The 105,794-nt window shown below is 42.8% G+C and overlaps 2 protein-coding genes and 2 long non-coding RNA genes across 6 annotated transcripts; 3 read left to right on the forward strand and 1 right to left on the reverse strand.

Annotated features, from left to right (window-relative positions):
- Window positions 1-3,709: 3,709 nt before the first annotated feature.
- On the forward strand, window positions 3,710-8,452 carry LOC141573068 (uncharacterized). The gene is made up of 3 exons (XR_012498637.1): window positions 3,710-3,777; window positions 7,901-7,962; window positions 8,335-8,452. It is a non-coding gene; the product is annotated as an uncharacterized LOC141573068 (long non-coding RNA).
- A 14,112-nt stretch (window positions 8,453-22,564) lies between these two features.
- On the forward strand, window positions 22,565-44,194 carry INO80C (INO80 complex subunit C). Its single transcript, XM_019740839.2, has 5 exons — window positions 22,565-22,892; window positions 32,998-33,108; window positions 34,044-34,155; window positions 35,050-35,117; window positions 39,952-44,194. Exons 1-5 carry the CDS (start codon window positions 22,737-22,739, stop codon window positions 40,081-40,083), a joined length of 579 nt encoding a protein of 192 aa, XP_019596398.1. The 5' UTR covers window positions 22,565-22,736; the 3' UTR covers window positions 40,084-44,194.
- LOC109452097 (uncharacterized) lies at window positions 35,052-83,139 on the reverse strand. 2 transcript variants are annotated; one of them, XR_012498767.1, is made up of 6 exons: window positions 82,916-83,139; window positions 79,615-79,703; window positions 48,767-48,841; window positions 47,155-47,337; window positions 35,706-35,970; window positions 35,052-35,391 (listed from the first exon to the last, which is right to left on the reverse strand). It is a non-coding gene; the product is annotated as an uncharacterized LOC109452097 (long non-coding RNA). The 2 variants fall into 2 exon arrangements; XR_012498768.1 differs by lacking the exons at window positions 35,052-35,391; window positions 35,706-35,970 and adding an exon at window positions 39,461-39,754.
- Window positions 83,140-95,516: 12,377 nt separating this feature from the next.
- Window positions 95,517-102,741, forward strand: ZNF396 (zinc finger protein 396). 2 transcript variants are annotated; one of them, XM_019740790.2, is made up of 4 exons: window positions 95,517-95,661; window positions 97,644-98,138; window positions 98,396-98,558; window positions 100,789-102,741. In XM_019740790.2, exons 2-4 carry the CDS (start codon window positions 97,719-97,721, stop codon window positions 101,259-101,261), a joined length of 1,056 nt encoding a protein of 351 aa, XP_019596349.2. In that variant the 5' UTR covers window positions 95,517-95,661; window positions 97,644-97,718; the 3' UTR covers window positions 101,262-102,741. The 2 variants fall into 2 exon arrangements, with proteins under 2 accessions (XP_019596349.2, XP_019596351.2); XM_019740792.2 differs by lacking the exon at window positions 95,517-95,661 and adding an exon at window positions 95,680-96,165.
- The last annotated feature ends 3,053 nt before the right edge of the window (window positions 102,742-105,794 follow it).

Here is a 105,794-nt window from a genome sequence, read left to right on the forward strand (position 1 = left end):
TAGGTTGAAAAGGTGCTCAACATCGTTATTTGTTAGGAAAATACAAATTTAAACCACAATGAAAAACCACTACACACCCAGGAGAATGATTCCAGTGAAAAGAATTGACTATACCAAGTATTGGTGAGAATGGGAATAACTGAAACTCTCATGTGATGCTGGTGGGAGAGTAAATTTGTATACCACTTTACAAAATGGCGTGGCTATCTCTACCAAGGCTAAGCATACATTTATCATATAATATAGCAGTTCTACTCCTGGATGTATATCCAAGAGAAATGAGTGTTTATGTCTGAAAACAGACAGGTATAAAAATGTTCATAGTAGCTTTACTCATAATAGCTCCAAATTAGAACACACACATATGACTGTCCGTAATAAAATATAAAAATAAATGTTGATATGCTCATACAGTGGGATACTGTAACACTCAAAAACATGGATAAGTTTCATAGAGCTAATATTTAGTGAAAGAAGTCACCTATGAAGAAGTACGTGAGATATGGCTCCACTTATATCAAGCTCAAGAAGAGGCAAAATTGGGGCGGCCGGATGGCTCAGTTGGTTAGAGCGCAAGCTCTTTAACAACAAGGTTACCAGTTCAACTGCTGCATGGGATGGTGGGCTGTACCCCCTGTAACTAAAGATTGAAAATGGCAACAGGACTTGGAGCTGAGCTGCGCCCTCCACAACTAGATTGAAGGACAATGACTTGACTTGGAGCTGATGGGCCCTGGAGAAACACACTGTTCCCCAACATTCCCCACTTGAAAAAAAAAAAGAATAGGCACAATTGGAGGGGGCAAAAGGGAGTCTTCTGAAGTGCTGGAAATATTTTGTACTGTATACATCTGTATGATGGTTACGTGGATGTATACATATGCCAAAGTTCATCAGTCTGTGCACTCAAGATGTGTGCACTTATTGAACACAAGAAATACCACAATAAAGAAGTAAATAAAAAGAAACAAATGATGTTTCCAAGGAATTCTAATGCCACGGGGAAAAGATCTGCTATGATGCCAAATTGAAATTAAAAGAGTGTACAGAGAATAATCACAACATTATCTTAAATATTTAAATGAAAGACTGGAAGCAAATACACTGAAAGGTTAACAATGGGTCTCTCTGAGGGTGGGATCAAATGTTTTCTTTATGCTGTTGTGTGTCTTCAAAATTTTCTTCAATGACATGTGTCATGCTTATAATTAGAAAAAAAATCTTAAAAATTGAAATGCCTTTTTGAAATTTGCAAGTCAGAAATTAAAAAGAAAGTGAAGAAATAGCCTGGCAAAACAGCGTTTATCCTAAATGCTTAATATTGCTGTAATTGCCTCATTTTGAGCCTTTAAACATAATTTTTAAAAAGGTCATATATTCAATAACTTTAAACTGGTTCATTTTCTCTGATTCTTGTATGTCATAGGCAAAAATCACAGGAATAAATGGATCTATAGTGCAGTAGTTAAATGTATTAGAGACAGAAAGGATTTTATTTTGCATTTTTTATTACAGGTATGTTCTTGTTTCATTTTGGTTATTAATTTGTAAAGAAAGAGGCCTTCCTTCTTGGCTTTTAAACACTTCAATGGAACTCCCATCTATTAATGATAACTGATGTCTCCCCTCACCTTTGAGAGTCTGGGTTCTGAGCACTCATTAACTTGAGGTTAAGTGGGCAATTGTGGTTGAAAAAACACCGGAGTCCGGGGTATACAGGAGCCTGTCAGGCCCCACTGGACCCTGCCTTGGACAATGCACTCAGTCTTGTCTGATTGTCTTACTTCTTACTAACACCCTGTTCCCAGTAAATCAGGGCATATGACAGAGTTGGTCAGACCTGTGGTAGCTATAAAACCCAACCCTACTCTATCTAGTCTGCCCTGCATTGTTCTCCTGCTGACTATCCCTCCATGGCCACAGGTGAGAGGGAAAAGACCCCCATCATTTAAACTACAGCAAGAAGACATTAAGGAGAGTGGTGGATTCAGGCAGTACAGTCTTACTTCTATCTTCTAGCATTCTTTGTTACTTTCAACAGTTATTGAGTCTCTCTATTTTCCAGGCACTGTACCAGGTGCTGGGGATAAACATTCATCCTTCTTTACTTCTTAAATTTATACCCAATAAAATTGACTCTGTGTGTGTGTGTGTGTGTGTGTGTGTGTGTGTATGTGTGTACAGTTCTATGACTTTTAGCATGCGTACGGATTGGTGTAACCACAAAAACAATCAGGATATAAACAGATCCATCAGCCCTGAAAACTTGTTCTGCTGCTCTTTTGTATTCAGATCTTTCCCCTAACTTGCAGCCACTTCTTTCTTCTATACTTAACCTCCTGTGGTTAAGTATAATTCTAACATGGTCCCCATGACTTTCGTCCCCTGGTGTTACACCTTATATAATTTCCTCCATCTTGGGTGTGGACATGACGTGTGACTTACTTCTAGCCAACAAAACAAGGCCAAGGTTAGAGGCTGTGGTTTTCTTGGCTAGATTGGGTTATATGGCAAAGGTCACTCCCATGATTACACTATATTACGTACCACTCTATCTTAGCAGACTGGAGCAAGAGCCACTTTTTAGTCAGAAGACCAGAAGAGGTCCCTGGGGCCCAGAAAATGTTACAGTGATCACGGTGGAAAAGAAATTCAAAAGACAATACCATAAAGCTGTGTATGTACATCTTGATTCATTCCTGAGCTACAAATTCATAGATCTGACCCTAGACAACATACCAAAAGCTTTGAGAACTGAACTATGGGCTAGATAATCACCCAGATCCCAAACTACCCACTAGGAGGTAGATACACAAAACATATCTAAATAGCACTGCAAAAACTGGAAAACTGAACTGACATTAAAAGCACAGCCCACTGAAGACAGGTCAGAACATGTGGCCTCACCAAGTCCATTGTCTGTCGAAACAAACGAAAGAACCAATGTTCTCCATAGGTATCAAACAGGACCCAGAGTCTCAAAACAATATTCAAAGTGTCCCAAATGAAAATTTCAACAACTCACACGGATTATCCACAGAAACCAACCCCAAGATGACACATAAGATTTGTGACTTTCTCAGCAAGGGCCTGGAGGGGATGCTGAGTGCTGGGGGTCTTTGTGGCTGGAGTTTTCACAAGCTCATGCCTGATGCATGTGTGCTGGACAGTTTTCTTGGGGTAGGTTTCCGGTTTGCTCCTGCCTTCCCCTTGAACCATTCCCCTGATTAGTGTTCACAATTCAGCTTTTGTCAATGCCTCTGCATAATGACAAATTCGACTTGTCCACCCCTCACTAAGTCAGGTACACTCCATGGAGAAAATTGTACTAGTAACATATTTTGAATTAACTATATTGACAATCTTATATCCAAAATTATTCAAAATACATCAAAATAGTTTAAGAGAGATACGGCTGCTTAAAAACATTTAAAGACATTAGAGAATCTGGAGCTGGTGTTTTGCTTAAATTGTCAGTGGCAAGTGGGGAAGGACAAGATGTAGAATACAGGTTTCCTATTAAAAATACAGGGTAGAAGTGACTTTGCTGAAAAGCCTTAGTAGCCGTGCGTTGCCATAGTAACACAGGAACACTGATCTGAATTGGGAGAAAGTCACTACAGGTTGGACTTTACAGGAGGAAGGAGATCTTGTGTGTGAAGGGAAAGGGGGAGAGAGGGAGGGAGGGAAGTGTAAGACTGCGAAGGAACGGAGGAGGAAGTGGCTGCTCATGAAAGGAAAGAGGAAAGGGAGAGGAGGGTTGGGGATCATATGCAGGTAGGGAGAGCTCTCTCCAGGTTTTTCCGTCTCCTTTCCATTCCTCTTCCCTTTCCCCTTCCTTCCCCTTCCTTGTTCCCTCCCCCCTCCCCTGCTCCTCCCCCTTCTCCTTGTAATTCTAATTCTAATAATTCTAAAACTAAAAGTAGAAAAGACTGGTGTTGGACTGGCAGGTGAGGTTGTTCCCTGTGTCTTGGATTCAGTGACTCACTCACTCAGCCAGCAGTGACGGCTGCGGTGGCCAGGGCTGCTGCCAGGTGCTGGGACAGTGGCACCTGGTGAGCCTGTCAGATTCTCCCCCAAGTTACTTGCAGCCTGAAACTGGGCTCGTGTCAGCTAATTGCTGGGCCATGGTTCTGGAAGGCTCCCATTCAGCAGCTGCCTGGAGGGAGCAGGTCAGGCTCACTCTTGTTTGTTTTGACCTTTAGAAAAGATAAACCAAACAAGAAGTCTAGAAGTGTGTAAAAAGCATGTCCAATCCTCTAAATGCAAAAATAGCATAAGGCCAGTTACTACCCATGTAATTGCCAGGCTGCAGGGACGTTGAAGCTTTGGAATAGAAGGATAGGAAAGGAGACAACGCAGTCTCTTAAGAGAATATTTACAGGCCAGGTCCAAAGTGGTGCAAGCTTTAGAAAAAATGAAAACAAAATCACTTGAGCTCAAGCCTCAGATTTGCTACTTGCTAGCTATGGGTGACCTTGGGCAAGTTACTTAAATTCTTAGTTCTTCAGATTTATCATCTGTAAAAAGAAGACAGCAGGCGTCCCTGCACAGGTTGATGTGTCCAGGGTGGAGTAGGTGCCACCCAGAACCGGACTGCATATGGTTTTATTACCTCTGAAGGATTTAGATCATTATACCATTAAGGACTATTTATGTTTACTTGTTTTCTTAACAAAAGTTTAATCTAGTTAAGAAAATACAAACTTACAGCCTTGTAAAATTATAAATTCCCAGAAGTGAAACAGGTCAAATAGTAACTCAGTGAATTTGTCCAGGAAAATGAGCCCTAGGACATGGGTCTCGGCACCTCGGCCCTCTAACTAAGCTCTCCTCTCGTTGAACATAAGGCAGGAGATGGTCAGACATGTTCTGATGTTTGTGCCCTGCCCCCCCCACCCCAGACCTAGAGCCCTTGGAGGACCCCATCAGGCTTTGTTCATTTCGCAACTCCTAGTCCCCAGCACACCCCCAGGCATGGGGTAGGTGTTCAACAAACACTCGATAAGTGGTTAAGGAATGATCAAGTGTGTGAGAGCTCATCTCCACAGGCTTCTTCTCTCTTCCCATGGAACCCCTTCCCGCCACTGCCTCAGCTGAAGCTAGCCTGTGTTGGCTAAATTAGTGCACAGTTAAGTTGTTCCATAAGAGAAGGGAATTTCATGGCAGAAAGTCCAGAGAAACAGAACAAGAAGATATATACATATATCCTATTGACAGTTAAAAACAAACATTTATTTTAGATACATTGATAGATAGATAGATAGATAGATAGATAGATGATAGATAGATAGATAGATAGATAGATAGATAGATAGATAGATAGATAGATAGACAGACAGACATGTATGTGTTATAAGGATGTGGCTCCTGAGATTATGGAAGCTGAAAAGTTCCAAGATCTGCAGCCAGTGAGCTGGAGATCCAGAGAGCTGATGGCGTAAGTTCCAGGCTGCAAGCCAGCAGGATGGAGATCCAAGAAGAGCCAATGTTTCAGTCTGAGTCCAAAAGCAGAAGAAGACCAATATCCCAGGGTCTTTTTGTTTTTTTCCTCAGCCACAGGAGGGTCAGCCTTTTGGTTTCTTTCAGGCCTTCAACTGATTGGATGATCCCTTGGGGGGAGGGGGGAGCAATCTGCTTTCCTCAGTCTCCTGATTCAATTGTTAATATCATCCAGAAACACCCTCCCAGAAACATGCAGAATAATGTTTGATCAAATATCTGGGCATCACATGGCCCTGTCAAGTTGACACATAAAATTAATCACCACACTGGGGTTTAGTGTTGGCTAAAAACCTAAAGAAAGGCCCAGATGCAGCCAGCATGCTGAAGGTGTAGACTAGTGAAAAAGCAGATGTAGAAAACGGAAGAACCCAGTGTGACCACTGAAGCCATATGTCTGTTGTCTTTGCTCTGGAGCTCTGAGTTCCTATTTTTAAAAGTTCTTGATAGGGGAAGTTTTGCACTGGACCACAGTTAGAATGTAAGGGCTGATTTAAAGCACTCTCTGCTCAGCCAGATAGACATGGGGCCTCAGAAGCAAAGAATGTCACTGAGGCCACCAACCAGAGGCACCTTTCTTAAGGGCTCTTTGCACAGTTCACACAATGAAAGGAGGTGAAAGGAAGTTACTTGGGAAATCTGGACAGAAATTGGGACATGGCCCAGAAATTGGGACATGACCCAGGAGGTCCAGTCAGGGTGGTGCCACATTCAGGGCTGGATTCAGTGGACTGTGACGCAGGGTCCATGTACGGGTGCCCAGTGCTTGGTTTAATGCTCTGCTGTTATTGTCTTGAATGCTCAGTAGTTTGGAACAAAGGGCCCCGCATTCTCATTTTGTACTGGGCCCACAAAGTGTGTAACCTGCCCTGGCCATGTGGTCTGTAGCCCTAGATGGGGAAACCCATGCTAAATGTAGAGAAACAGGCAGACTTAGAATGGACGCGCAAGTCCCCTCCGTCCAGACATGGTGCCACCAAAGAACACCTAGCCACTTCAGATCAGGCTGACTTAGAACCTGACAACTGAAGAACTGCAACTTTCTTTTTTGCAGTTAAATTATCTTAATAAATTTTAAAATAGAAATGTCAGTCTTTCCTTCCCCTGAGCGTTAATATCTTGTGTGTGACTCTCATCTATGCTAGAGTTGGGTGAGGAAGATGGGGTGGTGTGGAGCCAGGAAGTGGTCAGTGGACAGAGGTGATGGAGGAAAATGGCTCCGGGAAGTCCTAGAGGAGAAACATGTGGGTTGTCTTGACTTGCCAAAAATTCCATCATGATTTTCCACATCCTTCCTTGTTATACTTGCTTTATGTCCTGAGTAAGCTTTCAAGATGAAGGAAATAACAGCATTCAAGCATTAGTGGAGAATTTAATAGTACCTGGTAGTGAATGTACTATTACTTGGTCAGTTATTTTTTTTTAAAATAAATTTTATTGGGGAATATTGGGGAACAGTGTGTTTCTCCAGGGCCTATCAGCTCCAAGTCGTTGTCCTTCAATCTAGTTGTGGAGGGCGCAGCTCAGCTCCAAGTCCGGTCACCGTTTTCAATCTTTAGTTTCAGGGGGAGTAGCCCACCATCCCATGTGGGAATTGAACCAGCAACTTTGTTGTTGAGAGCGCCTGCTCTAACCAACTGAGCCATCCGGCTGCCCCACTTGGTCACTTTTAATATACTATATCTTTTTTCCTGTTTGGTTTCATACTTAGTAACAGTATTTTTTTCTGCTAGTTTGCACATGTATCATGGATTCATTTTAGCATGGTATTTATATGAAACTGGATTCGAAGAGCCAACTACCAACCTGCAAATCTACTTTTGGCACACAACTTGTTGCTAAGCTGTATATGTTTAAAATTAATAGAATACTGTTTTGTAAAGTCCCAAAGAGAGTTACAAAACAAGAGTCGCCTAAATATATCCTTAGGAGAATGACAGAATTCACCAGTCTCCATAAGGGCCTCAGTAATTGGCAATGAGCACGACTAGGGAAGTTTTGGGTATAGAGTCCCTTTATGCAGAATTTTCAGAGTTTCTTTTTCATTTCAGGCCGTTCAATTGTATTTGACTCCATGCCACTTGTGTGAGGTTGCTGGAACCTGCTATTGGTGTCTATTTTGGCAGTCAGGAAAACCGAGGCCCCAGATAGAGATTTCCTGACTGGTCTAAAGGCCAAGGGCATGTGTGAGCTGAAGGAGCTGTCTGATCCCTGTTCACCTGAGGATCTGAGGAAGCTAAGGATACCTCCTTGCTCCAGCAGCCCTCCTCTTTACCACTCCGATCTCTGGGTTTCTTTTTTTTTTTTTTCGCTTTTGACCTGTGTGTCTGGGTTAATGTTTTGCAAGAGTAGTCTCTACACATTTTTTTCCTTCCTGTATTTCCCCTTTTTTTTTCAGTTTCTTATCTTAGCTGCGTTGGCTCTGTCCTCATTTCCCCTCAGGAAGGATGCAGCAAGCAGGTGAGTCGAGTAACATCTAAGTCAGGCTGACTCTATCTTCCAAAAAAAAAGTCTATGCTCAGACCCAGATAGTCTGCAATAAACACGAAGTGAGAAGGATTTTCCCTGGGGTAGACAGAGCCTCCTGGGGCTGGAGAAATTTGGTCTATTGAGTAGGCTGAGCTGCTGGGGTACAGATAGGAAATGGCTTTATTTTACCTTCTTTCTTTGTTTTTAAACATATTTAGTTGAATTGCCATTTCTGACCCCTTGACATCGCAGGCTTATTTTTACTTTGAGAGTTATAAATGTCCAGTGCCATTTGATTTAAACTGTCAACCCCACCTCCCACCCCCAATCTGATCCTAAGCCTCTCCCCTCCTCTCTGCCTAGGGCGGCATCAGCATTGCAGCATCCCAGGGAGGAAGACACGGTATGGGCTGCCTCTTCACCCTCCCTCCTCCTCCACTTCTCAGTCTGCAAGGAAAGGCCACCTCCCTTCCCAGACACTGGCAACTCTTCTCTTTCAATAAACTCTCCTGTTTAAATGTCTGTCTTTCTCCTCCATCTGGACATGAGGCTGAAGGCATAGGGTCAGGTTAGCCCTCTCTCAGTCTTGTGAGGGTGCCCTGGAGGACGACCGACCGTGTACTGAAGGGGAGGCAGGAAAGATGGAGATACACACACACACACACACACACACACACACACACACACACACACAGCTCTGTGTGGTCCTGAAACCACAGAGACCTGTGCCGAGCTGTTTGGCATCCTCTGGAGATGAGGCTATGTCTGAACTATATCCTTAGGAGAGTTACAGATGTAACCAACCTCCATAAGGGCTTGAGCCTGTCCCCAAGACGAAAGCCAGACAGAGGGCTTGTAGAGACACATGCCTTGTTTACCATGGTGCTGTAAACAATCTGAACGTCACTCCAGTTTGTCATTGACCCAGTGCTCCTTAGATCCTGGCCCCAGGGGGCTCTTCTCATGTCCACTCAGAGCCTGGATCCTGGCGGCCTGGAGTCTGTGACCCCACTGGGGAACCCCGACCGCAGGTTTCCTCGGCCCAGATGCCCCCTCCAAGGCATCCTTGGAATAGATTCTGTAAAGGTACGCAGGACCTGAAGAGGCCATTTGGGGGTGGAGGATGAGCTGGTTCTCGCTCATCACATACACCAAACCTGGTGCTATGCAACCCAGGGAGGGGGAGGTCATTCTGACAAGGAGAACTCACATTCTTCACCAGCCAGGAGGATTTGGGGCCAGCAGTTAACCTATAGACTAAAAAAGAAAAAATCAAGTGACTTTTCTTTGCATAGTTGAGTTGGCAAGAAAACAATTGAAAGTTAAAATTAACGATTTATCAAGTTATTTTATTCCTCATGTCATCTCTCATTCATTCTTTCAAATATCTATTTTTCTGGTCATCTTCACCATTATGCACAGTCGTCACTTTTTTTTTTAAAGATTTTATTGGGGAAGGGGCACAGGACTTTATTGGGGAACGGTGTGTACTTCTAGGACTTTTCCAAGTCAAGTTGTTGTCCTTTCAGTCTTAGTTGTGGAGGGCGCAGCTCAGCTCCAGGTCCAGTTGCCGTTACTCGTTGCAGGGGGCGCAGCCCACCATCCCTTGCGGGACTCGAGGAATTGAACTGGCAACCTTGTGGTTGAGAGCCCGCGCTCCAACCGAGCCACCCGACTACCCCCCACAGTCATCAGTTTTAATTAATGGGTTTGTTTATCCATTCATTCTTTCCTCCATTCACTGAAACTAGGCACCCACCATCTGTCTGTGACAGGGACTTATGACAACAACAAACAAGCCATCAAAAAATAAAATGAAAAGCCAGAAAGCATCTCTGCCCTGGATGAGTCCATAGTCAGAAGGAGGAAAAGACACAGCTTGGCCACAAGCAGACACATCCTAAATCATGGCAATTCTGACTCTTGAACTAGAGGTTATTTATTTAGTAGTACGTTAATGCTGTGGGGATGGACTGATCCCCTGTACCCCCAACTTCCCATCAAAGGGAGATGGGGGATGGAAAGGATTGAATCAGCACTAGTGCCATCCTGCCTGGGCAACAGAGAGAGCCACTGCTCGTAGCTGGTTGTGTGTGTATGTGTGTTATGTATGTGTAGGTGTGTAAGAGTGTATGTATGTTATGTATAATTGTGTGCATGTGTGTATGTGTATGAATATGTGTGTTATGTGTATATTTGTGTGTGTATGTGTGTGTGTGAGATATGACACCAAGCCTTGGGATGAGGGGGGGTCGTGGAGAGCTAGATACTTCTCAATCCCACAGCACAAAAACACAGTGTGAGGTGGGGCGGGGTGGGGGGCATCACGGCCAATGGTGAAGACTGGGACCATGCCAATAGAAGCAGCATTGTCTCTTTTTCTGTGAAATCAGACCCAGTGGCCTCTGAGAATATGATTACCTCACTGTGTGTGGTGACTGTCGCTGATGGGCCAATGCCCAGCTCACAGCTCTCCTGGAGGGCCAAGGCCTAGCTGAGCCTGAGCACTCTGCATTCCGCACAGCACAGCCGGGAACCTGGGTGGGAAATCGTAGCTCAGAGGGTTTGCTTGTTCAAGAGGCTTGACAGAGGCGCTCCTGTGCATGGGGCTGTGAACCCAGGGCAGGAAGGGAGGGGTTAGAAAGCATTGCAGGGCTCGAAAGGCTGCCACCCAACTGGCACAGGAAAGCAGAGGCTGCTGGAGCCTCAACTTTGCTCCTCCTTCATTGAGATACTGTCTGAAATTGCCTGACTCATAGTAAACAACATTCGCACAATAATACCAGCCAACAGATAACCATGTTGAACCTGGCTCAGACTTATGCAGAATGCATTCCTAGGTTGGAAGGAGGGGCTAACATTTCCAACAACTGGGCCTGACAGGGGCTTGGGTGGGCAGAGTGGGCAGGGTGGGCAGGGTGGCCTGGGAAGGGCAGAGAGCTCAGTTCCTCACAGGGACTTCCACAGGATCACCTGTGAAAGTGGGAGCCCCAGGGCCACTCCAAAGCCTCTGTATGTGACAGACAATAAGATTCTACTTCCTGTTTGCTCCCTGAACTATTAAAACTCACCTAGTGAGAAAGAGGAACGTACATTTTCACAGGGACCATTTGCCTCCCATGAGAAACAACAGATGAGACATTTGGTCTATGAAAGGCATATTATAATATGGATGGCAGTGTGCCACCATCATCGGGCAGTTCTGGTCATAACTTGGTGACTGGTAAGGTGAGGTGACTTGTGGGACGATCCATGTGAGTGATTAGTGCTGTCCCCTCCATATCTCCTTTCAAGTGAGGGGCTGTCTGCCTCCCCTCACAGCCTGCAGGGACATCATGGAACTGGGAAGCCAAAACATAGGAGGTCCGCGAGCAGGTGAGGAGAGAGACCCAGTGGTTACGTGGGGCTATAAAGTCCCACCATAGGACTGAGCTGAGGACAGATGGATATGTTGGGCACAGGGCCTGGCATGCAGGATGTGCTCAGAACATAGAACGCCTGGGCACTTTTGCAGGTTTGGTTGAAACTTGGTCTCACCTACACTTCACCAACTGGCTGAGCAGAGTGGAATGGAGTTGTTTGCACTGGTGGCATAAGACCACATGACCTCCCCCTACCCTTCGTGGAGAAGGAGGGAAAAAGTTTAAGAATGCCCATGATTCCAAATTGCAGGTGTGATTTAAAATACGTTTGAAAACCTCTTTGGCAGTATTTACTCCTTTCCTAGTAATAGTACAAACTTAAGACTTTCATCAATCCCGATAGGGGATTTGCAGGTATAGGACACTGAGTTACGGTCATTACGGGACCGTTGCCTTAAAGAAGCTATGTATTTGAGATGCAACTGCTTGGAGTGAAATCAAAGGATTTCTCCCCTGTGCTCTCTTTTCAGTTGGTTGCTCTCCTTTGTTATGAGATTACATCAAGGTGACTCTACCCAAATATGGTGTGACATTGTCCATCTACCACTACTTCTGAATAAAGACTTCAAATATAGACAATAGTTTAGTGGTTGCCAGAGGGTAAGGGGAGGGGGTGGGGTGGGGGGGGGGAGATGAGGGTAAGGGGGTCGAATATAAGGTGATGGAAAGAGAACTGGCTCTGGGTGATGAACACACAATGGGATTTATAGATGATGTAATAGAGAATTGTACACCTGAAATCTATGTAATTTTACTAACAATTGTCACCCCAATAAATTTAATAAAATAAAAAAATAAAAAAAAGACTTCAAATATTTTTCAAAGTCTAGTAGGAAATCAATGGCACTCTCAAGTTAGGAAAATTCACAGAGGGTTTAATGAAGAACCAGTTTAGAGAGGGGTGGTTGGGCATCAGGAAACCACAGGGAGAGTGCAGCTCTTGGGGCTGTTATAGGGAATCTGGAAAGAGAAAGCCTGGTAGAGAAGGCTTCTGTGTGAGCAACTGGGTCCTTCAGTTGAGAGATATAGCTTACTCTAGGTGACTCACTGTGGATTTATTGTGAAGACTAAATAAGAATGTGTGTGAATTGCCAAAGGTCATTCCAGCATCTGGTTTTGCTACATTCATGTTGAGTGGTGAGAGAGGCCATGTGATGTATTGAGAATGCAGCCAGAAGGCAACTTTGCAGGAGGGAGCACAAAGAAGAGAGGTGAGGATGGGGAAAGGAAGGACAGTTGTGGCGGTTTCACAGTCTGCCCATAACTGGCCCCACGAGGAGGGCTCGGCGATACAGGAGCCCGCTGGTCTGGCTAGGGCCGGGGGGCTGCGGGCTAAGGAGGAGGATGACACTGGGTGTGTTGCTGGCATGTGAGCATTTGTTAGTGTGCAGCTGTATATCTGGGCAGGCGGGAAGAAGTAGATGTCCATTGTTCTCAGAATGAATACCTGATCAGGTCTTTGTTTGAAGGAGACAAACCTTTAATTGAGGAATCACAAAGCATTATACCCCAGGTCGGGGAACAAACAATTGCCCTGTTACTGCTTCTTTGGTGGCTGGTTTGGTCCACCACTCACTCAGTTGGGCCAGTCCTTCTGCATACCTTGCATGGTTTTGAGAAGGTGCGTCACTTCTGAACATGTGACAGTTGTGCCCTTTGGGGGTGGGGTGGATCTAAGGTGTAGATCCTAGGAGCTTTAACTATAGAAAACAACGAGGAATAAAAGAATGTTTTGATGCTCTTTAGTTGTGGTTTTTAAAAAAATCCAAGAAGGATGAACAAATGATAATTGCCTTGCTCTTGTTTTTATCAGTAACCATAGCCCTAGTGGTCCAACATCTGAACCCTTTCCTGGGTTTTGGGATCCCCTTTCCTCTACAGAAGTGAAAACGCCAGATCCACATTCTCAAAGTCTCTCCGGCAGCTCAGGCCTGAGCACAGACCACAGGCCCAGCCCAGACTTTGATGCAGGGGAGCACTGTAGGCAAGAGGCTGGCAGAGGCAGTGGCAGCCACCTGCCTTGCCCAGGCATAAAGGAGGTAGGTGTGTGTTGCCAAGCAGTGAGGTGGCTGGCCCACCGTGTCCCAAGTACTACCTTGGCTCTGTTTGGACGCAGACCATCCTGCCAGCTCATCCTTGCTGCCTGGGACAAAATACCACCACGCTGAGGTCAAGCACTCTTCCTGCAAATGTCTCTCCTTCATTCCCCGCCCCGTGCTCGAGTCGATCTCTGTATGTGAAGCAGAGTTTCCATGGCCCACACGTACACATCTGGTGTTTGGCATCCACCCAGAGCTGGTCCTGCGCCTGGCACAGGGAGATGCCAGAACGTACGTGACGAATGAAGCACTTCTCATGAAAATCACAAAATGATCGCAGACTGTTATAGATAAACGTGGTCTCAGAGACCAGCCCTGCTTCCCTAATGAGGACTTCATGGTCCAGAACAGGCTTCACTTGAGGTTTCACTTGAGTGTGATCACTGTCATATTCCACTGCCTTTCCTCTTACTAGGGGCATTTATTTGGCAAACACAGTTATTCATTATAAAGTTCAATGAGAATTGCCTGATCATTTGGAATATTTGCAACTTTCATTTGCTGCTGGTGGGAAAATAAATTGGTACGATCACTTCCCAAAACTTTGGCAGTATCTAATAAGCCATAGCCTGTGACTCAGCAATTCCATTCTTGGTATCACCCAACAAATGTGGACATAGGTGCACCAAAAGATACGTAAAACGTTCAATGCAGCTTAATTCAACAGAGCCAAAACACTCCGGAAACAACCTAACGTGTCTAGCAGAAGAATGGATACAGTATGGTATATTGTCGCAATGGAAAACTATACAGCAATGGAAATGAAGCCCTCCTACATGACACAAAGATGAGTCTCACCAAAGAAGAGAGACACAAAAGAAATACAGTGTGTCTGATTGCATTTATAGCAACTTCAGAACCAATTTCTAGTGTTAGAAAGCCAGGACTGTGGTGCCCTTTGGGGGGTAGAAGGGATTGGCAACGGGCATGACACAGGAGCTTTTAAGGCACTTTAACTATAGAAACCAATGAGGAATACAAGAGAGTTTTGATGCTCTTTAGCTGTGGTTTTAAAAAAAAATCCAGGAAGGATGAACAAATGGCAGTTGACCTGGATTACCAATGCACTTACTTTGTAAAAATTCATCTTACAGTAAACTCACGATTTGTGTACTTTTTGTACGCGTGTTCTGCTTTAAAAACTGTTGATTTAAAAAAAAAATTCTCTGAAAAATTCATGTAAACAAGATGGTTAATTTATTTTAAAGATAAGGATATCAAGGCAAAGTTACAAGACTTAAAATAAAAAAGTCCTTGATCCGCCAAACTAAACCTCCCAAAGTCCAAACACTGAATCACATACTTTGGTCCCTGGATGCCCACCCTGCTTCCCCCAGGGCCTCACTCACGGCAACTGTGATGATTTTAGACATATTTCTAATACCTCTGGGGAATTGTCACTGTTGTCCAGAGCATAGTAAAAACAGAAACTCTGCGAAGTACATGGAAGTGCTGGGAGAGATGTTCAAAGCCAACTCTTAAATGACACAAAGGAAAATCAGAAGGCAAGGACTCAAATTACATATTGGCGCAGGGTCATAGATTGTAGGAAAAAAATGCCTCAGACACCAGCTATAACTCATGAGAACCTCCTTGTAGCAGAGCAGAGTACAAATGTTCAGATGTTCAATTCACACTGGTGATTCTCAGTGCTTACAAAAAGCTCAGCTCCTTAGTGTAGGAAGGTGAGGAACCAAATAGGTCATTTCAGAAAAAGATCCACAACAGGGTCAGAGAATTGCAAAAGTGAACATGGGCTAAGGCAAGAGGCCAGAAGCCACTTCACACACAGGTCCAGAGACTGGGCTTCAAGGAGCCCGGGTAGGAGCTGGGCCAGGCTGGGGTGGGACATGGCCCTCCAGGAGCCCTGGTGGAAGTGGGATGGAGGGCAGGGCAGCTGGACTTAGAACCCATTCAGCATTCAAAGCCCCAGTGAAAATTAAAAAGGAAAGATACAGAGATCAGTCACAGGGAATAATAAGGAGTTTGAGACTTTATAGAATGAATAGTTTTCTAAAAGAAACTGTGAGAACAATTACACGTTCCATTTCTTCCTCTTCCAAACAACAGCAGGCGGGAACCTTATCACCAAGCTCGGCTTCCTTGGACAAGGCAGGGAGGGGGCTTCTGTGTCCCCAGGACTCTGGGTCTCTCCAGTGTCCTACTGAGGCAGAAGGTGGCTGACACTTTGCTCAGAACGGGTCTCCCTCCTTCTGCTGGCCATACCCTCTTCTGGCCCTGCCCCTGTCCCCAGGGTTGGGGCACACTCTGGGAGTTGGACTGGTTGGTTCATCCACCTCAGAGCAGGAGCAGCAATGGCTTGTGAAGACGTGGAGTGAAGGGCAGCGAGGAGGAGGCCTCCGCTTCTCAGAGTCTTCTGAGGATTTCTTTGTGAGTTTAGGAAATGAAAATCTCTAAGCCTCCATATCATCTCTGTTTTATTCCACAACCAACTAACCCCAAAGCGTTGCGACTGACTTTCTCCAGTACTGTCTCAAAGTGCAAGTATAGCTTAGGGAAGGAAAATGTCACGGGTGAATAAAAACAAACACAAATCAACAACATAGCAGCTGAGGTAGGAACCATGATGGGGTGGGGGAATCAAAGCAGGCTGACAATTTAAGAACGCAGGTGTCGTCACAGCCTAGGTGAGGATTAGCAAATTTGAAGTTTGGGGAGAGCAAAATACGGAGGGAATCTCGGAGAAGGGAGAATTATAGTAATTACAATTGTTTTCTTTCTCTACGGTATGCGCAATGAGTAAGTGGTAAAATGATACTTCATGTTAAGTAGTGGGTGGGGGCTCTGGTAAGAGGGGAGTGAAGGACAGTGCTAGGAGGGGGTTCACGAGGTGGATAACAAGGATGAGGAAAATACCATCCTGGGAGCAAGATCCTGGGTCTCAGAAATAAAGGTAAGTACCCCATTATTTGGAGAGACCTTTGTCAGCATTTTGGGGGCCATGTTTGTAATGTCAAATTAGTGTTTACATAACAGGCATGGATTTAAGAAGTAATTCCAGTAAGCAAAAGGGTCCTTAAAACTAGTTTCTCTCGTTCAGACTTTGCAAAGCAATAGTAACTGTTGAGGTCAAAATTCAGAGAGAAGATTGCATGAGCCTGGGTGCACCAGGTGTGGCTGTGCAAGAGGCACAATGCCAGACTCGAGGGGGTGCTATCACATTGTACTCGATGTAAACGCCACATCCTGGAGCTGCGCCGAACCTGTCTAAGTGTACATGGGCAGCCACGGCAGGTCCTCAACACTGCCAGGAAGTTTCTCACAGGCTCCTTCTCAGCCCTCTCCTGGTACTGTTCAACGCTGGCTTTTCCAAACTTACCTATGACCCTTCCCAAGCCTCTGCCTACCTCCCTCCACCTCGCAGGTGATGCTACCTCCACCTTCGCTGAAAACCCAGGCTCAGAGAGAGAGAAATCACATGAACTTCACGCCACCTCATTCAAAAATGGGTCTCCACCCGGACCCTCCTTTCCCCATCCCACGGGAAGCAGAAGCTCCCTGCCCCTCACTCATGATCCTCAACAGATGCCTTCTCAGGATTCGGCCCCCAGTTAACAGGTGGGTCCCTGGCCTGCACGAGAGGGAACTCTTCTGGTCATGCCCTTCTGTCCCGAGCAACGAATTTGTGCAGACAGGGACATGTGCCCACCTGGGTCACAAGTCCCCCTTTCTAGAACATGCTCTGTACTGGAGACCCCAGAATCTCCTGCCCAAATGGCTCTGTGGGCTTTGTCCGTGGGTTAATGTGCATACCCTAGGCCCAGGGTGTGGTAAAACAGGAGGCTGTTTGTGAGGGTTGGGGAGGAGATGGATGAAGCTGGATGTGTGGGTTAGGGTTTCCACATGTTTGCAAACTTGTCACCTCACGAGGCCCAGTGAAAGGGAGGTGGCCAGGTGCTGGAATGGCTCTCCCATGCTACCACATCAGTAGTAGAACTCCAAGGATTCTGAGAATTCTTAGTCCAGCTCTGGCCTTCTGAATTATAAAGGTACGTTTGCCAAGATAGAAGGGTAGACATATTTTATTTTACCGTTTATTAGCTTGATTTGTACAGTTAAATATCAAGATACATGGTATGTACGCCTCTATTTGTATTCTTGTCCTGGATCCTGCAAATGTTAGCTTCAGGCCTATTTTTAACCACTCGCTCTTTCCTGCCAAAATATTACCTCTCCCGTGAAAAACAATTACGTGAACAAAGGCCTCTGCAGCCCCCACTGGCCCAAGCTCCCTCCTAGACAAGGATTGTTTAAAGAATGAGGCACTTAGCAGCTCATCATGGAGGGCCTGAAATGCTCTGAAAACAGTGACAGAGAAGAAATCGTCTCTGCCCAAATGAGCCTATAAGCCACAGGTACTTATTACACAATGTAGGAAGGTCTGTGATGAAGGAAGCAGAGGCTGCTGTGAGCACCTCCTTGTAGGGACACCTCACTCGGCTGACAGAGTGGGAACAGAGACAAGAGGAAGTTCTGAGATGACATCCAAAGAACAAGGGAGGTTAGCCCTTCTGTCCCCTCAGGGCAACTGCTGCCCTCACGCTGCAGAGGATTGGGACGATCTCTGAGGGGCTCCGTCAGCTTCTTGTTGCAGTGGGTTTGTTTTAGGCCAACGTTCCCCCTAGTTCAGAATATGCACACTCCGCTGCCTCTTGCAGTGGCTGTGAGTGAGCGATTTTGAGGGTTTTAACTGTGGCTTCTAGGTTTCTTCATATTGTCCATGAGTCCCATACCAACTGGAACAGCCATTGTTTATACGGTGAGCAATGACTATCATACTTTAGACAGGTTATGAAGAGAAGGTGGGCAGTGTGTCTTGCATCTAGTAGTAGTGTGATCCCAGATATCCACTGTGTTCCCTGAGATTTTGGAGAGATAATAAAATAGGTATTTTTCATCTCGAATGATATGCTGTAGCTTAACAAGCACATTATTCATTCTTAATTATTAAATCTTAACTGGGATCAAGACTAACTGAGGCTGCTTAATTGGCAGGCCCCAGGGAGGGCATCAGCATTCCAGTGGGGGCCCCAGCAGCTTTCACCAAAGGAAGTGTGGCAGTGGTGAGGGACACAGGAGCAGCAGGGACCAGCGAGGAGGCTGGAAAGGAAGTACATGAGAGGGCTCAGAGGTTTGGGCCCCATCTCAGCACATAAACTAGCAGAATACGGGTCATCAGTGTTCATTTATCTTCACCAATAGATACGGGAACATGTGAGTCACACATGCAGCCCCTACATGTGCCAACACTGTGCAGTGACTGGTGCTGCCAAGGCAGACATGGAATAGGTTTCTCCCAAGCCCAAAGCTTTTGCTCCCTTGAATGAATGTCCTGCATTTCTCCCACTCTCATTGTTGCTCTGCCAGTCAATCCTTGATGACTCTGGCAACTTCCCACCGGGAGTTTATGTTCAGCTGAGAAAACAGATCTGATGTCTCTTCCCCTGCTAGACTGGGGGCTCTGACAGCAGGGACTGCTCTGTTTTGTTTGTCCTCGTCTCTATCCTCAGGGTTTGGTATATAACGGGCAATCAATGGTACTGGATGACCGAGACTGATGGGAACATGGAATAAAAGGTTTTAACCACACCAGAGGGACAGAAAAGTGTAAAAAAAAAAAAAGCATGTCAGCCAAGATAGGAAGGATGAGTGGAAGTAAATGAGACCAGACGGTGGCGTTGGAAGAGAAGCAGCTTCCACACAGGAGAAGCAGTGTGTGTCAAGCCCTGAGGGAGGAGGGAGCACAGCTAGTTGGTGTAACTATGGAAGTGAAAACTAAAAGTGAGAGAGCTGGGCGAGAGCCAAGTTTGGAGAGATGGACACGTCTCTGAAGGCCTTTGAAACCATGTTATGGACATTGGACTTCATTCTAGGGTCCACGGGAAGCCACTGAAGGGTTTCAAGTAGAGGGCATGATCTAAATATGACATTTGCATAGTTAAAGAGGTCACCTAGAATTGCATGTGGTGACTGGTTTGGAGGGACCAAAGGTGGAAGCAGGGAGACAAAAAAGCTGACGTGGGAGTCCAGGGAAATGGCAGTGGCTGGAATAGGGTTACAGCAGGGAGGTGGATCAAGGGGAAGAGTCAAGGGTGACTCCTAGGATTTTGGTTTGACCAACTGGTAGCTAAGGTGACATTTACTGAGATAGGAAACAATGAAGGAGGATCATGATTCAAAGGAATAGGGAGGATGATGAATTCTGTTTTTGCCATGCTGTGTGAGATGCCTATAAGCTTTCAAGCTTATATCTGGGTGGGAGAATTTTATGTCTGGGTATCCATCTTTAGAGAAAGACCCAGATAAGAAATGCAATTCTGAAAGTGGTCTGCATTTAGATGGTACCAGAAGTCCCAGAGTAGGTGACATGGTTGGCAAGCATATGGACTGAGAAGGGTAGAGGGCCTTTGACCAAGCATCAAGGAGCGCTCAGTGTGTAAGTATTGAGCAGGAGGAGCCTGGTTCCAAACCTAGCTTATCATTAGAATCACCTGGGAAACTTAAAAAATGTGTATCTGCTGGGGGAATGTGACAACATAAACTACATTTTTAAAAAACCTGTAGTAGGATTAGAAACCATTTGGTAGAAGATGACTGCCAAAGAGAGGACAAACGGTTAGGAAAGAGGAAAATAAAAGGATGGTGGTGTTCCAGATCCCAAGGGAAGGATATCAGGAAGAAAAGGATCAGACATGATCAGGACTGAATTTAGCAATAGGAAGCCAGACAATGGTGCATCCACTTGTCTGATTCCTCAAAAGTAGGGAATTGGTGTTTGAACTCAATATTTACTAAGGGATTACAGGAAGTTCCCAGCAGAGCACCCTGTATACTCAGTGCCCTCAGAGAGGCACGCACAGAGTAGTGGGATAAGGGAGAAAGGGGAAGGGGAGTGCATCAGATGGCAGAAAGCTTTCCATTGGAAGTAGCATCTAAACTGAGGCAAAGGAACTAAGCGTTCCTAGCCGAGGAAATCATGGAAAAGGTATGATGAGTTAAGAGAACAATGCACATTCTTGGAAACAGAGTTAGTTTCTGGCTGGAGCAGAGGAAATTAAGTGTTGGGAAGGAAGCAAGAGAAAGGAAGAGCCCAGTTATTAAGGGCCTTATATGCGAAGGTAAAAGGGCCCTGAAGAATATAAGAAAATGATATGATAAGATTTGTGACAGCCCATTCTGGCCGCCAGTGAGAAGGACGGCCTGGGGTCTGGGATGATTAGAAAAACATGGAGGCCCAAACTTCCATCAGGAGGCTGTTGCAGGGATCCAGCTGAGAAGAGATGGATTCCCCAGGGCAGATGTGGTGAAGGAGCAGTGAGCTGAGAGGGTGGCTGACTGGAATGGGGAGAAGGGTGGGTTACTAGAGTGGGTGGGTCCAGGAAGCCAGTGTCAACACCTAGTTTCTGGCTGGTGGGAGGTATTCACTGAGATAACGAAAAAGGAAGCCTAGATTTAGGTGAGGAAAGGGATAGAGGTTGGGGTATGGGAGGGAACATTTTATTTATTTATGTGCTTATTTATTGGGGAAGGGGGACAGGACTTTATTGGGGAACAGTGTGTACTTACAGGACTTTTTTGGGGAACATTGTGTACTTCCAGGACTTTATTGGGGAACAGTGTGTACTTCCAGGACTTTTTTCCAAGTCAAGTTGTCCCTTCAGTCTTAGTTGTGGAGGGTGCTGTTCAGCTTCAAGTTGTTGTCCTTTCAGTCTTAGTTGTGGAGGGCGCAGTTCAGTGCCAGGTCCAGTTGCCATTGTTGGTTGCAAGAGGAGCAGCCCACCATCCCTTGCGGGGGTCGAGGAGTCGAACTGGCAACCTTGTTATGAGAGCCGGCGCTCCAACCGAGCCATCTGGCACTGGCCCATGTGGGAATCGAATTGGCAGCCTTTGGTGATAGAAGCATGGAGCTCCAACTGCCTGAGCCACCAGGCTGGCCCATGGGAGGGAACATTTTAACACTTGTAGGTTATTCCTTTCACAAAGGATAAAATATATCAGTAACATTATTACCAGTTTCCCTGTTTTTTCTCTCTCTCACCTCTAAGACATTCTGCTGCCTATTTCCTTCAAATGTATGGATTCATATACGGCACTTTCCTGTATTAGAACACAGTAACTTCAACTAATTACTGCAGAAGGTTAGTCATTAATGATTCATTAAAAAATATTTATAACGTACCAATGACTTGCAAGGTACTGTGACCTGGGAAAGATAAACAAAATATAACTGGCTTCTCTTCATAGCACTTACATTCTAGCAGAAGCCAAAAGACATTAACCAATTATAGCCCCCAGTTTAAGTCATAAAGGTTCTGAAGTATAGCGTACTGTGGCAAACAACAAGGGGGGGGGTGTTCCACCAAAGTTCATAAACAGGTTTTAGCAGATCTTTGACCTTCTTGAAATCTATATGTAAAATTTTGTCTATGCCTGTATTCATTTGGTGGGGGTGGGAGAGGAAGGATACCGTGTTTCCCCGAAAATAAGACCTAGCCAGACAGTCAGCTCTAATGCATCTTTGGAGCAAAAATTAGTATTAAGACCCGATCTTATATAAAACCCGGTATTATATTATATATATTATTATATTACACCCGGTCTCATACTATAGTAAATTAAGACTGGGTCTTATATTAATTTTTGATCCAAAAGACGCATTAGAACTTATTGTCCCGCTAGGTCTCATTGTCCGGGTAACAGGGTAGCATAGCTTACATGCTCAAAGAGGTCTGAGACCCATAAAAGGTTAAGAACCATCCAACCCTTCAAGTCCATCTGGGCACTACTGATACACAAACTTCTCTGCCAAAAGACAGTGACCAAGGGGAAAGCTAGCAGCATGGTGGACTAATGCACTGAGAATGACCGTACTTCTATTCTCAGACATCAAAAGTTATCCACCTTAGTTACGTGGGAAAAAAATTTTTTTAAACCTAGTTATTTTTTTAAAAAATCGCGAGATGTTCTATTCCCCAATCACGGGACTTCCAAGCACGTGGGAAAGCCAAAGTAGCAGGACGCGGGCCCTAAGACACCTTCCCGCCCTGACGGAATTGGCTGAACCGAGCTCCGCCTTTTAGATTTGCCCGAGAGAAGCCAGCTAACACTTTAGGAGTCCAGGCCGGGTTTTCAAGCATTAAGACGGAAGTAACTGCGAGCCGGAAGCCAGGGCCTTCGCAGGGAAAGAAGTGGGGAGGGGGGAGGAGGAAGACTCAGGGTAGGGATGGCGGCTCAAATTCCAATAGTGGCGACCACTGCCACTCCGGGGATAGCCCGGAACAGCAAGAAGAGGCCAGCCAGTCCTTCCCACAACGGCAGCAGCGCCGGGGGATACAGCGCCAGTAAGAAGAAAAAATCGGCCGCTTCTAGCTTTGCGCAGGTACGCTGTCACGCCACTAACCTGCGCGTGCCCGGTGGCCGTGCGGGGCGGGACGTGGGCTTCTGCGCGGGGCCGTGAGAGGCGGAGCGAAGGAGCGCGTTACGGAGTGGGCGCATGCGCAAGGCCAGGCTAGTTAGGGCGCATGCGCTGGGCTTTGTGGTCTCGCCTCTGGTAGGTTGGTCCCTGGTGCAGATAAAACCGTTTTAGGCTCCAGCAAAGAATTTTCAGCAAAAAGTTTTCAGCAGAGGAGTGGCTTGGTTAGATGACTGTTGTCTTGGTTCTTGTATTTTATTTAAAGTAATATAAGAGCCAAGATGGAGTGTGTTACTGTGTCTTTTCTAGCCACAGGGTGTGGCATTGTTCACCCAGAAAGATGTTTAGGGATGTTAACGGCCTGTCGTTTCTCCCACTGGTTATTAATAGTGTTTCACCCCGCTTTAAAAAGACTTCATTGAGGCATGACTTGCATACACTAAAATGCACAAAAGGATACAGATCAATGACTTACGTGTATACACTTATATGGCTACTACTCAGATGAAGATAGCATTTACCTTTCTAGGCACTACTGTCTTCCCTCCCTGTCAGAGGTAACCACTATTCTGACATTTCTTGCCAAATATTGTTTTTGCATTTTTGAACAAAATATAAATGGACTCACACACAACATAATATTCTTTTGGGTTTGTTGGGGTTTCTCTGTAAAACTGTTTTTGAGAGTCGTGCATTCATTCATGATATTACCTGTATCAATATATCTGGTACATTGTGTAAATATACCACGTCTGATGGACATTAGAGTTGTTTATGGTTTTTGGCTTATATGTATAAGCTACTCTGAACATTCCTCTACAAGTCTGTAGATACAGGCTTTCATTTCTCTTGGGTGAATGGATAGTAGTAGAATCACTGGATCATAAGATAGACACATATTTAACTCAAATTGTTAAACATCATTTTCCAACATAGTTGCACTGTTGTGCATTCTTAGCAGCAAAGTATGAGAGTTCTAGTTGTTCTAAATCCTCACCAATACTTGCCATCGTCCCCCTTTAGTTTTAGCCAATCTGATGGCTCTGTAGTTGTATCTCATTTTTGTTTTAATTTTTGTTTTTCTGATTACTTATTACTAATGATATCAGCCACCTTTTCAGATGCTTGTTGACCATTCCTGTATCTTGTGAAGTGCCTGATTTTTTCTAATTGGGTCTTTTTAAAAAATTATTAATATTTAGGAGTTCTTTATATACTCTTGATTGTAGTCCTTTGCCATTGTGAGTACTTCTTCCAGTATGTGCCTGATGCATTTTGATATTCAACTGTGCCAAGACTGAGGAATGTAGTCAGTACCTAGTGTGAGGAATGATTGTTTTGACTCTGAAGGTAGCATTGGTCCACTTCCCCTATAGCAAGCTTCAAAGAGTAGTCAAATGCCTTCAGGATGCTGGAAATTCCCAGTAACCCAACTTGGTGGAAATCACAAGTCTGGAGGCCTTAGCGCTCTCGCTGAGAGGATGGACTGCCTCAGTACTCCCTGTGGGTCTTCTCCATGTCAGCAGCCTCAGCAAACCCTCAGGCTGGAAAGAATAGGGCATTCTCTGGCATAGTGAATTCTGTTGTCTTTGCTGTCCTCTTCCCAGCTGGCGTTTAACTAATGAGGTATAGTTACCCTACTTCCACTCTCAGTATCCCATGAGGAAGGAAACAACTTGGCTTCTGTTTCCAGAGAGGAGTCTTAGGTATTTTTTTTCCTGCTCTACCATAGCCTTCCATCCTGGTTCCCTGTTTCACAGCATATGCAGGCATTAGCACCGTGCTGCCCAGAGGGCTGCCTGGAATCTGTCTGAGGTGACCGTTACCTACTCGTATGTCCCTTGCTCAACCTTTCTGTTCTGTTTCAGTTCAGTTCAATCAGCAAGAATTTATTGTATGTCTGTTATGTCCCCAGCATAATGCTTAAGACATTTCAAAGGATTATAGCTTGTCCCTGTCTTCCCAAAAATCTCCAAGGAGAAGAGAATGTTCATATATTGTATTAGTTTTCTATTGCTTTCGTAACAAATTACCACGAATTAACGGCTTAAGTGACCTATTTATTAGTTCATGGTTCTGTAGGTCAGAAGTGTTGATTCATCGTGACTGGTTTGTTCTCTGCTCAGGCTATCACAAAGCTGAAATCTGTGTTAGCTGGGCTGGTTTCTTGTCTGGAGGCTCTGGGAGAAAATCTTTTTCTCAGGCTCATTCAGATTGTTGGCAGAATTCAGTTTTTTGCAGCCGTAGGACTGAGGTCCTTCTCTCCTTGCTGGCAGTTTGCCACTGTCCTGGATTCCTTGCCACACGGCTTCCTCCATCTCCAAAGCCAGAAGAATTTCTCGTGCATCAAATCCCTCCCATGCTTCAAATGTTTCTGACTTCTCCTGTTCCTGACCCCTGCACCCAGATTTAAAGGGTTAAATCTGTGATTAGGGCATGCCCACCTTGGAAATCTCCTTTGTTTAAGGTCAGCTGACTTGAGACCTTAATCATATCTTCAAAACCCCTTCACAGTGGTACCCACATTAGTGTTTGCTTGAATTACTGGAAGAAGTGTGTGTACACCAGTGGTCAGGATTCTTCAGGGCCATCTTAGAATTCTACCTATCACATATATGAAATAAGTAGGGAAATACAGTGATTTCTAACCATGTACCAAAGTTGACTACAGTATTCTCTTGTGTTGGTGCCCTAATATGGCGGGACGTAGGAATATAAGGACTCATGCAGGCTATGATAGAGGCGAGGTAGGGAGGAAGAGGGACTTGAGGTGGACTTTGAAGGGTGTTGGGTTTGGATGGGGAGGGCCTTCCAGGGTGGCAGCTGTACACAGGTATCAGATGGCTCAAGGTTTTGTCAGTGGGAAATGAGTGTTTTTTATATAAATGATTGAATTTTTTGAGTTAAAAGGGACTTTACAGATCTTTCATCATCCAAATTTCCATACTTCAGTAGTTAGCTATTTTGTCATATAAAAAAATAGTGTCTGTAAAACTTTCATGGGATTTAAAAATTTACAAGGGATATTTACATAGATATTAGAATGCTGTTTGAAATTGGTGAAGTAATTTGATGGATTCTGAAGGTGGGTTTTAATTTCCAGAATGTACATTCTGTTTCTAAAGTAAAATTGAGTGAATAGATGAAATGTAAAGGGCTTTATGCTCGGACGTTCTCAGGAGTTGAAGGAAATATTTTGGATCCAAAAGTATTCTGATCAAAGCATTTATAGTGGTCTCCTTTACATCAGTCCTAGGAAAATAGTATTAAATAGTTTAACAGAACTAAAACAATTCTGTTTTGTTATTTCATCAGATGACTCTAGTTCAGTAGAAATTACTAAGTGTTTATGCTTGCTAAGTTGTACAAATTGTCACAGAATTACAATTCTGTGTTTGGATTTATATTTTCAGTGTAACTAATGTAGTTATTGACCAGTAATGTCATAATCTGGAAAGTGTCCATCTCCTATCCATTCTGGTTGTGATACTTTGAAAATGATTGGTGTTAACTTGGGCTGGAGAACAGATACACTGTGCTAAGGTGAAGGAAATCATGATAAATAATGATAAATGATATTTAATGGTCTTTTACTACATACCAGGCACTGTTCCAAGCACTTTCTAAGTACTGTCTCATTTAATCCTCAAAACAACCTTCTGTGAATTGTTATTCTACAAATAAAAGGACAGGAGCATAGAGAGTTTAAGGAACTTTCCCACTTGTCTGCCACAGCTGACAAGTGGCAGAGTCAGAATTGGAACCCAGGTAGGCTGTCTGGAGTCCACATTCTTTTTTCTTGACTGCCTCTTGATATTGGTCTTGTCAGTCTACCTTAGAAGGTAATTACATCTCTGATGTAACCAAATCCATGGTGCAGAGAAATGTTTCTTGGGGGAATTTTATTAGCTCAATATAAGGCGTTTTAGACTTTCAAAATGCCTATTCACGTTGATAAAATCTACAGGCTAGGGTGAACTCTTTGAATCTAGAATACTGTTAGATGTAAGTGGACATTTGATTTTTCAGTGTTAAGACAAAAGACATTTATTTCTCTGCTTTGTAATCAGACAGAATGTCCAAGTTATCCTTAATTCTGAGTCAGTTGTGCAGGCTACTCTCTGGAGAAACGAAGCCATTTGTTTGGGCTGCGCAGTTGGGTAGCAGTAAGGCTTCACTCACTTGTCTCAGTCCGGGAAGGCCTGGCTTTGATAGCATGCCAGGTTCCTCTTCCCTGGGGCTGACATTAGCTGTATTAGTGCTAAGTGTTATGTTTTTCCTCTTCTTAGCGTGCGCATGTCTCGGTGTGGGACAGTTTATCTCGTAAAGTCTCTTAGTGTTACAGTGGTGTAGTGATATGGAAACTACATCATATTAGGTTTTATTTTATTGCATCCCTGCCTCACAGACTTAATCGTCCTTTTGACTGAAGGTCTCTCCTTCTCATACCGTCACTGATAGACACAGGAATCTCAGCTCTGCCGAAGCCCAGCAGATGGGAAGAATGAGGGCGCAGTAACATGGAGGGCGGAGTTAAAGAGGAAAGAAAAGCAGAAAACCCAGTTCTGGGCCCTGAGTGGGGTATTCTTTTGGAGCCTGGTCAGAGGGAAGAGGGCCCTGACTGTTTCAGAGGAAGTGCAGCTCTGGACTGATGCAGCTCACTGCACCTCAGGACGGCTTCCTTTCTCTGCCCCGTCTTCAGCGTGAGTCCTCAGTGGGGCTCTGGCCTGCTGACCAGGGACGAGAAGAGGATGGAGTGGCCACACGAGCAGAGCAGGAGAGGTTGGTTTTGAAAATGAGTGCATGAGTACGTCATCCTCATTCCCTGACTCTTCTCCAGCATGCCACCTGGAATGGTGAGGCCGACTCTGGCCCTCTCTTCCCACCACCTTGCCCGTCCTCTCGGCAGATGCACCTGCCGCATGGTGCATCCTGTCTCCTGGCTGAGCTCCCGGACCTTCCAACCCAGAAGGACTTGGTGAGGTGCCTGCTTTTCTTAGTGGCTTCTGGGGCAGCACTGCCTGCCCAGGTCTCAGTGAGGCATTTCTACCTGTCAGTGTTCTCCTGGGTCTCCCAAGGCCTGAGAACAGCCTACGTCAGAAGAATGCCCTGTATTCCTTCCCAGGATTTCACTGTGCCTTTGACCTTCTCCACTGGGAATCAGAGAAGAGACATGAACAGAAAGGGGAAAATGTAGTGTGTCTGCCAGTAGTTCAGGCAAAGAGATAAAGCTAATGCCACTGCTTGAGGATGGCAGCACCGTGAGCTGGGTGTGTTCTGTGGATGGTTCTGTAATAACCATGGAGGCCTTGGGGCCTGGTTCTTCATTCCCTTTGGCATCTTCTCTTTGCTTCTGTAGCAGTTCTGTTTGTTTATTTTCTCCCAGATGGAAACAACATTATATAAGTAGTTTTTCTTTATGAAAAACTCAATACAATCGAAACTGAAAATGTGTCTGGCCCCAGGAAATCTCTTTCACATTCCGCCTGTTTTCCCTGAGTTGTCCATAGCTGTCCTGGTTCTTCTGTTCTGATGGGATGCTCACTGCGTAGGGTTGTTATTCTCTCTCTCACTTAATTTAGGTCACCCTGTAGGCCCAGCCTCATGAAGCCCACGCCTATCGGCCTTTCCTCCCTGAGGAGTCTTGTGGTACACCCTTAATAAATCGTTAGATTCCTCGGGAGAATGGCCCCTTCTAATACTGGCAGGTGACCTGCTTTCCTCCTGTGCCTCCCGGCCAGCGGGCCAAAATCCCTCCTTCTCCCCTGTGTGGCCACCTCTGGAAAGAGCAGGTGACTGTCACTCTTTTCGACCTGCATGCCAGCTCCGGCTTCCTCCTCAAGTTCTGTGGAGCTCCTGGCTCGTGGGTTCAGGTTACCTGTACAAACGGGTAACCAAACTGTTTTTCAGTGACTGCACCCTGTTACATTATCTCAAGCAATGTATGAGGGTTCTCATTTCTCCACATCCTTGCCAATACACGTTATGTTTTTGATTATAGCCATTTTAGTGGGTGTGAAATACCTAACATCGCTGCGGGTTTGATTTACATTTCCCTAGTGACTAATGATGTTGAGCATCTTTTCATGTGCTCGCTGGCCATTTGTGTATCTTCTTTGAAGAAACGTTTTATTGAAATCTTTGCCCTTTTAAAAATGGAATTATTTGTCCTTTTGTCGTTGAGTCATAAGAGTCCTTTATATATTTGGGTTAGTATTATTTATTTTGTTGCGCAAACTGTCTAGATTTGGCTAGTGGGAACTTTTCAGACTGGCTCCTGTTGCTTTAACATACCTCCATCATTTTTTGAGTGCTGCTAATGCACTGAGTTGTGTCCCCCCAAGATTCATATGTTGTAGTCCTATCCCTCAGTACACCTCAGAATGTCACTGTATTTAGAGCTAGGACCTCTGAAGAGGTATTTAAGGCTAAATGAGGTCATAAGGGTGGGGCCCTAATCCAATATGACCGGTTTCCTTATAAGAAGAGGGAGAGACACCAGGGAGGCACGTGTACAGAGGAAAGGCCATGTGAAGACACAGTGAGGAGATGACCGTCTACCAGTCAAGGAGAGAGGCCTCGGGAGGAATCAAGCCTGCTGGCACCTCGATCTTGGACTTCTAGTTTCCAGAACTGTGAGAAGAGACATTTCTGTTGTTTACATCACTCAGCCTGTGCTACTTTGTTATGGCAGCTCTAGCAAACTGATACAGTAGCTTTTCCTACTTTCTGGTACCACAAAGGTCATCTTATACTTTCCTGTCCCAGCCCGGGAATCAGCCATTTTTTCAAGGATCACTCGTTCTTGGAAAATATTATTTAGAAACCAAGGTCTGAACAGTGATGTGCGTATTGTTCATTGCTTCCAGCCCTGTCAGTGGAGAGAACTAGGAAATAGAGGTATGTGTGTATAACAACACGCCCCCAACACACACAGCTCTGTATCGTTTCTGTGTTTGTCTGTGTGTATGTGAAAAACCCTGAGTTCATATTGAGAACCTCTGAAAGCGAGGTTCGTTCTAGCTTTCCCTCATTCCGTATTTACTTCATCTTAGAATACATATAGTGTCAGAATTACTAGCCTGTACCCTTGTGAGAAACAAACCTACCAATTGTTTATGGTTCTTTTGCCTTTAACCTTAGGTTATATTGTCAAAACACTGTGTTTAAAGTGACTTCTCCCTTCCTCCCCTTCAGTGTGGTTATTCTTCATTCCAAATGCAGTTAGGTTGATTTGGTTTCGTTTGTATTTCATTTTCTCTGTCTGCTTGCTGCATCCTTATTGGCTTTATTATTATTAATTATTTTTGTATGTGAAACTTTAACATGGTTCAAAAGGGCAAAACTCGACAAAAGGTTCTACATAGAGAAGTTTTACTGCTCTCTCTTCCCTTCCCATCTCCCTGTCCTTTCCACCCTCTTCCCTTGTGCCCCAGAGGTCACCAAGCCCAGTTGTTTCTGAATTATCCTTCCTATGTTTCTTTGCGTTGGGTCCCTGCATCCCACCCAGAGACGATTCCTTACAGTGAACTCCTGAGCACATACATCGTAAATATTGACGCTGGCATTTAGTTATTTAGCCACGCTATCTTCTCCCTTAACTCCAGTCACTCGGTCAGTTAACCTGTCAGTGAGGATTTGGTACTTACTCTGTGCCAGGCAGGGGACAGAAGACTAAGCCATAGAGTGAAGCAGATGATTTGTCCCCTCTGTGCTTTCTCACTCTCTGACTTTCCTCCTCTAATCCACTCACCTGTCTCCTTTGTCTCTCCTTCTTCTGATCTGTTGTTCTCTGCCTATTTCAAAAGTTGCTGCGTTTTCATTGACTAAGACATAAATACAAACTATCAATCATATATCCAAATTATAATAGATATTACTCAACACAAAATAGTCAACACAAAATAACATTGACAACCGGTTACTCCAGTAACATTGGTTAATGATTAAATGTGATGGGAAAAATCAAATCTTCCTCATCATTGGGCCCCCAGGACACATGTACCTGGCAGAAATGCTGTGATCATGAGGGAAAAATCACAAGGGCAATAAAAGTTATGTACAAAATGCTAAGTCTAATTTTTGTTGTAAAATTAAATCTGACATGGACCCATCCAGATGAAAGTAATTTTGGTGAAATGTATATAAAAATGGAAAAATTGAATACATTTTGTGCTGTATAGAAAATGACTCAATGGATTTTTCACCAGAAAATACAAAATACAGGAAAGAGGGAGAGCAAGAGGCGAGGCTAGAGAGAGGCTCAGAATTTGTTCCTACTCGCTAGGGCAGCAGGAGCCAATGACCAGTTGTAAGTATGGGGGTGCAATCAAGCTTGCACTTAAAAGATCGTCAGTGACTGCTGTAGAGAATGGAGTGAACAAGACGTGCACTACAGAATCACTCTTCTGAAGCTTATGCTGAGGAAAGTGCCACATAAGGGCAAAGGACTGTGGGAGGGAGGAGTGGGTAGAGAGAGGGAGGGAGGGAAGGAAGAGAAGAAAGACATCACTTGTGGCTACAGATGGTAGGAAAAGGAAGAAAAATTGGAGGCCTCTTAGTTCTTCGTGAGCTGACATTTGAGCTGGGTCTTGGAGGGGAGAAAGGTTAGGCAAGGACCGTGAATGGACTCCTTGGCTGGAGTCCAGGCCCATGTGCAGAGACCCTGGAATGGAGTCTGGGCAGATGTGTGAGAAGACACTGTTCCGAGAACTGTTGAGCAGAGTGAGTGGTCCCTGTTTCTCCCGGTCTCCTTCCTCCCACAGGGATGGTGGAGTGGAATATACACACACACACACACACACACACACACACAACCAGATCTCTCTTACACTGCTGCTGGGAGTGTGAGAGTGCAACCATTTAGGAAAATTATTTGGCAGTTTCTTATAAAGTTAAACATATGCTTACCCTATAACCCAACCATTCCATTGCTAGGTATTTACCCAAGAGAAGTAAAAACACATGTCCACACAAAGGCTTGTACAGATATTTCACAGCAGCTTTATTTATAATAGCTGAAGACTGAAAATGACCTAATTTCATCCATAGGAAAATGGATAAAAAATTGTGGTACGTCCATACAGTAGAATACCATTCTGCTGAGTAGTATACAAATTCAGTGAAACGAACTACTGATCTAAGCAACAGCATGGAGGAATCTCAGAAACTTTCTTCTGAGCTAAAGAAGCTAATGTGGTAGACACCAGAACAGTGTTTGCCCCTGAGGGTGGAAGGTATTGACTAGGAAGAGGCATGAGAGAACTTTCTGGGATGATGCCAATGGATTACACAAGTGGAAACATGTGGCAAAACTCATGAAACCTACACTTCAGATCTGTGCATTTCGCTCTACTTAAATTATATATCAATAAAGAAACAGTTTATTGCAGTCTGGGAAGATTGGAAATTGCGTTACAAATCAGAAGTGGTTTCTTACTATTTTGTTTGTTTTTCCGTTGTGATTGTTAGCTTCAGAGGTTTTTTTTTTTTGTCTTAAAGCATATTAGCCTGCTTGTCAGAGCTCTCCGGCCACAGCCAGCTGACCCTCTGGTTTCCTCGCCCTCTGTTCTCCTTCCTCAGAATGCCCACGTCCTGTTGTGCCCGTTAAGCAAACGAGCTCTCGCCTGGTTCCTGTAGCTGATGAGACCCTTAAAGGGGCTGGACCTTTTCTGTCTTAATGTTTCAATGTATATAGTTCAACAAGATCAGCAGGAACAGGGTCCGCATGGTGTCATGGAGAGCCTGTTTTTTTCTGTAAATTGGGGATAAATAGTACTACTAGTAGTTGTCAGAGTTAAATGAGCCAGCTCAGGTAGACGTATCTCTATGCTCAGCACATCGTGGGGCCAGAAAGCATGACAGCTGGGGTCCTGGCTGTCTCTCCTGTGGCCTCTGCACAGCAGCTGCTGCTGCCACTCTGGTGTGACCTCTGTGCAGCCACCTGCTGAGGCTCTGGACACACTGCCTTCCCTCAAGTGTCCTGTGGTATCGTCTTATGTCTCGTTGAGAGCTGAGTTAGGGAATGCATCTAGAAGAAACTGACTTCCTACTATTCCTATTATATTTTAAGGGTATCAGCATGGAAGCCATGAGTGAGAATAAAATGGTGCCCTCTGATTTTAGCACAGGACCTATGGAAAAAACTGCTAAACCTTTGCCATTTAAGGATCTCAACTTTGTGGTAAGCATCTAAGGTATTTTATAAATAAAAAACCAAACCGCCACCCCTTGGCTTCTGATTGTGCTGGCGTGCAGCCCAGGTGGCACGGCTGTCCCCTTCTCCATCAACCTAGTTGCCACCCTCTCTGTCATGGGCTGTTGTGGGAGGGGTGGAGGCAAGAGAAGAAGGGCACTTCCTCTAAGTAAATCTAAGCTATTGTGCAGTGAAGTAGAAGTAGCACAATAGCTTAGATTTCTTCCTTTTGTTCTCGTGGGATATAATAAATGAGTGATTCAGATTACACCATTAAAAGTTCATTTTTCATTAATTAGTTTTAAAAATACAATATTGCCAGTGCCTGCAACAGACTTTGGTATTCTTTTCCATTTTATTTTGTCACCTTCACAGGACAAAAGAAAACAAAAATTTCCAGAAGTCTTGCCTGCCATGATTGTGCCTTACTTAGGTTTTCCAGGATCACCAGTAATTTGCAAGGCAGAGACTTGCCCTCGGAAGGGCGTTTAGGGATGTGGTCATGAGTTTAAATCTAACTTTGTGGTAAATTCATTTGAAAGTAACGAGAAATTCATGAGTGAATTTTATAAAGTTAGACCCAATAAAAGATGGGATTTTTTATGTGAATGTAAAAAATAATAATAATAACCTTTTATTTCTACTCCACTCACTCACTCAGTCACTCATGGGTTTTGACAATCCCAAAGCATTGCTTTTTATAAGTAAGGTTAAAGTGTACAATGTAATAAGTAAGATTAAAGTGCACAGTGTAATACATTTTTTTTAAAAAGCCTTAGGGGTACAAATGATTGCTGACAGAATGAGGGTTATGACAGAGTGCAGTTAGGAATAAGCATAAATGTCAGATTCTGAAATGTCAGATTCTGAAATGGTAGTTTCCATTGATTTTTGTTTCTTCTAATCCATGCTTTTAATTCGAGCACTCAGGCCATGGTGGTGCAGTAGCTGGCAAGAAGAACAGAACCTGGAAAAACCTGAAACAAATCCTGGCTTCCGAAAGAGCATTGCCGTGGCAACTGAATGATCCGAACTGTAAGCTGTCTCGAGCCTTCTGGGAGTTTATAGTGTTCAGACTCGTAACTTCTTATAACAGACCTATATCATTGTGTTTGCATGAATGTAGGAAATAGTTTTTAGCTTAGGAATTACATAGTGCCATCAATACAGGGAAATAATGTGTACATTTGCTCATAACTTGATTAGTGTTGAATCTGTTTTGTCTTGGAGGTGTGGTTTTGAGAGTCACTGTTAACATTTCAATCTGGAGAAATAGGTCCTGATGTGATAATATTGGTGTTTCTGTTTGACAAACTTATTCAGACGTCTGCTCTTAAACTTTGTTTCCAAGAACAAGGTTGCCCAAGATTTAGGAGGTTTTTTACTGACCAACTTACAGGCCAGTTCTGTTTTTCTCTCTGAGCCGGTGTTTTTCAGAGTAAACGCTTTACGCGGCAGTATTTCCAAATCTGTGTAAAGCACTGTTATATGTTCTGTGCAACTTCATTGGAAAGTACAGGTAAAAGTCTTCACCTCCTGTCCCACTACACGTCTTTCATGGGGTGACTCAGACGGCTGACAAGTGAGCTAGTCAGTTGTGTGGGTGTGGACCTTCCAGTGTCTGGACGCTCAGATGCAGGCAGTGGGTTGTTTGGCATCTCATCACTGTCAGCCCATGTAGCCCGAGACAGTGAGAGTGGCTTGTGGGCAGATGAGCTGTCTATTGGTGGTTCTGGGTAGAGGGTCCCTGGGGCCAGGGCAGAGCTAGCTCCGGAGCCTGTACTTGGTCTGTGGCATACTGCATCATTTCCCCCAGAGAACTCTGTGAGTGCTTAATCATAAAATAAAATTTAGATGAAAAGGGAAGGGATCTGAATGTTTTAAAGCCACTTTAGTTAGCTTCCTTTTCTTTCTTTTTTCCCCCTCCAGACTTCAGTATTGATGCTCCTCCGTCCTTCAAACCAGCTAAGAAGTATTCTGATGTGTCAGGTCTTCTGGTGAGTGTAATTACATGTCAATGTCTATGACATTGAATTGAAAGGAAGATTTCACAGTACTGTCTGCTTAGACAGTGTTGAATATTGACCACCATGGGTCCTGCCTGGAGCCTGTATACTTTGAATAGGTAGTAGGTTTGTGCTGAAGCGTTCATGCATTTATTTTAGAGTGGCTGCCCCTTGGGTCACCCATGTGGGCAACCTGGAGACTGGATTGCTCCAGAAAGCAGGAGACCCAAGTTTCACTTCCTCTTCCTCTTCCTCTGCTTGTTAACTATATGAAAGATACACACACACACACACACACACACACACACACACGTATATGTATACTTACATATGTATATATATATACACGTTATATGTTTCATGTATATGTTAACTACATAAAAAAACAATTATTTCTTTTTTACTGCTCAATGTTTAAAAACTACCTGCAATTTAGAGATGATTGTATTTTTTTAAAAAAATATTTAAACTTCTCTAAAGAGGCACTACGGTAAAGGTAGAGATTTTCAAACATATCTTAAGCACCAGAACCCCCTTTGCAAATGAAATCTTTTACAGAATCCCCTGGAGTTCACTTACCCACTGTGGTCCCTTGTGGATCTGGTCCTCTGTTCTTCTCCCTGCTCCCCACCACAGTGACCCCCAACGTGCTTCTGGGGAACACAGTTTGAAAACCAGCGGTATAATTGGGTGAATAGGACTTGGGCAAGTCGCTGAACCTCGAAAACCTGAGAGAGCCTCCGTTCTTTCCTTTCTGAATGTAGATGAAGGGTGGAACTTTCAGTTCGCCTTCTTCCTCCTTCTTTATCACTGTTCAGTTTGGAAGATGGGCTTTTTTCCATAACTATAGAAATAATGAGTCATTTCACTTTTAAAAATTCATCCACATCATTTAAATGCTTTACATTTTTATGAAAATATGTGACTCCAACTTCTGTAACAAACTGACTAAATTAATGGTACACATTTTACATTGGGAAGGATTTCAGTTTTTATTTTTGAAAATAGTGTTAGTTATACTCTGAATTAGTCATAGATTTAGCTTTTCCTCCAGAAAGCACACACTCCTCGGTATTCTACAAACTTTTTAACATAGATCCTTAAAACACAATGATCCTAAAAAATGATAGGGAGAAGAAGTGCTATAAAATGGCCTGTGTGTGTGGTGGGTTCTGGCATCCATTCATGGCATGCATCTCCTCTTAAAGGTCCCCTGAGGGGACTTCACCTTGAGAGAAATGTTGTAGCCTTATGCTGTCTCCTGTCTACTATCTGAAAATAGTTGCCTCATATACTTGACCCTTTTTAATAGTTGCAGAAGAGCTAGCTTGCCACCAGTTACTCTCTTATGACCCAAAGTGGAAATCCCTCCCTGTACCATTTTGCGCTGAGTTTGTAGAAGCTCAGTTGATGGCTTCTACTTGGAAGGTGCGCTCTTGGATGGTAGCTTTATCCTTACCATTATCAGGCAGCTCACCTGCTAGTGCAGTGGTTTTCCCACATGAGGAGGCCTGAGACGCATCATGAGAAGCATTGTTCAGGCCCCTTTATGCCATCGGCAAAGGACTTGTCATGTTATACATAACCTAAAACCTCCTGCCCCACTGTATGTAGAATTAAGAAATTCTGAATATACAAAGAACTCTACCAAATCATTGAAGGAAAATCCCATAGAAGAATTGGCTAAAAGGATATGAATAGACAATTACAAGGAGGAAATACAGATGACCAATAAGTAGATGTTGAACCTCACTATTAATCAGGAAAAAGACTCATCAGGTAGGGAGTGTCACCAACACAGAGAAATGGGTATCCTAGTACATTGCTGTTTTGAGGTGGGAATCTAGAATATATTGGTATGGATTCTTCTGAGGACTGTTTCACACTACCTACTGGGACAAAAAAGCAAAAGCCTATGACCCAGCAATGTGCCTTCTAGGCAGCTCCCTAGAGAAATAGTGTCTACAAGGAGCTTCATGCAGAAATGCTTCTGAGAAAATGTGTTAGCAAAATATTGGAAACAACATAAAGGTCAATCGATGGGAGGGGGTGTTTTCATACTCTGCTGAGAGCTTGATGTATATGTTAACAGCGCGGATAAACTTCTAAGATGTATTATTTACCAAAAGGTGCAAAGCAGTATAGGCTGCATGATACCACCTAAGTAAAAATCAACACACACTCACGAAAAAATACAGGGTCATTTCCCTGGTGTGTTCACATACGTGTGTGAGGGTGTATATAAACAAGGTCTGGAAGGGTGCCCACCTAGCAATGGTTTCCTCAGGGAAGGCAAAGGACTTTGGATGGTAGACAGTGGTAGAAGGGGACTTGAGTCTTACTTATAATGTTTTCTTTTTCTAGAGGAAAATATATTCATCTGTTAACGTGTATAAAGTTACGCAATTTAAAAATGAAGCCTAGCTCATATTTACGCTGACCCACTGGTTCCCAGCAGGCCAAGTGACTGTTTCCCCTGTGCTGGGCATGGCAGGAAGGCATGCGGGGGTCACCCCTGTGTGTAGCCCTTGTTACAAAGCTATGGAAAGTATTGCGGCTCTGGGAGAGACGGGGGAGCAGTGAATACTGCCTGTGACCCCGCCAGCGAGGGAGGCCTGAAAGCTGCTGCCTGCCCTCCTGGGAGGCAGCCTTTGTTTCATTCAGGCTCCAGGGCTGGAATCCGGAGGAGGTTCTGACTGCAGGAGTGCAGTTCTTTACTTGTTCAACTCTGTGGTGTCACATGGTGTCCTCCCCTCTGTTCAGAATACTAGGTCAGGTCCAGTCTGTGCAAGTTCTTGTTGCTGACCTTTTGGTTGGTGCCACAGTATCTCTGTATTCTGCATTATTTATTCTAAGTCGCCTTGGCAGTGAGGTCTGAACTTGGGCAGGCTGGCTCAGCACAGCTTGGTGGTGGGAGTGAGGCCGCCACAGGAATGGAGCCTGCTGGCCTGGTTCCTATATGGAGACTGGCTGATCAAAGCCCGCTGCACGTGCCTGCGCCCCTGCTGGGAAACACAGGGCAGCTCCCCCGCCAGCTAGCTCATCTAACTGCCTCGTGGCCAGGAGCCTCCAAAGGGATTTGTTGCTGTTTCTCTATTGAAGCCTTCCTTTATATTACTGTCATTGAAGGAAATGTGGTACAGGAAGGCAATATCTAGATCAAGCCAAAGGATCACAGTTTTATTTTATTATAGAGCTTTAATCAATCTTAGTTTTTTAGAAATAACCCCCCTTCCTGACACGCATTCGGATGTTAAATACCTACGGAGGTCCCCAGTGACGGAGCTGAAGACTTTAAGAGTATGAGAAACATATGACTCAGTTCCCCTCAGCTCATTGCTTCTTTAGGCCCCTCCCTGATTAAATCACAGTGTAGCTGCGTCTCGGTCCACAGAGATGACCAACCTCAGAGCAGACAATCCACAATGGAGTAATTGGACGTTATCTGTCTAGACTTTAATGGCATCTTTTATAATTTTTTTAAAGGAGCTCCAAATGACTCACTCTCATGTTTTCTGCTTCAAAATGTGCGGAAGACATGTGCCTTGAGGTATATAGTGAGTGGATTATTGTCTCCACTCTGCACATGGGAAAACCAGACCAGAAGAGAATTTTGATACGGAAACAAGGTCTCTTTTCTGTGATGGTCCTGATTGTCCATTTGTTCGTTCATTCATTCATCCATTCATTCAACATTTGCTGTGCAAACACTGACTGAAGGCCCACTGTGAGCTTTGCATTGCACTAGGAGCTGGGACCAATGATAAGCACACCACAGGCTTCCTGCCTCAGGAAATGCAAGTAAAAGCAACGGAGATAGCATTCCAAGGGAGACACATATGGTGAGGTGACAGCTGACCGTGAGGGAGGTTCTGACCTCCTGTGGGGAGGCAGATAAGGCTTCCCTGATGATGGGACTCTGGGAGCTGAGTCCTAAAGGATAAACAGGTGATTACTGAGCACAGTGGGCCGGGCTGGGGGCCCCTCCCAAGGAAAGGGCAAATGGGGCATGACAGGAGGGAAGGGCTTAGAGCCAGGGTAGTTGGAACCAGCGAGTGAGGACATATGGGAGTGAGGACATGTGGTGAGGAAGAGGCTCGGGAAGGAGGAGGGCCGGGCCTGCTGGTAAGGACTGAGGAGCCATGCTGAGGACTTGGCCTTTGTCCCGAGAACAGAGAAGAGCCATTGAGAGGTTTCATGAAGAAAAAATGAGCAGAAGTACAAGTAGCAAAGACGACCCTGACTGAAGTTGTAGGATGGCCATCCCTTCCAGTGCAAGAGTGGGTATGGGTGGCCAGTCCAGCACTGAGTGAAACCCAGGAAGCTGTGTAAGTGGCAAGGGGAGGGGCTGGAAGAGTGGAGAAGAGTGTGCTGGGAGCAGGGAGGGTGGCAGGGAGGGGCGGGTGTGCCAGCGTGCCTGGAGGTGCCTCTCCCTGCCTTGGGGAACAGACCTGGAACTTTTGTTTGAAGCAGATGGGAGTTTGAAGGCAGGGATCGGAGGGATGATCATCATGAATTCAATTTTGGACCTGTTGCTTGTAGCCCTTGAGGCAGCAACCAGAAGAATCCTAGTGTCTGATGTAGTTATTCCTCTTCCTCCCATCCATACACTGAAGTATTTCTCAAGTCTGGGAAGATGAACAAGTTTTTGCCAAAGTGAGCAATTTAGTGTTCTTGGTGACAGAGTAAGACATGATGAAAATATATTATTTCACTGTCAGTAAAATAGAAAAAAAAAAATTTAAACTTGAACTTAAAATATTCCTCACCACCACCACCACCACCACCAATTCTCTGCCCTTCTCTGTGCCTATTTCCCACCCAGGCGAACTACACTGACCCCCAGAGCAAGCTTCGCTTCAGCACCATTGAAGAGTTTTCCTACATTCGGAGGCTGCCATCTGATGTTGTCACAGGTTACCTGGCCCTGAGAAAGGCCACAAGCATCGTTCCCTGAGCCTTGAGAAGTGAAGGTGAAGTGCAAAACTGTTTCAGAAGCAGACTTTGGACTCATGGTTTTGTTTCATGGAAACAAACTCATTCTGCTGTCAATCTGGAAATGTCAGTGTTGTGTCTTGGAAAGAATGTTTGGCTTTAATTTAAGTGGGTTTTTTTTTTCCTCTCTATGATTTTCCTCCAAGTGTGATATTTCCTGTTGAGTTGAATTATACTTCATTTGTTGCCTCACGTAAAGTTGTTTGACAAGAAAATACAAAATTGTGCTTTTAATTTAACCCAAGTACATCCCCGAATTTTGGCTTCAAAGTTGTGCACTCTCTTATAACACATTTAAAGTCTCTGTAATGAATCCTGACAACACGGCTGGATTATTCCTGGTCCTAGTGACTCCCTCTTTCGAGCATAGTTTTTCTCTTTGATCAGAATGCTTGGAAGAAGCCCAAGATTGGGACTGGAGCAGAAAGGGCTGCATAACTCATCTTGTCACACTGGGCTGGTCCTCTCGCCCTGTACCTCAGCCTGAGAATCAGCCTCTCCTCCCAGCCTCCAGAACCAGAGGGATATGTGTCTGTTATTTAAGTCACCCAGTCTGTGGCATTTCATTGCAGCAGGCCAAGCTGACTAAAACCGATTTCTGGAGGTGTGGATACAAACATTGACACCCTTTCCGAGAAGGGCTTTTGTCCTGATCCAGGACGCGGCCCTTTGAGCAAAGCCTGTTCCGGAATGACAGTGTTTGCTCCCCCATCCTATGGAAAGTACTCTGGGGCCAGAAGGAGAGTGTGGAGGTGTGCCCCAAGCCTCTCTGAGCCCTACTCTCCCAGTTCTTTAGGGAAGACAGTGGAACCAGACCTTGGGGTGTCTGGGCCAGAACTGCCTCTACTTTGGGGGGTTAGGCACCCAGGTGCCTTTTCTTTCTGAGAGAAAGCCCCTTCTGTACCCCCACTCCAGGCTTAAAGAAAAACAAGGCTGCGAGCAGCCAGCTGGGCAGGTGGCAGCTGCCCGGAACCCGGCTGCCTTTTCTCCAGACGCAAAGCAGCCCCTGTGTTATTCAGCACCTCAATATCTAGTGGAAAGTGCTGGAGGGGTGCTGTGTGACTTCCCAGCCCCACAAAAAGGGACTGAGGTGATGGCAGGAGAGGTGGGGAACCTTCCCTAAGCCCGTGAGCACTAAGGCATTTGAGCCTCTGGTGCAGGGTTCTCAAACCCGAATCAGAATCACCTGAGGCCTTGTGGTGACAGCCTGGGAATCTGATCCCGCAGTCGGGGATGGCCCCGGAATTGGCACTTCTCCCAACGGCGCTGATGTTACTGGTCCAAGGACCTCACATTAAAACCCACAGCTGAAACTGAGTTCTCTGAAAGACCAGAGGCTGCTTGGGTGCCTCTCGCCCCTGCACCTCCTGCCAGCAGTCAGCCTAGGAAAATGCCCCCGTTTCCCTTTTGGTGAAATGGAGTAAGTGAGTCAAGAGCCCTTCCTGCTTTGCTTCTACATTCTATGATACAATGAAAACTTGGGGCAGGTGCACTTTTTTCCCATTAAGGTCCCCCAAATTGGATAGAGCCCCACTGACACTGTTCTAACTCTTGACAGCTGACTGCCAGGTGCTACTTCAGACCTGCCTGTTCAGTCTCCTGGGCCAGGATCCAAGATGAAAAAGAATCTCTGCCCTGTATATGTCCACTGACTGTTGCCCCTGCAGGCCTCTCAGAGTTTCTGGGCGTGTGTGTGCTGGGAACCCTCTTTCAGAGTCACCTGGGACTCACTGAAATGCAGAGTCCTGGGCCACACATTGTAGACCTGACCTATGCAGGGAATGGGGCCCAGGCATCGGCATTTGATAAATACCGTGAATGTGACTCACAGAAGTGTGAGAACTGCCACTTGCAGGCAGAGGGGAAGCACGTGTGCCGGACACCTGGCTCCCTACTTTCCTGTTCCCCTGCTGGGCTGTCCTTGCCAGTCTCTTTTTGACAGAGAACTGAGTTCCGAAGGTCAGGTCATTCCACTCACCCCCAGCAACAGGGGGCCCGAGCTGAGCCAAACTAAACTTCAAGCTGTGACCGGGTCCCACACTCAGTCCTCCTACAGATTTTGGAACAGGCGGGCAATCTTGTACTGCAGCTGCCCTTGCTGGCCAGGCCTGAGCCAGCGGTTCTCAGCCCTGGCTGCACGTTAGCTTCACCTGTGTTGGGGGGGAAGGAAGCGGGGGATTCTGATTCAACCGGCCTGAGCTGGGGCCTGGGCAGAGTCTTTTTTAAACTCTCCAGGTGAGTCTTACGTGCAGCCATTGTTGAGAACCCTTGCTGTAACTACAAAGAGTATTTCACATAGGGTATGTTTTCTTCACAGATCAGCTGGCTGTTTCCATCTCAGGACCCTGGGCAATTTGGAGGGGGCAGGTGTGTGTGTGTGTGTGTGTGTGTGTGTGTGTGTTTAGGATTCCTTTTTACACAGCCTCCCAGCACAGCAGTAAATATGAATGCCACTAATGACTCCTTCCTCTTCCATCCTTACCCCCTACCTTCAGTCAGCCCCAAATCCCCTCTTCTTTTCTCACATTCCCCTTCCATCTGCCCTGTTCCTACTCAGCTTCAGGAGCATGTCACTTCTTGCCTGGACATTTCAGTGTCCTCCTAACTGCTCTTTCTGATAGGCGGATCCCCACCCCTCTACTTTCCCTTATGCCATCAGAGGGCCTTTCCACAACTTTGGATGAGAACTTGACTTTGCCCATCATGGCATATCTACTGGTGATTCTGTCTCAGACACCTTGTTAATTCTGGCATTGGCCTGTAGGATCCAAAGGATAAAGTCAGCCTCTTAAAAGAGAAAACAATTAGCTGAGAAACCAGATTGTTTCCTTAAGACGAAACTGAAGTCCAATCTGCTGTAAGTGGAGTTGAACTCTTTCTCAATATCTGATACTTGTCTTCACTTTAAGAGGAGAGCAATCTATTATTGGTGTAGGGACAGAGTCCCAGAGAGCAGTTTCCAGGCTCTCACCCTCACATGGCAAGGTGCTGGCTTGATTATTAGATGGCCAACAGCTGTAAACTAGTTGGCCATCAGCTGTAACCAGTTAGCCATTAGCCACTAATATAACTGCCGTGGCTACCCTGGCAAGGGAGTTGGTTAGTTGGTTGGCAGAGAAGCAGATGGCAGGGTGTGGGTCGTATGGCTCCTGCTTCCTGTGTCTCCAACCCAGCCGCCAGCGAGAATATAGTGGTATGACTCCCCTATCTATGGCTCCGTGGGTGTTCCTATTTGGCCTCACCATATTCTGCGTTCTGGTACGAGGAGTGGGAGCTGAGACCCCGCGTGGCAATTGGGCATAGTTTAGAACTGCCTGTCATGTTGGACACATGCTTTCCAGAGCGTGGAGCAGTCTGTGTGGATGACTGGGACCCATTTTGCCCCCATCTCCCAAGTTAAAGTATGCATGCATCTGGATTTTGAATATATTTTGTAATTGGGCCTAAAGAGTTTTCAATGAGGAATCTCTCATTTTTGAATCCCTGGCCATTGGAGACATCAGTCACTTGATTCTGTTTCTAATGACTTATAACTGTGAGTTGGGAGTGCTTAGCTTAGTAAAAATAAAGGGTAAAGAAAGAAACCAATGGAGTCTGAAGTAAATAAACCTGACAAAATTGGACAGATGCTTTGGGAAGAGATTAAAAATGATGTCCTTACAAATGCATGAGATGATTAGTGTTATTTAAAATAACGTTCTATCTGATAGAAATGTGTGGGTCCTATTTGGATCCTGATTCAAACAAAAAAAATTTTTGAGACAATTGGAAATTTGATATTTGATGATATTTAGGAACTTTATGGATACTTTTAGTTGTAAAAATGGTCTGATAATGTTAAAAGATTCATATCTTTTAGAGACACATACTGAAATATTTATGGATGGAATGATAATATCTGGGATTTGCTTCAGGATAATATGGGAGAGAGGAAGTGGATGGGAGTAGTGTTGAAACAGATTGGCTGCGAGTCAATAATTGTTGAAGCTGAGTGATGGGTACACGGAGGTTCATTATACTATCCTACTTACATATGTTTGAATTTCTCCATAATAAAAAGGTTTTTAAAAACATGTGATGTTTTTATTTCTAAACATTGTGATGCATTTTTTACCTGAAAGTGGTGGTCTGCATTAGCTTGAAGTGGCTTGTGGAAGCTAAAAGTTTGAGAAATGCTGCCTGAACAGTATGAGGTCTTGAATAGAGGGAATACCCGTGCCTAAAGCATTTCACAAAGAACGGGTTGAAAGAAAACAACCACAAGGCAGGTGAAGTTGCCCCCTTGATGTTCTTAACAGAGGTCTTCATGTGTGTTCTGTTGGCTGTAAGAGTATTTCCTGTGTAGAGGTAGACATGGGAGTGGAGAGGCCAAAAGTTTCTCCTGGGTTATAAAGAAATTGTGCTAGAGTTGGTTTGGGATGCATTAGAATGACTGATTATGGTTTGAGAAAATACCTGTAGATCAACTTCCTGATAGAATCTGCAATATTTTTATATCTACACAGAGAAGGAAATTAGATCATCAAAGAACTAAGCACATGGACAAACTGGTTTGGTTCAAAGAGTTGCTTTCATTGAATTTCATCTGGTTTATGCTTTTGTGCTTATATTAAGAAATTGCATTGAGAGAGGTGAGGAGACACAGCCCTACAAAAATCCTTATTTTATCTGTTGTAGAAATAACGCCCTAGAGCCCTGCAGGCGAGCTGCTTGGTTTGGCACCCAGACATGGAGACTGATAGCTTAGGTTTTAATCTCCTTTTTACAATTGACTAACTCTCTGGTCTTGGGCAATTACTAACTTGCTCTCAAATTCTCAGTTTCTTTATCTGTAAAATGAACATCATAATAGTATCCACCCCACACGATTGCCAGGATCAATTGAGAAAATGTCAGAACAGCATTTAACTCAGTTTCTGGCCAATGTGCCCAGCAAGTGTAACAATGATCACTCACTTCTCTCTGGTCTCTGTGTTAGAAAGGTGGATCTTTTCCTGACTTACTGGGAGACGTGTACCTTCCATCTGATTTTTTTTTTCTCTCTTTTCTATGGCTCCTAGGACAGTTAGATCCAAATTTTCAGCCTACTTATAGTAACCAAATAACATCATCTGATCGACATTTCCGTGTGCGCCTCTCATTGCTGGCTCCATCAGCTTCCCCTTGTCTTCTTCATTGCTTATTTTGGTCATTTTTCCATCCTTCACTCTGTATTTTTATAAGCTGGCTCAACATTTTTATGCAGCACGGGAGGGAGTAAATAAATAGCTAAATAAATAAGTGATCTGTGACTAAGCCCAGGGGAAGAAGAGAGTTGAGGACTCTGATAAATGAGCTCCTCTAGAATAAGAGGGAGAGGAGGGGCCAATAGAAACCATCTACTGGACCTCTTCAAAGTCATTATTGCTTTATGCCTTCCTTGGTATTCGTCATGTAGGCTACCATTTGTTTCCCTGTAATAACAGGCCATCAAACACTTCTAAAAAGGGTTGCCTGTTTGTTTGGGTGACAGGGTTGGGTATGAAAATAGGGCCCCTTTCATCCCACTGCAAACACAGAATCCCTGGATTCAGCCTGGTTTTCTTCCATGACTCAGTGGCCTCTGTCCACCATGTGTCCAGCTGCACACAAAGCCTTTCCTGGGAAGAGGCAGTGTTTTCCTGGCTAACAGGATGCTGACTGCTGCCAGGCACACAGTGTGCACCCAACACGCTGCCCTCCTCCACGCGGGTCAGGAAGATGAGTCACCTCCACCAGCCCAGGTGACTTGGAGCCTCAGCTCTTTCCAGTGTGAATGTAGAAGGGCATGGCCTGCGTTTTGCAATGTGGAATATTGCTAGGGCTTTCTTCAGGAATCCAACCAAGGGCTTGGTGACTGATATCTCCCCTCATAACAAGTGGGGAGGAAACTGCTAACTAGAGATAAAGAGGAGAGCGTTTCTGGTCTTTTCAAAGAAAAAGTCCCTCCAGAGACATTATCAGACCTTGAAAGTGAAATGTTCTGTAAGTACACACACATTAGTGCAATTCCCCCAAACTTCTTGCTTGCCTGTCTGGAAGGTTTCATAAAGGAACAATAATCTAGTATTTGTACCCATTCATTACCATTTTCTCTGAAATTCGATGCTTCCATTTCTTTGCTTATGGAGTGGCAGAGGGCCAATCGCTTTTGTCTCAGCCTCAGAGGAAAACGTGGCTACGGGAGCCAAGGAGAAAGCCAAGACAACATTCTAGGAATGGAATGTATAGGTGGGGATTTTGGGGTACACGGTGGGTCTGGGACAGCAAAGGTAAACTCTTGTGGTAGCACTGCCTGGGCCAGGGCCCTTCCCAGAGAAAAGGGGGCTGAATCATGTGGACACTCTGTCAGAAAGCTGGTTTCCTAGGCCTACAGTGACGCTCATCTTTTATTTGTAAGAAGCCTTTTATTTATTTGTTTGCCTGTTTTGCCTTTTTTCTCTATGTAAGTAGGAAAAAAAAAACACCCACTATACAAATATTCAGATTTAAACATGAAAAAGCAGGTATGTACTATATTGCTAAGTGAATAAAAAAATCACAAAACCATAGGTCAACCCCAATTTTGTAGTAACAAAAAGATCAGTAAGGATGTGAAAGGATTCCTGCCAAGGAGTTAATCGTTGTCTCCTTTGGAGAAGGGAGTGGATTTGGGGTAGGAGTAATGAAGAAGGGAACTTACACTTTTTACTCTGCAATCTGGAATTTTTGGAAAGAGCACGTAGTAATTTTAAAAGAGCCAAAAACTCAATTTAGGCGCTCTGGATTGGGAGTATATACTTTTCAGTGGAATTTAGGCTTGTCCTTCAGGTTGGAGCCTCCCTCCCAGTGGCCTCGGTCTATGGGGAAAGCCTCCCACCCTGCCCTGTCCATCACGACATGGGACCTCTTTTTGTCCTGCTCGGTCTCAGGGAAGTCTGGCTCTTCCTGACAGCCCAATGACTGCACCTAAAGGCGTGCAAAGCATCGTCCCCCCGACCCCCACCCCACTATATTCTTTCCATTGAATACTCACTATAATCCTGTGAGGTAGATATAGCAGCGTGTCCACTTTACACCGGGGAAACTGAAGTTCAAAGGGTGAAACAGCACAGCTGCTAGGAGGCGCGGAGGGCAGTGAGCCAGGTCCCCTCCATCCAGCACAGGGTTCCTTTCAGCCCGTACTTCCTTTGGCAGGAGCAGGTTGGCTTGGAGCTACCTTAGGATGGTGAGAAGGAACACAGAGATGCAGCCAGGATGTAATGTGAGAATGCTGAAATTACCATGCAAGTGCACGTTCCCATGGGGCACTCTGCAATGGTTAACTTCATGTGCAACCTGGCTGCGCCACAGGACCCACATATTTAGTCCAACACCAATCTACATGTTGCTGAGAGGGTAGTTTTTAGATAAGATTAACATTTAAACCAATAGACTTTGAATAACGCAGGTTACTCTCCATAATAGGAGTGGGTCTCATCCAATCAGTTGAAGGCCTTAAGAGAAAAAGACTGAGGTCCTCAAAGAAAAGGGAATTCTGCCTTCAGGCTGTCTTTGGACTGGTTGTAACATCAGCTCTTTTCTGGATCTCCAGCCTGTTGGCCTGCCCTTCAGGTTTCAGACTTGTTAGCCCCAAAATCGCGTGAGCCAATTACTTAAAATACATCTCTCTCTCTTTCTCTCTCTCCATATGCACACACACACACACACACACACACACACACACACACATAGAAACGGGTGCCAAAAAATGTATACACATGACTTGTATTCATCTTTTGTTATCGGTATATATTGAGCATTACAATTTCAATACATTTTTTTTTCCTTAAAATGTGCATACATTTTTGGCTCCCTCTGTATATACACATCCTAGTGATTCTGTGTCTCTGGAGAACCCTGACCGATACACTTTCTCTAAAGGAGAAGACAGAAGACTGGGTGGACACATTTATTTTAAACTACCTTTCACTGGCATTCACCTGGCAGTGAAGCTTGTATATCTTACATGTTTCGTAAATATTTAATTGAAAGCCATACATAGCTAGACTAAAAATGCTCGATGGCTTTGCCAGATGTGATTTTTATTTAAACTATTGTTCCCTAATAGGTCATTGAATCTAATGGAAAGGAACAGAAATTATCTTGATTAAATTGGGGGAGGGAGGGTAGGAGCAGTGAGAGGTAAGATGCCTTCCATATCTGAAGATTCTTGACCCATCATCGTTTCAGAAACTGTAGGTTTTGTCTTTTAAATCAGAGTAAATGGGGCTGGCAGGGCCTGAAGAAGAGCTGTAAGTCAGGTGCTACTGCTTCTCCTCCCCACCCCAGACGCCCTGGCCTCTCCCTGTGCAGGGCCCGTTCTGTCCACGCACCCCCCTCACCACGGAGCCGGCATGAATCTATTTAGATGTTTTGCCTAGCAGCATTTGCATGGGGAGAAGAAACCAAAGAAACAACACCCAACAGGGAGCATCATTGCATCCATTTTAACCATGAAGGAAGCAGAGGCTCAGGGTTGTTGGGCAGTCTGCCCAGGGCTGCACAGGAGTTGCGGTCTGAGCTGCTCATGAGGCTGCTCGGAAGGAGAAAGGTGTCTGGGAGGATGGGCCCTGGCTTCTCTGGACTCCCCATTCACCAAGACTCACCACTTCTTCAAGAGCAGATCCAGGCGAAGGAATTGAGACTTTGCCTCCTGGCTTCACCATCTTCAGAGCTACGTCCTGGATATGGAAGACAATTTCTTAATTCCTATTTACATTTTTGACCTAATGTCTCCTTTCAAATAACTTGTGTCTAACACAACATTTCATTTCCCACAATGTGGCAAGCTCATTCCGCGTTCCCTATCACTTGGAGAGTCCCCTTATCCTCAGCACTTGGCTTAGCAGTGACTTCCTCCAGAAAGCTTCCTTGTCCCTTCCCTACCCTGCATTCCCTGCCGTCCGCGGGCTCCATGTTTGTTGCTTTGCATGGTCAGCAGGCCGAGATCTTTAAGGACAAGGAGCCTGACACCGGGCAGTGTCTGACACCCGGTAGAGCTTGGTGAATATTTGTTGGCTAAACCATGGCGATAGCAGAAGTGAGTAAACTAGAGAGCGTTTCATTTTTATAGGGGAAAATCACTAGACATTACTAATTGTCTTGCCTGATACATAATGGGTATTCAATGTTTATAGAATAATTCTTAAAAGTGAGAGGGGTTGTGCTCAGAATACATTACCCACCGACCCCAACCTAAATTATACTGTCAGGATACTAGGCAGTGTCACTGTCATTTCTGGGTAAAAATGTCAATGGCCATGAAGAGAATATTTTCACTTCTAACTTTTCCTCCCATAAGTTTCCTAAAACCATTGGCATTCCTTGTTGCTTACTTAGAATCTAGTAATTAATACAAAATTTATCCCCAAATTATGTATTATAGGTATTTTAAACTTGAAATTCAATATGACATGAATCCAGGGGTCCGCCAATGTATCTTATTTAAGATAAACAAGATCCACCTGGTCTCAAAATTTCTGGTCAATTGAACAAATTCAAAATTGCTGGGTTTAGACATTTGGCATCATCCTGTTGTTCATTTTTTCATTCATTCATCCATTCCTGGGGGGAATGGAGCCTCCTGCCATAGGACGGTCAGTAAGGTGGTCAAGGAGGTAAGACGTGGATGAGCAAGAAAAACGTCAGCAGTGTACTGACTGGTGGCTGGGAATGCAAGGACCAAACCTAAAAGGACAGTTGATTTTTGTCAAAATGGTGTAATAGTCAAGGAAAACTAGGTAACAATAAGTATACAAATAATGTAGTAATTCGGCGTGGGGCCCAGCAGGGATGGGATAGACTAGATCTCGAGAAAGACGAAGAAAAGGAAAGGAGATAAGTATGGAAATTTTTCTTTGGATAATAAATAGCCATTCCATATAGGTCATAAAAATAAATCTGTAGTATTTCTGAAAAATAAAGGGACAAGCGAGAAGATGGAATGGACGGTGGCAGGCCCACAGGCCAAGCCAGAGGAAAGGCAGCCTGTGGCCTGGCGCAGTGACTCAGGCAGGAGGAAGGTGGCTCAGGCTGCCTGTAGCTGCGATAAGGAGGACAGGATGGGGTCCTGCTGAGGACATCCTGTATCAGCGTGGGGACTTTCCATGGAGGAGCATATATGGAAATCCATAGCCCAAGAGGATTCTGGCCTGCATGCCAGGCAGAGTCCTTGAGTGTGAGCAAGGAGAGAAGACGGGAACTGCTAACCCTCCATCACTGAGGCACAGTGGACACTGGGAAGGAAATGTGGCTGAGGTCCAGTGTGCAATGCAGACAGCTTTACTACCCACCCCGCTGGCTCCTATTTTCCGGAGCCCTAAAGCCCATGAGCTGTGTGGAACCCTTCTCAGACCAGCCTAGAGTATCGCCGTGCTCTGTGGCTTCTAAACCATGGATTCAAACTTCAGGCACATTTCTCCTTCCAGCCCGACTTGTGCCATATCTGTGTAATGCTTGTGCCTTAAGTTACTTAGGAGGTTCCCTTAAACAGGTTCACATTGCAAACATAGCCTCTGCCACTAAGCAAATATCTGCATTCATAAATGACTACCACCTGAGTCAACAAAACCCCCCACAGGATCCCTGGGCCTCTTTGCAGCATGGCCAAAACCTTCCTGGGCATCCACTCACCAGGTACTGGTGGCACTGGGTACAAGGCACCTTCCTCCCCCTTCGAAACAAGCTGATTGTCACTCGGCAATGCCAATCACTGGGGTTTCCTAGGAGGCACAGGGCCCTGTCTCACCAGGTTTCTCCACTTTTTTCATTCCATAAAGGAGTCTGGGACTCAGGCCCCTCTCCCTACAACCTAAAACTGTTCTAAAATAAAAAGTTTATTAAACATATAAAGGCTTTTTAAAAAAGTCATCCTACAACCCCTCAATGGCATAGCAGCTGCTGGATCACATATGATTGTAGAAAATCTTACAAATCCTAAATGCTGCCTTTCAAATTATAGGCATGATTAAGTATCAACTAGTTACTAAGTGAAAACACATCCACTTTAGCCTTCTTTACTGCTATTTTAAATATCTATTATACGATCCACAAGAACCATTATTAATATGTACGTTAAGCATTCTGGTTTGACTTATTTCTGATTCAAAAAGTAATATGTTACTTGGTATGACATGAAAAGAAGAAATGGTTGTTAAAATTGTTTCTCCCTTAAGAAATAGTATTATTTGCAGAACTTCCCTTAAAAGCATTTTTGGAAATGACTCAGAGTGCTCACTGACTCCACACCATTCTACCTTGTAGAAATTGTGATAACGAAGCAGTGATTTCCTGTAATAGCTAGGTGCAAGAAATCCAAAACAAGTAGATTCCGTATCTTATTGTGCATATGCAAAATATTCTTTCTTGGAGTACTTTGTGAGGCTATAAATATATGTTACTCTGATTTTATCCAGCATGTGTTTCTTGTACTGTTGTTGTTTTAGGGGGAATAGGAGGATTTGAGAAGGGGAGAGACGTTGTCAAGGAGAAATTTGGGCAGCAGCTTTTCTTGTCCTCGGTAGAAATATCTCTAATGTAATATTAGTGCCTTGATTTGCCTATTTGTGCCACGTAGCACATCATGATACCATCATGCAATCAAGTTATGGAAGACTTTCTGTTGAATGGAAAATAAATGGGCTGGAAACTGCCTTTGAAAAGTGAGATATGCACCGTGAACCCTGTCATGCAGACCTGCCCAACCGCTGAAATCCTAATGTCTCACTGTTTTACCTGCCGTCTCTCCGGCTCTCGTCTCTTATGCTTCTTCACACCTCAGTCCTGCGCTCACCATACCCCACCCCCATTTTCTACCTTTTGCCACTTTCTTCCTGGTTCCATGTTCTTCCCTGTTCAGCACATAACCCTTTACCTCTGCGTGAATCAGGGCAGAAATAAGGAGCAGCGCAGGAGACTGGCCCTTTGACAAGTGCTCTTCACAGTTGGTCTCCTTTAGTTAGCAATGGCTTTGGCATTTCAGAATGAAACAAGGATTAGAAGGCTCACAAAATAATCCGCCGACCGAAAAGCTGCAGAGCAACTGAATGACTTCAACCTCTGAAAGCTCATTTCTGAGCATGGCCCACACCAGAGCAATGGACTGACGAGACTCACCTTTTTAGGCGGTTTGCTCACTTCCCCTCCACGGGCAACCAGTGACCAAAGGATCCCCAATTTAAGCAAAATCTGGCTGATCAGCTCATACTTGGAGGTCCTAGAGTTGCTTACTTACGTGAAATAAAACCTTAGGTTTCCCAGAGCCTTCAGCGGCCCTGCGTTGGCTGCTCTCACCGCACAAGATCATGCTGGGACGGGCAAAATGTCTGACTGGTTCCATCACCATTATGTAAATTCTGCTAAATATTGTCTGCACATGCATTCACCCCCATGCTGAGGAAGCAGAGTTAGTGACAGAGACTATCTCTTCCATCATCTCACAGCCAGGCCTGACAATGAGGTGGGATGTGCTGGATTTGGAGGCTAAGGATCTGGGTTTGAGCTCCAGACCTTTACTTACCAGACAGGTAAAGAGTACGTTGCAAGAATGCTCAGAAATCTCAATGTGCTCATCTGAAAATGAAGTATTAATCCCCACATGTTGTGGAGCTTCCGTGAAATTTCATGTAAATATGCTTTGTGAGGTGCCTTAGTAATCAGATTATACAATGTTACAGAAGATGTTTCTGGACCAAGCTGAGCTATAATGTGGGCAGTTTCAGAACTATCAATTTCATCATGCTATTAGAAATGTGATTCTTAAGGCCTTTTGTGCCTGGAACTTGGCTACCAATTGAATATTAAAAAGAAGGTTGAGAAAACCATGGCTGATTGGTATTTGCAGAAATGTTAGTAGAGGGATAGGCTTTGTTGATGGACCAGAAAACTCTTGAATTGGTCAGAGCCAGACGCCTCCTTTGCAACCTGTCAATCTATCAATCTAAGTGAGAGAAAAGATGGGTAGGAGTTGACAAGGTCTCTTAAACAGCTTAATCCTTTCAGCAGGAGAGTGGGAAGCCAGTGAAAGCTGCTGGGGCCCACGACAACTAATCAGGCTGTTTGTTCTTTTCATTCCCTGAATGATATCTTTTGATGAGCTGAGTTTGAATTTTGATGCTCTTTTTGTAAATCATTATTTTTCTTACCCAGTTCGTGTTTTTTGAGTTCCAAGAAATCTTTGCCTACCATAAGGTCATGAAGATATTCTATCTTCTCTTCTAGAAGCATTATAGTTTCCCTTTTCTGTTTCGATTTGTTATCATCTTGAATTAATTATCTTGAGTATGATGTCAGGGTTTGGATAAATGTGTAATGATCTATATACATCATTATGGTATCATACAGCGTATTTTCAATGCCCTAAAAATCCTCTGTGCTCTGCCCATTTATCCCTCCCCTCCTCTCAACCGCTGGTCTATTTATGGTCTCCATAGTTTGGCCTTTTCTAGAATGTCATATAGTTGAATCATACACATTATGTAGCCTTTTCAGATTGGCTTCTTTCACTCAGTAATATGCATTTAAGTTTCCTTCATGCCTTTGCATGACTTGATAGCTCATTTCTTTTTAGCACTAAGTAGTCCATTGTCAGGATGTATCAGTTTATTTATCCATTCACCTACTGAAGGACATCCTGGTTGCTTCCCAGTTTTGGCAATCATAAATAAAGCTACTGTAAACTTGCGTGTGCAGGTTTTTCTGTGGACAAAAGTTTCCAACTCCTTTGGGTAAATACCAAGGAGCATGATTGCTGGATCATATGGTAAGAGTATGTTTAATTTTGTAAGAAACCACCAAACTGTCCTCCAAAGTGGCTGTGCCATTTTGAATTCCCACCAGTAATGAGAGTTCCTGTTGGTCCTTATCTTTGACAGTATTTGGTGTTGTCAGTGTTCTGGATTTTGGTGATTCTAGGTGTGTAGTGGTAGTAATCACTTTTTTGGTATATAGTCCTATGTTGCACAAAATTTTTTTAAAGATATAATTTACGTACTCTAAAAACTTTTCAGTGACTGTTGTGCAACCATTACCACTATCTAATTTTAGAACATTTCCATCATCCTCCAGAACAAACCTGTACCCATTAGCTGTGTCTATTTTCTTCTTTCCCTAGCCCCTGGAAACTACTATCCTGCTTTCCGTCTCTGAATTTACTTATTCTGGATATTTTACATAAGTGAAATCGTAATATGTGAACTTTTGCTCTGGCTGCTTTCACTTAGCATAACGTTTATCCATGTTGTAGCATGTATCCATATTCTCATCCTTTCTATTGCTGAATAATAGTCCATTCTATGGACAAACCACATTTTATGTAATCATTCATCAGTTGATAGACATTTGGGTTGTTTTACCCTTTGGCTATTGTGAACAGTGCTGCTATGTACAAGTATGTGTACACTCATGTACAAGTGTTTGAATACTTGTTTTCAATTCTTTGTTGTGTTCCACAGTGACAACACATTTATATTTCCATAAGCCATGCACTAGGGTTACAATTTTTCCATATTTTCGGCAATGCTTGTTTATCTTCTGTTTTTTTAAAAATTATTATAGCCATCTTAGTGGGTATGAAGTGATATCTCATTGTGGTTTTGATTTGCATTTCTCTAATGACTAATGATGTTGAGCATCTTTTGTGTGCTTGCGGCCTTTGTGTAACTTTGTGGGAGAAATGTCTGTTCAAGTCCTTTGCCCATGTTTAAATAGGGTTCTTGTCTTTTGTTGTTGAGTTATAAAGTTCTTTAGACATTCTGGATGCTCGAACCTTATCAAGTATGTGAGTTGCAAAATTTTCTCCCATCCTGTAGTTTGTCTTTTTGTACTCTTGGTGTTATCTGGTGCACAAAACTTTTAAAATTTTGATGAAGGCCAATGTATTCATTTTGTTGTTGTTGTTGCCTATGGTTTTGGTGTCATATCCAAGAACTCACTGCTAAATCCAATGCCATGAGGTTTTTCCTATATGTTTTCTTTTAAGAGTTTTATAGTTTTAGCTCTTATGTTTAGGTCTTTAATCCATTTTGAGACAATTTTGTATCTGGTGTAACTTCATTCCTTTGTATATAAATATCCAATTTTCACATCACCATTTGTTGAAAAGCCTGTCTTGTCTACATTAAATGGTCTTGGCCCTTGTTGAAAATCAAATGACCATATATGGGAGGGTTTATTTCTGGGCTCTCTATTCTATTCCATTGGTCTATACGAGTATATCTGTTATCATGCAGTACCACACTGCCTCCATTACAGCAGCTTTTTGGTAAGTTTTGAAATCAGGAAGTGTGAGTCCTCCAACTTTGTTCTTTTTAAGGTTATTTTGTCGGTTTGGCATCCCTTGAGAGTCTATCTGAATTTTAGGATGTGTTTTTCTATTTCTGTTAAAAAAAAATTAGGATTTTGATAGGGATTCCATTAAACCTGTATATTGGTTTTGGGTAGTACTATCATTTTATTAATACTAAGTCTTCAATTCCATGAAAAAGGGACACATTTCTACTTATTTGGGTCTTCTTTAATTTCTTTCAGCAAGGTTTTGTAGTTTTCACTGTACAAGTCTTTTGCCTCCTTTGTTAAATTTATTCCAAGTATGTTATTCTTTTTTATGCTACTGTAATGGAATTGCTTTCTTAAGTTTACTTTCAGATGCTCCATTACCACCATCATAAACACGACTACTACACCCCAAAGTGTTCCCTCAATCTCACCCTTTTTGTCAAATGATTTTTAAATTTAATTTTTCAATTGTTTGCTTCTAGTGTACAAAAATACAATTTATAATTGTATATTGACCTTGTATTCTGAGACCTTGCTAAATTCACTTATTAGTTCTAGACTGCTGTTTTATTCTTTTTTTCTAATCTTTATTGCTGTTATTTCTTTTTTGCCCTGTGGTCCCAGTAAACCGTGATCTCCAGCACAATGTTGAATAGAAGTGGTGAGAGTGGGCAGCCGTGCCTTGCTCTCCATCTTAAGGTGAAACTTCCAATATTTTGTCATTATGTATGATGTTAGCAGTAGGTTTTTTTGAAATTCCTTTTATCAGGTTGAGAAAGTTTCCTTCTATTCCTACTATGCTGAGTTTTTATCATGAAGAAGTGTTGAATTTTAGAAAATGTTTTTCCTGTATCCATTGAGATGGTGATATGAGTTTTCTTTTATTCTGATGTGATGAGTTATATTGATTGATATTTAAAAAATAAAGCAATCTTACATTCCTGGGAAATTTTCCCAGGTTTTGGTCATGTTGTATTATCCTATTTTTTAAAAATGCTCAGTTCAGTTTGCTAATATTTTGTTAAGGATGTTTGTGTCTATGTTCATAAGGGATATTGGTCTGTGGTTTTCTCTTCTCGTAATGTCTTTGTCTGGTTTTGGTATTAGGGTTGGACTGGACAAAAATTTTAAAAATTGGAAAATGGTTTCCTCCTCCATTCTTTGAAACAGTTTGTGTACATTTGGTATAATTTCTTCCTTGCAAGTTTGATGGAATTTACTGGTGAAACCATCTGTGATTGAAATTTCTTTGTAAAGGTTTTTAACTACAAATTCAAGTTTTAAAATCAATGTGGGGATCATCAGATTTTCTATTTCCTCCTGTGTCAGTTTTGGTAATTTGTGTTTTTCAAGGAATTTGTCCATTTTATCTAACTTGTCAATATTTTTAGCATAAAATCATTCAAAAACACTTTATTAACCTTTATATCTTCAGGATTGGTATTAATAACCTCCCTTTATTCCTGACATTTGAAATTTGTGTTTTTTCTCTTGTTTATCTGATGTCATTTTCTACCACCCTTAAGGAATTTTTTTTAACATTTCTCGTAGTGTGAATTTGCTAGAGATGACTCGCAGCTTTTGATATCCAAAAATTTCTTCATTTTGCCTTAATTTTTATAAGATATTTTTGTAGTTTATAGATTCTAAGTTGCAGGTGTTTTTCTTTCAGCACTTAAAAGATCTTTTTCCTTTTTCTTCTTGCCTTCATTGTTTCTGATGAGATGTCAGTTTTAATTTTGTATGTATATAACATGTTTTGCCTCTGGCTCCTTTTAAGATGTTTTTCTTTAACTTTGTTGTCAGCATTTTGACTACAAAGTGCCTGAGTGTGGTTTTTTAAAATATTTATTCTGCTTGTAACTTACTCAGCTTCTTGGGTTTGTGGGTTTATATTTGTTTTCTTTTGTTTAATCAAAACCTAACTGTCATTTAAAGCTTGCCTGCTTCCTGCACACATTGTCTTCCTCTATAGCAGGCCTGCTCATCTGCCTGCCTACACCAGACTAGGTGCTTGCCTCAGCTGGTACTTTTGGTTCAACCATGAGAGGCTCTTCCCTACCTGAATTTCAGTTAATCAGGGCTTCTTTGCACCTACAACTCATTCACCAAATAGGAAAGTAGGATTCTTAGTTCACCTAGACATATCTTGCTGTTACCATGGTAGTGAAAGGCTCTTGCATCCTTCTTCATCTTAATCCTGAAGAAGAATCCAGGGGCAGCTTCCTGTGGCACCATGAAAAGTGAGGAGAACAATCTCCTCCTGCCTCTGCCTCCTGAGAGTTTCTCCCTCCACTTCTCAGGGCCCCACATATATGAGCTCACACAAGTGCCACACAACGCTGTGCATGCAGTGTTCACTGTATTATCTCCACTGCCCAGATCAGGGAAGTGGGGAGAGGATGCCTGGCCTTCTTATATGCAGGCCCGTGGGCTGTCTGCAATGCACCATGGCCTACAATTCCTTCCCATCCAGTTCTTGAAACTGAGGGCCAGCACACAACTCCTGCATTTGTACATCAGCTCAATTTGAAAGGAACTCGTATATCATAATGCTCCCCATTCTCAGGGGGTTTCTGCCAGGGCAGGGGCACGCAGGGTGCTCTAACCCCTTTATGGCCCCAGTCCCACTCAGAGCAGTAGACATACTGCGTTCGTGAGCAGAATGGAACCAAATTGATGCCAGGGAATCCCTGAATTTTTTCCAATTAGGGAAGTGGAATATCAGTTCTTGGGGAGCTGCTATGGACTTTATTGTGTCTTCCCCAAATTTATATGTTGAATCCCGAACCTATTCATGTGACTATATTTGGAGATGGGGCCTATAAAGAGGTCATTAAGGTTACGTGAAGTCACAAGGGTGGGGCCTTGATCCCATAGGATTAATGTCCTTCTAGGAGGAAACACCAGAAGGCATGCATGCACTGTCTCTGCCTCTGTGTGCATACACCGAGGAAAAACCATGTGAGGGCATGGTGAGAAATTAGCTGTTGGCAAGCCAGGGAGAGTCCCCTCCAGAAACCTTGATCTTGGACTTCTAGCCTCCAGAACTGTGAGATTGGTCCAGTATGACCTAGCCTAGGCATTCAGGCTCTGGGGCCTCTGATTCTGAGGACAATGGTCCCTGCTCTGCTTCCTTGACCCAGGGCTGCAGGCCTGGGCAGGCATCTGCCTGTTCTCCCCTCCAAGGTCTTCAGTGCTCACTGAGCATTTATAGCTTAGTTTTTGAAGACTCTCTAAAAATTGGTTCTGCTTGTCTCCCATAAGTGGAAAATCTTCCCCAAAGATCGCACTGAAGCCTGCAATAAAAGCTCCTTCCTCAGGCCCCCATACTCCACCCAGGACACTGTGGAGACCACACTAATTCTCTCCTGTGGTTCCCGTGGTCATCTGGGGCACTCAAGAAGCCCAGGGCATCCAAAACAGAGTCTTGATGAAGCTTGTATGGAATGGGTCTGGGCTGGTCTCTGCTTGGAGAAGAACATTGAAAACTGCCCCCTGGCACACATCACTCCCTCTCCTAGCTTCCAGTGGTCCAGAGCGGAGGGCCTGTGGGCTGGGGAGTTGTGGTTCCTGGCTGAGGATGGCAGTTTTATGGCACCACAAGTGAAGCTATATTTCCATAATGGATGCTGAGGCCTAGTTGTTTTAGTTGGTTTACCTTTGGGTTTGGGGAAGATAAGGAAGGATAAAGTGGAGGAGAAAAAAGGGTCAGGAAGACAAGTGGGACACAGGAGTCACAGGAATCAAAGCACAGAGCCAGGCTGGGAGGGGACACAGGTGGTGCTTATAAATAGTGACACCCACAAGTCATCTGTCTGGATGACGCTTAGGATGCCGGGACACGTGAGTTCCCAGCATTCAGAGTCACCGCACTCCCCATATCCTTGTGGGTTTTGCTGCCAGTGCCAAAATCCAGAGGAAGGTGTTTATGGAGAAAACGTCTTCTAGGTCTTGACTCATTTTGGATTGTTTGTGAGGGTTTTTTCAGCCCTGTGTGTTTTTGAAAAAGCAGCACAATAGTCAGGCTGACATCATCTGGTGTTAATGGGAACACTATAAACATTTCCACTTTGAGTCAGCCAGAGCATTATTTGACAGGACTATTTCATTATTTCTTCCAGCATTCACCTAATCAGTACAAATGTAAGACAAACATTGAAAATGAAAGAAACCATTGCATTAAGAAATAAATGAATTCATGGCAATGATAATAATAACAACAACTCCCCAGTCAGGCTAAGTAAACAAGGTTCTGGATTTCTTCCAGGGGCTTCCACAGAGCTGAGGAATGTTTTTGCTGTTCACTTACACAGCTGAGCTGGCCAGGTGCCACGCCAGGCAGCTTTGTTTATTTGGTTTTCACTTTTCAGCTTGAAATACAGTCCTGTCTTGATTCTCCTGCCTTTGGGGCTCTCTGAATGTTTCTAACTAGAATCCTTTCTGCTTATTTGCAAAACGACTCCCTCCCCTGGGACTGAGTGGGGAGGGTAGGGAGGGAGTCTACGTGGATTGCAGCTCTGCTTGGCCAGATCATAAATCAACAGAGTTTCTGAGTTAAGACTTTCCTGCACTGTACGTTTTATTTTGGGATAGCACTAATTTGGTTTTTGTACTCAGTGTGGTTTGCTTGTAAACATAGTACACTGCTTCATCTGGAGAATTCGTGCACAGGGTCTGTCTTATCATCACAACCGCATTACGCAGTTGATGGGCATTTGGCCTTTGTGTGATCTCATGATCCCAGCAAGCTTTCCACTGATGGAGGAAGCCGGTCAGAGTGCCTGCATCGGTGCTCCTGTGCCTGCTCCGGCTCAGAATGACATTGGGATGGATGGGAAGACAGATCAAACACAATACATCTAATAAACAAACAAATCCATTGTACAGTATTTTAGAAGGTGAAGTACTGTGGAAAAGATCAAAGTAGAGCAGGATAAAAGGTGTTGGATGTGTTTGAGTTGGGAATTTAAAATTCAAACTAGAATGGCCAGAGTTTCTTTAAAAATTAAAACACGCAATTAATATTTGACCTAGCAATTGGACTCTCAGGTGTTTACCCTTGAGAAATGAAAACTTGTGTTCACACAAAAACCCATGCATGAATTTCCACAGCAGCTCTATTTGTAATAGCCCCAAGTTGGAAACAACTTGTCCATTGGGTGAATGATCAAACTGGCACCTCCTTACCGTGGCATTACTACTCAGCAATGAAAAGGAACGAACTACTAATGTACCCAACAACCTGGAGGAATCTCCAGAGAATTCTTCTGAGTGAAAAATGTCAATCCCAAAAAGTTATATACTCTATGGTTCCTTTCATTTAGCATTCTTGAAATGACAAAATTATAGAAACGGAGCACAGATGGGTGGTTGCTGGGGTTATCGAGGGGGTGGGGCTGAAGGAACTGGGTGTGGCTATAAAAGGGCAGTCTGAGGGATCCCTGTGGGATGGAAATGTCCTGTAACCTGACTGAATCAATGCCACCAGTGTGCTGGTTGTACTATTGTACTACAGGTTTGGAAGATGTTACCACTTGGGGTTACAGGGGAAAGGGCACAGGAGATCTTTCTGTATTATTTCTTGCAACTATAGGTGGATCTACATTTGTGTCACTATAAAAAGTTTAATTTAAAAATTGGGTGGCACAGGTGGGCCCACTGAGAAGGTGACATTTGAACTCAGACTCTAGAGAGATAGAGAAGACAGATCTGCGTTTATCTGGGTAGGTAGTGTCCCTGGGAGAGGCCCTACTGCAGAAGAGCATGTAGCATGCTCAAGGGGCAGCAAGGGCCAGTGTGAGCCAGGAGGAGGGCATAGATGAGTCAGAGGGGTAGCTGGGGCCAGACCCCAAAGGCCCTGGTAGGCACAGTAAGGACCTGTACTTCCACTCTTAGTGGTCAGGGGAGCAATCAGGGAATACTTCTGAGCAGTGGTGTGACATGGGCCCACTTCCATTTGAACAGAATCTGCGACTCTCCTAGGTGTGTGTGAATCTACACTGGTGACCCATGGAGAGCATATAACACAGTTGAGGATGAGGGTCATGAAGGTGAAGATGAGGAGCTGCCCCAGGATGGGGACCTTAGGTTACAACTTACTCATTAAGTCTTGGGGCCTGTGGGAGGCTGGTTTGGAAGCCTAGTGGTTTAGTACAGTGAAAATAAAAATACCCTTGATGGTGTCCAGGGTGTTTTCATGTATATCATGGAGACTTTCGAGTAGAGCTCATTCTGCAGGAGGTTTTGAGCACTTGATATGTGTTGGGGACTGGGGACTGGTGCCCAGTATCAGCAGTACATGGGGGATAAAGCTGGCATAGCTCTTACATTCAAAGAGCTCACCATGGCAAAAAATAACCACAACAAAACACACAAAAATTTAGCAAACAAATAATGACAAATCATAATGAAGTTTATGAAGCAAGCGAAGAATAGGTTGGGGAGACATATATGGGGAGGGGTACGTAGTGCTCCCTTAGGTAAGAAGGTGACACTTAAGTTGAGAGGTTGAGACATAGAGTGGGAGAAGGAGCAGGGCTAGCGTCCCCAGCAGAGGGAGCAGCCTGTGCGAAGGCCCTGAACTGGGGAGGAGGTGGGACAGGGTCCAGAGACAGTCATGTGTCACCGTCACACCATTCAGCCCACTCCCCACTTGGCCACTCCCAAGGACAGCACTTTGTATCGAGGGCACCAGCCTCCTTGATCTGAGCCAAAAGGCCAGGAAGCAATTAAATCTTTCTAAACTTAACTTTATTTATTAGTGCTCATTCATAGCCATTTCTCTTACTTGTGGAGTCACACAGTCAGGCTTGGCTAGTTCTTCGATAGCGCACAAGAAATAGCTGTGATTTCACAGCAAGCATGAACAATACTTTACTCTGTAACATGCCAGATGCTGATAAGTGAGAAATTGTGGGAAATATAAAAAGCTTGTCTTTTTAAATCTAAGTCTATAAAATGTGCCTGCTTCCCAAAGCTGCTGAACCACACATGGCCTGACTATGTAGCCCAGAAGAGGACATGACAGCCAGGCTGGTGTCCCAGGCTGGGAACAGGCATGGGAATCATGACGATGGAGTGAACCAACTTTGACAAAACATATATACCATATTTATCAGTTTCCTAGGGCCATAACAAAGTACCACAAACTGAGTGGCTTAAAATAACAGAAATGTATTCTCTCACAGTTCTGGAGTCCAGATATCTGTAATCAAGGTGCTGGCAGGGGCACATTCTCTCCAAAGTCTCTAGAGGCGGATTTCCTTGCTCCTCCCAGATCTTAATAGCCCCAGGCATTCCTTGGTATACAGCAGCATCACTCCAATCTCTGCCTCCATCTCCACATGGCTGTCTTCCCTCTACGTCTATGTGTCCCTGTGTCTTCATATGATACTCTCTCTGTGCCTGTCTACACATTGTCTTCCCTCTTCTTATATGGACACCAACCATATTGGATTTGGGCCCACCCTAATGACCTCATCCTAACTAATTATATCCGCAGTGATCCTATTTCCAAATAAGGGCACATTCTGAGGTATTTGGAACAGTTAGGACTTCAACATATCTTTTTTGGGCACACAATTCAACCCATAATGAATACCATGACATGAAAGAAACAGTGGTTAGAAAGCACTGGGCAGCTGTGGGATCAAGTCGCACATCTTGCACCAGAGAAGCCGTTCTGCACTCATGTCCATAACCTCGATCTGCTAACTCTGAATTACTCCCAATAACACCATTTAAAACATGCTTTGTTCTGAGTGCTTCTGTTATTGATTTCACATAAAAAGTATTTTTATGCACCTAAATCTGGGACATTTTTGTTAGTGGTGTAGTCATTTATGGTCATGCAGGCCTGAATGACTGTTCTTCTCCCTGTCCCTCACCCCACAGTCAACACGCTTTCCAGGTGGGAAGTAAGTAAGGTAGTTAAGCCTGGGCCAAATCACGGGAGACCCAGGAAACCAGAGGATCTGAACTGGCTTGGATAGGCAGTATGGAGCCATCCAGTCCTGAGCAAGGGAGTGATATGGTCTATGCTCTATCTTAGCCAAAAGGCCAAGCAGTAATTCAGTCTTTCTAAACTTACCTTTATTTATTAGTACTCATTCATAGCCAAAATGATAAGATGCCATGCTTAAAAATAATAAAATGCATTTTCTTTAGAAAGACATTGTATATAGGTTCGAAGTTCCAGCTATGAAGGAGTGAAGAGGTCAACAAATCCTCTCCCCTAAAAACAACTGTAAAACTGGGTGTAATTGTAAAAAATCATCATATCAGGGCTCTGGAAATTGACCACAGGCAAACAGTAAATTGAGAAACATGTAATCACAAAAAAACTGTGGAGATCCTGGTAATAAAAACAGTGGTTATATGTGGCATTCTTTCTTGGGACTGCCTCCACCCTCTCCATCCCTTCCTGGTCAGCCTGGTTATTCTATCAGGACTGAACTGGCCTTCACTTGATTTGGAGTAAAGAGTAGAAACACATAGTCAGCAGCAAATGGGGAAAGCCTACAGATCCCCTAGCCTGACATTGTAATCCAGGTTGGAAGGAGCAGTATAAAACTAGCCAGAAATTTAGTATAGGGAGAGCCTGGAAATGAGATAGCCATTAAGGTTTTGATAAGCATTCCACACAACCCCAGCTATCTGGAAGCCTGTGTATATGCACAGTGGAGACCCAAGAGGGCCTGGCATTAAAGTAACAGCTGAGGCAGAGTTGAAAATTGCCAGATTTGATTACATCACCCAATTGATACACAGGTCCAGCAGATGGTGGTATTTAAGCACACCTCTGACCAATCATTGAGTGACCATCAAGCTATGCAAACACAGAGGTGACCCAGAAGAAGCCAGTCTCCCAAAGAAAAAAAACAAATACAAATACAAATACAAATAATAATAATAATAATAAAAACTGAGTAGGGTCATCAGCAGATGCAAACTGCAAGGTGACAGATTCTGCAGATCAAGTCCAGGCAAGTTAAAAACAAACAAAAGTAGTAACAACTAAAAATCTTGGAGGATAAAAAGAAAACAGAATCTAGATTTGTTATGATTTATTATCTAAAATATCCAATTTTCAACAAAAATTTATGAGTTATGCAAAAAAAAAAAAAAAGAAAAAAAAAAGCCAAGAGAATGTGACACATAGTTAGGGGAAAAAAGTCAATGGAAACTGTCTTTGAGTAACCCAGATGTTGGGTTTAACAGACAAAAACTTCAAAGCTGCTATTTTAAGTACATTCAAAAAATTAAAGGAAATTGTGGTTAAAGAATTTGAGGAAAATATTATGAAAATTACTCAAGTAGGAATATCAATAAAAAAATAGAACTTTTTTAAATGACCAAATGGAAATTCCAGATTTGAAAAATACAGTAACAAAATAAAAACTTTATTATATGGGATCAACAGTAGATTTGAGATATCAGAAGGAATCAGTGAATTTGAAGATGGATCAATGGAATGATATCCAACATGAAGAACGAAGAGAAAAAGGATTGAAAAAAAATGAACAAATTTTCAGAGACCTGTGGAACAACATGAAGCATATCAATTACATAATGGGAATCCCAGAATAAAAGGAGAATGAAAAAGGGCAGGAAAATTTTTTGAAGAAATAATGGCTGAAAACCTCTCAAATCTGATGAAAGCATTAATCTATAAATCCAAGAATCCCAATGAATCCCAAGTTAAAAAAAACAAAACCCAAAAACAATAAAGAGATCTTCACTTAGTTATGTCAAACTCTTGATGGCAAAAGACAAAGAGGAAATCTTGAAAGCAGCAAGGGGAAAACTAATCATATATAGGGAACAAAACTAAGAATGGCTAAATCTCCTCAAAAACAATGGAGGCCAGAAAGCAGTGGAATGACATATTCAAAGTGCTGAAAGAAACAATTGTCAGCCAAGAATACTATACCCAGCAAAACTATCCTTCAAAAACCCATGAACATCAAATAAAGATATTCTCAAATCAACAAAGATTGAGATAATGTGATGCTCATAGATATGCCTTACAAAAAATACTGAAGGATGTTCTTCAGGATGAAAAGAAAATTACTCTAATTGGTAACTTGAATCCACAAGAAGAAGACTAGAAATGGTTAAAATGTGGGTAATTATAAAAGACTTGATAACCATATACATTTTTATCATTTCTTCTATTATTTCTTTAAATAGCATAAGATTATATAAAGCAAGCGGATTTGGGGGCTTACAACATATATACGTCATATATATATATGTTTGAGGTGTAATCAAGGAATATGGTGAATGTTTAAATAAAAAAATTATTACAGTAAAAGACACATTGCCATTAATCCCCCTTAAAATACTCCCCCTGTCTTTGGACACACTTCTCCTATCGTTCTTGCCACTTTCTGAAGCAGTTCTGGAAGTCCTCTTTCGTGAGTGTCTTTAGTTGCACTGCCATGGCTGCCTCAATGCCCTGAATCGATTCAAAATGTTCACCTTTCATGCTCATTTTGACTTTGGGGAAGAGCCAGAATTCGCACGGTGTCAGATCTGGTGAGTAAGGTGGATGAGGACACACCATAATGTTTTTATTTGACAGAAATTGCCATATACCAGAAGTGATGTGTGACACAGCATTGTCATGATGTTGGATGATTTATGGCATACTTTATAACACACCTTCTCTCAACTGTAGCTCACACCTGACTGACTGCACTGAACAAGTTGAAGCTTGTCACACACTGTTCCTAAGGTTTGACGTGCCACTTCCTATATTGAAGATCCCTACCTTTCTATGGGATGGCACTTGGCAGCAGCATTCACTGTATTTTTTTTTATCACACCTAGTGTGTGTGTGTGTGTGTGTGTGTGTGTGTGTACTAATATATATGACACTAACAGCACAAAAGTGAGGGTGTGGGGAGAAAATGAAGCCATGTTGGATCAAATTTGCTATATGTTACTGAATTATGTTAGTATTAACCTGAGGTAGGTTGTGATATGTTAAAATACATATTGTGATTCCTAGAGCAAATACTAAGACAATCACTCAAAAGTATAGTTTAAGGGGCAGCCAGATGGCTCAGTTGGTTAGAGCGCAAGCTCTCAACAACAAGGTTGCTGGTTCAATTCCCACATGGGATGGTGGGCTGTGCCCCCTGCAACCAAAGACTGAAAACAGCCACTGGACTTGGAGCTGAGCTGCGCCCTCCACAACTAAATTGAAGGACAATGACTTGGAGCTGATGGCCCCTGGAGAAGCACACTGTTCCCCAATATTCCCCAATAAAATTTATATATATATAAAAGTATAGTTTAAAAATCGACCAAGGAATTAAAATACTATACAAAATTATTTGTTTAACATAAAAGAAAAGAATAAAGGAAGAACAAAAAAGAAATGATGCAAAAAAAAAACACACAACAAAAAAACAACAAATGCAAAATGACATATATAAATCCAACCATATTAATAATTACATTAAATGTGAATGGAATAAATATTCCAGTCAAAAGTCAGACATTGTTGGACTGGATGAAAAAGCAAATCTAACTATATGTTGTCTACAATACACACACTTTCAATCCAAAGACACAAACAGGTTGAAAGCAAAAGGGTATCTATTTGCACCACTCTTATTCAACATAATACTGACAGCTATAGCCAGTACAATAAAACAAGAAAGATCAACTAAATGTGTTATATACAAAATGGAAAATAAAAAGTAAAACTTTTAATTCACAGACAGCATGATCTAGTATGCAGAAAATCTCAGAATAAAAGATCAATATACAAAATACCAATTTTCCTCATGTAGTTTCAATGAACAGTCCAAAAACATGATTAAGAAAATCCCAATAGCATCTAAAAGGATAAAATACTTAATAAGTGTAAGCATCGTACACTAAACAGTACATAGTACACTAAATAGTACAAGAGAAATTAAAGATCTAAATAAATGTAGATATATTCTATCTTCATGGATTGAAAGAAAGAATATTAAGATGGCAGCGCTCCCCCAACTGACCAAACAAAATCCCTGTCAAAATCCCAGCAGAATTTCTTGTAGTAATTGATAAGCCAATTCTAAAATGTATATGAAAATGCAAAAGACCTAGAATAGCCAAAACAATTTTCTAAAAGAACAAAGTTGGAGGACTCACACTTTCAAAACTTACCACAAAGCCTGGTAATGAAGACAATGTGGCATTGGCATAAAGATAGACATACAGATTAACAGAGCAGAATTGAAAGTTCAGAAATAAATCCTTATATTTATGGTCAATTGATTTTCAACAAAGGTACCAGTTCAGTTGAAAAAGAATGGTCTTCAACAAACGTGGCTGAGACAATTGTATATCCATATGCAGAAAAATGAACTTACTTCACAACATATATAAAAATTAACCCAAATTAATCATAAATAAAAGTAAAGCAAAACTATAAAACTTCTAGAAGAAGACACTGTAGAAAATATCTGTGACCTTGGATTAGGTAAAGAGTTCTTAGCTATGGTACATAAAGTATAGTATGGTACCAAAAGAAAAAATTACTAATTTGGACTGCATAAAAATTAAAAACTTCTGCTCTCCGAAAGATAGCATTAAGAAAATAAAGACAAATCACTGTCTATTAGAAAATATTTGTAAATCTATGTCTGATAAAGGGTTTATATCTAAAATATATAAAGAATGCTTACAATTCAATAAGTCAAATAACTCAATTAAAAATGGACAAAAGGAAAAAGGAAAAAAGTTTTTAAATGTACAAAAGTTTTAATAGCTATTTCATCAAGAAGATATTTAAGTGACTAATAAGGACCAAAACATATGTTTACACAAAGACTTGTCTGTGAATGCTTATAACAACTGGGCACTGGAGGGGGGGGGGGTTGGCTCTGCACCTGTTCTTGCTTCTAGAGCTTTCTGGAAGGAAGAGAACGTTGTGATGGCTTGCTATGCTTGACTGGATCTGTGCTGCGCAGACCAAAGCTATAGTGAGTAGTTGTAGTAACAATGATAAGAACAACTATTATGTAATCTATTCCTGGTGACCATGGCACTCTGCCCCAGCAACAGGCTCTGCCATTTTCAAGGCACATTGATGGCCATCATGTTATCTGAGTCTCCCTCATTCAGTGGGTAAAATTCTCCCCAAGACTAGCACACCCTGGCCACCTAGTAACCTCCTCACTTCCCCTGAGTCACCTAGCTACCTCTTCACCTCTTCAGGACCTAACAATATCCCAGGTGGCAATGACTTGTGCTACCTATCATTGCTGGTAGGGTGCGTCTTGGCAGATTAAGACTTAGCACTTTTACTCTTCTGATCTCTCTCTTTGAAACAAAAAGATAGGTCGTATCACCCTGACATGTCTTATATAGAGAAGAAAGGATAGAGAAATGAGAGCATGTACTATGACTGCACTCCAATACTGGGACTATTTCAAATCAGTGCAAAACCACAGTAGCCACGGAGCAGGGAGAAATGTGGTTTACTGAGCTTTGCTGAAAAGAAGGAATTTCCCTCATGAGACAACTTGCTTGGAAATAGAAGGAACTGCAGTTAAGACATGTGATTCTCATTACTGGCTACATCCTTTCAGACAGGAGGCAGATATAATTGGATCCATTTCTATTTTAATTATAATTCTTTGGCTTTAAGGAAATCGCCAATGGAAATCTGCAAGCCGCCACAAATGCCGCCATTGCAAATTCCCTGGATGTTAATGTGGTCTGGATTTCCTTCAGGAAGGCTGAGGCCACACACTACAATTGATGTTTGTTGATGTTACAGACCTAAAGTTTTGCCCAAACAAAGATGAACTTCTCTCTCTCTTCCTGCCTCCTATTTTTCCTTTTGAAGCAAAGAGAGATCTTTTAGATTTTGCCAACCCTTCCTGCTACATAACATAGGAGAGAGAAGGAAGCCTTTTGTGATTAATGACAGCAGAGTGCAGACTCCCCATCTGCCCAGAGCAGTTCTCCAACCTTTCTAGTGTCCCAGATTCAGGAATAGTCCTCAGCAGAGCTTGAAAATGAAGGACAGACTCCTTATAAAGTCAAAGAGCACAACCAACACTGTGAAACGCCTGGACTTAAACCTCATTTGAGCGGTTTCCATCAGACTCTGTCTCAAAGACATTCTTGGCAGAGTTGGAAGGAACCCTGGCAAGATCGATCCCAAGAACAGGTGAGTGTTGAGGGTGGGCCATGAGGTGCCCATGCAGCTTCCAAGCGGGTCCTGCTCCCAAGTCCCTGGGAGAGGAGCCTGGTGGGTATTTGAGGTTCCTATGCCAGTCCTCTGACACTGCCCCAATGGATGGTTGGTGGCTCATTGAACACAGCCTGCATGTGACAAAGGCAGGACTCATTTTTCTTTTGAAGCTGAGCAAATAATAAGGAGCACAATCCATGTTGTAGCCCCAGGTTTGTTTTAAACTAAAATTCAGATAAAAGCTAGGAGTATGCTCCAATGTTTTGCTTGCTCTAATTTGCTCCACTCTCAAATGTCTTATTCAAATTAACTATAATTCAACAAGTTCCATAGTGACTTTGCCTATCATGACTAAATTCCTGTTTAAAGAGAAAAAAGAAGGGTCTTACATCCAACCTTCTTCTCTGAACAAACACTGACTACAGCATAGGCTGGCGAATTACGTGAAGGAGTTTCTCAGTTTTCTTGCATGAGGCTTCTATCTCTTGTTTCCTCATGATAGAGACACTGGAAGCCTTTTCTCTGAAGCTTCTTATGCAGAACTTGAATCCCTTCTCTCATGATTTTCCAGATGCTGTTATTATTTTGCTTCTCCTGGTTCCTGCCATATACCTAAGGCCCCTGGATAAGTCACTGAGGAGGGAGCATATGGCAGGCTCAATAATGGCCCCCCAAAGATGTCCAGATCCTAATTCTTGGAGCCTATGACTGTGTTCAGTTACATGGCAAAGCAGAATTAAGATTGCAGATAAAACTAAGGTAGCTAGCCAGCTAACCTTAAAGCAGGGAGATTATCCTGGAGTATCCAGGTGGACCTAATGTAATCTCAAGGGGCCTTAAAAGTGGAAGAGAAAGGCAGAAGAAAGTCAGAGAGGGAGATGTAAACACACACACACCCACAAACACACACACACACACACACACACACACACACACACACGCAGTCGGAGCAATGCAACATTTCTGCCTTTGAAGATGGAAGAAGGGAGCCATGAGCCACGGAATGTGGGCTATCTTTAGAAACTGGAAAGGACAAGGAAACCAAGGAAACAGATTCTCACTTAGAGCCTCCAGAAAGGAATGAAGGCCTACCAATTTATTTTAGAACAGTGGTTGTCATGCGGGAGACCCTGCTCCCCCACAATAGCACTGATTTTGGACTTCTGACCTCCAAAACTGCAAGACAGGGAAATAAATTTGTGTTGTTTTAATTTATGGTTATTTGTTACAGCAGTAATAGGAAACTAATACAGACTTGAACACTGTATCGCTAGCCTTTCTCCTCTAATTCCACCATGTAGCCTCACGCCTAATAGTCCACCTCAAATTATCATTGATTTTGTTATGTGTGATAGTATCATAGGAATAATTAAAAAAAAAAAATTATATCCTCCTCTGATGGAAATGCACAAAAAGGCTAGGATTTGCTTTAAAATATTCCCAAGCAAAAAACAAGTTGTGAGGAGAAAGATGAAACTAGATCATTATTGATAATTGTTGAAGCTGGATGATGGTACATCATTATTCTCTCTACTTTTTGTGCATTTTTGAATAGTTCCATAATATAAAGTTGTAAAATATGTAGATGGAAGAAAATTTAAAATGTCCGCCTTCATATTTTATTCCAAGTAAGCTAAAGAGTTTTTCAATTGTTTTTACTTATAGTTTAGTTCATGAGACTTATTATTAACTTCATCTGTGCTAGAGAGGCTGGTCACGGCTCCGGGCTCTTGATTTTGACCTTCTTCCTGAGCAAGAAGAGAAGATATTAATACTAATGCATACAACAGATGTAGTGTTACTGTCTTCCTCCTCTGGGTGAAAAGGTGTTGGGGGCTCTGATAGTCAGAGCAGGGAGAGCAGGGCCAAGGTAGTCATGGGATGGGTGGGGACAGGTGGACAAGCCATCATCCTTAGGGCCTAGCACCATGCAAATAATCCCTGGCACCCTTCTGCCTCCCTTCTTCAGGTTTTAGTTTGGCCCTGAAGCTTGTACAGAATTTAATCAATTCTATTTGATTAAATTGAATCAATTCTAAGTTACCATATTTTGCCATGTATAATGCGCACCCCTGTTTTTGGCCCAAACTTTCAGGGAAAAAAATTTTTAGTTTTAATTTTCCAATAATTTTTGTAAAAATATCAGCTAGATTGCTAGGTCCCACCTAAAATGTATGAAGAGAAATGTCGTGCTGTTCATCTTATGGTAATAAAGTCAGCATCACCTACTTTATCAAGTCAGAGTCACTTACTCTGTGGACAATAATGTGTCACTCTTCATTTCGTTTTGTTGAATTGTTGGCTGAAATTACTTTCGTTGCAAGTTTGTCATAAGTTCAACAAAACCGATTATCCTATGGCATTATTTTGCATATGGATGTCGTTATTGATTTCTAGAGTTACACTTTTAACTCATAAGCATAAACAAAAGAATTAAAAACATTCATATAGGTACAGAATTAATACTACCCATGTATAATGCATGTCCTTATTTTTCCCTCACAAATTTGGGCAAAAATGTGCTCATTATATGCTGCAAAATACGGTAAGTATTGTAAGGTTCTTATACTATATTCTAATATAGTATCACTTGAAGGCAGATTATAATAAGTTAAAGATATAGACTATAAACCCTTAAACAACTACTAGATATTACAGAAGAAAAGATTCATGAACTTGAAGACACACAATAGAAATTATCCAAAATAAAACAGAGAGAAAAAAGACTGATAAATGAACAGAGCATCAGTGAACTATGGGATAATGTCAAGTGGTCAAATATACACACAATTGGAATCCCTGAAGAAGAGGGAACGGAGGATATGGGCAGAAAAAAAATCTGTAAAAAATAGTGGCCAAAATTTTTCTAAATTTGATGAAAATTATACACTCACAGATCTAAGAAACTCTAAAATCTAAGAGCCAAAAAAAAAAAAAAAAGAAATTACACCAAAGCAACAATCAAATTTCTCAAAACCAATGATAAAATCTTAAAAATAGCTAGAATAAAAAAAAAGACACTTCACATAAGACAAAGAATGATTACAGATTTCTCACTGGAAAAATTCAAGCTAGAAGACACTGTACCAACATCTTTAAAGTATTGGGGGGATATTTGTCAACCTAAAATTCTTTACTCAACAAAAATACCTTTCAAAAAAGAAGGCAAAATAAACCCTTTTCCAGACAAACAAAAGTTGAAAGAATCCATCACTAGTGACCCATACTAAAGAAATGTTTAAGGAAGTCAGTCATTTCTTCAGGAAGAAAGACAATACCAGATGGAAAATGGAATTTACTCAAAGGAATGGAGAACACAAAAAACACAGTAATTGTATAGGTAAATATAAAGAACTTTTTAATCCTTTAAATCAATTACAAGCTAATCGACTCCTTAAGCAAAAATAACAACCATATATTGTGAAGTTTTGAAGTAAAACATACGACAAAAATAGCACAAAGGTCTGGAAGGGAGAAATCGAACTATACTGTTGTAATATGGTTCTATGCCCTAATCACCAGGAGCATGCATATATCACAGAGCAAAGGGGACTTTTATAGATGTAATTAGGATTATTAATCACTTGACCTTAAAATTGAGAGGTTACTCTGAATTATCCATGTAGGCCGAATGTAATCCCATGAGTCCTTAAGAGCACAAGAGAAAGACAGAAGGGGAAACCAGAGAGCTTCAAATCACGAGAAGAAACAAATATTCCATTGCTGGGCAATGGAGGCAACCAGGCGAGAAGAAATGTGGACAGCCTTAAATTGCTAAGAGAAAGGCCCCTGGTCAAGGGCCAGCAAGAAACAGGGAACTGAGTCACACAACCATAAGTAACTGAAATCTGCCGCCAAACCTCATTTGCTTGGAAGAGAACTCTGAGCTTCAGACAAGAACAGCAGCCCCAGCCAATATTTTGATTTTACCCTAGAGAATCCAACCATACTGTGCTAGACTTCTAATCTACAGAAACTATAACAACAAATTTGTATTGTTTTAAGCTACTACATTTGTAGTAATTTACTATGCAGCAATAAAAAACTAAACATAGACCAAAATGTAAAACCTAAAACAATATAACCTCTAGGAAAAAAACAAACCAATCAGTCCATTAGAAAATAGGCAGAGGACCTGAACAAACACTTCTCCCAAGAAGACATACAAATGGCCAACAGATGTATGAAAATATGCTCAACTTCACTAGCTAGTAGGGAAATGCAAATCAAAACCACAATGTGATACCACCTCACACCTGTTAGAATGGCTATTATCATCAAGATAAGGAATAACAAGTATTATAGAGGTTGTGCAGAAAAAGGAACCCTCATACACTGCTGGTGGGAATGTAAATTGGTACAGCTACTATGGAAACCAGTATGGAGGTTCCTCAAAAAATTAAGAATGGAATTATCATACAACCCAGCAATCCCTCTTCTGGGTAGCTACCTAAAAAATCTGAAAAGATTTATCCATAAAGATATGTGTACCCTTATGTTCATTGCAGCGTTATTCATGGTGTTCAAGACATGGAAACAACCAAAGCATCCTTTGATAGATGACTGGATAAAGAATATGTGGTACATATAAACAATGGAATATTATTCAGCCATAAAAAAGATGAAATACTGTCATTTGTGACAACATAGATGGATCTTGAGATTATCACGCTAAGTGAAATAAGTCAGACAGAAAAAGTCAGGAACCATATGATTTCACTCACATGTGGAATACAAAACTGAAAGCAACAAACAAGCAAGGTAAACAACTAAAACTCATAGACACACAAAACAGTTTAGTAGTTACCAGAGGGTAAGGGAGTTGGTGGGGAGGTAGAAGAGGGTGAAAGGGGTCAAATATATGGTGACGGAAGGAGATTTGACTTTGGGTGGTAAATACACAATGCAATATATAGATGATGTATTATAGAATTGTACACTTGAAACCTATATAGTTTTATTAACCAATGTCACCTCAATACATTTAATAATTAAAAAAAGAAGTTTTTTTTTAACTAATTTTATTTCATTTTCATTTTTAATTTTTAAAAAAATTTTTATTGGGGAATGGTGTGTTTTTCCAGGACCCATCAGCTCCAAGTCCAGTTGTTGTTTTCAATCTAGTTGTGGAGAGCACAGCACACTGGCCCATATGGGAATCGAACCGGCGACCCTGGTGTTAGTAAGAGCACTGCGCTCTAACCAACTGAGCCAATCGGCCACCACAGGAAGTTTGTTCTTAGACAGAAGATAATTTAAAAGGTCAGCCGTGGGGAAACAACTTTGAAAGGGAACTTCATTATTTTCTCTTCCCTCTCTAATTTACTATCTCACTGGCTCCAGAGTAACAAATAAAAAATGAAATAAGATTCATTGCAATTGGATTCTTTAAAAATGGTAATTCAATAATGTTTCCTCTCAAGGGATTGAAAGTACAATGGCCACTGAAGTTGGCACTTATCTAAATTTCATTTCACTCTTAGTAAAGCAGCAAGAGACAGCATGATTTATACCTACTATCAGGAAAATGAGAAAGACTTTAGTAGTAGTATCCTACCAAGAAACAAGTCAGGGATGCTACAAAAACACCTTCAGTATTTCCCATCATCTGTACGAGGAGATCATTCACCATATTTCTCCAACTGACCCTTTCCAGCCTATTTCCATCCCACCCCCAGTAACTGTTACTCAGCTTCACCCAGATTAACTCATTGTTCCACTAGTAGCAGACCTTGAGATTTCCTGACCATCTGCCTGGGAACTATCCCTTGCTGATGCCTCTTTAGTGGCCTTCTCAATCCTTACCCATTTCCTGTGATCCTGTCATAGCTCTCTTGTCCTGAGTGAATGTCCCACTTATGAACTGCTAAAGTACTTGTTGTCTAAACACCTATTGGCTGATTTTCTTTTAGCATTTTGAAGATAACATTCTATTGTCTTCCCAATTCCATTGTCTCTGTTTAGATGTCAGCTATAAATTTATGGCTTAATATCTTTAATAAATTTTTGAAAATTATCAGCTATTAACTCTTCAAATACTGCTTCTGTCCCGCTCCTCCTCCCTTCTCCTTATGGGACTCCTTTCTATAACTTGTCTCTTACCTTCACTTCTGTTTGTTTTTCATCTTTTCATCTCTCAATACTGTATTCTGGATATTGTTTTGTAATCCATCAAAAATCCATTAATTCTCTCTTCGGCTACCTATTCTGTCGTTAAACTCATCCACTGAGTTACTAATTTTGATTGCTATATTTACAGTTCTAGAGTTTTCCTTTTTTATAGTTTATATTTCTTTTCCAAAATATAACTTTCACCTTTCAATGAACACAGCAAACATATTATTTTAAAGTCTGAGTTTTGTAACTTCATTCTCTAGACCTCTTGTAGGTCTCTGGTTTCTTCTGGTTGTTATTTATATTGTTTTATTCCCTTGTCAGCCTGGTTAGCATTTTTTTAGGTGAAATTCACGTAACATCAAAATAACCATTTTAAAGTGTGTGATTCAGTGGCATTTAGTAGATTCACAATGTTGTACAATCACTACCTCTGTTTAGTCCCAAAATGTTCTTATCATCTCAAAAGAAAACCTTGTACCCCATTAAGTAGTCGCTTCGCATTTCCCTCCCCACAACTGCTGGCAACTACCTACTTGCTTTGTCTTAATTTCTGTCCTTATATTTAATTGGGTTTCTTGTAGGCAGCATGTAATTGCGTCTTGCTTTGTTTGGGTCCCCTTCCCTGTACCATCACTTGAAAACTCTCAAAGCAGTAAGCTGGGGCAATTATTTCTTTCCTTTATCTCAGGATTGCTGTCCTTTGCTGCCTGATGTCCAACCTCTTGAAAACTGTTGGTGTTTTGTTTTTTTCTTTTTCTGTCCATTTTTCTTTTTTCCTTTTTTCTTGTTGTTGTTGTTATTTTGGGTAGGAGGGTAAATATGGTCTCTGTTACTGCACCTTGGCTAGGAGCAGAATTCTGCTGCCTTTTTAAAACAGACTTTATGTGCTTTAGTTTAGCAGTTAAATTCATTCTATTCAATTTAATTTAATTAATTCCATTTTAATTATAGGGTTTGGTTTTGTTTTGTAAGCATGGTATCATTTGATCAAGATATTCACCATCCTGAAATCCTTCCCTGGGAGCTTGAATTGTATAAAATACACTCATTTCTTCCAAGTTAACCTCCTTTGCCTGTAACCGCAAGTGCCAGTCTCCAGATACTCTTCTCCCCAGGAGCTGCCATGAATAGCTCATGTTTATGAACTGCTGAAGGTGTACCTACTCATCAGATACACTCTGACTATAGCTGGCCTCTCTACTAAACTGGGGTCATCATACCCATGTTCTAATATGTGCACAGAACCCCTGGCTCTATGCAAGCCTCTTTGAGCTCTGGGGGGTGGGGCTGAGGTGGGGGTGGGGGGTTGATGTTTTTAAATCCAACATAGTTAACTTTCAGATGTTGGTAAATTTTAAAAAATAATTTCCATTTCCATGAAGATATCTCTTATTTTCTCCTCTTTCCTTGTTCTTGAATTATTTTATTTTTCTCCATAATCCTCTAGTGCTTCTAAATAATCCAGATGCTGTCCACTCCCCAGCCCAGACTGTCCTGGGTGGAACTTTGTCTGAGGCCCACTGGTGCTGTGGTACATGTGTGATCAGGTGCCATGGTCTTGTCAGAGGCAGAGCTCTGTGAGTGTCCCTACCCACTAGAGTTCTGACTAGTTATCACATTGGCTTCAGTTATTGCCTCATCTGTCCCTGCTCTCTCTCAGCCAGACTTGAAAGGGCTGTCAGCACTGCTCCTTTCATTTCCTCACACCTGGCCGATTGCAATCTGGTTTCTACACCCCACCCCCAGCCTGCGTAAGTATTCTTTCCCCAGTTTCTGCAGTTGCTCATCAGGTCTCCTCCTCCTTGGACGGAGCATCTGATACTGCGGAACCACCTGTTTCTTTCCCCCTACTTCTCTGCCACTGTCTTTCAGCTCCCTCCTTTTTCTCCCTCCCAGTTTTGCTGATGGTTCTGGCTTTGTCCCCAACCCCTCTCTTCTTCCAGGAGAACTCACGGGCTCCTGTGGCTTTGATGACTCCACTAGTGAGGGAGAGCTGGGATGAAGAAAAAAGACTTAGTAGATCAGGAGAGTATGCCAGACCTTGGATTAGACCCTTAGTGGGTTACTGGGGAGGAGAATGAAGGCAACTGGAGGAGAGGGGGGATGCTAAGAACATGTCTGCTGCCTCCAGGCATGGTGCCTAAACACTGACAGACAAGTCAAGCATTGCTTGAGGATCCACAATAGGAGAAATGTATACTATGCAAAGCAAGATGTTCCCACAGACACATTATTGTAATCTGATATTTCATGCAAATACAGAGCAGTATATCAACCTGGAACGCGCTGAATAAGGCTTTGCTATCTTGAAGTGCTATGAGGAGTATGATTTATATGTTGAAACTTGCCCCCAGGGGAAAGAACTATTCAAATGTGTTTGTTCTAGTTTGCTTTATACTCGCATATACTTGTCCAGAGGAGTGACCAAGGACACTACCCTTCTGTGGCTACTGGTTCAAACATGAGGACCTATTAAGGGGACAGACAAGATGATTGTGTCCAATTGCCGGTCTCAGCCTGGAAATCTTCTCCTTCCTGCTATGACTTGCTCCTCCTTCCCAGCTGAGCTTGCAGCTGTCTTTCCCAGAAAGTCTTCGACCACCTTGTGCTTGCCCTTTGCACATAAACATCTGGTTGTTCACACTTCCTTCTGCTGTGACTCATACAAACCTTCCTTCTTCAGTCAGTCGGTAGTCTTTTTGAAGGCAGGGCTTGTCCCACAACACACCAGCAAAGCACCCCACCCACCATGAGCACTCGGTATTTGTGAATTGAAGTTTGTTTGTGAATTCCTGTCGGAGGGTGAGGATTCTTGCAGAAGGGTGGCACTGGCAGGGCTTTGGCCGTTCATCTCAGTCTCAGCCACCTGTCAGCTACGAAGAAACACTGGAGAGCACTGAGGTAGCACCTTGCCAGCCCCTGCACCCGTCAAATAATTCTTTTTTTCGGGAGGGGGGGGATATTGGGGAACAGTGTATTTTTCCAGGACCCATCGGCTCCACGTCAAGTCATTGTCTTCAATCTAGTTGTGGAGGGCGCAGCTCACTGGCCCATGTGGGAATCTAACCAGCCACCCTGTTGTTCAGAGCTTGCACTCTAACCAACTGAGCCATCCAGCCACCCCTCAAATAATTCTTTACTCCAAATGAAGGAGAAAGGGCTGAGGAAACACCTCAGGCTATCCCTGTCTCTCTCACTCTGCAGCACATCCGATCCCGGGAGCCCCTGGAGGGCATCAGTGATGGGGATGTGGGTCCTGGACTGGGGCCGAGTAATGGTCCACGTGTCGGTCAGCTCAGGCTGTGTGTGTGTGTGTGTGTGTGTGTGTGTGTGTGGTGGGGGGTGAGGGGGTTGTGTGTGTGAAAAGACTAGAGCTTACTAATTGAATATTACACTGCAGTCATTCCAACCATCCAAATCCATTTGTACTCCATTTCTCCAGCCTTGAAGTTGAGCTTCCTTAAAGTTCATGCCCCAAGGACTTCACCACCCATGACCTTGCTGGTGGCTGACTTTTACGTACCTCCTCACTCCACAGCAGCTTTAGCACCTCTCCACCCTTCTGTCACTTCTGTACCAAGGATGAGCCACCACCCTCTGGCTTCTCAGTCCTTTCAACAACCATCATCTCCCCCCATAACACCTCAGCTGCCCACAGCCTAACTGCCAATCTTACTTTCACAAATGAATTCACCACCTTCAAATGCCTGTTTGGCACCTCCACCTCCTGTGGTTCCTGCTTTCTACAGAATCCCAGCTTCAACAGTTGGACCCACAGGGCATGGTCTGCAGGGCCAGCATCTTACTTTCTTCCCCCTCCAGCTTAGACTATCTGTAATACAGCCCATCACCGCTTACCTTACGATACCCTTAACTGCCTTGTACCCTTTCTCTCCACTGCGGCGAACCTCCAGCACTGGTTAGCCAGAACCATCCAGACATCAGATCTGAGGAGCAAATGACAAAAGAATAGGGGCGTCACAGCTAGAAGATTCTTTCACAAATCTCAAATGAGCACCAGCCCTGCCAGCCAGCTTACCACAATTTTTGGACAATTTTATGCCCCACCCTCTACACAGTCTATTTCATACCCTCCCCTTTCTCCTCTACACCCCACCCTACCTCAAGCTCTGCAGAGACACTCTGCTTCTGGGAGAAGTGAAAGCCCTGTGCTCCTAGGGGTGGGGTGGGTTCCCTCCTGCATTCAGGATCCTGCACCAGCATAAAGCCACTGCATTGAACTCTCGCTCTGGCATGGATTTCGGGCCTGACCTTTATGTGGACCAATGGGCTTCATGGATCCCAGGTCAGAGAACGTCATTTATTTCCCCACCTGTGGGGCTAATTCTTCCCTGCCCCGTGGGGAAACACTTGGGCAGCTCCTTAGATTTTTCTGGTTACTTATGAGTTACAAAAGGTCCTCTGGTCACTCTAAGTCCAGTAGTTAAAGTATGGTACCCTGCATAATAATCATAATAATCAACTTTCAACTTCACATTTTGGCTGGGTTTCCCCTCCTCTGCCATGACACCTGCAGAAGGAAAATCCTGAAACATTTCTCTTTTCCTTTCAACCTTTTTCATGACTTTTACTCCACCCTTTGCTGTAGTTTCTGACCCCACCCAGGGTGGAGGTGTTGAAGGTGGGGCGGGACAGTTCTCATACAACTTGGAATTCCATGGTGATCTGGCAGCAGCCCTCTCTCGGAAGTAAGCACTTTCCTCTCTGAAGTACTTCTGTGGGTTTCTTGGAGAACCCCTAGTCTCCTGGAATCTCTTTCCAGCAGGTCGCACAAGACACCTTCCTCAGGCTTTCTGTGCCTGATAGAGACTCAGCACTTACTGAGCTGTGGGGTTCTGCTTGTCAGGTAGCCTTGGTTGGGATATAAAACAACCCCATGCAAGCTTTCTCATTTGAGTGGCCCAAGCCTGGTCCTTGGGAAACACTCACGGGTTCCCTCTGCCCCTGCAAACTGTGGGAGCACAGGCCCCAGATATGCAGCCTCACCCCCACCCCCTGCTGCCTCCTCCCACAGCACAGGCTGGGATCAGGGAACTGGCAGCTTTCTCCAAAACCCCTTCTCATTTCCAGACTTTTTACAGCCTTTTAAACCTCTTTCCTATGCCAGAGGTAGGAGGTCAGCAGGGGGTCACAGAACCAGTTTTGGAAACCTCCTCCCTCAGGTACTCTTGACAGTCACTTGGGAATGCAGCACCTGCCATTCGGCCCAAATGAGCAACTATAGCCCCATTTTCAAATCCTGCCACGCTTGGTTGTGTGTGCAATGAATGAAGAGTTAGTCGTGGCTGCTGTTATTCTAAAGCAGGAAGACAGCAAAAAGGAAGGAAAGAGAGATGTCCTAAAGGGGACCGGGCAACCTGATCAGTTTAATACATCAGTGAAGTTTCAGCACTCTCCTCAGGCCCAGAAAAGCAGCCTTATTGCAAGCTGTAGGAGATTTTGCTCCAGAATAGAGATTAAATACATTGTTATATACCAGGTGGGTTGTCATGGCAACCAACACAGCATCCTTTGACCCATATTCATATTTAGAAACCTGAGTGTGAGCAGAGGTGGCAAGACTCTGGTTCAGCCTATGTGCCCCATTTGTCTGAGGCTCACTCCCCAAACGGTGAAGCCACTGCACCCAGAACGGAAACCACTCACTCGATGGAACAGAAATGAGCTGTTTACGAAGGCGTTGCCAGGGCTGGGGTCCTGACAGAACAGATGAGGGAAGCTGTAAGGACTGAGTTATACAAAATGACCAACATGTATGGCAACTCATATTTGACAAAGTCAGAGGAAATGGCTTGAAGGAGCCTCTGGGAGATCATTAAATCCTCTCTTAGCAATCCCGCTTGAGTTTCACAGACGGAGAAATAATAATAGTAGTAACTGTAGTAATAATAGCTTCATGTTTCAGTGTTTCCTTTTAGTGTAAAGAAGGTTTTAGACACTTAGGAAACATCACCTCATTTATTTCTTAGGACAATGCTATTAGGTAATTACTATCATTACCTTCATTTTACAGATGAGAAAACAGACGCACAGGTAAATTCACCTGCCGCCGGTGGCCTGGCCAGGAAGGCAGCAAGGCAGCATCAGGAGCAGGGCCTGTGCATTATGACTCCTGGTCCGGTGTGATTTCCATTGCAATATTACACTGCGCAGCAGATAAGCTCGATTGGAAATGCTCTCATAAAACCAGGTTGAAGAGGTGAAAGGGTGCTGTATACCTTTTCTATTTTTCAAGTTCAGAGTCCAAGAGCACATCCATTGCTTTGAAAATACTTGTGGTATTAGACTGAAATGCCAAGGACAGAGCATGAAGAGCAGGCCACAAACAGAAAGACAGAAGCTGTGAAAACAGTGCCAGCCCGATTTGTGAGAGCTTCATGGGTTCTGAGAGCCAGTGCCTTCTCTAGGCTCTGACAGAGGCAAGCTGACCAGGCAACAGAGGTGAGATCATGGAGGAAGAAAGATGGTGATCCAGGTGTTGGGAGAGGATGGGTCAGGGAGAAGAAAAGAGACCTAGAGACCAAGGAAGCTTCAGAAACGAAACAGGCTAAAACCAGAGCGAGAAGTCAGAATTTAGAGGTTCTAGACAAGAAGGCAGCCTGGGAACAAGCCCTCAGATAAGGGGGAAAGGCCTGAAGGAAAACACCAGTCTTTTAGAGGAAAGGGCTCTGGACAAGGAAATTGGCTTCTGTGCGAGAGGGTTAAGTACAACTGGAGAAGGCCAGTGGTATGAGGCGGGTGAAGATAATGGGCCTTGGGGGAGCAGAGCAGGCTTCGAGGGGTGAAGTAGCAAGAAGAACAAAAGTGCTAAGTGAATTTGAAAGGGATGTTCAGGAACTTAAAGAACGTGAGACCTATGAGTCTGCCCAGTGTTTGCAAGCAGGGTCTTGGCTAAGAAATCTGCCTCTTTCATCACCACCCTCAAGCTTTTTGGTAGACTATTTCCTGCATTCCCACAGTCCCTGGGCCCTCAGTGCTCCCACAGGTGATCTCCCCACGTGTAGTCTATCCCATTCCCACTGCCGCATCCCAAAGCGTCAACATTGCTCGTAGGTGTGCTGCCACCCTGCGTCCCCCAAGTGCCCACACAGTGCCCCCCCATTCCAACTTCCCAGCAGGAACACTCCCAACTCATTACCTGTGGATTCCTTGGGTCCTTAGACTGTCCTTCAAACACATCATTCTTGATACCTCTGTGACGCCACTAGATAGTGAGTGCTTTGAATCATGTCTTATTCATCTTGTCATCTGTTGGACCTCAAAGACAGTTGTTCAGATATTAACACTAGCAGTCTGTCAACTCTACCAAAGCGGAAGTAGTTAGTAGTCTGTTGTTCATAGGCAAAGGCCAGTGCTGAAACCATCCAGTTAAAAATCTTATTCAGGTTGTGCCCTCTTGTGGAGAAGAGGGCAAAGAACACTACGTTAGTACCTTAGAAGATGGGGATTTAGTTCTTTCTTACCATCTCCTTCTCTTCTAAATATAGTTATACTGTTATATTAATGAAAAATATAGTTACGTTTAATATACTATTCTATATTTAAGTTTAATTTAATATAATTCTATATTTAAATATAACTAAATTATATCTAAATATAGTTATAATACATTAATGAACCATCTTTACCATATTATGATTTATGATTTTATACTGTTCACAGATGAATCAGGAACTATTGTATAATTATATTTTCTTTCTTGTAATATCAAGTGTGTTTTTGCTCCTGGAAAATCATTATATTGCTTCATTTTTTATTAGCTTAGTTTTAAAGGTACTTATCAAAATTAATGGCCAAACTCTCTGCTGAAGCTGTAAGGTCCTCTCGGTATTGTTAAACAAATCTGGAACCTTCAGTAATACTACTTTTAAAAATCATTGTACTGTTTCTGTTTACTTTGTACATTTATTCAGTTTTTTAAATTCCACATATAAGTGAGATCATATGGTGTCGCGTCCAGAACAACACGGGCAGTGAGAGAACGAGAAAGGGTGGCGAAGGGTTAAGAAAGAAACAGAAATCAAGGAAGTTATGAAACAGGGGGCCAAGGGTCTCCCAGCCTCAAAGGACTGAGAGCCCCGAATCGGGCTGCCTTCTGGCTTTTATTGATGAACACACAAGGAAGTAGCATTGTTTTCTCCACGGTCTGTGAGTCTCATACATCATACCAAAAAACTGATTCAAATCAATTACGCTTGCCTGTTAACAGCCGGAATAGAAAGTCCCAAGATGTGTTAACAATTATGATATGTGCCTCCCCAGGAACAAATCCCTTATGCTAAAACGTATTATTAAGAATGGAAGGAGAACTGATGTTATTACATCATTGGCTCACTTCCCAAGCAAGTTGTGGGAAGGAATACAGCCACAGAGGCAGAAGCTCTCCTTAGCTGGGGGAAGGTGGGGGCTGTGCCCACCTCTATCTACCCCGTGAGTTCTCCTGGTGGTCCCCACACGGTTCCACCTGGCTTGGGTTGTTCCTCCCATGAGAAATCTTACCTGTCATTGGCTGACCAACTATCTCTTGGGGGCCAAACAGAGAGACATGAGGTGTAAGCACAAAGGTGAAGCAAAGTCCCTGAAAGGATTAGTCTCACAGACTCTCCTTTCTTTAGGGATAGGCAGGAGGGAACAGACGACTAGGCTGCTGCGTGACAACAGTATAGTATTTGTCTTTCTTCGTCTGACTTATTTCACTTAGCATAATGTTCTCTAGGTCCATCCATATTGTTGCAAATGGTAAGATTTCATTCTTTTTTATAGCCAAGTAATACTCCATTGTATAAATGTGCCACATTTCCTTAATTCAGTCATCTGATCAGCATTTCAGTTGCTTCCAAGTCTTGGCTATTGTGAATAGCACTGCAATAAACATAGGGGTGCATATATTTTTTTGAATTAGTGTCTTGGATTTCTCTGGATAGATACCTAAAAGTGGAATTGCTGAGTCATAAGGTAGTTCCATTTCCAGTTTTTCGAGCTACCTCCATACTTATTTCCACAGTGGCTGCACCAATCTGCTATCCCATAGTCTTGGAGATATAGAGGAAAAATTGATGGTTGCTAGATGGGAGGTGGGTGGGGATGAAGGAGAAGGAAAAGGGATTAGAAAGCACAAATTGATAACTACAATATTGCCATGGGGATATAAAAGACAGTTTGGGGAATATAATCAATAATGTTGTAAAGATTTGTCGGGTGTCAGATGGGCACTTGTCTTATTAGGGAGACCACTTCATGGTCGGTGTAAATGCCTGACCACTGCATTGTACACTGAAGCTGAAGCTGAATAATATTATGTGTCAACTATAATTTAATATATATATATAGTCACAGGATATGGACTAAAGCATAGGGAATAGAGTCAATGGAATTGTAATAGATACATACGGTCAGAGGGGCAATAGATTGGGGGAGGGGGGTTATCACGTTGTGAGGGACGAAATGTCTAACTATTGCATTGTTTTGTACACCTGAAACTATTTTTTTAAAAAAAAATCATGAAGCTATCTTCAGTGCTACTGCTCAAAATGAGGCTAATTGTTTACCTTCCCATTTTTTGCACAGCTATCATCCTGGACTCCCACACTTGCTTGCATTTTCAGTCTTGATGAATGGAAGTTCTGAATTTTAATAAGTAAAATTTATCAGTTTTTCCTTCGTGGTTAGTGCTTTTAGTACCCTATTTTAAAAAATCTTTCCTTATCCCAATATCTTGAAAATGTTTTCCTACATTATATTCCAAAATCTTTACTGTTTTGCTTTGCACATTTAGATCTGCAATTGACTTGGAAATGATTTTCATGTATGGTATGAGGGAGGAATAAAATTATTTATGTATATATATTTGATCTAACATCATTTATTGAAAAGACCATCTTACACCCACTATTCTGCAGTCCTATTTGTGTCACTCGTCAAGTAACCATGTACTTGTGAATCTATTCCTGGGATCTTTAATCTCCTCTATTGATATGTTTACTTATCCTTACATTAATATAACACTGTTTTAGTTACTGCAAACTTTTAATACATCTTGATAACCAATAGAGCAAGTCCTACCACCTAATTCTTCTCCTTTAAGAGTGTCTTGGCTCTTATTAACTCTGTGCATTTCCATACAATGTTAGTATCAATTTTTCAATTTCCAGAAAAAGTGTTGACATTTTTATAGGGATTGCATTAAATTTACAGGTAATTTTAGAAAGAGTTATCATTTTTACAATATAAGGTCTTCTAATCCACGAACATAGGATATCACTTCATTTTTTTAGGTCTTCTTTAAATTTTTCTCAATCTTTTTTTACTCATTCCTGAATAATCTTCTGTATAAATTTGATTTTATAGACTCTATTGGATTTTTTAAAATTGTGGTAAAATATACATAATGTAACATTTACCATCTTAACCATTTTAAAGCGGTGTTAAGTATATTCATGTTGTGCAACCAATCTCTAGAACCCCTTCCATCTTGCAAAACTGAAACTCTATACCTATTAAACAACTCCCCATTGTCCTTCCCCCAGCCTCTGACAACCACCATTCTACCTTCTGTATCTATGAATCTGACTACTGTACTGATTTCACTCATATAAGTGGAATCATTGGTATTTATCTTTTTTTGTGACTGGCTTATTTCACTTAGCATAGTATTCTCAAGATTCATCCATGCTGTAGTATATGTCAGAATTTTCTTCCTTTTTAAGGCTGAACAGTATTCCATTGTATATATAGGTCACATTTTGTTTCTATTCATCTGTTGATGGACATTTGTGTGGCTTCCATTTTTTGGCTATTGTAACTAATGCTGCTATGAACTTGGGCATACAAATATCTCTTTGAGACTTTGCTTTCAATTCTTTTGGGTTATATACCCAGAAGTGGAATTGCTGGACCATGTAGTAATTCTATTTTTAATTTTTTGAGGAACTATAGCATGTAATTTTAATTCATCTTACATGATTACTTTTAAATAATGGGGAAAATCATATTACAACTATTATCAAGTATATTTTAAAAATAATTTTATGGTACAACATGTTAAGCCAAAATAAAATATCATACATAAATCACTGCTACATATCAAGTAAAAATTGATTATTATTTTTTTTTAATTTCCAAGTGGTTTTGAGAAATTACATATTAACGTCAAAGGTGCTCTCTAGTCAAATTAGGTTAGGAAACACTGTATTAGCTGAAACTGAATTTGGCAAAAGAAGCAGATTAATCAGTGCAGCAAGTGAGTAACGACAGCTATTTAATTGAGAGGTATTCATGAGTAGTGACTTACTATACGTGTGTTTTTGATGGATAATGCAAAAAAAGAATGAGACATAGTCCTAAAAGAGCTTAGGATCTAGTGGGCTGGAGCTGGTGGAGGGGCAGTGAAAAGCATCAAATGATTAGAGGAACATTACATTCAGAATATAATTGGGTACTAAATGTGTGATATAGTCAAGTTCTTCAGAGAAATTAGGGGGAAAGGTAATTGGAGGAAACTTCATGGTGAAACAAGCTCTGTTTCAAAATTGAGAGAATAAGAAGAAATATTTAAGGTCCAAAGAATAGCTTGAGCAAAAGCAAAGAGATACAAATGAGTATCAGCGTCCACGTATACCCTCCCATACATCTTTGAACTTCTGTACATCAATAAAACAATGCTATTTTTTCCTGTAATAAAATACAACTATCTATCTTAAGATAAAGTTCTCACCTTTTCCTCAAAATCTGGGGATACACTGTCCCAAGAGTCATTCACTGGTTATATTAATTACTCCTCGAATTTAGGTAGAGTCACACTGAATATTCTGTTACCTGAAGAGTAAATTGTAAAGTTAACTTTCAACTGCATATACATAAAATAACAATGGGAAGAAGAGAGAAGAAAAAAATGGTTAGCATATAAGACATATATGTATATATATATATATATATATATATATATATATGCAAATAGAAAATATATAAGTACAAAACTACTACTGTCATCATTTCTGTGATTTGTTGTGAGGCTGGAATGACATCAGTGTCTTCTTTTGTCCACTACCCAGTCCACATTTCCCTATCCTCAGCCAGAAATTTAGCTGGAGTGCTGGAGTGACCCATACCTTCACTCCCAGAGGGTTTGAATCTCAGTCTTGCCTTTTTTTTTTTCTTTTTTTTTTTTTTTTTGGTTTCTGTAGTTTTCCATTAACCTTTTCTATTGGGCATAGAAATACTATGAGGCACTGTCAGATCACAACCTAGGTTTCAGACATCGTCCTCCTTGCCTGCATTGTGTAGTCAGCAATCCAAGTTCCGGGACCTCACCTAGATAACTTTTTTATAAAGCTATCAATTTTTATTTTTATTTTTTATTGGGGATTATTGGGGAACAGTGTGTTTCTCCAGGGCCCATCAGCTCCAAGTCGTCCTTCAATCTAGTTGTGGAGGGCGCAGCTCAGCTCCAAGGCCAGCGGTTGTTTTTAATCTTTAGCTGCAGGGGGCACCGCCCACTATCCCATGCAGGAATTGAACTGCCAACCTTGTTAAAGAGCTGGCGCTCTAACCAACTGAGCCCTCCGGCTGTCCCTCTGGAAGCTCAGCGGCAGCTCATTATCTTCAATCTAGTTGTGGAGGGCGCAGCTCACTGGCCCATGTGGGAACGGAACCAGCAACCCTGTTGTTCAGAGCTTGTGCTCTAACCAACTGAGCCACCCAGCTGCCCCAGAGATAACTTTTATTTATTTATTTATTTATTTATTTATTTATTTATTTATTTGCCAGTTTGTCTAATGACATTAGAAGTTCAAAATGTCCAGGAGGCAGTCTCACTTCCCAATTCACATGAATCATTGTATCTGCTGGTGGACGCATTCCTCCCTGGGGATTATGACTTCCAAACCAGCATCTCTCAAAGTTTCTAGGGCAGGAAGAAAAATTCTGCCAATGGGTTATCGAGTTTAAGAGTGAGAAGACCCCCTCCTACGCTTCCACCCCTTGATGCCCAGATCCATGTATCCTGGCTATGGGAGAGAGAACATCACATAATAGTCTCTGATTCAAAACATACTGTCCTTGTAAGACAGAATCCCATTGTTTTCGGGTGATGTCTCTCAACTGGCACCACAACTGAATCTTCAGTAAGCCATTACAACTTCCAATTAGGCCACCTGCTCCTGAGTGACAGGGTATATGGTAAGACCAGTTGATTCCACAGGCATAAACCCATTCCTATATTTCCTTTACTGTGAAATGAGCTCCTTGATGAGAAGCAATGCGATGCAGAATACCAAAATGAAGGGTGAAGCATTCCATACATAGGAAGATTGTAGGACTGGCTGAAGTATTACATTCAATGAAGGCAAATCCATATTCAGAATGCATGTATATTCCAGTGAGGATGAATCTCTACCTCCTCTATGAAGAGGTCTGATTGTAATCAACCTGCCACCAGGTGGCTAGTTAGTCCCCATAGGGAGTGGTGCCATATAAGGGGCTTTGTGTTGGACTCTGCTGGTGACAGATTAGGAACTCTAGTAATGTTGAACAGTTATGCAATTGGACTGGAAACAAAGGATATGAAATTTGATTAATGTTGGTAATAGGAGTCCAGGGTAAGGACTGAAGGAGACGAAGGATGACGACAAAACGTTAAATCTGAAATTTAACGAAGACTTCAGCCAGATTTAAAAGCATAGTTACCAGAGAAGACAGATAATCCACGAGGAGGAAAAGCCCAGTGGGTCAGAGAGCTGCAGTTTATTCATTAGGAACTCAGTCAGTCGGGGTAGAGGAGATCCATGTTTCTGAGCCCATGCATAGCCTCCATCCCTGCCACTGTGGCCACCTTGTTTGTGGCCCAATGAGCAAGCACTGGGGTGACTGGGGTAAGACTGACTTATAGCCACTGAGTGTGTCAGTTTGTCCACTTGATCATTAGGAGCCTCCTCTGCAGTGTAGTGCCATGGCTCACTGGACAGCAGAGAAGTCACTTTTGTGCCATGGTAGTGAAACTTGTTGGCAATCTTCCCTCTAGATTGCAAGGAAAAGCCATTCACTGGGAAGCATCTCACTAGAGGCATGCTGCTAGAAACTGCCCAGGAGGGTGCAGGAGGAAGCAGCTGTCTGGGAAAGCTGCTGCTGGGCAGTGGAGAGCTGCACACCCAACTTGCAGAGAGAGCACACCAGAACAAGGGAGGGAAGCCCTTCCTCCTGCAATGTCTCTCTAGCGCCTCCTACTGACAAATTGTAACATCGCACTTGTTGGTAAAGAAAATATTTGAGACCCATTTCATGTTTACAGAGTAGGCAAAGAAGGGTAAATTTCAATAAGTTGGTAGCTGGCAAAGACACTGTACTGGGTTTAATAGTGTTCCCCCCAAATTCATGTCCACCTGGAAACTCAGAATGTGACCTTATGTAGAAATGTACATTTTTTGCTGATGTCGTTAGATGAGGTTATATTGGATTAGGGTGAGCCTTAAATCCAATGTCTGGTGTCCTTTTAAGAGGAGATGAGACACAGAGCCACTCTTAGACACAGAAAGAAGAATGCCATGTGACAATAGAGACAGAGATTGAAGTGATGCGGGGTTGCCAGCAACCACCAGAATGTAGGAAGAGGTAAGCAAGGATTCTTCTCTAGAGCCTCCACAGGGAACATGGCTCTGCCAATGCCTTAATTCAAACTTCTAGCTTCCAGAACCATGAGATAATAAATTTCTGTTGTTTTAAGCCACTAAGTTTGTGGTAATTTGTTATGGCAGGCCTAAAAACTAATACAGCACCAAATCAGTTACCACCAAATGTTTAGTTCCAGTTTGTAGAGAACCACCTCATAAATGAGTACATGGAGTCCCATGTCTTGGGAGAGAGGTGTGAAGCAAGACTCCATGTGGACGGGTGCTAAATACACAAGGTTATAGCAGACTCTGAAACTCTACCATAGATCTCTCTCTCTCTCTCTCTCTGTGGGCTGTCTTCCCAGACATGGATTTTCAGTGCTGTATGAAATTTATTATCTTCATCTCTTCACCTTAGAATGTTATCAAGCCATATGCTTTTATTCCAATCTATCTACCTGCTGCAGCTCTCTGACACACTGGGCTCTTCCTCCTCATAGAGTATCTGTCTTTGCTGGTAACTATGCTTTTAAATCTGGCTGAAGTCTGTTAAATTTTATATTTAACATTTTGGCTTCATCCTTCAGCTCCGTCAGTCCTTACTCTGGGCTCCCATGATCGATATCAATCCAATTTCATATCCTTTTGTTTCTAGTCCATTCCCATAATCCCATTGCTAGTAGGAAACTGACCTTTGTACCAATTTGATCCTCTTCTTTTTTTATTCATGTATTTATGGAGCATGAATTAAGTAGACAGCAATATGCCAGCCACCATAAAGGGAACAAAAGACACAAAGAGCACAGGGTGATGGGATACAGACCCTGCCTGACATGTACATGAGTGAAATGGAAATGTCTTGGAAGATCTCAGATTTCTACTGTGGCAATGGGTGGATGGTGGTGCTAGTCCAGGAGATAAGGAGGAAAGAGAGGTGAGTATAGGGGAAATGAGGACTAACTCATGATTTGTTTAAGGTGCCTATGAAACAAACAAATAGTAATGTTTGGAAAGCAGTCAGCTCTATGGTGACGAAGCTCAAAAACATAAGGCTCGAGATATAAATTGGAACTCATTAGTTAGAAACAGTAGTTGAAGCCTTATAGGTGGAAACAGATATGCTAGCCCACAGAGAACCTACAGCATGAAAAGTACAGGAACCAAAGGCAGAAAAATGGAGAACACTAATAATGTGCAGGATTGCAGAACAAGCAGAACCACCATAAGGACTGTTCAGAAAAAGGAGAAAAATCCGAAGATAGGATAGTGTGGGGAAAATGTTAGAAAAATTTGCCTTCATTGGATGATGTGAGCTTTTGTCTGTTAGCTTTCTTGTTCCCTCACATGAGAGACTGCATGTGAGAAGCTGGTTAGCTTTTGATTAGCTTTTTGTTCCTTTGTTCCCCCCAAATGAGAGAAGACTGCATGTGGGGTTCCCTCACATGAGAGACTGCATGTGAGAAGCTGGTTAGCTTTTTTTTTTTTTTTTTAATTATTATTTTATTAGTTTCAGGTGCACAAGACAAAGCAAAACTTAGACGTTTATCATTTATATCCCTCACACTGTGTGAACCCCCCTCCCCCCATCCACTATCCCTCTGTACGTTCCCCAAATTAATTTTCAAACCCCCATGACCAACTTGTGGTTACCGACTATTTTCTAAACCTCTCACCTTCCCCTTATCCCCACCCCCTGCCCCTCTAGCAACCCTCAGTTTTTCCTCCACGTTTCCAAAACTGTCTCTGATTAGTTCATTCACTTATTCTTTTCTTTAGATTCCACATATAAGTGAGATCATATGGTATTTGTCTTTGGTTAGCTTTTGATTAGCTTTTTGTTCCTTTGTTCACCCCCATGAGAGACTGCATGTGAGGTGATAGCTAGCTTAGGGTTAAGAGAAATTCTCCCTCGCGTAATTCCCGGCAAAAGAGATATGGGACGATGTTGCTTTCTGTGTGTTTTGCCCGCATCAGCAGATGAGGTGAAGAAGTAACTAAGTTATATCAGAATGACATGACAAGCATGTTGCCAGGTTTTCGAAGGCCTTGGGCTGATGGTCCCAGGCGAGAAAAGTAAGTATTGTTTGTCCAAATGAACTGGACCTTCAGACGGATAAGCAATATTTTTATCACAGTAACTGCTGAACCCTCCTGGGGAACTGGCCATTCCCTGAGGGGGAGGCAGGAACAAGGAGCTTGGCTCTAAGGTACATCTGAAAAAATATATAAGATAGACCTCAGTTGGCAGTATAATTTCGTCATCCGTCCTTGGTGATTCTTCATCATTTTAGCATGCTTGGGAACTAGCAAGCAGCAGTGGAAGACGCCTCAGCTTTCCCAGCTGCAGACCTGGCAAGGTTTTGATTCCTTATTGTTCCAGTGTTGTTTCCCCACCGTTTGGTGAGCTTCTTTGGCATATCAGGATATATAGCTTAACTGCCTTCATTTTCTGTCATTAGCATATTCTATTAATAGCATTTGTCTTCTGCTATTGCATATTGCTAAATAGATTGATTAGATATTACTAAATAAATTAATTAGTCCCACTCTAGCATGTGCTCCTCTTTCTTTTCCCTGCTTGTTACGTATAGTAATAAAAATGAAGGACAGAGTTCAAAGTAGAAGTACCATAATTAATAAAGTGAAATGCTGAGAAAATAAGGACTGAAATATGTGAATTAGATTTAGCACTAGGGAAGGCAAGTGAAGGGGTGAGGGTGGAAGCCTCAATATAGAAGTCTTAAAGGGGAATGGGAGGTGCAGTTATAGTTTATTCTCTATAACTGATGTTATAATATGCATAATTTTAAGTCAAATTGACCTAGAATGAACAAGAGCAGTCCCTCCCCCATCCTACCACCAAGTCCTACTCCCCAGGGCTGTATCCACATCCCTAAAAGCTTCTAATTAAGGGAAAGAATATAGTGATGAAGGAGAATAGAAAGTGGAGGCGTGCCTGTCCCTATAATGCCATTATAGAGTGCTTGCCCTCCTCCTTCACTGTGTTTACAAATGGTTTATAATAGTCATAAGGAGTTTAAATACTCACATAGGGGAAGCATTTAGATATAGAGTATGTTTGATTTATTTTCACATAATCTCACAAAATGTCCAGTTACGTACAGGGTATTGATTATAGAATCTCATTCAGCCTCAGATTCAATCTATCAAAAAATCCCCTCAAGTGTCCACATAAGCAACTGTCAAACCTACTCAGTTTTTTTTTTTAATATACTTCTCTGAAATGACACTCTATCTACCCAATTAACTATGAGTATATCATCCAAGCAAGCACCAGCCTCCCTGAATCTGCCTTCATCCTCGCTCCCTCTGCATTAGTTCAGACCTCCATCCATTACAGACTGGATCCTCGCAATAGCTTCAAAGCTGGTCACCTTGCCTTAAGTTTTGTCTCCCATCAAACCCGTCCTTCTTGCTGCCATCAGAGAATTCTATCTGAATTACAGATATGCTTGTGCCACTTACTCAAGACCCTGCTTAATATTTTAGTTCACAGCCATTCACCCAGCCAAATCTTTTAAAACTAGACTCTTGTTTACGTCTTCATTCTCGTCCTCAGCCACTCAAGGCTTGCCGTCTCTCAATCCAGCAAACTAAACATTCTACACTGATCCCTCAGCTAGAAATGCATCAACACTCAGTTTCCCCCATCACCTCCAATTCCAACCTATCCACCCCTATCACCAACACCTCTCTTTCTTTGGGCTTTTATAGCATCCTGCAGACAGCTCTATCAGATTATCTGCTACTTTGTTTAGAATAGTCAATTTATACACCCTCTTCCTTAATTAATCTATCAGTTCCTAAAGAGCAAGTATCTTACATTTGAATTCTCCGTGTTTACCATGCATCTGGTATATAGCAGGTGCTAACTCTACTGGGACCCTGTCCCTGCTAATTTCTTTCCAATCTACCCTCAAACATTAATAAAAAGCAAACAAACAAAAAACCTGCCCTTTAATCTCATTGTGAAATTTTTATAAGCTATCTTTTACATTTGCTCCTTTTTTAAAAAAAACTTTAGTTTCTTGGATCTGGCTATTTGGTGGATCAGAATCCATGAATTCACCTCTTGCCAAATCCTATGGCTTTTCACAGTTCCTTATTCTCCTTGCAGCTTTCAACTGCAGTCCATTTTCTCCTTAAACCACCTTCTAAGATTTCACACCATTGCCATCACTGCCCTTGAAGAATTGTTTCCATTCCTCATTGTCTTGAATCATTTAACCTACCATCAATGTAAACACATTCCTTCTGCAATTTGTGTTAGCACTTGCCTCAGCAACGTGTCTTATACAGTGAAAGCTCCTGGTGAAGTAAGAATTTCTTCAAATTTAATGTCATCGTAAGTTCATTAAGATGCAAGATTCTCCCCTAAACCCCTAGGTCTAGTATAGATGGACTAAACCAGCCCTTTTTCTTATCACTTCAGACTCCAGTACTAACATACTTTTTTTTGGGGGGGTCATACCAGAAGAGTTTTTTCTTGTTAGTATTGTTTATTAATTAGCAAGTGGTTTTCAAGCATCTCCGTCCTCTCCCTATCTAATTCCTCACTTCCCTCTACATTTCCAAGAGTCCCTGGGGAACGTGGGTGGAGAAGGAAGACAATATCTGACTGTGGCCTTTAGCTCATTTAGCCTCAAATTTATTTTTAAATTTTCTTAAGAGTCTGAGGAAATATATACCTATATATTAGTCCCAAAATATGCGTGAGCAGGTTCTCACGTTTTGAAAGGGCCTTAGGTTCTCTTGTGAAAACATGGGGGGCGGGGCGAGGGTTAAACCTGTTACTTAAAACTTCTAGACGTACTTGGAGCATACCCCACCTCAGTAGCAGGGATGGTAGGTACTACAGGGAAGTTGTGCTTAGCGGTAGCAAGCGCAGGAGTCTCCCCTCTCTGTGACCACGGGCAAGTCACGGAATCCTTGGTTTTATTTCCGGTGAAATAGGAATAGCCTTACTGGGTGACTGAAAGACTAAGGTTAACAACGTAAGTAAAGATTCTCCGAGAACTAACAATGCTGGTTTATTTGAAGCTGACGCGGAACAGGTGGATGCCCATTTATCGAGGTTATCCCCTTCCCCTAGCTCAGGAGCTGCCTCTCCGAAAGCCGGAGGTGGCGGCAGTTCGTCTCCTTGGCAACCGCTGTCGTCCCAGGCCCCGCCCCCAACACGCCGCGAGGACCGGAAGCAGCTTCCAGCCAGGCGCTTCCCGGGCTTCTCCCAGACACGGCGGTCATCTTTCCCGGCCCCGAGGTGAGAGCCGAGACCTCTTCTCCGCCCCTAGGCCAAGGGGAGAAGCGTCCGTCACCGCGGGGGTGCGGCTCCGCTTGGTGACAGCCCTCCCCTCCTTCCGCGCACCCCCTCTTTATTTGCCCGCTCCCCGCCCGGCGTTGCTCCGCGGTCCCCACCTGGTCCTCGCACATCTCTGCCTCTCACCGCACGTCCGCGCAGCCCCTCCCCTTGTCCTCCCTCGCGGCGCCTGCCCCTCGGCGGAACCCACTCCCATCCCCCCCCCCCCCCCGCGCGCTTAGCAGCTTCCGCACACCCTCCCCTGAGGGCCGCACGCCTCCTGCGGTCTCGCGGAGTTTGGACCCTGCCGGGCAGGGGGGCGGCGCGGTCGTGGGGCCCGGCGGGGGGCTACTGTTAGGGGTCCGTGGGTCAGCAGCCATCCCCGAGGGGTTTCGAAGTGAGTCGGTTCTCTCCTCAAAGAGACCCCGGATCCGGAGCTCTGGGCGAAGCCTCCCCTGCAGGAACCCGGTTCGTTACAGGCCCTCGTGGGGAATGTTGGGGGTATAGTTCCCCGGTCTCTTGTGTAAAGCTGAGCGCAACTGTGGAGACTGTACAGGTTCGGCGGCTACTATCTCTCCTGAGACTTCCAGAGGTTGCTTTTCCTTAGGGGCGCTCAATGTAACGCCCCAGAAAGCACTAAACTCCTGACCTCAACTCTTCCCGCTTCCCCCCCCCCCCCCCACGTCTCGAGACTATTCCCGCCCAGGGTCTGCTGCTGCTTTGAGCTTGAACTCCTGCCTCCAGCCTCTTGACCACGCAGCATGGTGGATAAGTTTGGACGGCCGGGGTTTAGACCCCAGCCAGCCCGGATTTCTCATCTACAACGTGGGGATGAAAATAACTGTACAGGGCTTTTGTGAGGATTTAAATGAGTTTCTGTTTAAGGTGCTCAGAACAGTGCTTGGCACATGTTAAATCCTCTGCGTCAGCTGTTATCATTTGCAGGGTATCACATCACTGTATAAGTTGTATGAAGCCACACGCTTTGCTCAGGTCCCCACTGTATCTTCAGTGCCTAGAACAGTACTTGGTGAAGTGGGGGAAAAATAGGCTACATAAAGGAAAAATAGGGGCATGTATAAGAGTTGTTAGTTATCATTTAACTGCTGACTAATTAAAATGGTACGCAGTAAACTGTTATTCTAAGAAAAGTGTCTTTCCACCCACTTCCTGCAAACAAGCTAATGATACTTGGAGAAATTGCTGCCTTTGTACATCATTATGTTGCTGGTAGCATTGTGAATTGATAGTCTTTTCTGTAATTTATTTGACAATTCATAGCAAGATAGAATTTGCCACTCTCCTTTGGCCTCAATACCGTAAGACCTTGGGACATTCTTGAAGAAAATAATTTGAAAGGAAAAAAGTAGTCTATTCATGAAGCTGTGCCTCCCACCATTATTTATAATAGTAAAAATTAGAAACAACCTAATGTTCTCCAATAGAGTTAAGTAAATAACATAGATGTTATGAATGGGAAGTGGAAGTAAGTATGAAAAAATGGAAATACATTAAGATGGAGGAATTTGCTATTACCTTTGTTTAATGGTTCCTTTAATGTCAAAATAATGTTTTTAAAATTAGTAAACATTGAAAAAAAATCCACACAAAAATACTTCTCTCAGACTTTCTTAGAGCTCTTAGCAGCAGGCTAGAAAAAATTAATTGGTTTCCCAATTTCTATGTTCCAGGAGCTCCTATGCAATCCTGGCTGGTCTCTTATTGTGATATTTGGCTTCATGGGCATGATTTTCAGAATAATTGGGAATTACTCACACGTATAAATTAATGGCTCGTAGCTTTTTTATTCTCTTACAGAAGGAAGTATTCTTTGAAAGCATGGTTTACGTTAAGATTAAGAGCAGTACTTTCTTGTTTCTAATCTTGGTTGTATTGTTCTAAGAAATGTTTGTCTTGTTCCACTTATTTCTTTAATCATATTTAAGGAGTATCCATCCATAAGGAGAGCTTTGCCTTCTTGAAAATTAAAGCCTAGTGGTTCTGAGCTATTCCCAGTCCAAATGTCTGCAAAATTGAAACAGTCATCATCACTGCTTTCACAAACTTCAGAAGAGCCTGACAGCATTCTGGTAGTGAAGATGGAAAAGACAAAGGAGGCCTATAATCTGGAATCCAGCCTCCACTGGAGAAGCTACTATTGCCCAGAGACTTTCCGCCAGCGGTTTAGGCAGTTTGGCTACCAGGAGTCACCTGGGCCCCGGGAGGCTCTGAACCGGCTCCGGGAGCTTTGCTGTCAGTGGCTGAGGCCCGAGGTGTACACCAAGAAGCAGATCCTGGAGTTGTTGGTGCTGGAGCAGTTCCTGGCCATCCTGCCAAAGGAGCTGCAGGCCTGGCTGCGAGAGCACCGACCAGAGAATGGAGAGGAAGCTGTGACTATGCTGGAGGAGCTGGAAAAAGAGCTTGATGGACCTGCTGAGCAGGTAAGAGGGCATCTGTGAGAATGAGTGACCAGGCTGAGTTAGGACGTCTAGCATATCATTGTGGGTAGAGCTCTCAAATCATACTTCCACTCGGCACAGTTGGTTGTGCAGCGGGGTGAAATGTTCTCCCAGCTGTGCCAGAAAGTAGAACATGGCTCTGCTCTTTTTCCTCCCTTTTCCTGTGCCCCAGGATATTGTCTACATAGTTTCTTCTCTCTTACTTTGTCCTGAAATCCCAATCTGATTCCCTTTGTCAGCCTCAGGTAACCTGTTTCCAGGTCTCTGGACAAAATGAGGACATGCTTGCAGAGAAGCTAGCACCTTGGGAAATCACTACGGAGTCACCAAGTAGCCAGCTCAATCCTGTGAAGCAGCAGCTACAGTGTACATCCATGGAGCTTCAGTCCTCAAGACAAAACGGTGAGGGGCAGGATTTAGTTCATGGTGTGGGGCAAAGGTGGCCTCTCAGCCCACTATATGCATCTTGGCTGCTTTTTGCAAAAGGTCTCAAATCACCCCTCCTGCTTCCTCTTCATTGTAGGAACTTCCACCACTATATGCCGTGCTAATGAACATTCTCAGTGTTTTGTTGTTTCTCGTAGATTCTTATAAAATCTGCAGATTTTAAAAATTCTTGACATCATCTCCATCAGGGTTTTCAAACTTTTTTAAACAGCATGACCCTTTTCTCAAATGAAATTTTATGTGGACTTCCAATATATGAAACAGACAAAAACACAGGTACTCTGAAGCAGGAGCAAGTAGTCTCAGCCCACAAGAGCTCCAACTCGGCTTTGTTCCCACCTCTTTTATTTTCAGGAGTCCCTGAGGCCCTTCTGAAGGACCCCAAGGTCACTAGTCTAAAGACCACTGCTCTACATCATCATTTTCTGTGTAACTTCTTGCTCAGTTAGTGGTGGGATCTAGTATCAAAATTGCCATATTGCTGCTAAGATGACTTTGCTCTCTTGCAGTGCTTTGCATATACATTTCTCTGCTCCCTGCCATTTTAAACTAGTCTCTGTTGCTCTTTGCTTCACTTTTTACAGGAGCACTCCAAAATGGCTGGCATAGCAATCTGTTCTTCCACTGCAGATACTAAAATAATAATAATAATAAATATAATAATAAGTGCTATGGGGAAACCATGAAGCAGAATAAGGGGGATACATGAAGTGGGGACAGGGTCTTATTAAATAGAATGATGGAGAAGACCTGTTTGATGAAGTGACATTTGAGCAGAGTCCCTCCTAGGTGATCATCCTGGATAAAATGGGAGGTAGAGATGAAGAGGGAAACCCCAGTTAAAGGAAGCTCCTCCCCCTCCCCTTCTATATTCCAGGGGCGGCTGATCGGCTAAGCAAAAATAATTTTTTCAAGGGGATTTGAAAGGAAACTACAGGTAAAACAAAGAGTATTTAAGAATTTAGAGAGACATTTAGAAAAGATTTCTCACTCTTACTTGACAAGTATATGCTTCCAGGAGGTTTGTTCTGGGCACTTACCATCTCCAGTCTAGCGATTGCCTTGGCTTCCCTAGGTGAAGTGTCTTTTCACACTCCATTAGGATGGGGCTGGAAACCACCCCAGGCTCAGTGGCTTTGTGTGGTGATGACCAAAGAAGTGATCTGCGACAAAGCCAGGTCCTGGGTTCTTGTTGGCAAGAACCATGTTCTGCCTGGGACTATCCTCACAGAGGCCTTTCCTACATTTCTTTTAGATACATAGAAATTTGAAACCAAAAGCCCAGGATCTTGCAATTCAAGGCAGAAAGAACCAGAATCATGATAGGCTAACGAAACCATTTCTTAAGGCTGCTCGCTACAAGATTTCTGTGGTACAGTCATGTCTTATCAAAGCTTCTGCAGATGACCTTGGTCTCCATGCTAACAAGTGCTAACTTACCAAGAATTTGATAATAGAGACTAGACATTGAGATCACTTTGGAATTTGAGCTATAAAAATGAATTTGAGACAAAATCCTTACCATTAATAAGATGATTTCTATTTAAATAGTGCCATTCCACTAGTACTGTAAAATACATATAAAAGCAGAGGTTTTTCATAGATGGACACTCTACTACCCTTCATCTCTTGAGATGTCAGTTATCCTAGTCTATATTTCCCTCCAACATTCCCCCTTTTTTTTTGCCTAACTTGTATTTTCTGACCTTATTTTCCATATTCTTTTTTGACTATTGGCTTTCTTTATCTCCTTTCTTTGCTTAATTATTGATTCATTTATCATTATTAAACTTGTTGATTGACACTCTTATTATTACTGCCACATTTGAGTTCTCTTGCAGTTGCTCCTCTGCTTCTTTAATAATTGCTCTTCTTTTAGGCCGTTCTTTTCTTCCAGACTTTCCTCAGTCTCTGACATATCTTTTTACCCCTACTCACCAGTCTACTGTTTGCGTAAAGGTTTTTAGCTTTCTATTTGACTGCCTCCTCAGACTATAAACCTTAATCTTTTGCCTTATGATCTTCTCGGCATTTTTGGTCTTTCCCATCCTCCACATCGTGATGCTGTTTTACAAACATGCTAGCTAATAAATAATTCATATATATTTCATTTGGATTAGACTATATTTCTTTCTTTCTTTCTGAGCAGAACTGGTGACATTTGCTTTTCTGTGTATTATTTCAGATAAAGACATCAGAACTATAAATGTGAAATCAGCTTCAAGGCAAAAGACTTCTTCAGGCACAGAACTGCATTACGATGTTCCCAACACTGTTCATATGAATACTTCTCCCAGTTTCACATCTAGAGGAACCTGTGAACAAGATGGCAGGTTTGAAAGAAGACATAGAAATCCTTCTCGAAAAAAACAACACAAGTGTGATGAATGTGGCAAAACCTTTAGTCGGAGCACAGCCGTTATCCTACATCAGAGAATCCACAGTGGAGAGAAGCCATATGCATGTGATGTGTGTGCAAAGGCTTTCAGCCGAAATGCAGCCCTGATTCAGCATCGAAGAATCCACACTGGGGAAAAACCCTACAAGTGTCCTGAATGTGGGAAAGCCTTTAGTAAGAACTCAAATCTTTTTAGACATAGGAAAAGTCACACTCGGGGCGGCCGGTTGGCTCAGTTGGTTAGAGTGCAGTGCTCATAACACCAGTGCTCAGTTGCTTAGAGTGCTGGTTTGGTTCCCACATGGGCCAGTGAGCTACACCCTCCACAACTAGACTGAAAACAGTGACTTGACTTGGAGCTGATGGGTCTTGGAAAAACACACTGTTCCCCAACATTCCCCCATAAAAAATAGAAAAAAGAAAAAGTCACACTAGAGGAAAAAGTCCCATCAGTATCGTGAGGGAATCAAACCATTTACTCAGAACTTTTTCAAGAGAGGAAGAAGACACGAAGCACAAACACCTTCTTAGTATTGATTAGTGGTTTTAATGGGCACCAGTTTCCTTTCAAAAGTCATAAAAGCCACAGGAAAGAATATGGACTCTTATGTCAGCATTACTTGCCTTTCTGCTTACCAATACAGTGTCAGTTCAGATGTTTGAGGTGCTAAAGCTTAATTCAGATTTCCATCCTTAGGGTAGCTCTTGAAAAGACATTCTCAGATATGTTCTACTATTTCTACTGTTAACACAAATAATGAAATAGTACAGTTGACCCTTGGACAACATGGGTTTGAACTGCACTGTCCACTTACATGCAGATATTTTTCAATAAATATACAGTGTGCCCTCTGTATCCATGGGTTTCCCATCCCCATGGGAATGGATTCAACCAACTGCAGATGAAAGAAAATATTGAAAACAATATTTTCTTGCCAAGTGAAAGCAGTTTATTGTGAGGCAGTCCATGGCACAGGCAGAGTGGAGGATGCTCTTAGGCAAGAGACATCCCTGACCCTCCTTACGACTATGGTTTTTATTAAGCTTTTTAATATGGGAATAAGGAGAAGGCATATTATTCTCGAAAGGATGGGTTTTCCCAGGAATTTGGAATACACTCCTTTTTTGTCCTTAGGTGGTCCTCTCCAGAAGTGTCATGGCACTGTTGGGTGTGACATTTAGCATGGAGATGTATTACAACTATAGTTTAATGTGGCTGGAGGTTACTCGGAGGTGAATCTTGTTATTTTGGTCTTGGCTGGTTCTGGCTGGTTTCCTTGTTTCATCTTGATTTACTGACCGTTTTTTTGTTGATTGGCTGTTAATGGTTTTTCTTGGAGGCCCTGTCCCAGCCCTATCTCATTCCCCCCTTAGCGATTTTACTCCCATATTCTTTATGGGAGATTGAGGGGCAATCATCCATCTTCTGAAGCTGCTTCATAGCTGGCTAGGGACATTGACCCTGCCTGGCATGGGAGTGAAAATTTCTGGATACCTGACTCAGGTCCCAGGGGCAGGATCTCTCGGATGGTGTCTTCAACCAGGATGGGTCAGAAACCTTGCATGAGCATCATCTTTACATGGAATAGTTGTAATCTGGAAGATGCAAACTTTATAAAATGTAAAATATGCAGGGTCAAATACTAGAATGCAGATTACAAGTGTCACTACAATGTGCAACAGGGTCAAGAGATATCTGAACCAATAAGTAAGGGTATTAAAGATCTCTCCTAAGAATGATGTTTTGAGTCCATCTGTCTTTTCTAAAATTTCTATATTGTTTTTCAGGATCTAGATGTTTTCTTCTGTCCAGAGGTATTGACATAAAAACAGCATTCCTCCCCAAGCGTAGCACAGGTCCCACCTTCTACAGTGAGGACGTCAAGGGCCCTCCTGTTTTGTAACGCAAGGGAGTTAAGGGATTTTGTTGTGCATCAAAGATAATAACTGGCCTGCCATGATTGTTGGATAATGATGGATGTATTTCAAATGGATTGTTCTACCAGAGTGATAACCGAAAACCAAAAGAGTCCACAGAACATGGTGTGGCCTATTCCCCCATGAGAGAGAATGGGGTTATCGGTAGCCAGGATTCTGAAGTTGAGAACCTTGAAAACAATATTACCAGTCTGAAGATTCAGAGCACCAACTGGATGCATTGTTCTGTGCCATTTTATGTAAGGGACTTGAGCATCTGCAGAGTTTGGCATTGGGGGATGGCGGGGTTCCTAGAATCAATCCCCCTCAAATATGGAGGGACAACTACATTCCTTTTTAGACAAGTACATTTTCCCTGTTGAGAAGGAATGTGTGAGTTACTCAGTATAAAATAGACATTCTCTTCCATTTCATATCTTGAGTATTAGAGTTCTCAGACCAAAGATTAACACTTTAAAAAATTTTTCCCATTTTGTTTTCTGTTACCAGATTCAAAATATGAGTATAGGATAGAGGAGGCCCAAAAGACTATGTAACTCAAGATCTAGGCTAAAAAGTCCTGGCTCATTGTTAGGAGGCAGTGAGTAAAGGGACTTAATCTCATGAAAACTCACAAGAGCCTACACATTACTCCTGTGTTGGAAAAAATAATCTTCAGAATGTAACTTCATTCACATCTTAATGTGAAAACATTAAGATGGGGCTGGCCCTGTTGCTCAAGTGGTTGGAGCACCGTGCAGGTTGCCGGTTCAATTCTCACATGGACCAGTGAGCTGCGCCCTTTACAGCTAAGACTGAACAACAGCTCTCCCTGGAGCTGGGCTGCGTGAGGGGCCAGAGGTTGGCGTGGGCTGCTGTGCCGCTGTGAGTGGCTGGTGGCCAGCATGAGTGGCTGGCAGCCATTGTGGGCTGCTGTGTGCTGCTGTGGGCTACCGTGTGCTGCCCTGAGAGGCAGGTAGCCAGCAAGAGCTGCTGTGGGCTGCTGTGAGTGGCCAACCAACGACTGGCGACCGACTACCTGGGGGCGGGGGGAGCGCAAGGCTCATAATACCAGCATGGGCCAGGGAGCTGTGTCCTATATGACTAGACTGAGAAATAATGGCTTGAAGTGGAGGGGTGGGGGAGGAAGGGCAGAAGAAGAGGGGAAAAACATTAAGATGACTCTACATGTCTTCAGGGGGTGGTCTAAACATAAGGAATGTTCTAATAAATAGGGCTGTCTATGAGTGCTTTATGTAAGATTGATGATCATCTTCATACAAAGGAAAAGGGGAGCTGAAGAAAAGACTGTCCAAGCCAGACTGACTGATGTGACACATGTTGACAAGTGTGGCATGTAACGCGTACCACAGCTTCCCTGGAAAAGGAAACCCTTAACAGCTGATTACTATCCTTCAGGGTTCTTCCTGGCCCCTTTTCTGGCAGAAATCAGCTGTGAACATGTTTCAAGCATCATAAGACAGCCTTTTAGGGCTTTATGCAGTCTTAGTAAGACAAGTTTCTAGACAAAGCTGTCACAAAGTAATACCCTGGATTTTGATGCTCTTGTACTAATAGGGAAATCACTAAAGTCAATTTAGAGTCCACCAAAGTTTTACCCATATTTAATTCAATCAGTCCCTGTTTAAATACAGAACATTTGATTTGTATGTTATTAAAGTTATTATGACAGTATACAACATAATGTTCCCTTTTCCAGGGATTCTTGCTAAGAGTATGTATTACAAGACACATGTATTACTGTGTTTCCCGGGGTGCCACAGTTACGCAGCACGGACTCACAAGTGAAAGTCCTGGAAGGAGAAGAGAAGAGGCTCATAGTGAACTTCATTGTCTGCATCAGTTCCTCACGAATTGTAAGCATTTCATTATCAGAAAATCCTACCACATCTAGTGCTTAGGGTAACATCAGCAACAAATGTGGGATTACTGTGCTCTGCTTAGTATATTGATAGATATAAAATTAGTAGGGGGAGAAGTCAATGCAAATTTTAATTATAGACTTTTTTGATAGTGATTATATTTTATAGTTCTAGGGAACATGACTACTGGGTTTGGTATATTTTCCATTATTAAAAATGTAGCAGTCTTTATTAGGGTTCATTCCCTGTAAAGGGAGGAATAAGCCATCTATTAAAGCAACAGAAATGCCTCAGAGATATGTGTATTGTGAATTACTGCTTAGTTATAGAAACAGAGTTTCTTAGGTACTATGTGAATAAAATGGCAATCTAAATCAAGTATTCTGAGGGCATTGTCCATCTTCTCTTGGTGATGCCATAAACTTTAGAAGATTGCATTCTCTGTGAATAATCCAAATTTCTCCACTTAGATAAAGTACATGATGAATCTTTAAAGAGTGTTGCTGTGTACTTTGAATTATCTCTCATTTACATAGGTCTTCTAATTAGAAGATGCTAGTTTATCTAAATGGAGAGTTACTATGACTTGAGCTAACGTTGATAAAAATTAACATGATAGCAGTTCCCCCATTAGATTACTTAATTCCACAGATAGTAAATACTCCAAAATGAAATTGGTATTTCTTTATGAATTTCACTTCTTCTGGGCTGTCAATATTATATCTATAATATAATGTTCCTTCTTTACCTCACTCCCATTCTCTTTGAAAACATGTCCATCACTGTCCTTAAGCCTTCCTGTATCAGGAATGCTTCTGAATGCAAAATCCACCTTTTGCGGCTTAAGCAAATAAGACTTTGCAACCAGAAATCTGGAGGCTGAATTGCTGTTGGCTCTCAGTCAGTAGCTGGACAGTGACTCGTCTGGCTGGTGGATGTACCGTTCTGGCCTTTTCCTCATGCTCATTTTCTCAGATATGTGAGAGAGCTGTC

The sequence above is a fragment of the Rhinolophus sinicus genome, linkage group LG09 (genome assembly GCF_036562045.2).
Source record: "Rhinolophus sinicus isolate RSC01 linkage group LG09, ASM3656204v1, whole genome shotgun sequence".
In the NCBI taxonomy this organism is placed as follows: Eukaryota; Metazoa; Chordata; class Mammalia; order Chiroptera; family Rhinolophidae; genus Rhinolophus; species Rhinolophus sinicus.

Coding starts and splice junctions, on each gene's coding strand:
- INO80C (XM_019740839.2), top strand. CDS start 22,737: ATGGCGGCTCAAATTCCAATAGTGGCGACCACTGCCACTCCGGGGATA. Junction 34,156..35,049: donor GCAACTGAATGATCCGAACT/GTAAGCTGTCTC, acceptor TTCCCCCTCCAG/ACTTCAGTATTGATGCTCCT. Junction 35,118..39,951: donor CTGATGTGTCAGGTCTTCTG/GTGAGTGTAATT, acceptor TTTCCCACCCAG/GCGAACTACACTGACCCCCA.
- ZNF396 (XM_019740790.2), top strand. CDS start 97,719: ATGTCTGCAAAATTGAAACAGTCATCATCACTGCTTTCACAAACTTCA. Junction 98,139..98,395: donor TTGATGGACCTGCTGAGCAG/GTAAGAGGGCAT, acceptor TCCCTTTGTCAG/CCTCAGGTAACCTGTTTCCA. Junction 98,559..100,788: donor TCAGTCCTCAAGACAAAACG/GTGAGGGGCAGG, acceptor GTATTATTTCAG/ATAAAGACATCAGAACTATA.